Here is a 144179-nt window from a genome sequence, read left to right as displayed (position 1 = left end):
CAATTCGCCCAATGAGTCTTTGATATTTAGTCGTTTTCAGCCAATTTTCTGGATTTTTGAAAATTTCACTTTTTTGTGAAAATATCCACTAAATGAGGGAACAATATGTGTGAGGGTACCCCAGGAGAGTTCCAAATGTGTGTGGGTAGAATATATATCCCACGGGGGTAAAATTGAAAAAAGTTGAAAAAAATTTTTTTGGACTTAGTCATTTTTCCGGCGTTTATCAGACTTTCAGATAGGGGAAATGTCAGTGAGCGTTCCGATTTTAGTTCCAGAGCGATTCGCCCAATGAGTCCTTGTTATTTAGTTGTTTTCAGCCAATTTTCTGGATTTTTGAAAATTTCACTTTTTTGTGAAAATATCCACTAAATGAGGGAATAATATGTGTGAGGGTACCGAAGGAGAGTTCCAAATTTGTGTGGGTAGAATATATATCCCACGGGGGTAAAATTGAAAAAAGTTTAAAAAAATTTTTTTTGGGACTTAGTCATTTTTTCGGCGTTTATCAGACTTTCAGATAGGGGAAATGTCAGTCAGCGTTCCGATTTCAGTTCCAGAGCGATTCGCCCAATGAGTCCTTGTTATTTAGTTGTTTTCAGCCAATTTTCTGGATTTTTGAAAATTTCACTTTTTTGTGAAAATATCCACTAAATGAGGGAATAATATGTGTGAGGGTACCCCAGGAGAGTTCCAAATGTGTGTGGGTAGAATATATATCCCACGGGGGTAAAATTGAAAAAAGTTGAAAAAAATTTTTTTTGGACTTAGTCATTTTTCCCGCGTTTATCAGACTTTCAGATCGGGGAAATGTCAGTGAGCGTTCCGATTTTAGTTCCAGAGCGATTCGCCTTATGAGTCCTTGTTATTTAGTTATTTTCAGCCAATTTTCTGGATTTTTGAAAATTTCACTTTTTTGTGACAATATCCACTAAATGAGGGAATAATATGTGTGAGGGTACCCCAGGAGAGTTCCAAATGTGTGTGGGTAGAATATATATCCCACGGGGGTAAAATTTAAAAAAGTTGAAAAAAATATTTTTTTGGACTTAGTCATTTTTCCGGCGTTTATCAGACTTTCAGATAGGGGAAATGTCAATGAGCGTTCCGATTTTAGTTCCAGAGCAATTCGCCCAATGAGTCGTTGTTATTTAGTTGTTTTCAGCCAATTTTCTGGATTTTTGAAAATTTCACTTTTTTGTGAAAATATCCACTAAATGAGGGAATAATATGTGTGAGGGTACCCCAGGAGAGTTCCAAATTTGTGTGGGTAGAATATATATCCCACGGGGGTAAAATTGAAAAAAGTTGAAAAATTTTTTTTTTGGACTTAGTCATTTTTCTGGCGTTTATCAAACTTTAAGATAGGGGAAATGTCAGTGAGCATTCCCATTTCAGTTCCAGAGCAATTCGCCCAATGAGTCTTTGATATTTAGTCGTTTTCAGCCAATTTTCTGGATTTTTGAAAATTTCACTTTTTTGTGAAAATATCCACTAAATGAGGGAATAATATGTATCAGGGGACCCCAGGAGAGTTCCAAATGTGTGTGGGTAGAATATATATCCCACGGGGGTAAAATTGAATAAAGTTGAAAAAATTTTTTTTTGGACTTAGTCATTTTTCTGGCGTTTATCAGACTTTCAGATAGGGGAAATGTCAGTGAACGTTCTGATTTTAGTTCCAGAGCGATTCGCCCAATGAGTCCTTGTTATTTAGTTGTTTTCAGCCAATTTTCTGGATTTTTGAAAATTTCACTTTTTTGTGAAAATATCCACTAAATGAGGGAATAATATGTGTGAGGGTACCCCAGGAGAGTTCCAAATGTGTGTGGGTAGAATATATATCCCACGGGGGTAAAATTAAAAAAAGTTGAAAAAAAAATTTTTTTGGACTTAGTCATTTTTCCGGCGTTTATCAGACTTTCAGATAGGGGAAATGTCAGTGAGCATTCCGATTTTAGTTCCAGAGCGATTCGCCCAATGAGTCCCTGTTATTTAGTTGTTTTCAGCCAATTTTCTGGATTTTTGAAAATTTCACTTTTTTGTGAAAATATCCACTAAATGAGGGAATAATATGTGTGAGGGTACCCCAGGAGAGTTCCAAATGTGTGTGGGTAGAATATATATCCCACGGGGGTAAAATTAAAAAAAGTTGAAAAAAAAATTTTTTTGGACTTAGTCATTTTTCCGGCGTTTATCAGACTTTCAGATAGGGGAAATGTCAATGAGCGTTCCGATTTTAGTTCCAGAGCAATTCGCCCAATGAGTCGTTGTTATTTAGTTGTTTTCAGCCAATTTTCTGGATTTTTGAAAATTTCACTTTTTTGTGAAAATATCCACTAAATGAGGGAATAATATGTGTGAGGGTACCCCAGGAGAGTTCCAAATTTGTGTGGGTAGAATATATATCCCACGGGGGTAAAATTGAAAAAAGTTGAAAAATTTTTTTTTTGGACTTAGTCATTTTTCTGGCGTTTATCAAACTTTAAGATAGGGGAAATGTCAGTGAGCATTCCCATTTCAGTTCCAGAGCAATTCGCCCAATGAGTCTTTGATATTTAGTCGTTTTCAGCCAATTTTCTGGATTTTTGAAAATTTCACTTTTTTGTGAAAATATCCACTAAATGAGGGAATAATATGTATCAGGGGACCCCAGGAGAGTTCCAAATGTGTGTGGGTAGAATATATATCCCACGGGGGTAAAATTGAATAAAGTTGAAAAAATTTTTTTTTGGACTTAGTCATTTTTCTGGCGTTTATCAGACTTTCAGATAGGGGAAATGTCAGTGAACGTTCTGATTTTAGTTCCAGAGCGATTCGCCCAATGAGTCCTTGTTATTTAGTTGTTTTCAGCCAATTTTCTGGATTTTTGAAAATTTCACTTTTTTGTGAAAATATCCACTAAATGAGGGAATAATATGTGTGAGGGTATCCCAGGAGAGTTCCAAATGTGTGTGGGTAGAATATATATCCCACGGGGGTAAAATTAAAAAAAGTTGAAAAAAAAATTTTTTTGGACTTAGTCATTTTTCCGGCGTTTATCAGACTTTCAGATAGGGGAAATGTCAGTGAGCGTTCCGATTTTAGTTCCAGAGCGATTCGCCCAATGAGTCCCTGTTATTTAGTTGTTTTCAGCCAATTTTCTGGATTTTTGAAAATTTCACTTTTTTGTGAAAATATCCACTAAATGAGGGAATAATATGTCTGAGGGTACCCCAGGAGAGTTCCAAATGTGTGTGGGTAGAATATATATCCCACGGGGGTAAAATTGAAAAAAGTTGAAAAAAATTTTTTTTTGGACTTAGTCATTTTTCCGGCGTTTATCAGACTTTCAGATAGGGGAAATGTCAGTGAGCGTTCCGATTTTAGTTCCAGAGCGATTCGCCCAATGAGTCCTTGTTATTTAGTTGTTTTCAGCAAATTTTCTGGATTTTTGAAAATTTCACTTTTTTGTGAAAATATCCACTAAATGAGGGAATAATATGTGTGAGGGTACCGAAGGAGAGTTCCAAATTTGTGTGGGTAGAATATATATCCCACGGGGGTAAAATTGAAAAAAGTTTAAAAAAATTTTTTTTGGGACTTAGTCATTTTTTCGGCGTTTATCAGACTTTCAGATAGGGGAAATGTCAGTGAGCGTTCCGATTTCAGTTCCAGAGCGATTCGCCCAATGAGTCCTTGTTATTTAGTTGTTTTCAGCCAATTTTCTGGATTTTTGAAAATTTCACTTTTTTGTTAAAATATCCACTAAATGAGGGAATAATATGTGTGAGGGTACCCCAGGAGAGTTCCAAATGTGTGTGGGTAGAATATATATCCCACGGGGGTAAAATTGAAAAAAGTTGAAAAAAATTTTTTTTTGGACTTAGTCATTTTTCCGGCGTTTATCAGACTTTCAGATCGGGGAAATGTCAGTGAGCGTTCCGATTTTAGTTCCAGAGCGATTCGCCTTATGAGTCCTTGTTATTTAGTTATTTTCAGCCAATTTTCTGGATTTTTGAAAATTTCACTTTTTTGTGACAATATCCACTAAATGAGGGAATAATATGTGTGAGGGTACCCCAGGAGAGTTCCAAATGTGTGTGGGTAGAATATATATCCCACGGGGGTAAAATTTAAAAAAGTTGAAAAAAATATTTTTTTGGACTTAGTCATTTTTCCGGCGTTTATCAGACTTTCAGATAGGGGAAATGTCAGTGAGCGTTCCGATTTTAGTTCCAGAGCAATTCGCCCAATGAGTCGTTGTTATTTAGTTGTTTTCCGCTAATTTTCTGGATTTTTGAAAATTTCACTTTTTTGTGAAAATATCCACTAAATGAGGGAATAATATGTGTGAGGGTCCCCCAGGAGAGTTCTAAATGTGTGTGGGAAGAATATATATCCCACGGGGGTAAAATTGAAAAAAGTTGAAAAAAATTTTTTTTTGGACTTGGTCATTTTTCCGGCGTTTATCAGACTTTCAGATAGGGCAAATGTTAGTGAGCGTTCCGATTTCAGTTCCAGAGCGATTCTCCCAATGAGTCCTTGTTATTTATTTGTTTTCAGCCAATTATCTGGATTTTTGAAAATTTCACTTTTTTGTGAAAATATCCACTAAATGAGGGAATAATATGTGTGAGGGTACCCCAGGAGAGTTCTAAATGTGTGTGGGAAGAATATATATCCCACGGGGGTAAAATTGAAAAAAGTCAAAAAAAATTTTTTTTTTGATTGTCATTTTTCTGGCGTTTATCAGACTTTAAGACAGGGGAAATGGCAGTGAGCATTCCCATTTCAGTTCCAGAGCGATTCGCCCAATGAGTCTTTGATATTTAGTCGTTTTCAGCCAATTTTCTGGATTTTTGAAAATTTCACTTTTTTGTGAAAATATCCACTAAATGAGGGAATAATATGTATGAGGGGACCCCAGGAGATTTCCAAATGTGTGTGGGTAGAATATATATCCCACGGGGGTAAAATTGAATAAAGTTGAAAAAATTTTTTTTTGGACTTAGTCATTTTTCTGGCGTTTATCAGACTTTCAGATAGGGGAAATGTCAGTGAACGTTCCGATTTTAGTTCCAGAGCGATTCGCCCAATGAGTCCTTGTTATTTAGTTGTTTTCAGCCAATTTTCTGGATTTTTGAAAATTTCACTTTTTTGCGAAAATATCCACTAAATGAGGGAATAATATGTGTGAGGGTACCCCAGGAGAGTTCCAAATGTGTGTGGGTAGAATATATATCCCACGGGGGTAAAATTGAAGAAAGTTTAAAAAAATTTTTTTTGGGACTTAGTCATTTTTCCGGCGTTTATCAGACTTTCAGATAGGGGAAATGTCAGTGAGCGTTCCGATTTCAGTTCCAGAGCGATTCGCCCAATGAGTCCTTGTTATTTAGTTGTTTTCAGCCAATTTTCTGGATTTTTGAAAATTTCACTTTTTTGTGAAAATATCCACTAAATGAGGGAATAATATGTGTGAGGGTACCCCAGGAGAGTTCCAAATGTGTGTGGGTAGAATATATATCCCACGGGGGTAAAATTAAAAAAAGTTGAAAAAAAAATTTTTTTGGACTTAGTCATTTTTCCGGCGTTTATCAGACTTTCAGATAGGGGAAATGTCAGTGAGCGTTCCGATTTTAGTTCCAGAGCGATTCGCCCAATGAGTCCTTGTTATTTAGTTGTTTTCAGCCAATTTTCTGGATTTTTGAAAATTTCACTTTTTTGTGAAAATATCCACTAAATGAGGGAATAATATGTCTGAAGGTACCCCAGGAGAGTTCCAAATGTGTGTGGGTAGAATATATATCCCACGGGGGTAAAATTAAAAAAAGTTGAAAAAAAAATTTTTTTGGACTTAGTCATTTTTCCGGCGTTTATCAGACTTTCAGATAGGGGAAATGTCAGTGAGCGTTCCGATTTTAGTTCCAGAGCGATTCGCCCAATGAGTCCTTGTTATTTAGTTGTTTTCAGCCAATTTTCTGGATTTTTGAAAATTTCACTTTTTTGTGAAAATATCCACTAAATGAGGGAATAATATGTGTGAGGGTACCGAAGGAGAGTTCCAAATTTGTGTGGGTAGAATATATATCTCACGGGGGTAAAATTGAAAAAAGTTTAAAAAAATTTTTTTTGGGATTTAGTCATTTTTTCGGCGTTTATCAGACTTTCAGATAGGGGAAATGTCAGTGAGCGTTCCGATTTCAGTTCCAGAGCGATTCGCCCAATGAGTCCTTGTTATTTAGTTGTTTTCAGCCAATTTTCTGGATTTTTGAAAATTTCACTTTTTTGTGAAAATATCCACTAAATGAGGGAATAATATGTGTGAGGGTACCCCAGGAGAGTTCCAAATGTGTGTGGGTAGAATATATATCCCACGGGGGTAAAATTGAAAAAAGTTGAAAAAAATTTTTTTTGGACTTAGTCATTTTTCCCGCGTTTATCAGACTTTCAGATCGGGGAAATGTCAGTGAGCGTTCCGAATTTAGTTCCAGAGCGATTCGCCTTATGAGTGCTTGTTATTTAGTTATTTTCAGCCAATTTTCTGGATTTTTGAAAATTTCACTTTTTTGTGACAATATCCACTAAATGAGGGAATAATATGTGTGAGGGTACCCCAGGAGAGTTCCAAATGTGTGTGGGTAGAATATATATCCCACGGGGGTAAAATTTAAAAAAGTTGAAAAAAATATTTTTTTGGACTTAGTCATTTTTCCGGCGTTTATCAGACTTTCAGATAGGGGAAATGTCAGTGAGCGTTCCGATTTTAGTTCCAGAGCAATTCGCCCAATGAGTCGTTGTTATTTAGTTGTTTTCAGCCAATTTTCTGGATTTTTGAAAATTTCACTTTTTTGTGAAAATATCCACTAAATGAGGGAATAATATGTGTGAGGGTACCCCAGGAGAGTTCCAAATTTGTGTGGGTAGAATATATATCCCACGGGGGTAAAATTGAAAAAAGTTTAAAAAAAATTTTTTTTGGACTTAGTCATTTTTCCGGCGTTTATCAGACTTTCAGATAGGGGAAATGTCAGTGAGCGTTCCGATTTCAGTTCCAGAGCGATTCGCCCAATGAGTCCTTGATAATTAGTCGTTTTCAGCCAATTTTCTGGATTTTTGAAAATTTCACTTCTTTGTGAAAATATCCACTAAATGAGGGAATAATTTGTATGAGGGTACCCCAGGAGAGTTCCAAATGTGTGTGGGTAGAATATATATCCCACGGGGGTAAAATTGAAAAAAGTTGAAAAATTTTTTTTTTGGACTTAGTCATTTTTCTGGCGTTTATCAAACTTTAAGATAGGGGAAATGTCAGTGAGCATTCCCATTTCAGTTCCAGAGCAATTCGCCCAATGAGTCTTTGATATTTAGTCGTTTTCAGCCAATTTTCTGGATTTTTGAAAATTTCACTTTTTTGTGAAAATATCCACTAAATGAGGGAATAATATGTGTGAGGGTACCGAAGGAGAGTTCCAAATGTGTGTGGGTAGAATATATATCCCACGGGGGTAAAATTGAAAAAAGTAAAAAAAAATTTTTTTTTTGATAGTCATTTTTCTGGCGTTTATCAGACTTTAAGACAGGGGAAATGTCAGTGAGCATTCCCATTTCAGTTCCAGAGCGATTCGCCCAATGAGTCTTTGGTATTTAGTCGTTTTCAGCCAATTTTCTGGATTTTTGAAAATTTCACTTTTTTGTGAAAATATCCACTAAATGAGGGAATAAAATGTATGAGGGTACCGAAGGAGAGTTCCAAATTTGTGTGAGTAGAATATATATCCCACGGGGGTAAAATTGAAAAAAGTTAAAAAAATTTTTTTTTGGGACTTAGTCATTTTACCGGCGTTTATCAGACTTTCAGATAGGGGAAATGTCAGTGAGCATTCCCATTTCAGTTCCAGAGCGATTCGCCCAATGAGTCCTTGATAGTCGTTTTCAGCCAATTTTCTGGATTTTTGAAAATTTCACTTCTTTGTGTAAATATCCACTAAATGAGGGAATAATATGTGTGAGGGTACCCCAGGAGAGTTCCAAATGTGTGTGGGTAGAATATATATCCCACGGGGGTAAAATTGAAAAAATACAAAAAAAATTTTTTTTTTGATTGTCATTTTTCTGGCGTTTATCAGACTTTAAGACAGGGGAAATGTCAGTGAGCATTCCCATTTCAGTTCCAGAGCGATTCGCCCAATGAGTCTTTGATATTTAGTCGTTTTCAGCCAATTTTCTGGATTTTTGAAAATTTCACTTTTTTGTGAAAATATCCACTAAATGAGGGAATAATATGTGTGAGGGTACCGAAGGAGAGTTCCAAATTTGTGTGGGTAGAATATATATCCCACGGGGGTAAAATTGAAAAAAGTTTAAAAAAAATTTTTTTTGGACTTAGTCATTTTTCCGCCGTTTATCAGACTTTCAGATAGGGGAAATGTCAGTGAGCGTTCCGATTTCAGTTCCAGAGCGATTCGCCCAATGAGTCCTTGATAATTAGTCGTTTTCAGCCAATTTTCTGGATTTTTGAAAATTTCACTTTTTTGTGAAAATATCCACTAAATGAGGGAATAATATGTGTGAGGGTACCGAAGGAGAGTTCCAAATTTGTGTGGGTAGAATATATATCCCACGGGGGTAAAATTGAAAAAAGTTTAAAAAAATTTTTTTTGGGACTTAGTCATTTTTTCAGCGTTTATCAGACTTTCAGATAGGGGAAATGTCAGTGAGCGTTCCGATTTCAGTTCCAGAGCGATTCGCCCAATGAGTCCTTGTTATTTAGTTGTTTTCAGCCAATTTTCTGGATTTTTGAAAATTTCACTTTTTTGTGAAAATATCCACTAAATGAGGGAATAATATGTGTGAGGGTACCCCAGGAGAGTTCCAAATGTGTGTGGGTAGAATATATATCCCACGGGGGTAAAATTGAAAAAAGTTGAAAAAAATATTTTTTTGGACTTAGTCATTTTTCCGGCGTTTATCAGACTTTCAGATAGGGGAAATGTCAGTGTGCGTTCCGATTTTAGTTCCAGAGCAATTCGCCCAATGAGTCGTTGTTATTTAGTTGTTTTCAGCCAATTTTCTGGATTTTTGAAAATTTCACTTTTTTGTGAAAATATCCACTAAATGAGGGAATAATATGTGTGAGGGTACCCCAGGAGAGTTCCAAATTTGTGTGGGTAGAATATATATCCCACGGGGGTAAAATTGAAAAAAGTTTAAAAAAAATTTTTTTTGGACTTAGTCATTTTTCCGGCGTTTATCAGACTTTCAGATAGGGGAAATGTCAGTGAGCGTTCCGATTTCAGTTCCAGAGCGATTCGCCCAATGAGTCCTTGATAATTAGTCGTTTTCAGCCAATTTTCTGGATTTTTCAAAAATTTCACTTCTTTGTGAAAATATCCACTAAATGAGGGAATAATTTGTATGAGGGTACCCCAGGAGAGTTCCAAATGTGTGTGGGTAGAATATATATCCCACGGGGGTAAAATTGAAAAAAGTTGAAAAATTTTTTTTTTGGACTTAGTCATTTTTCTGGCGTTTATCAAACTTTAAGATAGGGGAAATGTCAGTGAGCATTCCCATTTCAGTTCCAGAGCAATTCGCCCAATGAGTCTTTGATATTTAGTCGTTTTCAGCCAATTTTCTGGATTTTTGAAAATTTCACTTCTTTGTGTAAATATCCACTAAATGAGGGAATAATATGTGTGAGGGTACCCCAGGAGAGTTCCAAATGTGTGTGGGTAGAATATATATCCCACGGGGGTAAAATTGAAAAAATACAAAAAAAATTTTTTTTTTGATTGTCATTTTTCTGGCGTTTATCAGACTTTAAGACAGGGGAAATGTCAGTGAGCATTCCCATTTCAGTTCCAGAGCGATTCGCCCAATGAGTCTTTGATATGTAGTCGTTTTCAGCCAATTTTCTGGATTTTTGAAAATTTCACTTTTTTGTGAAAATATCCACTAAATGAGGGAATAATATGTGTGAGGGTACCGAAGGAGAGTTCCAAATTTGTGTGGGTAGAATATATATCCCACGGGGGTAAAATTGAAAAAAGTTTAAAAAAAATTTTTTTTGGACTTAGTCATTTTTCCGGCGTTTATCAGACTTTCAGATAGGGGAAATGTCAGTGAGCGTTCCGATTTCAGTTCCAGAGCGATTCGCCCAATGAGTCCTTGATAATTAGTCGTTTTCAGCCAATTTTCTGGATTTTTGAAAATTTCACTTTTTTGTGAAAATATCCACTAAATGAGGGAATAATATGTGTGAGGGTACCGAAGGAGAGTTCCAAATTTGTGTGGGTAGAATATATATCCCACGGGGGTAAAATTGAAAAAAGTTTAAAAAAATTTTTTTTGGGACTTAGTCATTTTTTCGGCGTTTATCAGACTTTCAGATAGGGGAAATGTCAGTGAGCGTTCCGATTTCAGTTCCAGAGCGATTCGCCCAATGAGTCCTTGTTATTTAGTTGTTTTCAGCCAATTTTCTGGATTTTTGAAAATTTCACTTTTTTGTGAAAATATCCACTAAATGAGGGAATAATATGTGTGAGGGTACCCCAGGAGAGTTCCAAATGTGTGTGGGTAGAATATATATCCCACGGGGGTAAAATTGAAAAAAGTTGAAAAAAATTTTTTTTAGACTTAGTCATTTTTCCCGCGTTTATCAGACTTTCAGATCGGGGAAATGTCAGTGAGCGTCCCGATTTTAGTTCCAGAGCGATTCGCCTTATGAGTCCTTGTTATTTAGTTATTTTCAGCCAATTTTCTGGATTTTTGAAAATGTCACTTTTTTGTGACAATATCCACTAAATGAGGGAATAATATGTGTGAAGGTACCCCAGGAGAGTTCCAAATGTGTGTGGGTAGAATATATATCCCACGGGGGTAAAATTTAAAAAAGTTGAAAAAAATATTTTTTTGGACTTAGTCATTTTTCCGGCGTTTATCAGACTTTCAGATAGGGGAAATGTCAGTGAGCGTTCCGATTTTAGTTCCAGAGCAATTCGCCCAATGAGTCGTTGTTATTTAGTTGTTTTCAGCCAATTTTCTGGATTTTTGAAAATTTCACTTTTTTGTGAAAATATCCACTAAATGAGGGAATAATTTGTATGAGGGTACCCCAGGAGAGTTCCAAATGTGTGTGGGTAGAATATATATCCCACGGGGGTAAAATTGAAAAAAGTTGAAAAATTTTTTTTTTGGACTTAGTCATTTTTCTGGCGTTTATCAAACTTTAAGATAGGGGAAATGTCAGTGAGCATTCCCATTTCAGTTCCAGAGCAATTCGCCCAATGAGTCTTTGATATTTAGTCGTTTTCAGCCAATTTTCTGGATTTTTGAAAATTTCACTTCTTTGTGTAAATATCCACTAAATGAGGGAATAATATGTGTGAGGGTACCCCAGGAGAGTTCCAAATGTGTGTGGGTAGAATATATATCCCACGGGGGTAAAATTTAAAAAAGTTGAAAAAAATATTTTTTTGGACTTAGTCATTTTTCCGGCGTTTATCAGACTTTCAGATAGGGGAAATGTCAGTGAGCGTTCCGATTTTAGTTCCAGAGCAATTCGCCCAATGAGTCGTTGTTATTTAGTTGTTTTCCGCTAATTTTCTGGATTTTTGAAAATTTCACTTTTTTGTGAAAATATCCACTAAATGAGGGAATAATATGTGTGAGGGTCCCCCAGGAGAGTTCTAAATGTGTGTGGGAAGAATATATATCCCACGGGGGTAAAATTGAAAAAAGTTGAAAAAAATTTTTTTTTGGACTTGGTCATTTTTCCGGCGTTTATCAGACTTTCAGATAGGGCAAATGTTAGTGAGCGTTCCGATTTCAGTTCCAGAGCGATTCTCCCAATGAGTCCTTGTTATTTATTTGTTTTCAGCCAATTATCTGGATTTTTGAAAATTTCACTTTTTTGTGAAAATATCCACTAAATGAGGGAATAATATGTGTGAGGGTACCCCAGGAGAGTTCTAAATGTGTGTGGGAAGAATATATATCCCACGGGGGTAAAATTGAAAAAAGTAAAAAAAAATTTTTTTTTTGATTGTCATTTTTCTGGCGTTTATCAGACTTTAAGACAGGGGAAATGGCAGTGAGCATTCCCATTTCAGTTCCAGAGCGATTCGCCCAATGAGTCTTTGATATTTAGTCGTTTTCAGCCAATTTTCTGGATTTTTGAAAATTTCACTTTTTTGTGAAAATATCCACTAAATGAGGGAATAATATGTATGAGGGGACCCCAGGAGAGTTCCAAATGTGTGTGGGTAGAATATATATCCCACGGGGGTAAAATTGAATAAAGTTGAAAAAATTTTTTTTTGGACTTAGTCATTTTTCTGGCGTTTATCAGACTTTCAGATAGGGGAAATGTCAGTGAACGTTCCGATTTTAGTTCCAGAGCGATTCGCCCAATGAGTCCTTGTTATTTAGTTGTTTTCAGCCAATTTTCTGGATATTTGAAAATTTCACTTTTTTGTGAAAATATCCACTAAATGAGGGAATAATATGTGTGAGGGTACCCCAGGAGAGTTCCAAATGTGTGTGGGTAGAATATATATCCCACGGGGGTAAAATTGAAGAAAGTTTAAAAAAATTTTTTTTGGGACTTAGTCATTTTTCCGGCGTTTATCAGACTTTCAGATAGGGGAAATGTCAGTGAGCGTTCCGATTTCAGTTCCAGAGCGATTCGCCCAATGAGTCCTTGTTATTTAGTTGTTTTCAGCCAATTTTCTGGATTTTTGAAAATTTCACTTTTTTGTGAAAATATCCACTAAATGAGGGAATAATATGTGTGAGGGTACCCCAGGAGAGTTCCAAATGTGTGTGGGTAGAATATATATCCCACGGGGGTAAAATTGAAAAAAGTTGAAAAAAATTTTTTTTTGGACTTAGTCATTTTTCCCGCGTTTATCAGACTTTCAGATCGGGGAAATGTCAGTGAGCGTTCCGATTTTAGTTCCAGAGCGATTCGCCTTATGAGTCCTTGTTATTTAGTTATTTTCAGCCAATTTTCTGGATTTTTGAAAATTTCACTTTTTTGTGACAATATCCACTAAATGAGGGAATAATATGTGTGAGGGTACCCCAGGAGAGTTCCAAATGTGTGTGGGTAGAATATATATCCCACGGGGGTAAAATTGAAAAAAATTGAAAAAATTTTTTTTTGGACTTAGTCATTTTTCTGGCGTTTATCAGACTTTAAGATAGGGGAAATGTCAGTGAGCATTCCCATTTCAGTTCCAGAGCGATTCGCCCAATGAGTCTTTGATATTTAGTCGTTTTCAGCCAATTTTCTGGATTTTTGAAAATTTCACTTTTTTGTGAAAATATCCACTAAATGAGGGAATAATATGTATCAGGGGACCCCAGGAGAGTTCCAAATGTGTGTGGGTAGAATATATATCCCACGGGGGTAAAATTGAATAAAGTTGAAAAAATTTTTTTTTGGACTTAGTCATTTTTCTGGCGTTTATCAGACTTTCAGATAGGGGAAATGTCAGTGAACGTTCTGATTTTAGTTCCAGAGCGATTCGCCCAATGAGTCCTTGTTATTTAGTTGTTTTCAGCCAATTTTCTGGATTTTTGAAAATTTCACTTTTTTGTGAAAATATCCACTAAATGAGGGAATAATATGTGTGAGGGTACCCCAGGAGAGTTCCAAATGTGTGTGGGTAGAATATATATCCCACGGGGGTAAAATTAAAAAAAGTTGAAAAAAAAATTGTTTTGGACTTAGTCATTTTTCCGGCGTTTATCAGACTTTCAGATAGGGGAAATGTCAGTGAGCGTTCCGATTTTAGTTCCAGAGCGATTCGCCCAATGAGTCCTTGTTATTTAGTTGTTTTCAGCCAATTTTCTGGATTTTTGAAAATTTCACTTTTTTGTGAAAATATCCACTAAATGAGGGAATAATATGTGTGAGTGTACCGAAGGAGAGTTCCAAATTTGTGTGGGTAGAATATATATCCCACGGGGGTAAAATTGAAAAAAGTTTAAAAAAATTTTTTTTGGGACTTAGTCATTTTTTCGGCGTTTATCAGACTTTCAGATAGGGGAAATGTCAGTGAGCGTTCCGATTTCAGTTCCAGAGCGATTCGCCCAATGAGTCCTTGTTATTTAGTTGTTTTCAGCCAATTTTCTGGATTTTTGAAAATTTCACTTTTTTGTGAAAATATCCACTAAATGAGGGAATAATATGTGTGAGGGTACCGAAGGAGAGTTCCAAATGTGTGTGGGTAGAATATATATCCCACGGGGGTAAAATTGAAAAAAGTTGAAAAAAATTTTTTTTTGGACTTAGTCATTTTTCCGGCGTTTATCAGACTTTCAGATAGGGGAAATGTCAGTGAGCGTTCCGATTTCAGCTCCAGAGCGATGCGCCCAATGAGTCCTTGTTATTTAGTTGTTTTCAGCCAATTTTCTGGATTTTTGAAAATTTCACTTTTTTGTGACAATATCCACTAAATGAGGGAATAATATGTGTGAGGGTACCCCAGGAGAGTTCCAAATGTGTGTGGGTAGAATATATATCCCACGGGGGTAAAATTTAAAAAAGTTTAAAAAAATATTTTTTTGGACTTAGTCATTTTTCCGGCGTTTATCAGACTTTCAGATAGGGGAAATGTCAGTGAGCGTTCCGATTTTAGTTCCAGAGCGATTCGCCCAATGAGTCCTTGTTATTTAGTTGTTTTCAGCCAATTTTCTGGATTTTTGAAAATTTCACTTTTTTGTGAAAATATCCACTAAATGAGGGAATAATATGTGTGAGGATACCCCAGGAGAGTTCTAAATGTGTGTGGAAAGAATATATATCCCACGGGGTTAAAATTGAAAAAAGTTGAAAAAAATTTTTTTTTGGACTTGGTCATTTTTCCGGCGTTTATCAGACTTTCAGATAGGGCAAATGTTAGTGAGCGTTCCGATTTCAGTTCCAGAGCGATTCGCCCAATGAGTCCTTGTTATTTAGTTGTTTTCAGCCAATTATCTGGATTTTTGAAAATTTCACTTTTTTGTGAAAATATCCACTAAATGAGGGAATAATATGTGTGAGGGTACCGAAGGAGAGTTCCAAATGTGTGTGGGTAGAATATATATCCCACGGGGGTAAAATTGAAAAAAGTTGAAAAAAATTTTTTTGGGGACTTAGTCATTTTTCCGGCGTTTATCAGACTTTCAGATAGGGGAAATGTCAGTGAGCGTTCCGATTTTAGTTCCAGAGCGATTCGCCCAATGAGTCCTTGTTATTTAGTTGTTTTCAGCCAATTTTCTGGATTTTTGAAAGTTTCACTTTTTTGTGAAAATATCCACTAAATGAGGGAATAATATGTGTGAGGGTACCCCAGGAGAGTTCCAAATGTGTGTGGGTAGAATATATATATCCCACAAGGGTAAAATTGAAAAAAGTTGAAAAAATTTTTTATTGGACTTAGTCATTTTTCCGGCGTTTATCAGACTTTCAGATAGGGGAAATGTCAGTGAGCGTTCCGATTTTAGTTCCAGAGCGATTCGCCCAATGAGTCCTTGTTATTTAGTTGTTTTCAGCCAATTTTCTGGATTTTTGAAAATTTCACTTTTTTGTGAAAATATCCACTAAATGAGGGAATAATATGTGTGAGGGTACCCCAGGAGAGTTCCAAATGTGTGTGGGTAGAATATATATATCCCACAAGGGTAAAATTGAAAAAAGTTGAAAATTTTTTTTATTGGACTTAGTCATTTTTCCGGCGTTTATCTGACTTTCAGATAGGGGAAATGTCAGTGAGCTTTCCGATTTCAGTTCCAGAGCGATTCGCCCAATGAGTCTTTGATATTTAGTCGTTTTCAGCCAATTTTCTGGATTTTTGAAAATTTCACATTTTTGTGAAAATATCCACTAAATGAGGGAATAATATGTATGAGGGTACCCCAGGAGAGTGCCAAATGTGTGTGGGTAGAATATAAATCCCACGGGGGTAAAATTGAAAAAAGTTGAAAAAATTTTTTTTGGGACTTAGTCATTTTTCTGGCGTTTATCAGACTTTAAGATAGGGGAAATGTCAGTGAGCATTCCCATTTCAGTTCCAGAGCGATTCGCCCAATGAGTCTTTGATATTTAGTCGTTTTCAGCCAATTTTCTGGATTTTTGAAAATTTCACTTTTTTGTGAAAATATCCACTAAATGAGGGAATAATATGTGTGAGGGTACCGAAGGAGAGTTCCAAATGTGTGTGGGTAGAATATATATCCCACGGGGGTAAAATTGAAAAAAGTTGAAAACATTTTTTTTTTGGACTTAGTCATTTTTCCGGCGTTTATCAGACTTTCAGATAGGGGAAATGTCAGTGAGCATTCCGATTTCAGTTCCAGAGCGATTCGCCCAATGAGTCCTTGTTATTTAGTTGTTTTCAGCCAATTTTCTGGATTTTTGAAAATTTCACTTTTTTGTGAAAATATCCACTAAATGAGGGAATAATATGTGTGAGGGTACCCCAGGAGAGTTCCAAATGTGTGTGGGTAGAATATATATCCCACGGGGGTAAAATTGAAAAAAGTTGAAAAAAAATTTTTTTTGGACTTAGTCATTTTTCCGGCGTTTATCAGTCTTTCAGATAGGGGAAATGTCAGTGAGCGTTCCGATTTTAGTTCCAGACCGATTCGCCCAATGAGTCCTTGTTATTTAGTTGTTTTCAGCTAATTTTCTGGATTTTTGAAAATTTCACTTTTTTGTGAAAATATCCACTAAATGAGGGAATAATATGTATGAGGGTACCCCAGGAGAGTGCCAAATGTGTGTGGGTAGAATATATATCCCACGGGGGTAAAATAGAAAAAAGTTGAAAAAATTTTTTTTTTGGACTTAGTCATTTTTCCGGCGTTTATCAGACTTTCAGATAGGGGAAATGTCAGTGAGCATTCCGATTTCAGTTCCAGAGCGATTCGCCCAATGAGTCCTTGTTATTTAGTTGTTTTCAGCCAATTTTCTGGATTTTTGAAAATTTCACTTTTTTGTGAAAATATCCACTAAATGAGGGAATAATATGTGTGAGTGTACCCCAGGAGAGTTCCAAATGTGTGTGGGTAAAATATATATCCCACGGGGGTAAAATTGAAAAAAGTTGAAAAAAATTTTTTTTTGGACTTATTCATTTTTCTGGGGTTTATCAGACTTTCAGATAGGGCAAATGTCAGTGAGTGTTCCAATTTCAGTTCCAGAGCGACTCGCCCAATGAGTCTTTGATATTTAGTCGCTTTCAGCCAATTTTCTGGATTTTTGAAAATTTCACTTTTTTGTGAAAATATCCACTAAATGAGGGAATAATATGTGTGAGGGTACCCCAGGAGAGTTCCAAATGTGTGTGGGTAGAATATATATCCCACTGAGGTAAAATTGAAAAAAGTTGAAAACATTTTTTTTTTGGACTTAGTCATTTTTCCGGCGTTTATCAGACTTTCAGATAGGGCAAATGTCAGTGAGTGTTCCAATTTCAGTTCCAGAACGATTCGCCCAATGAGTCTATGATATTTAGTCATTTTCAGCCAATTTTCTGGATTTTTGAAAATTTCACTTTTATTGTGAAAATATCCACTAAATGAGGGAATAATATGTGTGAGGGTATCCCAGGAGAGTTCCAAATGTGTGTGGGTAGAATATATATCCCACGTTGGTAAAATTGAAAAAAGTTGAAAACATTTTGTTTTTGGACTTAGCCATTTTTCCGGCGTTTATCACACTTTCAGATAGGGGAAATGTCAGTGAGCTTTCCGATTTCAGTTCCAGAGCGATTCGCCCAATGAGTCTTTGATATTTAGTCGTTTTCAGCCAATTTTCTGGATTTTTGAAAATTTCACATTTTTGTGAAAATATCCACTAAATGAGGGAATAATATGTATGAGGGTACCCCAGGAGAGTGCCAAATGTGTGTGGGTAGAATATAAATCCCACGGGGGTAAAATTGAAAAAAGTTGAAAAAATTTTTTTTGGGACTTAGTCATTTTTCTGGCGTTTATCAGACTTTAAGATAGGGGAAATGTCAGTGAGCATTCCCATTTCAGTTCCAGAGCGATTCGCCCAATGAGTCTTTGATATTTAGTCGTTTTCAGCCAATTTTCTGGATTTTTGAAAATTTCACTTTTTTGTGAAAATATCCACTAAATGAGGGAATAATATGTGTGAGGGTACCGAAGGAGAGTTCCAAATGTGTGTGGTAGAATATATATCCCACGGGGGTAAAATTGAAAAAAGTTGAAAAAATTTTTTTTTTGGACTTAGTCATTTTTCCGGCGTTTATCAGTCTTTCAGATAGGGGAAATGTCAGTGAGCGTTCCGATTTTAGTTCCAGACCGATTCGCCCAATGAGTCCTTGTTATTTAGTTGTTTTCAGCCAATTTTCTGGATTTTTGAAAATTTCACTTTTTTGTGAAAATATCCACTAAATGAGGGAATAATATGTATGAGGGTACCCCAGGAGAGTGCCAAATGTGTGTGGGTAGAATATATATCCCACGGGGGTAAAATAGAAAAAAGTTGAAAAAATTTTTTTTTTGGACTTAGTCATTTTTCCGGCGTTTATCAGACTTTCAGATAGGGGAAATGTCAGTGAGCATTCCGATTTCAGTTCCAGAGCGATTCGCCCAATGAGTCCTTGTTATTTAGTTGTTTTCAGCCAATTTTCTGGATTTTTGAAAATTTCACTTTTTTGTGAAAATATCCACTAAATGAGGGAATAATATGTATGAGGGTACCCCAGGAGAGTGCCAAATGTGTGTGGGTAGAATATATATCCCACGGGGGTAAAATAGAAAAAAGTTGAAAAAAATTTTTTTTTGGACTTAGTCATTTTTCCGGCGTTTATCAGACTTTCAGATAGGGGAAATGTCAGTGAGCATTCCGATTTCAGTTCCAGAGCGATTCGCCCAATGAGTCCTTGTTATTTAGTTGTTTTCAGCCAATTTTCTGGATTTTTGAAAATTTCACTTTTTTGTGAAAATATCCACTAAATGAGGGAATAATATGTGTGAGGGTACCCCAGGAGAGTTCCAAATGTGTGTGGGTAGAATATATATCCCACGTTGGTAAAATTGAAAAAAGTTGAAAACATTTTGTTTTTGGACTTAGTCATTTTTCCGGCGTTTATCACACTTTCAGATAGGGGAAATGTCAGTGAGCGTTCCCATTTCAGTTCCAGAGCGATTCGCCCAATGAGTCCTTGATATTTAGTCGTTTTCAGCCAATATTTTGGATTTTTGAAAATTTCACTTTTTTGTGAAAATATCCACTAAATGAGGGAATAATATGTGTGAGGGTACCCCAGGAGAGTTCCAAATGTGTGTGGGTAGAATATATATCCCACGTGGGTAAAATTGAAAAAAGTTGAAAACATTTTTTTTTTGGACGTAGTCATTTTTCCGGCGTTTATCAGACTTTCAGATAGGGGAAATGTCAGTGAGCGTTCCGATTTCAGTTCCAGAGCGATTCGCCCAATGAGTCCTTGATATTTAGTCATTTTCAGCCAATATTTTGGATTTTTGAAAATTTCACTTTTTTGTGAAAATATCCATTAAATGAGGGAATAATATGTGTGAGGGTACCCCGGGAGAGTTCCAAATGTGTGTGGGTAGAATATATATCCCACGGGGGTAAAATTGAAAAAAGTTGAAAACATTTTTTTTTTTGGACTTAGTCATTTTTCTGGCGTTTATCAGACTTTCAGATAGGGGAAATGTCAGTGAGCATTCCGATTTCTGTTCCAGAGCGATTCGCCCAATGCGTCCTTGATATTTAGTTGTTTTCAGCCATTATTTTGGATTTTTGAAAATTTCACTTTTTTGTGAAAATATCCACTAAATGAGGGAATAATATGTGTGAGGGTACCCCAGGAGAGTTCCAAATGTGTGTGGGTAGAATATATATCCCACTGGGGTAAAATTGAAAAAAGTTGAAAACATTTTTTTTTTGGACTTAGTCATTTTTCCGGTGTTTATCAGACTTTCAGATAGGGCAAATGTCAGTGAGTGTTCCAATTTCAGTTCCAGAACTATTCGCCCAATGAGTCTATGATATTTAGTCATTTTCAGCCAATTTTCTGGATTTTTGAAAATTTCACTTTTTTGTGAAAATATCCACTAAATGAGGGAATAATATGTGTGAGGGTACCCCAGGAGAGTTCCAAATGTGTGTGGGTAGAATATATATCCCACGTGGGTAAAATTGAAAAAAGTTGAAAACATTTTTTTTTTGGACGTAGTCATTTTTCCGGCGTTTATCAGACTTTCAGATAGGGGAAATGTCAGTGAGCGTTCCGATTTCAGTTCCAGAGCGATTCGCCCAATGAGTCCTTGATATTTAGTCGTTTTCAGCCATTATTTTGGATTTTTGAAAATTTCACTTTTTAGTGAAAATATCCACTTAATGAGGGAATAATATGTGTGAGGGTACCCCAGGAGAGTTCCAAATGTGTGTGGGTAGAATATATATCCCACGGGGGTAAATCTGAAAAAAGTAGAAAAAATTTTTTTTTTGGACTTAGTCATTTTTCCGGCGTTTTTCAGACTTTCACATAGGGGAAATGTCAGTGAGCGTTCCGATTTCAGTTCCAGAGCGATTCGCCCAATGAGTCCTTGATATTTAGTCGTTTTCAGCCAATATTTTGGATTTTTGAAAATTTCACTTTTTTGTGAAAATATCCACTAAATTAGGGAATAATATGTGTGAGGATACCCCAGGAGAGTTCCAAATGTGTGTGGGTAGAATTTATTTCACACGGGGGTAAAATTGAAAAAAGTTGAAAACATTTTTTTTTTGGGACTTAGTCAATTTTCCGGCGTTTATCAGACTTTCAGATAGGGCAAATGTCAGTGAGCATTCCAATTTCAGTTCCAGAGCGATTCGCCCAATGAGTCTTTGATATTTAGTCGTTTTCTGCCAATTTTCTGGATTTTTGAAAATTTCACTTTTTTGTGAAAATATCCACTAAATTAGGGAATAATATGTGTGAGGGTACCCCAGGAGAGTTCCAAATGTGTGTGGGTAGAATATATATCCCACTGGGGTAAAATTGAAAAAAGTTGAAAACATTTTTTTTTTGGACTTAGTCATTTTTCCGGCGTTTATCAGACTTTCAGATAGGGCAAATGTCAGTGAGTGTTCCAATTTCAGTTCCAGAACGATTCGCCCAATGAGTCTATGATATTTAGTCATTTTCAGCCAATTTTCTGGATTTTTGAAAATTTCACTTTTTTGTGAAAATATCCACTAAATTAGGGAATGATATATGTGAGGGTACCCCAGGAGAGTTCCAAATGTGTGTGGGTAGAATATATATCCCACTGGGGTAAAATTGAAAAAAGTTGAAAACATTTTTTTTTGGACTTAGTCATTTTTCCGGCGTTTATAAGACTTTCAGATAGGGCAAATGTCAGTGAGTGTTCCAATTTCAGTTCCAGAGCGATTCGCCCAATGAGTCTTTGATATTTAGTCGTTTTCAGCCAATTTTCTGGATTTTTGAAAATTTCACTTTTTTGTGAAAATATCCACTAAATGAGGGAATAATATGTGTGAGGGTACCCCAGGAGAGTTCCAAATGTGTGTGGGTAGAATATATATCCCACGGGGGTAAAATTGAAAAAATTTGAAAAAATTTTTTTTTTTTTGGACTTAGTCATTTTTCTGGCGTTTATCAGACTTTCAGATAGGGGAAATGTCAGTGGGCGTTCCGATTTCAGTTCCAGAGCGATTCGCCCAATGAGTCCTTGATATTTAGTCGTTTTCAGCCATTATTTTGGATTTTTGAAAATTTCACTTTTTTGTGAAAATATCCACTTAATGAGGGAATAATATGTGTGAGGGTACCCCAGGAGAGTTCCAAATGTGTGTGGGTAGAAGATATATCCCACGGGGTAAAATTGAAAAAAGTTGAAAAAATTATTTTTTTGGACTTAGTCATTTTTCTGGCGTTTATCAGACTTTCAGATAGGGGAAATGTCAGTGGGCGTTCCGCTTTCAGTTCCAGAGCGATTCGCCCAATGAGTCCTTGATATTTAGTCGTTTTCAGCCAATTTTCTGGATTTTTGAAAATTTCACTTTTTTGTGAAAATATTCACTAAATGAGGGAATAATATGTGTGAGGGTACCCCAGGAGAGTTCCAAATGTGTGTGGGTAGAATATATATCCCACGGGGGTAAATCTGAAAAAAGTAGAAAAAATTTTTTTTTTGGACTTAGTCATTTTTCCGGCGTTTTTCAGACTTTCACATAGGGGAAATGTCAGTGAGCGTTCCGATTTCAGTTCCAGAGCGATTCGCCCAATGAGTCCTTGATATTTAGTCGTTTTCAGCCAATATTTTGGATTTTTGAAAATTTCACTTTTTTGTGAAAATATCCACTAAATTAGGGAATAATATGTGTGAGGATACCCCAGGAGAGTTCCAAATGTGTGTGGGTAGAATTTATTTCACACGGGGGTAAAATTGAAAAAAGTTGAAAACATTTTTTTTTTGGGACTTAGTCATTTTTCCGGCGTTTATCAGACTTTCAGATAGGGCAAATGTCAGTGAGCATTCCAATTTCAGTTCCAGAGCGATTCGCCCAATGAGTCTTTGATATTTAGTCGTTTTCTGCCAATTTTCTGGATTTTTGAAAATTTCACTTTTTTGTGAAAATATCCACTAAATTAGGGAATAATATGTGTGAGGGTACCCCAGGAGAGTTCCAAATGTGTGTGGGTAGAATATATATCCCACTGGGGTAAAATTGAAAAAAGTTGAAAACATTTTTTTTTTGGACTTAGTCATTTTTCCGGCGTTTATCAGACTTTCAGATAGGGCAAATGTCAGTGAGTGTTCCAATTTCAGTTCCAGAACGATTCGCCCAATGAGTCTATGATATTTAGTCATTTTCAGCCAATTTTCTGGATTTTTGAAAATTTCACTTTTTTGTGAAAATATCCACTAAATTAGGGAATGATATATGTGAGGGTACCCCAGGAGAGTTCCAAATGTGTGTGGGTAGAATATATATCCCACTGGGGTAAAATTGAAAAAAGTTGAAAACATTTTTTTTTGGACTTAGTCATTTTTCCGGCGTTTATAAGACTTTCAGATAGGGCAAATGTCAGTGAGTGTTCCAATTTCAGTTCCAGAGCGATTCGCCCAATGAGTCTTTGATATTTAGTCGTTTTCAGCCAATTTTCTGGATTTTTGAAAATTTCACTTTTTTGTGAAAATATCCACTAAATGAGGGAATAATATGTGTGAGGGTACCCCAGGAGAGTTCCAAATGTGTGTGGGTAGAATATATATCCCACGGGGGTAAAATTGAAAAAATTTGAAAAAATTTTTTTTTTTTTGGACTTAGTCATTTTTCTGGCGTTTATCAGACTTTCAGATAGGGGAAATGTCAGTGGGCGTTCCGATTTCAGTTCCAGAGCGATTCGCCCAATGAGTCCTTGATATTTAGTCGTTTTCAGCCATTATTTTGGATTTTTGAAAATTTCACTTTTTTGTGAAAATATCCACTTAATGAGGGAATAATATGTGTGAGGGTACCCCAGGAGAGTTCCAAATGTGTGTGGGTAGAAGATATATCCCACGGGGTAAAATTGAAAAAAGTTGAAAAAATTATTTTTTTGGACTTAGTCATTTTTCTGGCGTTTATCAGACTTTCAGATAGGGGAAATGTCAGTGGGCGTTCCGCTTTCAGTTCCAGAGCGATTCGCCCAATGAGTCCTTGATATTTAGTCGTTTTCAGCCAATTTTCTGGATTTTTGAAAATTTCACTTTTTTGTGAAAATATTCACTAAATGAGGGAATAATATGTGTGAGGGTACCCCAGGAGAGTTCCAAATGTGTGTGGGTAGAATATATATCCCACGGGGGTAAATCTGAAAAAAGTAGAAAAAATTTTTTTTTTGGACTTAGTCATTTTTCCGGCGTTTTTCAGACTTTCACATAGGGGAAATGTCAGTGAGCGTTCCGATTTCAGTTCCAGAGCGATTCGCCCAATGAGTCCTTGATATTTAGTCGTTTTCAGCCAATATTTTGGATTTTTGAAAATTTCACTTTTTTGTGAAAATATCCACTAAATTAGGGAATAATATGTGTGAGGATACCCCAGGAGAGTTCCAAATGTGTGTGGGTAGAATTTATTTCACACGGGGGTAAAATTGAAAAAAGTTGAAAACATTTTTTTTTTGGGACTTAGTCATTTTTCCGGCGTTTATCAGACTTTCAGATAGGGCAAATGTCAGTGAGCATTCCAATTTCAGTTCCAGAGCGATTCGCCCAATGAGTCCTTGATATTTAGTCGTTTTCAGCCATTAATTTGGATTTTTGAAAATTTCACTTTTTTGTGAAAATATCCACTAAATTAGGGAATAATATGTGTGAGTATACCCCAGGAGAGTTACAAAAGTGTGTGGGTAGAATATATATCCCATTGGGGTAAAATTGAAAAAAGTTGAAAACATTTTTTTTTTGGACTTAGTCATTCTTCCAGCGTTTATCAGACTTTCAGATAGGGCCAATGTCAGTGAGTGTTCCAATTTCAGTTCCAGAGCGATTCGCCCAATGAGTCTTTGATATTTAGTCGATTTCTGCCAATTTTCTGGATTTTTGAAAATTTCACTTTTTTGTGAAAATATCCACTAAATGAGGGAATAATATGTGTGAGGGTACCCCAGGAGAGTTCCAAATGTGTGTGGGTAGAATATATATCCCACGGGGGTAAAATTGAAAAAAGTTGAAAACATTTTTTTTTTGGACTTAGTCATTTTTCCGGTGTTTATCAGACTTTCAGATAGGGGAAATGTCAGTGAGCGTTCCGATTTCAGTTCCATAGCGATTCGCCCAATGAGTCTTTGATATTTAGTCGTTTTCAGCCAATATTTTGGATTTTTGAAAATTTCACTTTTTTGAGAAAATATCCACTAAATTAGGGAATAATATGTGTGAGGGTACCCCAGGAGAGTTACAAATGTGTGTGGGTAGAATACATATCCCACTGGGGTAAAATTGAAAAAAGTTGAAAACATTTTTTTTTTGGACTTAGTCATTTTTCCGGCGTTTATCAGACTTTCAGATACGGCAAATGTCAGTGAGTGTTCCAATTTCAGTTCCAGAGCGATTCGCCCAATGAGTCTTTGATATTTAGTCGTTTTCAGCCAATTTTCTGGATTTTTGAAAATTTCACTTTTTTGTGAAAATATCCACTAAATGAGGGAATAATATGTGTGAGGTTACCCCAAGAGAGTTCCAAATGTGTGTGGGTAGAAGATATATCCCACGGGGTAAAATTGAAAAAAGTTGAAAAAATTTTTTTTTTGGACTTAGTAATTTTTTTGGCGTTTATCACACTTTCAGATAGGGGAAATGTCAGTGGGCGTTCTGATTTCAGTTCCAGAGCGATTCGCCCAATGAGTCCTTGATATTTAGTCATTTTCAGCCAATATTTTGGATTTTTGAAAATTTCACTTTTTTGTGAAAATATCCACTAAATGAGGGAATAATATGTGTGAGGGTACCCCAGGAGAGTTACAAATGTGTGTGGGTAGAATACATATCCCACTGGGGTAAAATTGAAAAAAGTTGAAAACATTTTTTTTTGGACTTCGTCATTTTTCCGGCGTTTATCAGACTTTCAGATACGGCAAATGTCAGTGAATGTTCCAATTTCAGTTCCAGAGCGATTCGCCCAATGAGTCTATGATATTTAGTCGTTTTCAGCCAATATTTTGGATTTTTTAAAATTTCACTTTTTTGTGAAAATATCCACTAAATTAGGGAATAATATGTGTGAGGGTACCCCAGGAGAGTTCCAAATGTGTGTGGGTAGAATATATATCCCACGGGGGTAAAATTGAAAAAAGTTGAAAACATTTTTTTTTTTGGACTTAGTCATTTTTCCGGCGTTTATCAGACTTTCAGATAGGGCAAATGTCAGTGAGCATTCCAATTTCAGTTTCAGAGCGATTCGCCCAATGAGTCTATGATATTTAGTCGTTTTCAGCCAATATTTTGGATTTTTGAAAATTTCACTTTTTTGTGAAAATATCCACTAAATTAGGGAATAATATGTGTGAGTATACCCCATGAGAGTTACAAATGTGTGTGGGTAGAATATATATCCCATTGGGGTAAAATTGAAAAAAGTTGAAAACATTTTTTTTTTGGACTTAGTCATTCTTCCGGCGTTTATCAGACTTTCAGATAGGGCAAATGTCAGTGAGCGTTCCAATTTCAGTTCCAGAGCGATTCGCCCAATGAGTCTTTGATATTTAGTCGTTTTCAGCCAATTTTCTGGATTTTTGAAAATTTCACTTTTTTGTGAAAATATCCACTAAATGAGGGAATAATATGTGTGAGGGTACCCCAGGAGAGTTCCAAATGTGTGTGGGTAGAATATATATCCCACGGGGGTAAAATTGAAAAAAGTTGAAAACATTTTTTTTTTGGACTTAGTCATTTTTCCGGCGTTTATCAGACTTTCAGATAGGGGAAATGTCAGTGAGCGTTCCGATTTCAGTTCCAGAGCGATTCGCCCAATGAGTCTTTGATATTTTGTCGTTTTCAGCCAATATTTTGGATTTTTGAAAATTTCACTTTTTTGTGAAAATATCCACTAAATGAGGGAATAATATGTGTGAGGGTACCCCAGGAGAGTTCCAAATGTGTGTGGGTAGAATATATATCCCACGGGGGTAAAATTGAAAAAAGTTGAAAACATTTTTTTTTTGGGACTTAGTCATTTTTCCGGCGTTTATCAGACTTTCAGATAGGGCAAATGTCAGTGAGCATTCCAATTTCAGTTCCAGAGCGATTCGCCCAATGAGTCTTTGATATTTAGTCGTTTTCAGCCAATTTTCTGGATTTTTGAAAATTTCACTTTTTTGTGAAAATATCCACTAAATGAGGGAATAATATGTGTGAGGTTACCCCAAGAGAGTTCCAAATGTGTGTGGGCAGAAGATATATCCCACGGGGTAAAATTGAAAAAAGTTGAAAATATTTTTTTTTGGACTTAGTCATTTTTCCGGCGTTTATCAGACTTTCAGATAGGGCATATGTCAGTGAGTGTTCCAATTTCAGTTCCAGAGCGATTCGCCCAATGAGTCTTTGATATTTAGTCGTTTTCAGCCAATTTTCTGAATTTTTGAAAATTTCACTTTTTTGTTAAAATATCCACTAAATGAGGGAATAATATGTGTGAGGGTACCCCAGGAGAGTTCCAAATGTGTGTGGGTAGAATATATATCCCACGGGGGTAAAATTGAAAAAAGTTGAAAACATTTTTTTTTTTGGACTTAGTCATTTTTCCGGCGTTTATCAGACTTTCAGATAGGGCAAATGTCAGTGAGCATTCCAATGTCAATTCCAGAGCGATTCGCCCAATGAGTCCTTGATATTTAGTCGTTTTCAGCCATTATTTTGGATTTTTGAAAATTTCACTTTTTTGTGAAAATATCCACTAAATTAAGGAATAATATGTGTGAGTATACCCCAGGAGAGTTACAAATGTGTGTGGGTAGAATATATATCCCATTGGGGTAAAATTGAAAAAAGTTGAAAACATTTTTTTTTTGGACTTAGTCATTCTTCCGGCGTTTATCAGACTTTCAGATAGGGCAAATGTCAGTGAGTGTTCCAATTTCAGTTCCACAGCGATTCGCCCAATGAGTCTTTGATATTTAGTCGTTTTCAGCCAATTTTCTGGATTTTTGAAAATTTCACTTTTTTGTGAAAATATCCACTAAATGAGGGAATAATATGTGTGAGGGTACCCCAGGAGAGTTCCAAATGTGTGTGGGTAGAAGATATATCCCACGGGGTAAAATTGAAAAAAGTTGAAAAAATTTTTTTTTTGGACTTAGTAATTTTTCTGGCGTTTATCAGACTTTCAGATAGGGGAAATGTCAGTGGGCGTTCCGATTTCAGTTCCAGAGCGATTCGCCCAATGAGTCCTTGATATTTATTTGTTTTCAGCCAATTTTCTGGATTTTTGAAAATTTCACTTTTTTGTGAAAATATTCACTAAATGAGGGAATAATATGTGTGAGGGTACCCCAGGAGAGTTCCAAATGTGTGTGGGTAGAATATATATCCCACGGGGGTAAAATTTAAAAAAGTTGAAAAAATTTTTTTTTTTGGACTTAGTCATTTTTCCGGCGTTTATCAGACCTTCAGATAGGGCAAATGCCAGTGAGCGTTCCGATTTCAGTTCCAGAGCGATTCGCCCAATGAGTCCTTGATAGTTAGTCGTTTTCAACCAATTTTCTGGATTTTTGAAAATTTCACTTTTTTGTGAAAATATCCACTAAATGAGGGAATAATATGTGTGCGGTTACCCCAAGAGAGTTCCAAATGTGTGTGGGTAGAAGATATATCCCACGGGGTAAAATTGAAAAAAGTTGAAAAAATTTTTTTTTTGGACTTAGTAATTTTTTTGGCGTTTATCACACTTTCAGATAGGGGAAATGTCAGTGGGCGTTCTGATTTCAGTTCCAGAGCGATTCGCCCAATGAGTCCTTGATATTTAGTCATTTTCAGCCAATATTTTGGATTTTTGAAAATTTCACTTTTTTGTGAAAATATCCACTAAATGAGGGAATAATATGTGTGAGGGTACCCCAGGAGAGTTAAATGTGTGTGGGTAGAATATATATCCCACGGGGGTAAAATTGAAAAAAGTTGAAAACATTTTTTTTTTGGACTTAGTCATTTTTCCGGCGTTTATCAGACTTTCAGATAGGGGAAATGTCAGTGAGCGTTCCGATTTCAGTTCCAGAGCGATTCGCCCAATGAGTCCTTGATATTTAGTCGTTTTCAGCCAATATTTTGGATTTTTGAAAATTTCACTTTTTTGTGAAAATATCCAGTAAATGAGGGAATAATATGTGTGAGGGTACCCCAGGAGAGTTACAAATGTGTGTGGGTAGAATACACATCCCACTGGGGTAAAATTGAAAAAAGTTGAAAACATTTTTTTTTGGACTTCGTCATTTTTCCGGCGTTTATCAGACTTTCAGATACGGCAAATGTCAGTGAATGTTCCAATTTCAGTTCCAGAGCGATTCGCCCAATGAGTCTATGATATTTAGTCGTTTTCAGCCAATATTTTGGATTTTTTAAAATTTCACTTTTTTGTGAAAATATCCACTAAATTAGGGAATAATATGTGTGAGTATACCCCATGAGAGTTACAAATGTGTGTGGGTAGAATATATATCCCATTGGGGTAAAATTGAAAAAAGTTGAAAACATTTTTTTTTTGGACTTAGTCATTCTTCCGGCGTTTATCAGACTTTCAGATAGGGCAAATGTCAGTGAGCGTTCCAATTTCAGTTCCAGAGCGATTCGCCCAATGAGTCTTTGATATTTAGTCGTTTTCAGCCAATTTTCTGGATTTTTGAAAATTTCACTTTTTTGTGAAAATATCCACTAAATGAGGGAATAATATGTGTGAGGGTACCCCAGGAGAGTTCCAAATGTGTGTGGGTAGAATATATATCCCACGGGGGTAAAATTGAAAAAAGTTGAAAACATTTTTTTTTTGGACTTAGTCATTTTTCCGGCGTTTATCAGACTTTCAGATAGGGGAAATGTCAGTGAGCGTTCCGATTTCAGTTCCAGAGCGATTCGCCCAATGAGTCTTTGATATTTAGTAATTTTCAGCCAATATTTTGGATTTTTGAAATTTTCACTTTTTTGTGAAAATATCCACTAAATGAGGGAATAATATGTGTGAGTATACCCCATGAGAGTTACAAATGTGTGTGGGTAGAATATATATCCCATTGGGGTAAAATTGAAAAAAGTTGAAAACATTTTTTTTTTGGACTTAGTCATTCTTCCGGCGTTTATCAGACTTTCAGATAGGGCAAATGTCAGTGAGTGTTCCAATTTCAGTTCCAGAGCGATTCGCCCAATGAGTCTTTGATATTTAGTCGTTTTCAGCCAATTTTCTGGATTTTTGAAAATTTCACTTTTTTGTGAAAATATCCACTAAATGAGGGAATAATATGTGTGAGGGTACCCCAGGAGAGTTCCAAATGTGTGTGGGTAGAAGATATATCCCACGGGGTAAAATTGAAAAAAGTTGAAAAAATTTTTTTTTTGGACTTAGTAATTTTTCAGGCGTTTATCACACTTTCAGATAGGGGAAATGTCAGTGGGCGTTCCGATTTCAGTTCCAGAGCGATTCGCCCAATGAGTCCTTAATATTTAGTCATTTTCAGCCAATATTTTGGATTTTTGAAAATTTCACTTTTTTGTGAAAATATCCACTAAATGAGGGAATAATATGTGTGAGGGTACCCCAGGAGAGTTCCAAATGTGTGTGGGTAGAATATATATCCCACGGGGGTAAAATTGAAAAAAGTTGAAAACATTTTTTTTTGGACTTCGTCATTTTTCCGGCGTTTATCAGACTTTCAGATACGGCAAATGTCAGTGAATGTTCCAATTTCAGTTCCAGAGCGATTCGCCCAATGAGTCTATGATATTTAGTCGTTTTCAGCCAATATTTTGGATTTTTTAAAATTTCACTTTTTTGTGAAAATATCCACTAAATTAGGGAATAATATGTGTGAGGGTACCCCAGGAGAGTTCCAAATGTGTGTGGGTAGAATATATATCCCACGGGGGTAAAATTGAAAAAAGTTGAAAACATTTTTTTTTTTGGACTTAGTCATTTTTCCGGCGTTTATCAGACTTTCAGATAGGGGAAATGTCAGTGAGCGTTCCGATTTCAGTTCCAGAGCGATTCGCCCAATGAGTCTTTGATATTTTGTCGTTTTCAGCCAATATTTTGGATTTTTGAAAATTTCACTTTTTTGAGAAAATATCCACTAAATTAGGGAATAATATGTGTGAGGGTACCCCAGGAGAGTTACAAATGTGTGTGGGTAGAATACATATCCCACTGGGGTAAAATTGAAAAAAGTTGAAAACATTTTTTTTTTGGACTTAGTCATTCTTCCGGCGTTTATCAGACTTTCAGATAGGGCAAATGTCAGTGAGTGTTCCAATTTCAGTTCCAGAGCGATTCGCCCAATGAGTCTTTGATATTTAGTCGTTTTCAGCCAATTTTCTGGATTTTTGAAAATTTCACTTTTTTGTGAAAATATCCACTAAATGAGGGAATAATATGTGTGAGGGTACCCCAGGAGAGTTCCAAATGTGTGTGGGTAGAAGATATATCCCACGGGGTAAAATTGAAAAAAGTTGAAAAAATTTTTTTTTTGGACTTAGTAATTTTTCAGGCGTTTATCACACTTTCAGATAGGGGAAATGTCAGTGGGCGTTCCGATTTCAGTTCCAGAGCGATTCGCCCAATGAGTCCTTAATATTTAGTCATTTTCAGCCAATATTTTGGATTTTTGAAAATTTCACTTTTTTGTGAAAATATCCACTAAATGAGGGAATAATATGTGTGAGGGTACCCCAGGAGAGTTCCAAATGTGTGTGGGTAGAATATATATCCCACGGGGGTAAAATTGAAAAAAGTTGAAAACATTTTTTTTTGGACTTCGTCATTTTTCCGGCGTTTATCAGACTTTCAGATACGGCAAATGTCAGTGAATGTTCCAATTTCAGTTCCAGAGCGATTCGCCCAATGAGTCTATGATATTTAGTCGTTTTCAGCCAATATTTTGGATTTTTTAAAATTTCACTTTTTTGTGAAAATATCCACTAAATTAGGGAATAATATGTGTGAGGGTACCCCAGGAGAGTTCCAAATGTGTGTGGGTAGAATATATATCCCACGGGGGTAAAATTGAAAAAAGTTGAAAACATTTTTTTTTTTGGACTTAGTCATTTTTCCGGCGTTTATCAGACTTTCAGATAGGGGAAATGTCAGTGAGCGTTCCGATTTCAGTTCCAGAGCGATTCGCCCAATGAGTCTTTGATATTTTGTCGTTTTCAGCCAATATTTTGGATTTTTGAAAATTTCACTTTTTTGAGAAAATATCCACTAAATTAGGGAATAATATGTGTGAGGGTACCCCAGGAGAGTTACAAATGTGTGTGGGTAGAATACATATCCCACTGGGGTAAAATTGAAAAAAGTTGAAAACATTTTTTTTTTGGACTTAGTCATTTTTCCGGCGTTTATCAGTCTTTCAGATAGGGCAAATGTCAGTGAGTGTTCCAATTTCAGTTCCAGAACGATTCGCCCAATGAGTCTATGATATTTAGTCATTTTCAGCCAATTTTCTGGATTTTTGAAAATTTCACTTTTTTGTGAAAATATCCACTAAATGAGGGAATAATATGTGTGAGGGTACCCCAGGAGAGTTCCAAATGTGTGTGGGTAGAATATATATCCCACGGGGGTAAAATTGAAAAAAGTTGAAAACATTTTTTTTTTGGGACTTAGTCATTTTTCCGGCGTTTATCAGACTTTCAGATAGGGCAAATGTCAGTGAGCATTCCAATTTCAGTTCCAGAGCGATTCGCCCAATGAGTCTTTGATATTTAGTCGTTTTCAGCCAATTTTCTGGATTTTTGAAAATTTCACTTTTTTGTGAAAATATCCACTAAATGAGGGAATAATATGTGTGAGGTTACCCCAAGAGAGTTCCAAATGTGTGTGGGCAGAAGATATATCCCACGGGGTAAAATTGAAAAAAGTTGAAAATATTTTTTTTTGGACTTAGTCATTTTTCCGGCGTTTATCAGACTTTCAGATAGGGCATATGTCAGTGAGTGTTCCAATTTCAGTTCCAGAGCGATTCGCCCAATGAGTCTTTGATATTTAGTCGTTTTCAGCCAATTTTCTGAATTTTTGAAAATTTCACTTTTTTGTGAAAATATCCACTAAATGAGGGAATAATATGTGTGAGGGTACCCCAGGAGAGTTCCAAATGTGTGTGGGTAGAATATATATCCCACGGGGGTAAAATTGAAAAAAGTTGAAAACATTTTTTTTTTTGGACTTAGTCATTTTTCCGGCGTTTATCAGACTTTCAGATAGGGCAAATGTCAGTGAGCATTCCAATGTCAATTCCAGAGCGATTCGCCCAATGAGTCCTTGATATTTAGTCGTTTTCAGCCATTATTTTGGATTTTTGAAAATTTCACTTTTTTGTGAAAATATCCACTAAATTAAGGAATAATATGTGTGAGTATACCCCAGGAGAGTTACAAATGTGTGTGGGTAGAATATATATCCCATTGGGGTAAAATTGAAAAAAGTTGAAAACATTTTTTTTTTGGACTTAGTCATTCTTCCGGCGTTTATCAGACTTTCAGATAGGGCAAATGTCAGTGAGTGTTCCAATTTCAGTTCCAGAGCGATTCGCCCAATGAGTCTTTGATATTTAGTCGTTTTCAGCCAATTTTCTGGATTTTTGAAAATTTCACTTTTTTGTGAAAATATCCACTAAATGAGGGAATAATATGTGTGAGGGTACCCCAGGAGAGTTCCAAATGTGTGTGGGTAGAAGATATATCCCACGGGGTAAAATTGAAAAAAGTTGAAAAAATTTTTTTTTTGGACTTAGTAATTTTTCTGGCGTTTATCAGACTTTCAGATAGGACAAATGTCAGTGGGCGTTCCGATTTCAGTTCCAGAGCGATTCGCCCAATGAGTCCTTGATATTTATTTGTTTTCAGCCAATTTTCTGGATTTTTGAAAATTTCACTTTTTTGTGAAAATATTCACTAAATGAGGGAATAATATGTGTGAGGGTACCCCAGGAGAGTTCCAAATGTGTGTGGGTAGAATATATATCCCACGGGGGTAAAATTTAAAAAAGTTGAAAAAATTTTTTTTTTTGGACTTAGTCATTTTTCCGGCGTTTATCAGACCTTCAGATAGGGCAAATGCCAGTGAGCGTTCCGATTTCAGTTCCAGAGCGATTCGCCCAATGAGTCCTTGATAGTTAGTCGTTTTCAACCAATTTTCTGGATTTTTGAAAATTTCACTTTTTTGTGAAAATATCCAGTAAATGAGGGAATAATATGTGTGAGGTTACCCCAAGAGAGTTCCAAATGTGTGTGGGTAGAAGATATATCCCACGGGGTAAAATTGAAAAAAGTTGAAAAAATTTTTTTTTTGGACTTAGTAATTTTTTTGGCGTTTATCACACTTTCAGATAGGGGAAATGTCAGTGGGCGTTCTGATTTCAGTTCCAGAGCGATTCGCCCAATGAGTCCTTGATATTTAGTCATTTTCAGCCAATATTTTGGATTTTTGAAAATTTCACTTTTTTGTGAAAATATCCACTAAATGAGGGAATAATATGTGTGAGGGTACCCCAGGAGAGTTAAATGTGTGTGGGTAGAATATATATCCCACGGGGGTAAAATTGAAAAAAGTTGAAAACATTTTTTTTTTGGACTTAGTCATTTTTCCGGCGTTTATCAGACTTTCAGATAGGGGAAATGTCAGTGAGCGTTCCGATTTCAGTTCCAGAGCGATTCGCCCAATGAGTCCTTGATATTTAGTCGTTTTCAGCCAATATTTTGGATTTTTGAAAATTTCACTTTTTTGTGAAAATATCCACTAAATGAGGGAATAATATGTGTGAGGGTACCCCAGGAGAGTTACAAATGTGTGTGGGTAGAATACATATCCCACTGGGGTAAAATTGAAAAAAGTTGAAAACATTTTTTTTTGGACTTCGTCATTTTTCCGGCGTTTATCAGACTTTCAGATACGGCAAATGTCAGTGAATGTTCCAATTTCAGTTCCAGAGCGATTCGCCCAATGAGTCTATGATATTTAGTCGTTTTCAGCCAATATTTTGGATTTTTTAAAATTTCACTTTTTTGTGAAAATATCCACTAATTTAGGGAATAATATGTGTGAGGGTACCCCAGGAGAGTTCCAAATGTGTGTGGGTAGAATATATATCCCACGGGGGTAAAATTGAAAAAAGTTGAAAACATTTTTTTTTTTGGACTTAGTCATTTTTCCGGCGTTTATCAGACTTTCAGATAGGGCAAATGTCAGTGAGCATTCCAATTTCAGTTTCAGAGCGATTCGCCCAATGAGTCTATGATATTTAGTCGTTTTCAGCCAATATTTTGGATTTTTGAAAATTTCACTTTTTTGTGAAAATATCCACTAAATTAGGGAATAATATGTGTGAGTATACCCCATGAGAGTTACAAATGTGTGTGGGTAGAATATATATCCCATTGGGGTAAAATTGAAAAAAGTTGAAAACATTTTTTTTTTGGACTTAGTCATTTTTCCGGCGTTTATCAGACTTTCAGATAGGGCAAATGTCAGTGAGCATTCCAATTTCAGTTCCAGAGCGATTCGCCCAATGAGTCTTTGATATTTAGTCGTTTTCAGCCAATTTTCTGGATTTTTGAAAATTTCACTTTTTTGTGAAAATATCCACTAAATGAGGGAATAATATGTGTGAGGTTACCCCAAGAGAGTTCCAAATGTGTGTGGGTAGAAGATATATCCCACGGGGTAAAATTGAAAAAAGTTGAAAAAATTTTTTTTTTGGACTTAGTAATTTTTTTGGCGTTTATCACACTTTCAGATAGGGGAAATGTCAGTGGGCGTTCTGATTTCAGTTCCAGAGCGATTCGCCCAATGAGTCCTTGATATTTAGTCATTTTCAGCCAATATTTTGGATTTTTGAAAATTTCACTTTTTTGTGAAAATATCCACTAAATGAGGGAATAATATGTGTGAGGGTACCCCAGGAGAGTTACAAATGTGTGTGGGTAGAATACATATCCCACTGGGGTAAAATTGAAAAAAGTTGAAAACATTTTTTTTTGGACTTCGTCATTTTTCCGGCGTTTATCAGACTTTCAGATACGGCAAATGTCAGTGAATGTTCCAATTTCAGTTCCAGAGCGATTCGCCCAATGAGTCTATGATATTTAGTCGTTTTCAGCCAATATTTTGGATTTTTTAAAATTTCACTTTTTTGTGAAAATATCCACTAAATTAGGGAATAATATGTGTGAGGGTACCCCAGGAGAGTTCCAAATGTGTGTGGGTAGAATATATATCCCACGGGGGTAAAATTGAAAAAAGTTGAAAACATTTTTTTTTTTGGACTTAGTCATTTTTCCGGCGTTTATCAGACTTTCAGATAGGGCAAATGTCAGTGAGCATTCCAATTTCAGTTTCAGAGCGATTCGCCCAATGAGTCTATGATATTTAGTCGTTTTCAGCCAATATTTTGGATTTTTGAAAATTTCACTTTTTTGTGAAAATATCCACTAAATTAGGGAATAATATGTGTGAGTATACCCCATGAGAGTTACAAATGTGTGTGGGTAGAATATATATCCCATTGGGGTAAAATTGAAAAAAGTTGAAAACATTTTTTTTTTGGACTTAGTCATTCTTCCGGCGTTTATCAGACTTTCAGATAGGGCAAATGTCAGTGAGCGTTCCAATTTCAGTTCCAGAGCGATTCGCCCAATGAGTCTTTGATATTTAGTCGTTTTCAGCCAATTTTCTGGATTTTTGAAAATTTCACTTTTTTGTGAAAATATCCACTAAATGAGGGAATAATATGTGTGAGGGTACCCCAGGAGAGTTCCAAATGTGTGTGGGTAGAATATATATCCCACGGGGGTAAAATTGAAAAAAGTTGAAAACATTTTTTTTTTGGACTTAGTCATTTTTCCGGCGTTTATCAGACTTTCAGATAGGGGAAATGTCAGTGAGCGTTCCGATTTCAGTTCCAGAGCGATTCGCCCAATGAGTCTTTGATATTTTGTCGTTTTCAAGCAATATTTTGGATTTTTGAAAATTTCACTTTTTTGTGAAAATATCCACTAAATGAGGGAATAATATGTGTGAGGGTACCCCAGGAGAGTTCCAAATGTGTGTGGGTAGAATATATATCCCACGGGGGTAAAATTGAAAAAAGTTGAAAACATTTTTTTTTTGGGACTTAGTCATTTTTCCGGCGTTTATCAGACTTTCAGATAGGGCAAATGTCAGTGAGCATTCCAATTTCAGTTCCAGAGCGATTCGCCCAATGAGTCTTTGATATTTAGTCGTTTTCAGCCAATTTTCTGGATTTTTGAAAATTTCACTTTTTTGTGAAAATATCCACTAAATGAGGGAATAATATGTGTGAGGTTACCCCAAGAGAGTTCCAAATGTGTGTGGGCAGAAGATATATCCCACGGGGTAAAATTGAAAAAAGTTGAAAATATTTTTTTTTGGACTTAGTCATTTTTCCGGCGTTTATCAGACTTTCAGATAGGGCATATGTCAGTGAGTGTTCCAATTTCAGTTCCAGAGCGATTCGCCCAATGAGTCTTTGATATTTAGTCGTTTTCAGCCAATTTTCTGAATTTTTGAAAATTTCACTTTTTTGTTAAAATATCCACTAAATGAGGGAATAATATGTGTGAGGGTACCCCAGGAGAGTTCCAAATGTGTGTGGGTAGAATATATATCCCACGGGGGTAAAATTGAAAAAAGTTGAAAACATTTTTTTTTTTGGACTTAGTCATTTTTCCGGCGTTTATCAGACTTTCAGATAGGGCAAATGTCAGTGAGCATTCCAATGTCAATTCCAGAGCGATTCGCCCAATGAGTCCTTGATATTTAGTCGTTTTCAGCCATTATTTTGGATTTTTGAAAATTTCACTTTTTTGTGAAAATATCCACTAAATTAAGGAATAATATGTGTGAGTATACCCCAGGAGAGTTACAAATGTGTGTGGGTAGAATATATATCCCATTGGGGTAAAATTGAAAAAAGTTGAAAACATTTTTTTTTTGGACTTAGTCATTCTTCCGGCGTTTATCAGACTTTCAGATAGGGCAAATGTCAGTGAGTGTTCCAATTTCAGTTCCACAGCGATTCGCCCAATGAGTCTTTGATATTTAGTCGTTTTCAGCCAATTTTCTGGATTTTTGAAAATTTCACTTTTTTGTGAAAATATCCACTAAATGAGGGAATAATATGTGTGAGGGTACCCCAGGAGAGTTCCAAATGTGTGTGGGTAGAAGATATATCCCACGGGGTAAAATTGAAAAAAGTTGAAAAAATTTTTTTTTTGGACTTAGTAATTTTTCTGGCGTTTATCAGACTTTCAGATAGGGGAAATGTCAGTGGGCGTTCCGATTTCAGTTCCAGAGCGATTCGCCCAATGAGTCCTTGATATTTATTTGTTTTCAGCCAATTTTCTGGATTTTTGAAAATTTCACTTTTTTGTGAAAATATTCACTAAATGAGGGAATAATATGTGTGAGGGTACCCCAGGAGAGTTCCAAATGTGTGTGGGTAGAATATATATCCCACGGGGGTAAAATTTAAAAAAGTTGAAAAAATTTTTTTTTTTGGACTTAGTCATTTTTCCGGCGTTTATCAGACCTTCAGATAGGGCAAATGCCAGTGAGCGTTCCGATTTCAGTTCCAGAGCGATTCGCCCAATGAGTCCTTGATAGTTAGTCGTTTTCAACCAATTTTCTGGATTTTTGAAAATTTCACTTTTTTGTGAAAATATCCACTAAATGAGGGAATAATATGTGTGAGGTTACCCCAAGAGAGTTCCAAATGTGTGTGGGTAGAAGATATATCCCACGGGGTAAAATTGAAAAAAGTTGAAAAAATTTTTTTTTTGGACTTAGTAATTTTTTTGGCGTTTATCACACTTTCAGATAGGGGAAATGTCAGTGGGCGTTCTGATTTCAGTTCCAGAGCGATTCGCCCAATGAGTCCTTGATATTTAGTCATTTTCAGCCAATATTTTGGATTTTTGAAAATTTCACTTTTTTGTGAAAATATCCACTAAATGAGGGAATAATATGTGTGAGGGTACCCCAGGAGAGTTAAATGTGTGTGGGTAGAATATATATCCCACGGGGGTAAAATTGAAAAAAGTTGAAAACATTTTTTTTTTTGGACTTAGTCATTTTTCCGGCGTTTATCAGACTTTCAGATAGGGGAAATGTCAGTGAGCGTTCCGATTTCAGTTCCAGAGCGATTCGCCCAATGAGTCCTTGATATTTAGTCGTTTTCAGCCAATATTTTGGATTTTTGAAAATTTCACTTTTTTGTGAAAATATCCAGTAAATGAGGGAATAATATGTGTGAGGGTACCCCAGGAGAGTTACAAATGTGTGTGGGTAGAATACACATCCCACTGGGGTAAAATTGAAAAAAGTTGAAAACATTTTTTTTTGGACTTCGTCATTTTTCCGGCGTTTATCAGACTTTCAGATACGGCAAATGTCAGTGAATGTTCCAATTTCAGTTCCAGAGCGATTCGCCCAATGAGTCTATGATATTTAGTCGTTTTCAGCCAATATTTTGGATTTTTTAAAATTTCACTTTTTTGTGAAAATATCCACTAATTTAGGGAATAATATGTGTGAGGGTACCCCAGGAGAGTTCCAAATGTGTGTGGGTAGAATATATATCCCACGGGGGTAAAATTGAAAAAAGTTGAAAACATTTTTTTTTTTGGACTTAGTCATTTTTCCGGCGTTTATCAGACTTTCAGATAGGGCAAATGTCAGTGAGCATTCCAATTTCAGTTTCAGAGCGATTCGCCCAATGAGTCTATGATATTTAGTCATTTTCAGCCAATATTTTGGATTTTTGAAAATTTCACTTTTTTGTGAAAATATCCACTAAATTAGGGAATAATATGTGTGAGTATACCCCATGAGAGTTACAAATGTGTGTGGGTAGAATATATATCCCATTGGGGTAAAATTGAAAAAAGTTGAAAACATTTTTTTTTTGGACTTAGTCATTCTTCCGGCGTTTATCAGACTTTCAGATAGGGCAAATGTCAGTGAGCGTTCCAATTTCAGTTCCAGAGCGATTCGCCCAATGAGTCTTTGATATTTAGTCGTTTTCAGCCAATTTTCTGGATTTTTGAAAATTTCACTTTTTTGTGAAAATATCCACTAAATGAGGGAATAATATGTGTGAGGGTACCCCAGGAGAGTTCCAAATGTGTGTGGGTAGAATATATATCCCACGGGGGTAAAATTGAAAAAAGTTGAAAACATTTTTTTTTTGGACTTAGTCATTTTTCCGGCGTTTATCACACTTTCAGATAGGGGAAATGTCAGTGAGCGTTCCGATTTCAGTTCCAGAGCGATTCGCCCAATGAGTCTTTGATATTTAGTAATTTTCAGCCAATATTTTGGATTTTTGAAATTTTCACTTTTTTGTGAAAATATCCACTAAATGAGGGAATAATATGTGTGAGTATACCCCATGAGAGTTACAAATGTGTGTGGGTAGAATATATATCCCATTGGGGTAAAATTGAAAAAAGTTGAAAACATTTTTTTTTTGGACTTAGTCATTCTTCCGGCGTTTATCAGACTTTCAGATAGGGCAAATGTCAGTGAGTGTTCCAATTTCAGTTCCAGAGCGATTCGCCCAATGAGTCTTTGATATTTAGTCGTTTTCAGCCAATTTTCTGGATTTTTGAAAATTTCACTTTTTTGTGAAAATATCCACTAAATGAGGGAATAATATGTGTGAGGGTACCCCAGGAGAGTTCCAAATGTGTGTGGGTAGAAGATATATCCCACGGGGTAAAATTGAAAAAAGTTGAAAAAATTTTTTTTTTGGACTTAGTAATTTTTCAGGCGTTTATCACACTTTCAGATAGGGGAAATGTCAGTGGGCGTTCCGATTTCAGTTCCAGAGCGATTCGCCCAATGAGTCCTTAATATTTAGTCATTTTCAGCCAATATTTTGGATTTTTGAAAATTTCACTTTTTTGTGAAAATATCCACTAAATGAGGGAATAATATGTGTGAGGGTACCCCAGGAGAGTTCCAAATGTGTGTGGGTAGAATATATATCCCACGGGGGTAAAATTGAAAAAAGTTGAAAACATTTTTTTTTGGACTTCGTCATTTTTCCGGCGTTTATCAGACTTTCAGATACGGCAAATGTCAGTGAATGTTCCAATTTCAGTTCCAGAGCGATTCGCCCAATGAGTCTATGATATTTAGTCGTTTTCAGCCAATATTTTGGATTTTTTAAAATTTCACTTTTTTGTGAAAATATCCACTAAATTAGGGAATAATATGTGTGAGGGTACCCCAGGAGAGTTCCAAATGTGTGTGGGTAGAATATATATCCCACGGGGGTAAAATTGAAAAAAGTTGAAAACATTTTTTTTTTTGGACTTAGTCATTTTTCCGGCGTTTATCAGACTTTCAGATAGGGGAAATGTCAGTGAGCGTTCCGATTTCAGTTCCAGAGCGATTCGCCCAATGAGTCTTTGATATTTTGTCGTTTTCAGCCAATATTTTGGATTTTTGAAAATTTCACTTTTTTGAGAAAATATCCACTAAATTAGGGAATAATATGTGTGAGGGTACCCCAGGAGAGTTACAAATGTGTGTGGGTAGAATACATATCCCACTGGGGTAAAATTGAAAAAAGTTGAAAACATTTTTTTTTTGGACTTAGTCATTTTTCCGGCGTTTATCAGTCTTTCAGATAGGGCAAATGTCAGTGAGTGTTCCAATTTCAGTTCCAGAACGATTCGCCCAATGAGTCTATGATATTTAGTCATTTTCAGCCAATTTTCTGGATTTTTGAAAATTTCACTTTTTTGTGAAAATATCCACTAAATGAGGGAATAATATGTGTGAGGGTACCCCAGGAGAGTTCCAAATGTGTGTGGGTAGAATATATATCCCACGGGGGTAAAATTGAAAAAAGTTGAAAACATTTTTTTTTTGGGACTTAGTCATTTTTCCGGCGTTTATCAGACTTTCAGATAGGGCAAATGTCAGTGAGCATTCCAATTTCAGTTCCAGAGCGATTCGCCCAATGAGTCTTTGATATTTAGTCGTTTTCAGCCAATTTTCTGGATTTTTGAAAATTTCACTTTTTTGTGAAAATATCCACTAAATGAGGGAATAATATGTGTGAGGTTACCCCAAGAGAGTTCCAAATGTGTGTGGGCAGAAGATATATCCCACGGGGTAAAATTGAAAAAAGTTGAAAATATTTTTTTTTGGACTTAGTCATTTTTCCGGCGTTTATCAGACTTTCAGATAGGGCATATGTCAGTGAGTGTTCCAATTTCAGTTCCAGAGCGATTCGCCCAATGAGTCTTTGATATTTAGTCGTTTTCAGCCAATTTTCTGAATTTTTGAAAATTTCACTTTTTTGTGAAAATATCCACTAAATGAGGGAATAATATGTGTGAGGGTACCCCAGGAGAGTTCCAAATGTGTGTGGGTAGAATATATATCCCACGGGGGTAAAATTGAAAAAAGTTGAAAACATTTTTTTTTTTGGACTTAGTCATTTTTCCGGCGTTTATCAGACTTTCAGATAGGGCAAATGTCAGTGAGCATTCCAATGTCAATTCCAGAGCGATTCGCCCAATGAGTCCTTGATATTTAGTCGTTTTCAGCCATTATTTTGGATTTTTGAAAATTTCACTTTTTTGTGAAAATATCCACTAAATTAAGGAATAATATGTGTGAGTATACCCCAGGAGAGTTACAAATGTGTGTGGGTAGAATATATATCCCATTGGGGTAAAATTGAAAAAAGTTGAAAACATTTTTTTTTTGGACTTAGTCATTCTTCCGGCGTTTATCAGACTTTCAGATAGGGCAAATGTCAGTGAGTGTTCCAATTTCAGTTCCAGAGCGATTCGCCCAATGAGTCTTTGATATTTAGTCGTTTTCAGCCAATTTTCTGGATTTTTGAAAATTTCACTTTTTTGTGAAAATATCCACTAAATGAGGGAATAATATGTGTGAGGGTACCCCAGGAGAGTTCCAAATGTGTGTGGGTAGAAGATATATCCCACGGGGTAAAATTGAAAAAAGTTGAAAAAATTTTTTTTTTGGACTTAGTCATTTTTCTGGCGTTTATCAGACTTTCAGATAGGACAAATGTCAGTGGGCGTTCCGATTTCAGTTCCAGAGCGATTCGCCCAATGAGTCCTTGATATTTATTTGTTTTCAGCCAATTTTCTGGATTTTTGAAAATTTCACTTTTTTGTGAAAATATTCACTAAATGAGGGAATAATATGTGTGAGGGTACCCCAGGAGAGTTCCAAATGTGTGTGGGTAGAATATATATCCCACGGGGGTAAAATTTAAAAAAGTTGAAAAAATTTTTTTTTTTGGACTTAGTCATTTTTCCGGCGTTTATCAGACCTTCAGATAGGGCAAATGCCAGTGAGCGTTCCGATTTCAGTTCCAGAGCGATTCGCCCAATGAGTCCTTGATAGTTAGTCGTTTTCAACCAATTTTCTGGATTTTTGAAAATTTCACTTTTTTGTGAAAATATCCACTAAATGAGGGAATAATATGTGTGAGGTTACCCCAAGAGAGTTCCAAATGTGTGTGGGTAGAAGATATATCCCACGGGGTAAAATTGAAAAAAGTTGAAAAAATTTTTTTTTTGGACTTAGTAATTTTTTTGGCGTTTATCACACTTTCAGATAGGGGAAATGTCAGTGGGCGTTCTGATTTCAGTTCCAGAGCGATTCGCCCAATGAGTCCTTGATATTTAGTCATTTTCAGCCAATATTTTGGATTTTTGAAAATTTCACTTTTTTGTGAAAATATCCACTAAATGAGGGAATAATATGTGTGAGGGTACCCCAGGAGAGTTAAATGTGTGTGGGTAGAATATATATCCCACGGGGGTAAAATTGAAAAAAGTTGAAAACATTTTTTTTTTGGACTTAGTCATTTTTCCGGCGTTTATCAGACTTTCAGATAGGGGAAATGTCAGTGAGCGTTCCGATTTCAGTTCCAGAGCGATTCGCCCAATGAGTCCTTGATATTTAGTCGTTTTCAGCCAATATTTTGGATTTTTGAAAATTTCACTTTTTTGTGAAAATATCCACTAAATTAGGGAATAATATGTGTGAGTATACCCCATGAGAGTTACAAATGTGTGTGGGTAGAATATATATCCCATTGGGGTAAAATTGAAAAAAGTTGAAAACATTTTTTTTTTGGACTTAGTCATTCTTCCGGCGTTTATCAGACTTTCAGATAGGGCAAATGTCAGTGAGCGTTCCAATTTCAGTTCCAGAGCGATTCGCCCAATGAGTCTATGATATTTAGTCGTTTTCAGCCAATATTTTGGATTTTTTAAAATTTCACTTTTTTGTGAAAATATCCACTAATTTAGGGAATAATATGTGTGAGGGTACCCCAGGAGAGTTCCAAATGTGTGTGGGTAGAATATATATCCCACGGGGGTAAAATTGAAAAAAGTTGAAAACATTTTTTTTTTTGGACTTAGTCATTTTTCCGGCGTTTATCAGACTTTCAGATAGGGCAAATGTCAGTGAGCATTCCAATTTCAGTTTCAGAGCGATTCGCCCAATGAGTCTATGATATTTAGTCGTTTTCAGCCAATATTTTGGATTTTTGAAAATTTCACTTTTTTGTGAAAATATCCACTAAATTAGGGAATAATATGTGTGAGTATACCCCATGAGAGTTACAAATGTGTGTGGGTAGAATATATATCCCATTGGGGTAAAATTGAAAAAAGTTGAAAACATTTTTTTTTTGGACTTAGTCATTCTTCCGGCGTTTATCAGACTTTCAGATAGGGCAAATGTCAGTGAGCGTTCCAATTTCAGTTCCAGAGCGATTCGCCCAATGAGTCTTTGATATTTAGTCGTTTTCAGCCAATTTTCTGGATTTTTGAAAATTTCACTTTTTTGTGAAAATATCCACTAAATGAGGGAATAATATGTGTGAGGGTACCCCAGGAGAGTTCCAAATGTGTGTGGGTAGAATATATATCCCACGGGGGTAAAATTGAAAAAAGTTGAAAACATTTTTTTTTTGGACTTAGTCATTTTTCCGGCGTTTATCAGACTTTCAGATAGGGGAAATGTCAGTGAGCGTTCCGATTTCAGTTCCAGAGCGATTCGCCCAATGAGTCTTTGATATTTAGTAATTTTCAGCCAATATTTTGGATTTTTGAAATTTTCACTTTTTTGTGAAAATATCCACTAAATGAGGGAATAATATGTGTGAGGGTACCCCAGGAGAGTTACAAATGTGTGTGGGTAGAATACATATCCCACTGGGGTAAAATTGAAAAAAGTTGAAAACATTTTTTTTTGGACTTAGTCATTTTTCCGGCGTTTATCAGACTTTCAGATAGGGCATATGTCAGTGAGTGTTCCAATTTCAGTTCCAGAGCGATTCGCCCAATGAGTCTTTGATATTTAGTCGTTTTCAGCCAATTTTCTGGATTTTTGAAAATTTCACTTTTTTGTGAAAATATCCACTAAATGAGGGAATAATATGTGTGAGGGTACCCCAGGAGAGTTCCAAATGTGTGTGGGTAGAAGATATATCCCACGGGGTAAAATTGAAAAAAGTTGAAAAAATTTTTTTTTTGGACTTAGTAATTTTTCAGGCGTTTATCACACTTTCAGATAGGGGAAATGTCAGTGGGCGTTCCGATTTCAGTTCCAGAGCGATTCGCCCAATGAGTCCTTAATATTTAGTCATTTTCAGCCAATATTTTGGATTTTTGAAAATTTCACTTTTTTGTGAAAATATCCACTAAATGAGGGAATAATATGTGTGAGGGTACCCCAGGAGAGTTCCAAATGTGTGTGGGTAGAATATATATCCCACGGGGGTAAAATTGAAAAAAGTTGAAAACATTTTTTTTTGGACTTCGTCATTTTTCCGGCGTTTATCAGACTTTCAGATACGGCAAATGTCAGTGAATGTTCCAATTTCAGTTCCAGAGCGATTCGCCCAATGAGTCTATGATATTTAGTCGTTTTCAGCCAATATTTTGGATTTTTTAAAATTTCACTTTTTTGTGAAAATATCCACTAAATTAGGGAATAATATGTGTGAGGGTACCCCAGGAGAGTTCCAAATGTGTGTGGGTAGAATATATATCCCACGGGGGTAAAATTGAAAAAAGTTGAAAACATTTTTTTTTTTGGACTTAGTCATTTTTCCGGCGTTTATCAGACTTTCAGATAGGGGAAATGTCAGTGAGCGTTCCGATTTCAGTTCCAGAGCGATTCGCCCAATGAGTCTTTGATATTTTGTCGTTTTCAGCCAATATTTTGGATTTTTGAAAATTTCACTTTTTTGAGAAAATATCCACTAAATTAGGGAATAATATGTGTGAGGGTACCCCAGGAGAGTTACAAATGTGTGTGGGTAGAATACATATCCCACTGGGGTAAAATTGAAAAAAGTTGAAAACATTTTTTTTTTGGACTTAGTCATTTTTCCGGCGTTTATCAGTCTTTCAGATAGGGCAAATGTCAGTGAGTGTTCCAATTTCAGTTCCAGAACGATTCGCCCAATGAGTCTATGATATTTAGTCATTTTCAGCCAATTTTCTGGATTTTTGAAAATTTCACTTTTTTGTGAAAATATCCACTAAATGAGGGAATAATATGTGTGAGGGTACCCCAGGAGAGTTCCAAATGTGTGTGGGTAGAATATATATCCCACGGGGGTAAAATTGAAAAAAGTTGAAAACATTTTTTTTTTGGGACTTAGTCATTTTTCCGGCGTTTATCAGACTTTCAGATAGGGCAAATGTCAGTGAGCATTCCAATTTCAGTTCCAGAGCGATTCGCCCAATGAGTCTTTGATATTTAGTCGTTTTCAGCCAATTTTCTGGATTTTTGAAAATTTCACTTTTTTGTGAAAATATCCACTAAATGAGGGAATAATATGTGTGAGGTTACCCCAAGAGAGTTCCAAATGTGTGTGGGCAGAAGATATATCCCACGGGGTAAAATTGAAAAAAGTTGAAAATATTTTTTTTTGGACTTAGTCATTTTTCCGGCGTTTATCAGACTTTCAGATAGGGCATATGTCAGTGAGTGTTCCAATTTCAGTTCCAGAGCGATTCACCCAATGAGTCTTTGATATTTAGTCGTTTTCAGCCAATTTTCTGAATTTTTGAAAATTTCACTTTTTTGTGAAAATATCCACTAAATGAGGGAATAATATGTGTGAGGGTACCCCAGGAGAGTTCCAAATGTGTGTGGGTAGAATATATATCCCACGGGGGTAAAATTGAAAAAAGTTGAAAACATTTTTTTTTTTGGACTTAGTCATTTTTCCGGCGTTTATCAGACTTTCAGATAGGGCAAATGTCAGTGAGCATTCCAATGTCAATTCCAGAGCGATTCGCCCAATGAGTCCTTGATATTTAGTCGTTTTCAGCCATTATTTTGGATTTTTGAAAATTTCACTTTTTTGTGAAAATATCCACTAAATTAAGGAATAATATGTGTGAGTATACCCCAGGAGAGTTACAAATGTGTGTGGGTAGAATATATATCCCATTGGGGTAAAATTGAAAAAAGTTGAAAACATTTTTTTTTTGGACTTAGTCATTCTTCCGGCGTTTATCAGACTTTCAGATAGGGCAAATGTCAGTGAGTGTTCCAATTTCAGTTCCAGAGCGATTCGCCCAATGAGTCTTTGATATTTAGTCGTTTTCAGCCAATTTTCTGGATTTTTGAAAATTTCACTTTTTTGTGAAAATATCCACTAAATGAGGGAATAATATGTGTTAGGGTACCCCAGGAGAGTTCCAAATGTGTGTGGGTAGAAGATATATCCCACGGGGTAAAATTGAAAAAAGTTGAAAAAATTTTTTTTTTGGACTTAGTAATTTTTCTGGCGTTTATCAGACTTTCAGATAGGGGAAATGTCAGTGGGCGTTCCGATTTCAGTTCCAGAGCGATTCGCCCAATGAGTCCTTGATATTTATTTGTTTTCAGCCAATTTTCTGGATTTTTGAAAATTTCACTTTTTTGTGAAAATATTCACTAAATGAGGGAATAATATGTGTGAGGGTACCCCAGGAGAGTTCCAAATGTGTGTGGGTAGAAGATATATCCCACGGGGTAAAATTGAAAAAAGTTGAAAACATTTTTTTTTTGGACTTAGTAATTTTTTTGGCGTTTATCACACTTTCAGATAGGGGAAATGTCAGTGGGCGTTCTGATTTCAGTTCCAGAGCGATTCGCCCAATGAGTCCTTGATATTTAGTCATTTTCAGCCAATATTTTGGATTTTTGAAAATTTCACTTTTTTGTGAAAATATCCACTAAATGAGGGAATAATATGTGTGAGGGTACCCCAGGAGAGTTAAATGTGTGTGGGTAGAATATATATCCCACGGGGGTAAAATTGAAAAAAGTTGAAAACATTTTTTTTTTGGACTTAGTCATTTTTCCGGCGTTTATCAGACTTTCAGATAGGGGAAATGTCAGTGAGCGTTCCGATTTCAGTTCCAGAGCGATTCGCCCAATGAGTCCTTGATATTTAGTCGTTTTCAGCCAATATTTTGGATTTTTGAAAATTTCACTTTTTTGTGAAAATATCCACTAAATGAGGGAATAATATGTGTGAGGGTACCCCAGGAGAGTTACAAATGTGTGTGGGTAGAATACATATCCCACTGGGGTAAAATTGAAAAAAGTTGAAAACATTTTTTTTTGGACTTCGTCATTTTTCCGGCGTTTATCAGACTTTCAGATACGGCAAATGTCAGTGAATGTTCCAATTTCAGTTCCAGAGCGATTCGCCCAATGAGTCTATGATATTTAGTCGTTTTCAGCCAATATTTTGGATTTTTTAAAATTTCACTTTTTTGTGAAAATATCCACTAATTTAGGGAATAATATGTGTGAGGGTACCCCAGGAGAGTTCCAAATGTGTGTGGGTAGAATATATATCCCACGGGGGTAAAATTGAAAAAAGTTGAAAACATTTTTTTTTTTGGACTTAGTCATTTTTCCGGCGTTTATCAGACTTTCAGATAGGGCAAATGTCAGTGAGCATTCCAATTTCAGTTTCAGAGCGATTCGCCCAATGAGTCTATGATATTTAGTCGTTTTCAGCCAATATTTTGGATTTTTGAAAATTTCACTTTTTTGTGAAAATATCCACTAAATTAGGGAATAATATGTGTGAGTATACCCCATGAGAGTTACAAATGTGTGTGGGTAGAATATATATCCCATTGGGGTAAAATTGAAAAAAGTTGAAAACATTTTTTTTTTGGACTTAGTCATTCTTCCGGCGTTTATCAGACTTTCAGATAGGGCAAATGTCAGTGAGCGTTCCAATTTCAGTTCCAGAGCGATTCGCCCAATGAGTCTTTGATATTTAGTCGTTTTCAGCCAATTTTCTGGATTTTTGAAAATTTCACTTTTTTGTGAAAATATCCACTAAATGAGGGAATAATATGTGTGAGGGTACCCCAGGAGAGTTCCAAATGTGTGTGGGTAGAATATATATCCCACGGGGGTAAAATTGAAAAAAGTTGAAAACATTTTTTTTTTGGACTTAGTCATTTTTCCGGCGTTTATCAGACTTTCAGATAGGGGAAATGTCAGTGAGCGTTCCGATTTCAGTTCCAGAGCGATTCGCCCAATGAGTCTTTGATATTTAGTAATTTTCAGCCAATATTTTGGATTTTTGAAATTTTCACTTTTTTGTGAAAATATCCACTAAATGAGGGAATAATATGTGTGAGGGTACCCCAGGAGAGTTACAAATGTGTGTGGGTAGAATACATATCCCACTGGGGTAAAATTGAAAAAAGTTGAAAACATTTTTTTTTGGACTTAGTCATTTTTCCGGCGTTTATCAGACTTTCAGATAGGGCATATGTCAGTGAGTGTTCCAATTTCAGTTCCAGAGCGATTCGCCCAATGAGTCTTTGATATTTAGTCGTTTTCAGCCAATTTTCTGAATTTTTGAAAATTTCACTTTTTTGTGAAAATATCCACTAAATGAGGGAATAATATGTGTGAGGGTACCCCAGGAGAGTTCCAAATGTGTGTGGGTAGAATATATATCCCACGGGGGTAAAATTGAAAAAAGTTGAAAACATTTTTTTTTTTGGACTTAGTCATTTTTCCGGCGTTTATCAGACTTTCAGATAGGGCAAATGTCAGTGAGCATTCCAATTTCAATTCCAGAGCGATTCGCCCAATGAGTCCTTGATATTTAGTCGTTTTCAGCCATTATTTTGGATTTTTGAAATTTTCACTTTTTTGTGAAAATATCCACTAAATGAGGGAATAATATGTGTGAGGGTACCCCAGGAGAGTTCCAAATGTGTGTGGGTAGAATATATATCCCACGGGGGTAAAATTGAAAAAAGTTGAAAACATTTTTTTTTTGGACTTAGTCATTCTTCCGGCGTTTATCAGACTTTCAGATAGGGCAAATGTCAGTGAGTGTTCCAATTTCAGTTCCAGAGCGATTCTCCCAATGAGTCTTTGATATTTAGTCGTTTTCAGCCAATTTTCTGGATTTTTGAAAATTTCACTTTTTTGTGAAAATATCCACTAAATGAGGGAATAATATGTGTGAGGGTACCCCAGGAGAGTTCCAAATGTGTGTGGGTAGAAGATATATCCCACGGGGTAAAATTGAAAAAAGTTGAAAAAATTTTTTTTTTGGACTTAGTAATTTTTCTGGCGTTTATCACACTTTCAGATAGGGGAAATGTCAGTGGGCGTTCCGATTTCAGTTCCAGAGCGATTCGCCCAATGAGTCCTTAATATTTAGTCATTTTCAGCCAATATTTTGGATTTTTGAAAATTTCACTTTTTTGTGAAAATATCCACTAAATGAGGGAATAATATGTGTGAGGGTACCCCAGGAGAGTTCCAAATGTGTGTGGGTAGAATATATATCCCACGGGGGTAAAATTGAAAAAAGTTGAAAACATTTTTTTTTTGGACTTAGTCATTTTTCCGGCGTTTATCAGACTTTCAGATAGGGGAAATGTCAGTGAGCGTTCCGATTTCAGTTCCATAGCGATTCGCCCAATGAGTCTTTGATATTTAGTCATTTTCAGCCAATATTTTGGATTTTTTAAAATTTCACTTTTTTGTGAAAATATCCACTAAATGAGGGAATAATATGTGTGAGGGTACCCCAGGAGAGTTCCAAATGTGTGTGGGTAGAAGATATATCCCACGGGGGTAAAAATGAAAAAAGTTGAAAAAATTTTTTTTTTGGACTTAGTCATTTTTCTGGCGTTTATCAGACTTTCAGATAGGGGAAATGTCAGTGGGCGTTCCGATATCAGTTCCAGAGCGATTCGCCCAATGAGTTCTTGATATTTATTTGTTTTCAGCCAATTTTCTGGATTTTTGAAAATTTCACTTTTTTGTGAAAATATTCACTAAATGAGGGAATAATATGTGTGAGGGTACCCCAGGAGAGTTCCAAATGTGTGTGGGTAGAATATATATCCCACGGGGGTAAAATTGAAAAAAGTTGAAAACATTTTTTTTTTTGGACTTAGTCATTTTTCCGGCGTTTATCAGACTTTCAGATAGGGGAAATGTCAGTGAGTGTTCCGATTTCAGTTCCAGAGCGATTCGCCCAATGCGTCCTTGATATTTAGTTGTTTTCAGCCATTATTTTGGATTTTTGAAAATTTCACTTTTTTGTGAAAATATCCACTAAATGAGGGAATAATATGTGTGAGGGTATCCCAGGAGAGTTCCAAATGTGTGTGGGTAGAATATATATCCCACGGGGGTAAAATTGAAAAAAGTTGAAAACATTTTTTTTTTGGACTTAGTCATTTTTCCGGCGTTTATCAGACTTTCACATAGGGGAAATGTCAGTGAGCGTTCCGATTTCAGTTCCAGAGCGATTCGCCCAATGAGTCTTTGATATTTAGTCGTTTTCAGCCAATATTCTGGATTTTTTGAAAATTTTACTTTTTTGTGAAAATATCCACTAAATGAGGGAATAATATGTGTGAGGGTACCCCAGGAGAGTTCCTCATGTGTTTGGGTAGAATATATATCCCACGGGGGCAAAATTGAAAAAAGTTGAAAAAAATTTTTTTTTGGACTTAGTCTTTTTTCCGGCGTTTATCAGACTTTCAGATAGGGGAAATGTCAGTGAGCGTTCCGATTTCAGTACCAGAGTGATCCGCCCAATGAGTCTTTGATATTTAGTCGTTTTCAGCCAATTTTCCGGATTTTTGAAAATTTCACTTTTTTGTGAAAATATCCACTAAATGAGGGAATAATATGTGTGAGGGTACCCCAGGAGAGTTCCAAATGTGTGTGGGTAAAATATATATCCCACGGGGGTAAAATTGAAAAAAGTTGAAAACATTTTTTTTTGGACTTAGTCATTTTTCCGGCGTTTATCAGACTTTCAGATAGGGCAAATTTCAGTGAGCGTGCCGATTTCAGTTCCAGAGCGATTCTCCCAATGAGTCCTTGATATTTAGTCGTTTTCAGCCAATTTTCTGGATTTTTGAAAATTTCACTTTTTTGTCAAAATATCCACTAAATGAGGGAATAATATGTTTGAGGGTACTCCAGGAGAGTTCCAAATGTGTGTGGGAAGAATATATATCCCACGGGGGGAAAATTGAAAAAAGTTGAAAAAAATTTTTTTTTGGACTTATTCATTTTTCCGGCGTTTATCAGACTTTCAGATTGGGGAAATGTCAGTGAGCGCTCCGATTTCAGTTTCAGAGCGATTCTCCCAATGAGTCCTTGATATTTAGTACTTTTCAGCCTATTTTCTTGATTTTTGAAAATTTCACTTTTTTTTGAAAATATCCACTAAATCATGGAATAATATGTGTGAGGGTACCCTAGGAGAGTTCCAAATGTGTGTGGGTAGAATATATATCCCACGGGGGTAAAATTGAAAAAAGTTGAAAACATTTTTTTTTTGGACTTAGTCATTTTTCCGGCGTTTATCAGACTTTCAGATAGGGGAAATGTCAGTGAGCGTTCCGATTTCAGTTCCAGAGCGATACGCCCAATTAGTCCTTGATATTTAGTCTTTTTCAGCCAATATTTTGGATTTTTGAAATTTTCACTTTTTTGTGAAAATATCCACTAAATTAGGGAATAATATGTGTGAGTATACCCCAGGAGAGTTACAAATGTGTGTGGGTAGAATATATATCCCATTGGGGTAAAATTGAAAAAAGTTGAAAACATTTTTTTTTTGGACTTAGTCATTCTTCCGGCGTTTATCAGACTTTCAGAAAGTGCAAATGTCAGTGAGTGTTCCAATTTCAGTTCCAGAGCGATTCGCCCAATGAGTCTTTGATATTTAGTCGTTTTCAGCCAATTTTCTGGATTTTTGAAAATTTCACTTTTTTGTGAAAATATCCACTAAATGAGGGAATTATATCTGTGAGGGTACCCCAGGAGAGTTCCAAATGTGTGTGGGTAGAAGATATATCCCACGGGGTAAAATTGAAAAAAGTTGAAAAAATTTTTTTTTTGGACTTAGTAATTTTTCTGTCGTTTATCACACTTTCAGATAGGGGAAATGTCAGTGGGCGTTCCGATTTCAGTTCCAGAGCGATTCGCCCAATGAGTCTTTGATATTTAGTCGTTTTCAGCCAATATTTTGGATTTTTGAAAATTTCACTTTTTTGTGAAAATATCCACTAAATTAGGGAGTAATATGTGTGAGGGTACCCCAGGAGAGTTCCAAATGTGTGTGGGTAGAATATATATCCCACGGGGGTAAAATTGAAAAAAGTTGAAAACATTTGTTTTTTGGACTTAGTCATTTTTCCGGCGTTTATCAGACTTTCAGATAGGGGAAATGTCAGTGAGCGTTCCGATTTCAGTTCCACAGCGATTCGCCCAAGGAGTCTTTGATATTTAGTCGTTTTCAGCCAATATTTTGGATTTTTGAAACTTTCACTTTTTTGAGAAAATAGCCACTAAATTAGGGAATAATATGTGTGAGGGTACCCCAGGAGAGTTCCAAATGTGTGTGGGTAGAATATATATCCCACGGGGGTAAAATTGAAAGAGGTTGAAAACATTTTTTTTTTTGGACTTAGTCATTTTTCCGGCGTTTATCAGACTTTCAGATAGGGGAAATGTCAGTGAGCGTTCCGATTTCAGTTCCAGAGCGATTCGCCCAATGAGTCCTTGATATTTAGTCGTTTTCAGCCATTCTTTTGGATTTTTGAAAATTTCACTTTTTTGTGAAAATATCCACTAAATTAGGGAATAATATGTGTGAGGGTACCCCAGGAGAGTTACAAATGTGTGTGGGTAGAATACATATCCCACTGGGGTAAAATTGAAAAAAGTTGAAAACATTTTTTTGTTGGACTTAGTAATTTTTCCGGCGTTTATCAGACTTTCAGATAGGGCAAATGTCAGTGAGTGTTCCAATTTCAGTTCCAGAGCGATTCGCCCAATGAGTCTTTGATATTTAGTCGTTTTCAGCCAATTTTCTGGATTTTTGAAAATTTCACTTTTTTGTGAAAATATCCACTAAATGAGGAAATAATATGTGTGAGGGTACCCCAGGAGATTTCCAAATGTGTGTGGGTAGAATATATATCCCACGGGGGTAAAATTGAAAAAAGTTGAAAACATCTTTTTTTTGGGACTTAGTCATTTTTCCAGCGTTTATCAGACTTTCAGATAGGGCAAATGTCAGTGAGCATTCCAATTTCAGTTCCAGAGCGATTCGCCCAATGAGTCCTTGATATTTAGTCTTTTTCAGCCAATATTTTGGATTTTTGAAAATTTAACTTTTTTGTGAAAATATCCACTAAATTAGGGAATAATATGTGTGAGTATACCCCAAGAGAGTTACAAATGTGTGTGGGTAGAATATATATCCCATTGGGGTAAAATTGAAAAAAGTTGAAAACATTTTTTTTTTAGACTGTCATTTTTCCGGCGTTTATCAGACTTTCAGATAGGGCAAATGTCAGAGAGTGTTCCAATTTCAGTTCCAGAGCGATTCGCCCAATGAGTCTTTGATATTTAGTCGTTTTCAGTCAATTTTCTGCATTTTTGAAAATTTCACTTTTTTGTGAAAATATCCACTAAATTAGGGAGTAATATGTGTGAGGGTACCCCAGGAGAGTTGCAAATGTGTGTGGGTAGAATATATATCCCACGGGGGTAAAATTGAAAAAAGTTGAAAACATTTTTTTTTTGGACTTAGTCATTTTTCCGGCGTTTATCAGACTTTCAGATAGGGAAAATGTCAGTGAGCGTTCCGATTTCAGTTCCAGAGCGATTCGCCCAATGAGTCTTTGATATTTAGTCGTTTTCAGCCAATTTTCTGGATTTTTGAAAATTTCACTTTTTTGTGAAAATATCCACTAAATGAGGAAATAATATGTGTGAGGGTACCCCAGGAGAGTTCCAAATGTGTGTGGGTAGAATATATATCCCACGGGGGTAAAATTGAAAAAAGTTGAAAACATCTTTTTTTTGGGACTTAGTCATTTTTCCGGCGTTTATCAGACTTTCAGATAGGGCAAATGTCAGTGAGCATTCCAATTTCAGTTCCAGAGCGATTCGCCCAATGAGTCCTTGATATTTAGTCTTTTTCAGCCAATATTTTGGATTTTTGAAAATTTCACTTTTTTGTGAAAATATCCACTAAATTAGGGAATAATATGTGTGAGTATACCCCAAGAGAGTTACAAATGTGTGTGGGTAGAATATATATCCCATTGGGGTAAAATTGAAAAAAGTTGAAAACATTTTTTTTTTGGACTGTCATTTTTCCGGCGTTTATCAGACTTTCAGATAGGGCAAATGTCAGTGAGTGTTCCAATTTCAGTTCCAGAGCGATTCGCCGAATGAGTCTTTGATATTTAGTCGTTTTCAGTCAATTTTCTGCATTTTTGAAAATTTCACTTTTTTGTGAAAATATCCACTAAATTAGGGAATAATATGTGTGAGTATACCCCAAGAGAGTTACAAATGTGTGTGGGTAGAATATATATCCCACGGGGGTAAAATTGAAAAAAGTTGAAAACATTTTTTTTTTGGACGTGGTCATTTTTCCGGCGTTTATCAGACTTTCAGATAGGGGAAATGTCAGTGAGTGTTCCAATTTCAGTTCCAGAGCGATTTGCCCAATGAGTCTTTGATATTTAGTCGTTTTCAGTCAATTTTCTGGATTTTTGAAAATTTCACTTTTTTGTGAAAATATCCACTAAATTAGGGAATAATATGTGTGAGTATACCCCAAGAGAGTTCCAAATGTGTGTGGGAAGAATATATATCCCACGGGGGTAAAATTGAAAAAAGTTGAAAACATTTTTTTTTTGGACTTAGTCATTTTTCCGGCGTTTATCAGACTTTCAGATAGGGGAAATGTCAGTGAGCGTTCCGATTTCAGTTCCAGAGCGATTCGCCCAATGAGTCCTTGATATTTAGTCGTTTTCAGCCATTATTTTGGATTTTTGAAAATTTCACTTTTTTGTGAAAATATCCACTAAATGAGGGAATAATATGTGTGAGGGTACCCCAGGAGAGTTCCAAATGTGTGTGGGTAGAATATATATCCCACGGGGGTAAAATTGAAAAAAGTTGAAAACATTTTTTTTTTGGGACTTAGTCATTTTTCCGGCGTTTATCAGACTTTCAGATAGGGCAAATGTCAGTGAGCGTTCCGATTTCAGTTCCAGAGCGATTTGCCCAATGAGTCTTTGATATTTAGTCGTTTTCAGCAAATTTTCTGGATTTTTGAAAATTTCACTTTTTTGTGAAAATATCCACTAAATGAGGGAATAATATGTGAGAAGGTACCCCAGGAGAGTTCCAAATGTGTGTGGGAAGAATATATATCCCACGGGGGTAAAATTGAAAAAAGTTGAAAACATTTTTTTTTTGAACTTAGTCATTTTTCCGGCGTTTCTCAGACTTTCAGATAGGGGAAATGTCAGTGAGCGCTCCGATTTCAGTTCCAGAGCGATTCGCCCAATGAGTCCTTGATATTTAGTTGTTTTCAGCCAATTTTCTGGATTTTTGAAAATTTCACTTTTTTGTGAAAATAATCACTAAATGAGGGAATAATATGTATGAGGGTACCCAAGGAGAGTTCCAAATGTGTGTGGGTAGAATACATATCCCACTGGGGTAAAATTGAAAAAAGTTGAAAACATTTTTTTTTTGGACTTAGTCATTTTTCCGGCGTTTATCAGACTTTCAGATAGGGGAAATGTCAGTGAGCGTTCCGATTTCAGTTCCAGAGCGATTCGCCCAATGAGTCCTTGATATTTAGTCGTTTTCAGCCATTATTTTGGATTTTTGAAAATTTCACTTTTTTGTGAAAATATCCACTAAATGAGGGAATAATATGTGTGAGGGTAGCCCAGGAGAGTTCCAAATGTGTGTGGGTAGAATATATATCCCACGGGGGTAAAATTGAAAAAAGTTGAAAAATTTTTTTTTTTGGACGTAGTCATTTTTCCGGCGTTTATCAGACTTTCAGATAGGGGAAATGTCAGTGAGCGTTCCGATTTCAGTTCCAGAGCGATTCACCCAATGAGTCCTTGATATTTAGTCGTTTTCAGCCAATATTTTGTATTTTTGAAAATTTAACTTTTTTGTGAAAATATCCACTAAATGAGGGAATAATATGTGTGAGGGTACCCCAGGAGAGTTCCAAATGTGTGTGGGTAGAATATATATCCCACGGGGGTAAAATTGAAAAAAGTTGAAAACATCTTTTTTTTGGGACTTAGTCATTTTTCCGGCGTTTATCAGACTTTCAGATAGGGCAAATGTCAGTGAGCGTTCCGATTTCAGTTCCATAGCGATTCGCCCAATGAGTCCTTGATATTTAGTCGTTTTCAGCCAATATTTTGGATTTTTGAAAATGTCACTTTTTTGTGAAAATATTCACTAAATGAGGGAATAATATGTGTGAGGGTACCCCAGGAGAGTTCCAAATGTGTGTGGGTAGAATATATATCCCACGGGGGTAAAATTGAAAAAAGTTGAAAACATCTTTTTTTTGGGACTTAGTCATTTTTCCGGCGTTTATCAGACTTTCAGATAGGGCAAATGTCAGTGAGCATTCCAATTTCAGTTCCAGAGCGATTCGCCCAATGAGTCCTTGATATTTAGTCTTTTTCAGCCAATATTTTGGATTTTTTAAAATTTCACTTTCTTGTGAAAATATCCACTAAATTAGGGAATAATATGTGTGAGTATACCCCAAGAGAGTTACAAATGTGTGTGGGTAGAATATATATCCCATTGGGGTAAAATTGTAAAAAGTTGAAAACATATTTTTTTTGGACTTAGTCATTTTTCCGGCATTTATCAGACTTTCAGATAGGGCAAATGTCAGTGAGTGTTCCAATTTCAGTTCCAGAGCGATTCGCCCAATGAGTCTTTGATATTTAGTCGTTTTCAGTCAATTTTCTGGATTTTTGAAAATTTCACTTTTTTGTGAAAATATCCACTAAATGAGGGAATAATATGTGTGAGGATACCCCAGGAGAGTTCCAAATGTGTGTGGGTAGAATATATATCCCACGGGGGTAAAATTGAAAAAAGTTGAAAAATTTTTTTTTTTGGACGTAGTCATTTTTCCGGCGTTTATCAGACTTTCAGATAGGGGAAATGTCAGTGAGCGTTCCGATTTCAGTTCCATAGCGATTCGCCCAATGAGTCCTTGACATTTAGTCGTTTTCAGCCAATATTTTGGATTTTTGAAAATTTCACTTTTTTGTGAAAATATCCACTAAATGAGGGAATAATATGTGTGAGGGTACCCCAGGAGAGTTCCAAATGTGTGTGGGTAGAATATATATCCCACGGGGGTAAAATTGAAAAAAGTTGAAAACATTTTTTTTTTGGGACTTAGTCATTTTTCCGGCGTTTATCAGACTTTCAGATAGGGGAAATGTCAGTGAGCGTTCCGATTTCAGTTCCATAGCGATTCGCCCAATGAGTCCTTGACATTTAGTCGTTTTCAGCCAATATTTTGGATTTTTGAAAATTTCACTTTTTTGTGAAAATATCCACTAAATTAGGGAATAATATGTGAGAGGGTACCCCAGGAGAGTTACAAATGTGTGTGGGTAGAATACATATCCCACTGGGGTAAAATTGAAAAAAGTTGAAAACATTTTTTTTTTGGACTTAGTCATTTTTCCGGCGTTTATCAGACTTTCAGATAGGGCATATGTCAGTGAGTGTTCCAATTTCAGTTCCAGAGCGATTCGCCCATTGAGTCTTTGATATTTAGTCGTTTTCAGCCAATTTTCTGGATTTTTGAAAATTTCACTTTTTTGTGAAAATATCCACTAAATGAGGGAATAATATGTGTGACGGTACCCCAGGAGAGTTCCAAATGTGTGTGGGTAGAATATATATCCCACGGGGGTAAAATTGAAAAAAGTTGAAAACATTTTTTTTTGGGGACTTAGTCATTTTTCCGGCGTTTATCAGACTTTCAGATAGGGCAAATGTCAGTGAGCGTTCCGATTTCAGTTCCAGAGCGATTTGCCCAATGAGTCTTTGATATTTAGTCGTTTTCAGCAAATTTTCTGGATTTTTGAAAATTTCACTTTTTTGTGAAAATATCCACTAAATGAGGGAATAATATGTGAGAAGGTACCCCAGGAGAGTTCCAAATGTGTGTGGGAAGAATATATATCCCACGGGGGTAAAATTGAAAAAAGTTGAAAACATTTTTTTTTTGGACTTAGTCATTTTTCCGGCGTTTCTCAGACTTTCAGATAGGGCAAATGTCAGTGAGCATTCCAATTTCAGTTCCAGAGCGATTCGCCCAATGAGTCCTTGATATTTAGTTGTTTTCAGCCAATTTTCTGGATTTTTGAAAATTTCACTTTTTTGTGAAAATAATCACTAAATGAGAGAATAATATGTATGAGGGTACCCAAGGAGAGTTCCAAATGTGTGTGGGTAGAATACATATCCCACTGGGGTAAAATTGAAAAAAGTTGAAAACATTTTTTTTTTGGACTTAGTCATTTTTCCGGCGTTTATCAGACTTTCAGATAGGGGAAATGTCAGTGAGCGTTCCGATTTCAGTTCCAGAGCGATTCGCCCAATGAGTCCTTGATATTTAGTCGTTTTCAGCCATTATTTTGGATTTTTGAAAATTTCACTTTTTTGTGAAAATATCCACTAAATGAGGGAATAATATGTGTGAGGGTACCCCAGGAGAGTTCCAAATGTGTGTGGGTAGAATATATATCCCACGGGGGTAAAATTGAAAAAAGTTGAAAAATTTTTTTTTTTGGACGTAGTCATTTTTCCGGCGTTTATCAGACTTTCAGATAGGGGAAATGTCAGTGAGCGTTCCGATTTCAGTTCCATAGCGATTCGCCCAAAGAGTCCTTGATATTTAGTCGTTTTCAGCCAATATTTTGGATTTTTGAAAATTTAACTTTTTTGTGAAAATATCCACTAAATGCGGGAATAATATGTGTGAGGGTACCCCAGGAGAGTTCCAAATGTGTGTGGGTAGAATATATATCCCACGGGGGTAAAATTGAAAAAAGTTGAAAACATCTTTTTTTTGGGACTTAGTCATTTTTCTGGCGTTTATCAGACTTTCAGATAGGGCAAATGTCAGTGAGCATTCCAATTTCAGTTCCAGAGCGATTCGCCCAATGAGTCCTTGATATTTAGTCTTTTTCAGCCAATATTTTGGATTTTTGAAAATTTCACTTTCTTGTGAAAATATCCACTAAATTAGGGAATAATATGTGTGAGTATACCCCAAGAGAGTTACAAATGTGTGTGGGTAGAATATATATCCCATTGGGGTAAAATTGTAAAAAGTTGAAAACATATTTTTTTTGGACTTAGTCATTTTTCCGGCATTTATCAGACTTTCAGATAGGGCAAATGTCAGTGAGTGTTCAAATTTCAGTTCCAGAGCGATTCGCCCAATGAGTCTTTGATATTTAGTCGTTTTCAGTCAATTTTCTGGATTTTTGAAAATTTCACTTTTTTGTGAAAATATCCACTAAATGAGGGAATAATATGTGTGAGGATACCCCAGGAGAGTTCCAAATGTGTGTGGGTAGAATATATATCCCACGGGGGTAAAATTGAAAAAAGTTGAAAATTTTTTTTTTTTGGACGTAGTCATTTTTCCGGCGTTTATCAGACTTTCAGATAGGGGAAATGTCAGTGAGCGTTCCGATTTCAGTTCCATAGCGATTCGCCCAATGAGTCCTTGACATTTAGTCGTTTTCAGCCAATATTTTGGATTTTTGAAAATTTCACTTTTTTGTGAAAATATCCACTAAATGAGGGAATAATATGTGTGAGGGTACCCCAGGAGAGTTCCAAATGTGTGTGGGTAGAATATATATCCCACGGGGGTAAAATTGAAAAAAGTTGAAAACATTTTTTTTTTGGGACTTAGTCATTTTTCCGGCGTTTATCAGACTTTCAGATAGGGCAAATGTCAGTGAGCGTTCCGATTTCAGTTCCAGAGCGATTTGCCCAATGAGTCTTTGATATTTAGTCGTTTTCAGCAAATTTTCTGGATTTTTGAAAATTTCACTTTTTTGTGAAAATATCCACTAAATGAGGGAATAATATGTGAGAAGGTACCCCAGGAGAGTTCCAAATGTGTGTGGGAAGAATATATATCCCACGGGGGTAAAATTGAAAAAAGTTGAAAACATTTTTTTTTTGGACTTAGTCATTTTTCCGGCGTTTCTCAGACTTTCAGATAGGGGAAATGTCAGTGAGCGCTCCGATTTCAGTTCCAGAGCGATTCGCCCAATGAGTCCTTGATATTTAGTTGTTTTCAGCCAATTTTCTGGATTTTTGAAAATTTCACTTTTTTGTGAAAATAATCACTAAATGAGGGAATAATATGTATGAGGGTACCCAAGGAGAGTTCCAAATGTGTGTGGGTAGAATACATATCCCACTGGGGTAAAATTGAAAAAAGTTGAAAACATTTTTTTTTTGGGACTTAGTCATTTTTCCGGCGTTTATCAGACTTTCAGATAGGGCAAATGTCAGTGAGCATTCCAATTTCAGTTCCAGAGCAATTCGCCCAATGAGTCCTTGATATTTAGTCTTTTTCAGCCAATATTTTGGATTTTTGAAAATTTCACTTTTTTGTGAAAATATCCACTAAATGAGGGAATAATATGTGTGAGGGTACCCCAGGAGAGTTCCAAATGTGTGTGGGTAGAATATATATCCCACGGGGGTAAAATTGAAAATAGTTGAAGAAAATTTTTTTTTTGGACTTAGTCATTTTTCCGGCGTTTATCAGACTTTCAGATAGGGCAAATGTCAGTGAGCATTCCAATTTCAATTCCAGAGCGATTCGCCCAATGAGACCTTGATATTTAGTCGTTTTCAGCCATTATTTTGGATTTTTGAAAATTTCACTTTTTTGTGAAAATATCCACTAATTGAGGGAATAATATGTGTGAGGGTACCCCAGGAGAGTTCCAAATGTGTGTGGGTGCAATATATATCCCACGGGGGTAAAATTGAAAAAAGTTGAAAACATTTTTTTTTTGGGACTTAGTCATTTTTCCGGCGTTTATCAGACTTTCAGATAGGGGAAATGTCAGTGAGCATTCCGATTTCAGTTCCAGAGCGATTCGCCCAATGAGTCCTTATTATTTAGTCGTTTTCAGCCATTATTTTGGATTTTTGAAAATTTCACTTTTTTGTGAAAATATCCACTAAATGAGGGAATAATATGTGTGAGGGTACCCCAGGAGAGTTCCAAATGTGTGTGGGTGCAATATATATCCCACGGGGGTAAAATTGAAAAAAGTTGAAAACATTTTTTTTTTGGGACTTAGTCATTTTTCCGGCGTTTATCAGACTTTCAGATAGGGGAAATGTCAGTGAGCATTCCGATTTCAGTTCCAGAGCGATTCGCCCAATGAGTCCTTATTATTTAGTCGTTTTCAGCCATTATTTTGGATTTTTGAAAATTTCACTTTTTTGTGAAAATATCCACTAAATGAGGGAATAATATGTGTGAGGGTACCCCAGGAGAGTTCCAAATGTGTGTGGGTAGAATATATATCCCACGGGGGTAAAATTGAAAAAAGTTGAAAACATTTTTTTTTTTGGACTTAGTCATTTTTCCGGCGTTTCTCAGACTTTCAGATAGGGCAAATGTCAGTGAGCATTCCAATTTCAGTTCCAGAGCGATTCGCCCAATGAGTCCTTGATATTTAGTTGTTTTCAGCCAATTTTCTGGATTTTTGAAAATTTCACTTTTTTGTGAAAATAATCACTAAATGAGAGAATAATATGTATGAGGGTACCCAAGGAGAGTTCCAAATGTGTGTGGGTAGAATACATATCCCACTGGGGTAAAATTGAAAAAAGTTGAAAACATTTTTTTTTTGGACTTAGTCATTTTTCCGGCGTTTATCAGACTTTCAGATAGGGGAAATGTCAGTGAGCGTTCCGATTTCAGTTCCAGAGCGATTCGCCCAATGAGTCCTTGATATTTAGTCGTTTTCAGCCATTATTTTGGATTTTTGAAAATTTCACTTTTTTGTGAAAATATCCACTAAATGAGGGAATAATATGTGTGAGGGTACCCCAGGAGAGTTCCAAATGTGTGTGGGTAGAATATATATCCCACGGGGGTAAAATTGAAAAAAGTTGAAAAATTTTTTTTTTTGGACGTAGTCATTTTTCCGGCGTTTATCAGACTTTCAGATAGGGGAAATGTCAGTGAGCGTTCCGATTTCAGTTCCATAGCGATTCGCCCAAAGAGTCCTTGATATTTAGTCGTTTTCAGCCAATATTTTGGATTTTTGAAAATTTAACTTTTTTGTGAAAATATCCACTAAATGCGGGAATAATATGTGTGAGGGTACCCCAGGAGAGTTCCAAATGTGTGTGGGTAGAATATATATCCCACGGGGGTAAAATTGAAAAAAGTTGAAAACATCTTTTTTTTGGGACTTAGTCATTTTTCTGGCGTTTATCAGACTTTCAGATAGGGCAAATGTCAGTGAGCATTCCAATTTCAGTTCCAGAGCGATTCGCCCAATGAGTCCTTGATATTTAGTCTTTTTCAGCCAATATTTTGGATTTTTGAAAATTTCACTTTCTTGTGAAAATATCCACTAAATTAGGGAATAATATGTGTGAGTATACCCCAAGAGAGTTACAAATGTGTGTGGGTAGAATATATATCCCATTGGGGTAAAATTGTAAAAAGTTGAAAACATATTTTTTTTGGACTTAGTCATTTTTCCGGCATTTATCAGACTTTCAGATAGGGCAAATGTCAGTGAGTGTTCAAATTTCAGTTCCAGAGCGATTCGCCCAATGAGTCTTTGATATTTAGTCGTTTTCAGTCAATTTTCTGGATTTTTGAAAATTTCACTTTTTTGTGAAAATATCCACTAAATGAGGGAATAATATGTGTGAGGATACCCCAGGAGAGTTCCAAATGTGTGTGGGTAGAATATATATCCCACGGGGGTAAAATTGAAAAAAGTTGAAAATTTTTTTTTTTTGGACGTAGTCATTTTTCCGGCGTTTATCAGACTTTCAGATAGGGGAAATGTCAGTGAGCGTTCCGATTTCAGTTCCATAGCGATTCGCCCAATGAGTCCTTGACATTTAGTCGTTTTCAGCCAATATTTTGGATTTTTGAAAATTTCACTTTTTTGTGAAAATATCCACTAAATGAGGGAATAATATGTGTGAGGGTACCCCAGGAGAGTTCCAAATGTGTGTGGGTAGAATATATATCCCACGGGGGTAAAATTGAAAAAAGTTGAAAACATTTTTTTTTTGGGACTTAGTCATTTTTCCGGCGTTTATCAGACTTTCAGATAGGGCAAATGTCAGTGAGCGTTCCGATTTCAGTTCCAGAGCGATTTGCCCAATGAGTCTTTGATATTTAGTCGTTTTCAGCAAATTTTCTGGATTTTTGAAAATTTCACTTTTTTGTGAAAATATCCACTAAATGAGGGAATAATATGTGAGAAGGTACCCCAGGAGAGTTCCAAATGTGTGTGGGAAGAATATATATCCCACGGGGGTAAAATTGAAAAAAGTTGAAAACATTTTTTTTTTGGACTTAGTCATTTTTCCGGCGTTTCTCAGACTTTCAGATAGGGGAAATGTCAGTGAGCGCTCCGATTTCAGTTCCAGAGCGATTCGCCCAATGAGTCCTTGATATTTAGTTGTTTTCAGCCAATTTTCTGGATTTTTGAAAATTTCACTTTTTTGTGAAAATAATCACTAAATGAGGGAATAATATGTATGAGGGTACCCAAGGAGAGTTCCAAATGTGTGTGGGTAGAATACATATCCCACTGGGGTAAAATTGAAAAAAGTTGAAAACATTTTTTTTTTGGGACTTAGTCATTTTTCCGGCGTTTATCAGACTTTCAGATAGGGCAAATGTCAGTGAGCATTCCAATTTCAGTTCCAGAGCAATTCGCCCAATGAGTCCTTGATATTTAGTCTTTTTCAGCCAATATTTTGGATTTTTGAAAATTTCACTTTTTTGTGAAAATATCCACTAAATGAGGGAATAATATGTGTGAGGGTACCCCAGGAGAGTTCCAAATGTGTGTGGGTAGAATATATATCCCACGGGGGTAAAATTGAAAAAAGTTGAAAACATTTTTTTTTTTGGACTTAGTCATTTTTCCGGCGTTTATCAGACTTTCAGATAGGGCAAATGTCAGTGAGCATTCCAATTTCAATTCCAGAGCGATTCGCCCAATGAGTCCTTGATATTTAGTCGTTTTCAGCCATTATTTTGGATTTTTGAAAATTTCACTTTTTTGTGAAAATATCCACTAAATGAGGGAATAATATGTGAGGGTACCCCAGGAGAGTTCCAAATGTGTGTGGGTAGAATATATATCCCACGGGGGTAAAATTGAAAAAAGTTGAAGAAAATTTTTTTTTTGGACTTAGTCATTTTTCCGGCGTTTATCAGACTTTCAGATAGGGCAAATGTCAGTGAGCATTCCAATTTCAATTCCAGAGCGATTCGCCCAATGAGACCTTGATATTTAGTCGTTTTCAGCCATTATTTTGGATTTTTGAAAATTTCACTTTTTTGTGAAAATATCCACTAATTGAGGGAATAATATGTGTGAGGGTACCCCAGGAGAGTTCCAAATGTGTGTGGGTGCAATATATATCCCACGGGGGTAAAATTGAAAAAAGTTGAAAACATTTTTTTTTTGGGACTTAGTCATTTTTCCGGCGTTTATCAGACTTTCAGATAGGGGAAATGTCAGTGAGCATTCCGATTTCAGTTCCAGAGCGATTCGCCCAATGAGTCCTTATTATTTAGTCGTTTTCAGCCATTATTTTGGATTTTTGAAAATTTCACTTTTTTGTGAAAATATCCACTAAATGAGGGAATAATATGTGTGAGGGTACCCCAGGAGAGTTCCAAATGTGTGTGGGTGCAATATATATCCCACGGGGGTAAAATTGAAAAAAGTTGAAAACATTTTTTTTTTGGGACTTAGTCATTTTTCCGGCGTTTATCAGACTTTCAGATAGGGGAAATGTCAGTGAGCATTCCGATTTCAGTTCCAGAGCGATTCGCCCAATGAGTCCTTATTATTTAGTCGTTTTCAGCCATTATTTTGGATTTTTGAAAATTTCACTTTTTTGTGAAAATATCCACTAAATGAGGGAATAATATGTGTGAGGGTACCCCAGGAGAGTTCCAAATGTGTGTGGGTAGAATATATATCCCACGGGGGTAAAATTGAAAAAAGTTGAAAACATTTTTTTTTTTGGACTTAGTCATTTTTCCGGCGTTTATCAGACTTTCAGATAGGGCAAATGTCAGTGAGCATTCCAATTTCAATTCCAGAGCGATTCGCCCAATGAGTCCTTGATATTTAGTCGTTTTCAGCCATTATTTTGGATTTTTGAAAATTTCACTTTTTTGTGAAAATATCCACTAAATGAGGGAATAATATGTGAGGGTACCCCAGGAGAGTTCCAAATGTGTGTGGGTAGAATATATATCCCACGGGGGTAAAATTGAAAAAAGTTGAAGAAAATTTTTTTTTTGGACTTAGTCATTTTTCCGGCGTTTATCAGACTTTCAGATAGGGGAAATGTCAGTGAGCGTTCCGATTTCAGTTCCATAGCGATTCGCCCAATGAGTCTTTGATATTTAGTCGTTTTCAGCCAATATTTTTAATTTTTGAAAATTTCACTTTTTTGTGAAAATATCCACTAAATTAGGGAATAATATGTGTGAGGGTACCCCAGGAGAGTTCCAAATGTGTGTGGGTAGAATATATATCCCATGGGGGTAAAACTGAAAAAAATTGAAAACATTTTTTTTTTGGACTTAGTCATTTTTCCGGCGTTTATCAGACTTTCAGATAGGGGAAATGTCAGTGAGCATTCCGATTTCAGTTCCAGAGCGATTCGCCCAATGAGTCCTTATTATTTAGTCGTTTTCAGCCATTATTTTGGATTTTTGAAAATTTCACTTTTTTGCGAAAATATCCACTAAATGAGGGAATAATATGTGTGAGGGTACCCCAGGAGAGTTCCAAATGTGTGTGGGTAGATTATATATCCCACGGGGGTAAAATTGAAAAAAGTTGAAAACATTTTTTTTTTGGGACTTAGTCATTTTTCCGGCGTTTATCAGACTTTCAGATAGGGCAAATGTCAGTGAGCATTCCAATTTCAATTCCAGAGCGATTCGCCCAATGAGACCTTGATATTTAGTCGTTTTCAGCCATTATTTTGGATTTTTGAAAATTTCACTTTTTTGTGAAAATATCCACTAATTGAGGGAATAATATGTGTGAGGGTACCCCAGGAGAGTTCCAAATGTGTGTGGGTGCAATATATATCCCACGGGGGTAAAATTGAAAAAAGTTGAAAACATTTTTTTTTTGGGACTTAGTCATTTTTCCGGCGTTTATCAGACTTTCAGATAGGGGAAATGTCAGTGAGCATTCCGATTTCAGTTCCAGAGCGATTCGCCCAATGAGTCCTTATTATTTAGTCGTTTTCAGCCATTATTTTGGATTTTTGAAAATTTCACTTTTTTGCGAAAATATCCACTAAATGAGGGAATAATATGTGTGAGGGTACCCCAGGAGAGTTCCAAATGTGTGTGGGTAGAATATATATCCCACGGGGGTAAAATTGAAAAAAGTTGAAAACATTTTTTTTTTGGGACTTAGTCATTTTTCCGGCGTTTATCAGACTTTCAGATAGGGCAAATGTCAGTGAGCATTCCAATTTCAATTCCAGAGCGATTCGCCCAATGAGACCTTGATATTTAGTCGTTTTCAGCCATTATTTTGGATTTTTGAAAATTTCACTTTTTTGTGAAAATATCCACTAATTGAGGGAATAATATGTGTGAGGGTACCCCAGGAGAGTTCCAAATGTGTGTGGGTACAATATATATCCCACGGGGGTAAAATTGAAAAAAGTTGAAAACATTTTTTTTTTGGGACTTAGTCATTTTTCCGGCGTTTATCAGACTTTCAGATAGGGCAAATGTCAGTGAGCGTACCGATTTCAGTTCCAGAGCGATTCGCGCAATGAGTCCTTGATATTTAGTCGTTTTCAGCAAATTTTCTGGATTTTTGAAAATTTCACTTTTTTGTGAAAATATCCACGAAATGAGGGAATAATATGTGTGAGGGTTCCCTAGGAGATTTCCAAATGTGTGTGGGTAGAATATATATCCCACGGGGTAAAATTGAAAAAAGTTGAAAACATTTTTTTTTGGACTTAGTCATTTTCCAGTCGTTTTTCAGACTTTCAGATAGGGCAAATGTCAGTGAGCGTTCAGATTTCAGTTCCAGAGCGATTTGCCCAATGAGTCTTTGATATTTAGTCGTTTTCAGCCAATTTTCTGGATTTTTGAAAATTTCACTTTTTTGTACAAATATCCACTAAATGAGGGAATAATATGTGTGAGGGTACCCCAGGAGAGTTCCAAATGTGTGTGGGTAGAATATATATCCCACGGGGGTAAAATTGAAAAAAGTTGAAAACATTTTTTTTTTTGGACTTAGTCATTTTTCCGGCGTTTATCAGACTTTCAGATAGGGGAAATGTCAGTGAGCGTTCCGATTTCAGTTCCAGAGCGATTCCCCCAATGCGTCCTTGATATTTAGTTGTTTTCAGCCATTATTTTGGATTTTTGAAAATTTCACTTTTTTGTGAAAATATCCACTAAATGAGGGAATAATATGTGTGAGGGTACCCCAGGAGAGTTCCAAATGTGTGTGGGTAGAATATATATCCCACGGGGGTAAAATTGAAAAAAGTTGAAAACATTTTTTTTTTGGACTTAGTCATTTTTCCGGCGTTTATCAGACTTTCAGATAGGGGAAATGTCAGTGAGCGTTCCGATTTCAGTTCCAGAGCGATTCGCCCAATGAGTCCTTGATATTTAGTCGTTTTCAGCCAATATTTTGGATTTTTGAAAATTTCACTTTTTTGTGAAAATATCCACTAAATGAGGGAATAATATGTGTGAGGGTACCCCAGGAGAGTTCCAAATGTGTGTGGGTAGAATATATATCCCACGGGGGTAAAATTGAAAAAAGTAGAAAAAATTTTTTTTTTGGACTTAGTCATTTTTCCAGCGTTTATCAGACTTTCAGATAGGTCAAATGTCAGTGAGCGTTCCAATTTCAGTTCCAGAGCGATTCGCCCAATGAGTCTTTGATATTTAGTCGTTTTCAGCCAATATTTTGGATTTTTGAAAATTTCACTTTTTTGTGAAAATATCCACTAAATTAGGGAATAATATGTTTGAGGATACCCCAGGAGAGTTCCAAATGTGTGTGAGTAGAATATATATCACACGGGGGTAAAATTGAAAAAAGTTGAAAACATTTTTTTTTTGGACTTAGTCATTTTTCCGGCGTCTATCAGACTTTCAGATAGGGGAAATGTCAGTGAGCATTCCGATTTCAGTTCCAGAGCGATTCGCCCAATGAGTCCTTATTATTTAGTCGTTTTCAGCCATTATTTTGGATTTTTGAAAATTTCACTTTTTTGTGAAAATATCCACTAAATGAGGGAATAATATGTGTGAGGGTACCCCAGGAGAGTTCCAAATGTGTGTGGGTAGAATATATATCCCACGGGGGTAAAATTGAAAAAAGTTGAAAACATTTTTTTTTTGGGACTTAGTCATTTTTCCGGCGTTTATCAAACTTTCAGATAGGGCAAATGTCAGTGAGCATTCCAATTTCAGTTCCAGAGCGATTCGCCCAATGAGTCTTTGATATTTAGTCGTTTTCAGCCAATTTTCTGGATTTTTGAAAATTTAACTTTTTTGTATAAATATCCACTAAATGATTGAATAATATGTGTGAGGGTACCCCAGGAGAGTTCCAAATGTGTGTGGGTAGAATATATATCCCACGGGGGTAAAATTGAAAAAAGTTGAAAACATCTTTTTTTTGGGACTTAGTCATTTTTCCGGCGTTTATCAGACTTTCAGATAGGGCAAATGTCAGTGAGCATTCCAATTTCAGTTCCAGAGCGATTCGCCCAATGAGTCCTTGATATTTAGTCTTTTTCAGCCAATATTTTGGATTTTTGAAAATTTCACTTTCTTGTGAAAATATCCACTAAATTAGGGAATAATATGTGTGAGTATACCCCAAGAGAGTTACAAATGTGTGTGGGTAGAATATATATCCCATTGGGGTAAAATTGTAAAAAGTTGAAAACATATTTTTTTTGGACTTAGTCATTTTTCCGGCATTTATCAGACTTTCAGATAGGGCAAATGTCAGTGAGTGTTCCAATTTCAGTTCCAGAGCGATTCGCCCAATGAGTCTTTGATATTTAGTCGTTTTCAGTCAATTTTCTGGATTTTTGAAAATTTCACTTTTTTGTGAAAATATCCACTAAATGAGGGAATAATATGTGTGAGGATACCCCAGGAGCGTTCCAAATGTGTGTGGGTAGAATATATATCCCACGGGGGTAAAATTGAAAAAAGTTGAAAAATTTTTTTTTTTGGACGTAGTCATTTTTCCGGCGTTTATCAGACTTTCAGATAGGGGAAATGTCAGTGAGCGTTCCGATTTCAGCTCCATAGCGATTCGCCCAATGAGTCCTTGACATTTAGTCATTTTCAGCCAATATTTTGGATTTTTGAAAATTTCACTTTTTTGTGAAAATATCCACTAAATTAGGGAATAATATGTGAGAGGGTACCCCAGGAGAGTTACAAATGTGTGTGGGTAGAATACATATCCCACTGGGTTAAAATTGAAAAAAGTTGAAAACATTTTTTTTTTGGACTTAGTCATTTTTCCGGCGTTTATCAGACTTTCAGATAGGGCATATGTCAGTGAGTGTTCCAATTTCAGTTCCAGAGCGATTCGCCCATTGAGTCTTTGATATTTAGTCGTTCTCAGCCAATTTTCTGGATTTTTGAAAATTTCACTTTTTTGTGAAAATATCCACTAAATGAGGGAATAATATGTGAGAAGGTACCCCAGGAGAGTTCCAAATGTGTGTGGGAAGAATATATATCCCACGGGGGTAAAATTGAAAAAAGTTGAAAACATTTTTTTTTTGGACTTAGTCATTTTTCCGGCGTTTCTCAGACTTTCAGATAGGGCAAATGTCAGTGAGCATTCCAATTTCAATTCTAGAGCGATTCGCCCAATGAGTCCTTGATATTTAGTCGTTTTCAGCCATTATTTTGGATTTTTGAAAATTTCACTTTTTTGTGAAAATATCCACTAAATGAGGGAATAATATGTGAGGGTACCCCAGGAGAGTTCCAAATGTGTGTGGGTAGAATATATATCCCACGGGGGTAAAATTGAAAAAAGTTGAAGAAAATTTTTTTTTTGGACTTAGTCATTTTTCCGGCGTTTATCAGACTTTCAGATAGGGGAAATGTCAGTGAGCGTTCCGATTTCAGTTCCATAGCGATTCGCCCAATGAGACTTTGATATTTAGTCGTTTTCAGCCAATATTTTTAATTTTTGAAAATTTCACTTTTTTGTGAAAATATCCACTAAATTAGGGAATAATATGTGTGAGGGTACCCCAGGAGAGTTCCAAATGTGTGTGGGTAGAATATATATCCCATGGGGGTAAAACTGAAAAAAATTGAAAACATTTTTTTTTTGGACTTAGTCATTTTTCCGGCGTTTATCAGACTTTCAGATAGGGCAAATGTCAGTGAGCATTCCAATTTCAATTCCAGAGCGATTCGCCCAATGAGTCCTTGATATTTAGTCGTTTTCAGCCATTATTTTGGATTTTTGAAAATTTCACTTTTTTGTGAAAATATCCACTAATTGAGGGAATAATATGTGTGAGGGTACCCCAGGAGAGTTCCAAATGTGTGTGGGTAGAATATATATCCCACGGGGGTAAAATTGAAAAAAGTTGAAAACATTTTTTTTTTTGGACTTAGTCATTTTTCCGGCGTTTATCAGACTTTCAGATAGGTCAAATGTCAGTGAGCGTACCGATTTCAGTTCCAGAGCGATTCGCGCAATGAGTCCTTGATATTTAGTCGTTTTCAGCCAACTTTCTGGATTTTTGAAAATTTCACTTTTTTGTGAAAATATCCACGAAATGAGGGAATAATATGTGTGAGGGTACCCTAGGAGAGTTCCAAATGTGTGTGGGTAGAATATATATCCCACGGGGTAAAATTGAAAAAAGTTGAAAACATTTTTTTTTGGACTTAGTCATTTTCCAGTCGTTTTTCAGACTTTCAGATAGGGCAAATGTCAGTGAGCGTTCAGATTTCAGTTCCAGAGCGATTTGCCCAATGAGTCTTTGATATTTAGTCGTTTTCAGCCAATTTTCTGGATTTTTGAAAATTTCACTTTTTTGTACAAATATCCACCAAATGAGGGAATAATATGTGTGAGGGTACCCCAGGAGAGTTCCAAATGTGTGTGGGTAGAATATATATCCCACGGGGGTAAAATTGAAAAAAGTTGAAAACATTTTTTTTTTTGGACTTAGTCATTTTTCCGGCGTTTATCAGACTTTCAGATAGGGGAAATGTCAGTGAGCGTTCCGATTTCAGTTCCACAGCGATTCCCCCAATGCGTCCTTGATATTTAGTTGTTTACAGCCATTATTTTGGATTTTTGAAAATTTCACTTTTTTGTGAAAATATCCACTAAATGAGGGAATAATATGTGTGAGGGTACCCCAGGAGAGTTCCAAATGTGTGTGGGTAGAATATATATCCCACGGGGGTAAAATTGAAAAAAGTTGAAAACATTTTTTTTTTGGACTTAGTCATTTTTCCGGCGTTTATCAGACTTTCAGATAGGGGAAATGTCAGTGAGCGTTCCGATTTCAGTTCCAGAGCGATTCGCCCAATGAGTCCTTGATATTTAGTCGTTTTCAGCCAATATTTTGGATTTTTGAAAATTTCACTTTTTTGATAAAATATCCACTAAATGAGGGAATAATATGTTTGAGGATACCCCAGGAGAGTTCCAAATGTGTGTGAGTAGAATATATATCACACGGGGGTAAAATTGAAAAAAGTTGAAAACATTTTTTTTTTGGACTTAGTCATTTTTCCGGCGTTTATCAGACTTTCAGATAGGGGAAATGTCAGTGAGCATTCCGATTTCAGTTCCAGAGCGATTCGCCCAATGAGTCCTTATTATTTAGTCGTTTTCAGCCATTATTTTGGATTTTGGAAAATTTCACTTTTTTGTGAAAATATCCACGAAATGAGGGAATAATATGTGTGAGGGTACCCCAGGAGAGTTACAAATGTGTGTGGGTAGAATATATATCCCACGGGGGTAAAATTGAAAAAAGTTGAAGAAAATTTTTTTTTTGGACTTAGTCATTTTTCCGGCGTTTATCAGACTTTCAGATAGGGGAAATGTCAGTGAGCGTTCCGATTTCAGTTCCATAGCGATTCGCCCAATGAGTCTTTGATATTTAGTCGTTTTCAGCCAATATTTTTAATTTTTGAAAATTTCACTTTTTTGTGAAAATATCCACTAAATTAGGGAATAATATGTGTGAGGGTACCCCAGGAGAGTTCCAAATGTGTGTGGGTAGAATATATATCCCATGGGGGTAAAACTGAAAAAAATTGAAAACATTTTTTTTTTGGACTTAGTCATTTTTCCGGCGTTTATCAGACTTTCAGATAGGGGAAATGTCAGTGAGCATTCCGATTTCAGTTCCAGAGCGATTCGCCCAATGAGTCCTTATTATTTAGTCGTTTTCAGCCATTATTTTGGATTTTTGAAAATTTCACTTTTTTGCGAAAATATCCACTAAATGAGGGAATAATATGTGTGAGGGTACCCCAGGAGAGTTCCAAATGTGTGTGGGTAGAATATATATCCCACGGGGGTAAAATTGAAAAAAGTTGAAAACATTTTTTTTTTGGGACTTAGTCATTTTTCCGGCGTTTATCAGACTTTCAGATAGGGCAAATGTCAGTGAGCATTCCAATTTCAATTCCAGAGCGATTCGCCCAATGAGTCCTTGATATTTAGTCGTTTTCAGCCATTATTTTGGATTTTTGAAAATTTCACTTTTTTGTGAAAATATCCACTAATTGAGGGAATAATATGTGTGAGGGTACCCCAGGAGAGTTCCAAATGTGTGTGGGTAGAATATATATCCCACGGGGGTAAAATTGAAAAAAGTTGAAAACATTTTTTTTTTGGACTTAGTCATTTTTCCGGCGTTTATCAGACTTTCAGATAGGGCAAATGTCAGTGAGCGTTCAGATTTCAGTTCCAGAGCGATTTGCCCAATGAGTCTTTGATATTTAGTCGTTTTCAGCCAATTTTCTGGATTTTTGAAAATTTCACTTTTTTGTACAAATATCCACTAAATGAGGGAATAATATGTGTGAGGGTACCCCAGGAGAGTTCCAAATGTGTGTGGGTAGAATATATATCCCACGGGGGTAAAATTGAAAAAAGTTGAAAACATTTTTTTTTTTGGACTTAGTCATTTTTCCGGCGTTTATCAGACTTTCAGATAGGGGAAATGTCAGTGAGCGTTCCGATTTCAGTTCCAGAGCGATTCGCCCAATGAGTCCTTGATATTTAGTCGTTTTCAGCCAATATTGTGGATTTTTGAAAATTTCACTTTTTTGTGAAAATATCCACTAAATGAGGGAATAATATGTGTGAGGGTACCCCAGGAGAGTTCCAAATGTGTGTGGGTAGAATATATATCCCACGGGGGTAAAATTGAAAAAAGTAGAAAAAATTTTTTTTTTGGACGTAGTCATTTTTCCAGCGTTTATCAGACTTTCAGATAGGGCAAATGTCAGTGAGCGTTCCAATTTCAGTTCCAGAGCGATTCGCCCAATGAGTCTTTGATATTTAGTCGTTTTCAGCCAATATTTTGGATTTTTGAAAATTTCACTTTTTTGTGAAAATATCCACTAAATTAGGGAATAATATGTTTGAGGATACCCCAGGAGAGTTCCAAATGTGTGTGAGTAGAATATATATCACACGGGGGTAAAATTGAAAAAAGTTGAAAACATTTTTTTTTTGGACTTAGTCATTTTTCCGGCGTTTATCAGACTTTCAGATAGGGGAAATGTCAGTGAGCATTCCGATTTCAGTTCCAGAGCGATTCGCCCAATGAGTTCTTATTATTTAGTCGTTTTCAGCCATTATTTTGGATTTTTGAAAATTTCACTTTTTTGTGAAAATATCCACGAAATGAGGGAATAATATGTGTGAGGGTACCCCAGGAGAGTTACAAATGTGTGTGGGTAGAATATATATCCCACGGGGGTAAAATTGAAAAAAGTTGAAAGAATTTTTTTTTTTTGGACTTAGTCATTTTTCTGACGTTTATCAGACTTTCAGATTGGGGAAATGTCAGTGAGCGTTCCGATTTCAGTTTCAGAGCGATTCGCCCAATGAGTCCTTGATATTTAGTCGTTTTCAGCCATTATTTTGGATTTTTGAAAATTTCACTTTTTTGTGAAAATATCCACTAAATGAGGGAATAATATGTGTGAGGGTACTGTAGGAGAGTTCCAAATGTGTGTGGGTAGAATATATATCCCACGGGGTAAAATTGAAAAAAGTTGAAAACATTTTTTTTTTGGACTTAGTCATTTTTCCGGCGTTTATCAGACTTTCAGATAGGGCAAATGTCAGTGAGCGTTCCAATTTCAGTTCCAGAGCGATTCGCCCAATGAGTCTTTGATATTTAGTCGTTTTCAGCCAATATTTTGGATTTTTGAAAATTTCACTTTTTTGTGAAAATATCCACTAAATTAGGGAATAATATGTTTGAGGATACCCCAGGAGAGTTCCAAATGTGTGTGAGTAGAATATATATCACACGGGGGTAAAATTGAAAAAAGTTGAAAACATTTTTTTTTTGGACTTAGTCATTTTTCCGGCGTTTATCAGACTTTCAAATAGGGGAAATGTCAGTGAGCATTCCGATTTCAGTTTCAGAGCGATTCACCCAATGAGTCCTTATGATTTAGTCGTTTTCAGCCATTATTTTGGATTTTTGAAAATTTCACTTTTTTGTGAAAATATCCACTAATTGAGGGAATAATATGTGGGAGGGTACCCCAGGAGAGTTCCAAATGTTTGTGGGTAGAATATATATCCCACGGCGGTAAAATTGAAAAAAGTTGAAAACATTTTTTTTTTGGACTTAGTCATTTTTCTGGCGTTTATCAGACTTTCAGAAAGGGGAAATGTCAGTGAGCGTTCCGATTTCAGTTCCAGAGCGATTCGCGCAATGAGTCCTTGATATTTAGTCGTTTCCAGCCAATTTTCTGGATTTTTGAAAATTTCACTTTTTTGTGAAAATATCCACGAAATGAGGGAATAATATGTGTGAGGGTACCCCAGGAGAGTTACAAATGTGTGGGTAGAATATATATCCCACGGGGGTAAAATTGAAAAAAGTTGAAAGAATTTTTTTTTTTTGGACTTAGTCATTTTTCTGACGTTTATCAGACTTTCAGATTGGGGAAATGTCAGTGAGCGTTCCGATTTCAGTTTCAGAGCGATTCGCCCAATGAGTCCTTGATATTTAGTCGTTTTCAGCCATTATTTTGGATTTTTAAAAATTTCACTTTTTTGTGAAAATATCCACTAAATGAGGGAATAATATGTGTGAGGGTACCCCAGGAGAGTTCCAAATGTGTGTGGGTAGAATATATATCCCACGGGGGTAAAATTGAAAAAAGTTGAAAACATTTTTTTTTTGGACTTAGTCATTTCTCCGGCGTTAATCAGACTTTCAAATAGGGCAAATGTCATTGAGCATTCCAATTTCAGTTCCAGAGCGAATGGCCCATGAGTCCTTGATATTTAGTCGTTTTCAGCCAATTTTCTGGATTTTTGAAAATTTCACTTTTTTGTGAAAATATCCACTAAATGAGGGAATAATATGTGTGAGGGTACCGTAGGAGAGTTCCAAATGTGTGTGGGTAGAATATATATCCCACGGGGTAAAATTGAAAAAATTTGAAAACATTTTTTTTTTGGACTTAGTCATTTTTCGGGCGTTTCTCAGACTTTAAGATAGGGCAAATGTCAGTGAGCGTTCCAATTTCAGTTCCAGAGCGATTCTCCCAATGAGTCTTTGATATTTAGTCGTTTTCAGCCAATATTTTGGATTTTTGAAAATTTCACTTTTTTGTGAAAATATCCACTAAATTAGGGAATAATATGTTTGAGGATACCCAAGGAGAGTTCCAAATGTGTGTGGGTAGAATATATATCACACGGGGGTAAAATTGAAAAAAGTTGAAAACATTTTTTTTTTGGACTTAGTCATTTTTCCGGCGTTTATCAGACTTTCAGATAGGGGAAATGTCAGTGAGCATTCCGATTTCAGTTCCAGAGCGATTCACCCAATGAGTCCTTATTATTTAGTCGTTTTCAGCCATTATTTTGGATTTTTGAAAATTTCACTTTTTTGTGAAAATATCCACTAAATGAGGGAATAATATGTGTGAGGGTACCCCAGGAGAGTTCCAAATGTGTGTGGGTAGAATATATATCCCACGGGGGTAAAATTGAAAAAAGTTGAAAACATTTTTTTTTTGGGACTTAGTCATTTTTCCGGCGTTTATCAGACTTTCAGATAGGGCAAATGTCAGTGAGCATTCCAAATTCAATTCCAGAGCGATTCGCCCAATGAGTCCTTGATATTTAGTCGTTTTCAGCCATTATTTTGGATTTTTGAAAATTTCACTTTTTTGTGAAAATATCCACTAATTGAGGGAATAATATGTGTGAGGGTACCCCAGGAGAGTTCCAAATGTTTGTGGGTAGAATATATATCCCACGGGGGTAAAATTGAAAAAAGTTGAAATCATTTTTTTTTTGGACTTAGTCATTTTTCTGGCGTTTATCAGACTTTCAGATAGGGGAAATGTCAGTGAGCGTTCCGATTTCAGTTCCAGAGCGATTCGCGCAATGAGTCCTTGATATTTAGTCGTTTTCAGCCAATTTTCTGGATTTTTGAAAATTTCACTTTTTTTGAAAATATCCACGAAATGAGGGAATAATATGTGTGAGGGTACCCTAGGAGAGTTCCAAATGTGTGTGGGTAGAATATATATCCCACGGGGTAAAATTGAAAAAAGTTGAAAACATTTTTTTTTGGACTTAGTCATTTTTCCGGCGTTTATCAGACTTTCAAACAGGGCAAATGTGATTGAGCGTTCCAATTTCAGTTCCAGAGCGATTCGCCCAATGAGTCCTTGATATTTAGTCGTTTTCAGCCAATTTTCTGGATTTTTGAAAATTTCACTTTTTTGTGAAAATATCCACGAAATGAGGGAATAATATGTGTGAGGGTACCCCAGGAGAATTCCAAATGTGTGTGGGTAGAATATATATCCCACGGGGGTAAAATTGAAAAAAGTTGAAAACATTTTTTTTTTGGACTTAGTCATATTCCAGTCGTTTATCAGACTTTCAGATAGGGCAAATGTCAGTGAGCGTTCCGATTTCAGTTCCAGAGCGATTCACCCAATGAGTCCTTGATATTTAGTCGTTTTCAGCCAATATTTTGGATTTTTGAAAATTTCCCTTTTTTGTGAAAATATGCACTAAATGAGGGAATAATATGTGTGAGGGTACCCCAGGAGAGTTCCAAATGTGTGTGGGTAGAATATATATCCCACGGGGGTAAAATTGAAAAAAGTTGAAAACTCTTTTTTTTTGGACTTACTCATTTTTCCAGCGTTTATCAGACTTTCAGATAGGGCAAATGTCAGTGAGCGTTCCAATTTCAGTTCCAGAGCGATTCGCCCAATGAGTCTTTGATATTTAGTCGTTTTCAGCCAATTTTCTGGATTTTTGAAAATTTCACTTTTTTGTGAAAATATCCACTAAATGAGGGAATAATATGTGTGAGGGTACCCCAGGAGAGTTCCAAATGTGTGTGGGTAGAATATATATCCCACGGGGGTAAAATTGAAAAAAGTTGAAAACTCTTTTTTTTTGGACTTAGTCATTTTTCCGGCGTTTATCAGACTTTCAGATAGGGCAAATGTCAGTGAGCATACAGATTTCAGTTCCAGAGCGATTCACCCAATGAGTCTTTGCTATTTAGTCGTTTTCAGCCAATTTTTTTGAATTCTTGAAAATTTCACTTTTTTGTGAAAATATCCACTAAATGAGGGAATAATATGTGTGAGGGTACCCCAGGAGAGATCCAAATGTGTGTGGGTAGAAGATATATCCCACGGGGGTAAAATTGAATAAAGTTGAAAACATTTTTTTTTTTGGACTTAGTCATATTCCAGTCGTTAATCAGACTTTCAGATAGGGCAAATGTCAGTGAGCGTTCCAATTTCAGTTCCAGAGCGATTCAACCAATGAGTCTTTGATATTTAGACGTTTTCAGCCAATTTTCTGGATTTTTGAAAATTTCACTTTTTTGTGAAAATATCCACTAAATGAGGGAATAATATGTGTGAGGGTACCCCAGGAGAGTCCCAAATGTGTGTGGGTAGAATATATATCCCACGTGGGTAAAATTGAAAAAAGTTGAAAACATTTTTTTTTTGGACTTAGTCATTTTTCCGGCGTTAATCAGACTTTCAAATAGGGCAAATGTCATTGAGCATTCCAATTTCAGTTCCAGAGCGAATGGCCCATGAGTCCTTGATATTTAGTCGTTTTCAGCCAATTTTCTAGATTTTTGAAAATTTCACTTTTTTGTGAAAATATCCACTAAATGAGGGAATAATATGTGTGAGGGTACCCCAGGAGAGTTCCAAATGTGTGTGGGTAGAATATATATCCCACGGGGGTAAAATTGAAAAAAGTTGAAAACTCTTTTTTTTTAGACTTAGTCATTTTTCCGGCGGTTATCAGACTTTCAAACAGGGCAAATGTCATTGAGCATTCCAATTTCAGTTCCAGAGCGATTCGCCCAATGAGTCTTTGATATTTAGTCGTTTTCAGCCAATTTCCTGGATTTTTTAAAATTTCACTTTTTTGTGAAAATATTCACTAAATGAGGGAATAATATGTGTGAGGGAACCCCAGAAGAGATCCAAATGTGTGTGGGTAGAAGATATATCCCAAGGGGGTAAAATTGAAAAAAGTTGAAAACATTTTTTTTTTGGACTTAGTCATATTCCAGTCGTTTATCAGACTTTCAGATAGGGCAAATGTCAGTGAGCGTTCCGATTTCAGTTCCAGAGCGATTCACCCAATGAGTCCTTGATATTTAGTCGTTTTCAGCCAATATTTTGGATTTTTGAAAATTTCCCTTTTTTGTGAAAATATCCACTAAATGAGGGAATAATATGTGTGAGGGTACCCCAGGAGAGTTCCAAATGTGTGTGGGTAGAATATATATCCCACGGGGGTAAAATTGAAAAAAGTTGAAAACATTTTTTTTTTGGGACTTAGTCATTTTTCCGGCGTTTATCAGACTTTCAGATAGGGCAAATGTCAGTGAGCGTTCCGATTTCAGTTACAGAGCGATTCGCCCAATGAGTCCTTGATATTTAGTCGTTTTCAGCCAATTTTCTGGATTTTTGAAAATTTCACTTTTTTGTGAAAATATCCACTAAATTAGGGAATAATATGTGTGAGGGTACCCCAGGAGAGTTCCAAATGTGTGTGGGAAGAATATATATGCCACGGGGGTAAAATTGAAAAAAGTTGAAAACATTTTTTTTTTGGACTTAGTCATTTTTCCGGCGTTTATCAGACTTTCAGATAGGGGAAATGTCAGTGAGTGCTTTGATTTCAGTTCCAGAGCGATTCGACCAATGAGTCCTTGATATTTAGTCGTTTTCAGCCAATATTTTGGATTTTTGAAAATTTCACTTTTTTGTGAAAATATCCACTAAATGAGGGAATAATATGTGTGAGGGTACCCCAGGAGAGTTCCAAATGTGTGTGGGTAGAATATATATCCCACGGGTGTAAAATTGAAAAAAGTTGAAAACTCTTTTTTTTTGGACTTACTCATTTTTCCAGCGTTTATCAGACTTTCAGATAGGGCAAATGTCAGTGAGCGTTCCAATTTCAGTTCCAGAGCGATTCGCCCAATGAGTCTTTGATATTTAGTCGTTTTCAGCCAATTTTCTGGATTTTTGAAAATTTCACTTTTTTGTGAAAATATCCACTAAATGAGGGAATAATATGTGTGAGGGTACCCCAGGAGAGTTCCAAATGTGTGTGGGTAGAATATATATCCCACGGGGGTAAAATTGAAAAAAGTTGAAATCTCTTTTTTTTTGGACTTAGTCATTTTTCCGGCGTTTATCAGACTTTCAGATAGGGCAAATGTCAGTGAGCATACAGATTTCAGTTCCAGAGCGATTCGCGCAATGAGTCCTTGATATTTAGTCGATTTCAGCCAATTTTCTGGATTTTTGAAAATTTCACTTTTTTGTGAAAATATCCACTAAATGAGGGAATAATATGTGTGAGGGTACCCTAGGATAGTTCCAAATGTGTGTGGGTAGAATATATATCCCACGGGGTAAAATTGAAAAAAGTTGAAAACATTTTTTTTTGAACTTAGTCATTTTCCAGTCGTTTATCAGACTTTCAGATAGGGCAAATGTCAGTGAGCGTTCCGATTTCAGTTCCAGAGCGATTCACCCAATGAGTCTTTGCTATTTAGTCGTTTTCAGCCAATTTTTTTGAATTCTTGAAAATTTCACTTTTTTGTGAAAATATCCACTAAATGAGGGAATAATATGTGTGAGGGTACCCCAGGAGAGATCCAAATGTGTGTGGGTAGAAGATATATCCCACGGGGGTAAAATTGAATAAAGTTGAAAACATTTTTTTTTTGGACTTAGTCATATTCCAGTCGTTAATCAGACTTTCAGATAGGGCAAATGTCAGTGAGCGTTCCAATTTCAGTTCCAGAGCGATTCAACCAATGAGTCTTTGATATTTAGACGTTTTCAGCCAATTTTCTGGATTTTTGAAAATTTCACTTTTTTGTGAAAATATCCACTAAATGAGGGAATAATATGTGTGAGGGTACCCCAGGAGAGTCCCAAATGTGTGTGGGTAGAATATATATCCCACGTGGGTAAAATTGAAAAAAGTTGAAAACATTTTTTTTTTGGACTTAGTCATTTTTGCGGCGTTAATCAGACTTTCAAATAGGGCAAATGTCATTGAGCATTCCAATTTCAGTTCCAGAGCGAATGGCCCATGAGTCCTTGATATTTAGTCGTTTTCAGCCAATTTTCTAGATTTTTGAAAATTTCACTTTTTTGTGAAAATATCCACTAAATGAGGGAATAATATGTGTGAGGGTACCGTAGGAGAGTTCCAAATGTGTGTGGGTAGAATATATATCCCACGGGGTAAAATTGAAAAAAGTTGAAAACATTTTTTTTTTTGTACTTAGTCATTTTTCCGGCGTTTATCAGACTTTCAGATAGGGCAAATGTCAGTGAGCGTTCCGATTTCAGTTACAGAGCGATTCGCCCAATGAGTCCTTGATATTTAGTCGTTTTCAGCCAATTTTCTGGATTTTTGAAAATTTCACTTTTTTGTGAAAATATCCACTAAATGAGGGAATAATATGTGTGAGGGTACCCCAGGAGAGTTCCAAATGTGTGTGGGTAGAATATATATCCCACGGGGGTAAAATAGAAAACAGTTGAAAACTCTTTTTTTTTGGACTTAGTCATTTTTCCGGCGTTTATCAGACTTTCAAACAGGGCAAATGTCATTGAGCGTTCCAATTTCAGTTCCAGAGCGATTCGCCCAATGAGTCCTTGATATTTAGTCGTTTTCAGCCAATATTTTGGATTTTTGAAAATTTCACTTTTTTGTGAAAATATCCACTAAATGAGGGAATAATATGTGTGAGGGTACCCCAGGAGAGTCCCAAATGTGTGTGGGTAGAATATATATCCCACGGGGGAAAAATTGAAAAAAGTTGAAAACTCTTTTTTTTTGGACTTAGTCATTTTTCCGGCGTTTATCAGACTTTCAGATAGGGCAAATGTCAGTGAGCATACAGATTTCAGTTCCAGAGCGATTCGCTCAATGAGTCCTTGATATTTAGTCGATTTCAGCCAATTTTCTTGATTTTTGAAAATTTCACTTTTTTGTGAAAATATCCACTAAATGAGGGAATAATATGTGTGAGGGTACCCTAGGATAGTTCCAAATGTGTGTGGGTAGAATATATATCCCACAGGGTAAAATTGAAAAAAGTTGAAAACATTTTTTTTTGAACTTAGTCATTTTCCAGTCGTTTATCAGACTTTCAGATAGGGCAAATGTCAGTGAGCGTTCCGATTTCAGTTCCAGAGCGATTCACCCAATGCGTCTTTGCTATTTAGTCGTTTTCAACCAATTTTTTTGAATTCTTGAAAATTTCACTTTTTTGTGAAAATATCCACTAAATGAGGGAATAATATGTGTGAGGGTACCCCAGGAGAGTTCCAAATGTGTGTGGGTAGAATATATATCCCACGGGGGTAAAATAGAAAACAGTTGAAAACTCTTTTTTTTTGGACTTAGTCATTTTTCCGGCGTTTATCAGACTTTCAAACAGGGCAAATGTCATTGAGCGTTCCAATTTCAGTTCCAGAGCGATTCGCCCAATGAGTCCTTGATATTTAGTCGTTTTCAGCCAATATTTTGGATTTTTGAAAATTTCACTTTTTTGTGAAAATATCCACTAAATGAGGGAATAATATGTGTGAGGGTACCCCAGGAGAGTTCCAAATGTGTGTGGGTAGAATATATATCCCACGGAGGTAAAATTGAAAAAAGTTGAAAACTCTTTTTTTTTGGACTTAGTCATTTTTCCGGCGTTTATCAAACTTTCAAACAGGGCAAATGTGATTGAGCGTTCCAATTTCAGTTCCAGAGCGATTCGCCCAATGAGTCCTTGATATTTAGTCGTTTTCAGCCAATTTTCTGGATTTTTGAAAATTTCACTTTTTTGTGAAAATATCCACGAAATGAGGGAATAATATGTGTGAGGGTACCCCAGGAGAGTTACAAATGTGTGTGGGTAGAATATATATCCCACGGGGGTAAAATTGAAAAAAGTTGAAAAAATTTTTTTTTTTTGGACTTAGTCATTTTTCTGACGTTTATCAGACTTTCAGATTGGGGAAATGTCAGTGAGCGTTCCGATTTCAGTTTCAGAGCGATTCGCCCAATGAGTCCTTGATATTTAGTCGTTTTCAGCCATTATTTTGGATTTTTGAAAATTTCACTTTTTTGTGAAAATATCCACTAAATGAGGGAATAATATGTGTGAGGGTACCCCAGGAGAGTTCCAAATGTGTGTGGGTAGAATATATATCCCACGGGGGTAAAATTGAAAAAAGTTGAAAACATTTTTTTTTTGGACTTAGTCATTTTTCCGGCGTTAATCAGACTTTCAAATAGGGCAAATGTCATTGAGCATTCCAATTTCAGTTCCAGAGCGAATGGCCCATGAGTCCTTGATATTTAGTCGTTTTCAGCCAATTTTCTGGATTTTTGAAAATTTCACTTTTTTGTGAAAATATCCACTAAATGAGGGAATAATATGTGTGAGGGTACCGTAGGAGAGTTCCAAATGTGTGTGGGTAGAATATATATCCCACGGGGTAAAATTGAAAAAAGTTGAAAACATTTTTTTTTTGGACTTAGTCATTTTTCCGGCGTTTATCAGACTTTCAGATAGGGCAAATGTCAGTGAGCGTTCCGATTTCAGTTCCAGAGCGATTCGCCCAATGAGTCTTTGATATTTAGTCGTTTTCAGCCAATTTTCTGGATTTTTGAAAATTTCACTTTTTTGTGAAAATATCCACTAAATGAGGGAATAATATGTGTGAGGGTACCCCAGGAGAGTTCCAAATGTGTGTGGGAAGAATATATATCCGACGGGGGTAAAATTGAAAAAAGTTGAAAACATTTTTTTTTTGGACTTAGTCATTTTTCCGGCGTTTATCAGACTTTCAGATAGGGGAAATGTCAGTGAGCGCTCCGATTTCAGTTCCAGAGCGATTCGCCCAATGAGTCCTTGATATTTAGTCGTTTTCAGCCAATATTTTGGATTTTTGAAAAATTCACTTTTTTGTGAAAATATCCACTAAATTAGGGAATAATATGTGTGAGGGTACCCCAGGAGAGTTCCAAATGTGTGTGGGTAGAATATATATCCCACGGGAGTAAAATTGAAAAAAGTTGAAAACATTTTTTTTTTTGGACTTAGTCATTTTTCTGGCGTTTATCAGACTTTCAGATAGGGCAAATGTCAGTGAGCGTTCCGATTTCAGTTCCAGAGCAATTCGCCCAATGAGTCCTTGATATTTAGTCGTTTTCAGCCAATATTTTGGATTTTTGAAAATTTCCCTTTTTTGTGAAAATATCCACTAAATGAGGGAATAATATGTGTGAGGGTACCCCAGGAGAGTTCCAAATGTGTGTGGGTAGAATATATATCCCACGGGGGTAAAATTGAAAAAAGTTGAAAACTCTTTTTTTTTAGACTTAGTCATTTTTCCGGCGGTTATCAGACTTTCAAACAGGGCAAATGTCATTGAGCATTCCAATTTCAGTTCCAGAGCGATTCGCCCAATGAGTCTTTGATATTTAGTCGTTTTCAGCCAATTTCCTGGATTTTTTAAAATTTCACTTTTTTGTGAAAATATCCACTAAATGAGGGAATAATATGTGTGAGGGAACCCCAGAAGAGATCCAAATGTGTGTGGGTAGAAGATATATCCCAAGGGGGTAAAATTGAAAAAAGTTGAAAACATTTTTTTTTTGGACTTAGTCATATTCCAGTCGTTTATCAGACTTTCAGATAGGGCAAATGTCAGTGAGCGTTCCGATTTCAGTTCCAGAGCGATTCACCCAATGAGTCCTTGATATTTAGTCGTTTTCAGCCAATATTTTGGATTTTTGAAAATTTCCCTTTTTTGTGAAAATATCCACTAAATGAGGGAATAATATGTGTGAGGGTACCCCAGGAGAGTTCCAAATGTGTGTGGGTAGAATATATATCCCACGGGGGTAAAATTGAAAAAAGTTGAAAACATTTTTTTTTTGGGACTTAGTCATTTTTCCGGCGTTTATCAGACTTTCAGATAGGGCAAATGTCAGTGAGCGTTCCGATTTCAGTTACAGAGCGATTCGCCCAATGAGTCCTTGATATTTAGTCGTTTTCAGCCAATTTTCTGGATTTTTGAAAATTTCACTTTTTTGTGAAAATATCCACTAAATTAGGGAATAATATGTGTGAGGGTACCCCAGGAGAGTTCCAAATGTGTGTGGGAAGAATATATATGCCACGGGGGTAAAATTGAAAAAAGTTGAAAACATTTTTTTTTTGGACTTAGTCATTTTTCCGGCGTTTATCAGACTTTCAGATAGGGGAAATGTCAGTGAGTGCTTTGATTTCAGTTCCAGAGCGATTCGACCAATGAGTCCTTGATATTTAGTCGTTTTCAGCCAATATTTTGGATTTTTGAAAATTTCACTTTTTTGTGAAAATATCCACTAAATGAGGGAATAATATGTGTGAGGGTACCCCAGGAGAGTTCCAAATGTGTGTGGGTAGAATATATATCCCAACGGGTGTAAAATTGAAAAAAGTTGAAAACTCTTTTTTTTTGGACTTACTCATTTTTCCAGCGTTTATCAGACTTTCAGATAGGGCAAATGTCAGTGAGCGTTCCAATTTCAGTTCCAGAGCGATTCGCCCAATGAGTCTTTGATATTTAGTCGTTTTCAGCCAATTTTCTGGATTTTTGAAAATTTCACTTTTTTGTGAAAATATCCACTAAATGAGGGAATAATATGTGTGAGGGTACCCCAGGAGAGTTCCAAATGCGTGTGGGTAGAATATATATCCCACGGGGGTAAAATTGAAAAAAGTTGAAAACTCTTTTTTTTTGGACTTAGTCATTTTTCCGGCGTTTATCAGACTTTCAGATAGGGCAAATGTCAGTGAGCATACAGATTTCAGTTCCAGAGCGATTCGCGCAATGAGTCCTTGATATTTAGTCGATTTCAGCCAATTTTCTGGATTTTTGAAAATTTCACTTTTTTGTGAAAATATCCACTAAATGAGGGAATAATATGTGTGAGGGTACCCTAGGATAGTTCCAAATGTGTGTGGGTAGAATATATATCCCACGGGGGTAAAATTGAAAAAAGTTGAAAACATTTTTTTTTTGGGACTTAGTCATTTTTCCGGCGTTTATCAGACTTTCAGATAGGGCAAATGTCAGTGAGCGTTCCGATTTCAGTTACAGAGCGATTCGCCCAATGAGTCCTTGATATTTAGTCGTTTTCAGCCAATTTTCTGGATTTTTGAAAATTTCACTTTTTTGTGAAAATATCCACTAAATTAGGGAATAATATGTGTGAGGGTACCCCAGGAGAGTTCCAAATGTGTGTGGGAAGAATATATATGCCACGGGGGTAAAATTGAAAAAAGTTGAAAACATTTTTTTTTTGGACTTAGTCATTTTTCCGGCGTTTATCAGACTTTCAGATAGGGGAAATGTCAGTGAGTGCTTTGATTTCAGTTCCAGAGCGATTCGACCAATGAGTCCTTGATATTTAGTCGTTTTCAGCCAATATTTTGGATTTTTGAAAATTTCACTTTTTTGTGAAAATATCCACTAAATGAGGGAATAATATGTGTGAGGGTACCCCAGGAGAGTTCCAAATGTGTGTGGGTAGAATATATATCCCAACGGGTGTAAAATTGAAAAAAGTTGAAAACTCTTTTTTTTTGGACTTACTCATTTTTCCAGCGTTTATCAGACTTTCAGATAGGGCAAATGTCAGTGAGCGTTCCAATTTCAGTTCCAGAGCGATTCGCCCAATGAGTCTTTGATATTTAGTCGTTTTCAGCCAATTTTCTGGATTTTTGAAAATTTCACTTTTTTGTGAAAATATCCACTAAATGAGGGAATAATATGTGTGAGGGTACCCCAGGAGAGTTCCAAATGCGTGTGGGTAGAATATATATCCCACGGGGGTAAAATTGAAAAAAGTTGAAAACTCTTTTTTTTTGGACTTAGTCATTTTTCCGGCGTTTATCAGACTTTCAGATAGGGCAAATGTCAGTGAGCATACAGATTTCAGTTCCAGAGCGATTCGCGCAATGAGTCCTTGATATTTAGTCGATTTCAGCCAATTTTCTGGATTTTTGAAAATTTCACTTTTTTGTGAAAATATCCACTAAATGAGGGAATAATATGTGTGAGGGTACCCTAGGATAGTTCCAAATGTGTGTGGGTAGAATATATATCCCACGGGGTAAAATTGAAAAAAGTTGAAAACATTTTTTTTTTAACTTAGTCATTTTCCAGTCGTTTATCAGACTTTCAGATAGGGCAAATGTCAGTGAGCGTTCCGATTTCAGTTCCAGAGCGATTCACCCAATGAGTCTTTGCTATTTAGTCGTTTTCAGCCAATTTTTTTGAATTCTTGAAAATTTCACTTTTTTGTGAAAATATCCACTAAATGAGGGAATAATATGTGTGAGGGTACCCCAGGAGAGATCCAAATGTGTGTGGGTAGAAGATATATCCCACGGGGGTAAAATTGAATAAAGTTGAAAACATTTTTTTTTTGGACTTAGTCATATTCCAGTCGTTAATCAGACTTTCAGATAGGGCAAATGTCAGTGAGCGTTCCAATTTCAGTTCCAGAGCGATTCAACCAATGAGTCTTTGATATTTAGACGTTTTCAGCCAATTTTCTGGATTTTTGAAAATTTCACTTTTTTGTGAAAATATCCACTAAATGAGGGAATAATATGTGTGAGGGTACCCCAGGAGAGTCCCAAATGTGTGTGGGTAGAATATATATCCCACGTGGGTAAAATTGAAAAAAGTTGAAAACATTTTTTTTTTGGACTTAGTCATTTTTCCGGCGTTAATCAGACTTTCAAATAGGGCAAATGTCATTGAGCATTCCAATTTCAGTTCCAGAGCGAATGGCCCATGAGTCCTTGATATTTAGTCGTTTTCAGCCAATTTTCTAGATTTTTGAAAATTTCACTTTTTTGTGAAAATATCCACTAAATGAGGGAATAATATGTGTGAGGGTACCGTAGGAGAGTTCCAAATGTGTGTGGGTAGAATATATATCCCACGGGGTAAAATTGAAAAAAGTTGAAAACATTTTTTTTTTGTACTTAGTCATTTTTCCGGCGTTTATCAGACTTTCAGATAGGGCAAATGTCAGTGAGCGTTCCGATTTCAGTTACAGAGCGATTCGCCCAATGAGTCCTTGATATTTAGTCGTTTTCAGCCAATTTTCTGGATTTTTGAAAATTTCACTTTTTTGTGAAAATATCCACTAAATTAGGGAATAATATGTGTGAGGGTACCCCAGGAGAGTTCCAAATGTGTGTGGGGAGAATATATATCCCACGGGGGTAAAATTGAAAAAAGTTGAAAACATTTTTTTTTTTACTTAGTCATTTTTCCGGCGTTTATCAGACTTTCAGATAGGGGAAATGTCAGTGAGTGCTTTGATTTCAGTTCCAGAGCGATTCGCCCAATGAGTCCTTGATATTTAGTCGTTTTCAGCCAATATTTTGGATTTTTGAAAATTTCACTTTTTTGTGAAAATATCCACTAAATGAGGGAATAATATGTGTGAGGGTACCCCAGGAGAGTTCCAAATGTGTGTGGGTAGAATATATATCCCACGGGGGTAAAATTGAAAAAAGTTGAAAACTCTTTTTTTTTGGACTTAGTCATTTTTCCGGCGTTTATCAGACTTTCAGATAGGGCAAATGTCAGTGAGCATACCGATTTCAGTTCCAGAGCGATTGGCCCATGAGTCCTTGATATTTAGTCGTTTTCAGCCAATTTTCTGGATTTTTGAAAATTTCACTTTTTTGTGAAAATATCCACTAAATGAGGGAATAATATGTGTGAGGGTACCCCAGGAGAGTTCCAAATGTGTGTGGGTAGAATATATATCCCACGGGGGTAAAATAGAAAACAGTTGAAAACTCTTTTTTTTTGGACTTAGTCATTTTTCCGGCGTTTATCAGACTTTCAAACAGGGCAAATGTCATTGAGCGTTCCAATTTCAGTTCCAGAGCGATTCGCACAATGAGTCCTTGATATTTAGTCGTTTTCAGCCAATATTTTGGATTTTTGAAAATTTCACTTTTTTGTGAAAATATCCACTAAATGAGGGAATAATATGTGTGAGGGTACCCCAGGAGAGTCCCAAATGTGTGTGGGTAGAATATATATCCCACGGGGGAAAAATTGAAAAAAGTTGAAAACTCTTTTTTTTTGGACTTAGTCATTTTTCCGGCGTTTATCAGACTTTCAGATAGGGCAAATGTCAGTGAGCATACAGATTTCAGTTCCAGAGCGATTCGCGCAATGAGTCCTTGATATTTAGTCGATTTCAGCCAATTTTCTGGATTTTTGAAAATTTCACTTTTTTGTGAAAATATCCACTAAATGAGGGAATAATATGTGTGAGGGTACCCTAGGATAGTTCCAAATGTGTGTGGGTAGAATATATATCCCACGGGGTAAAATTGAAAAAAGTTGAAAACATTTTTTTTTGAACTTAGTCATTTTCCAGTCGTTTATCAGACTTTCAGATAGGGCAAATGTCAGTGAGCGTTCCGATTTCAGTTCCAGAGCGATTCACCCAATGAGTCTTTGCTATTTAGTCGTTTTCAGCCAATTTTTTTGAATTCTTGAAAATTTCACTTTTTTGTGAAAATATCCACTAAATGAGGGAATAATATGTGTGAGGGTACCCCAGGAGAGATCCAAATGTGTGTGGGTAGAAGATATATCCCACGTGGGTAAAATTGAATAAAGTTGAAAACATTTTTTTTTTGGACTTAGTCATATTCCAGTCGTTAATCAGACTTTCAGATAGGGCAAATGTCAGTGAGCGTTCCAATTTCAGTTCCAGAGCGATTCAACCAATGAGTCTTTGATATTTAGACGTTTTCAGCCAATTTTCTGGATTTTTGAAAATTTCACTTTTTTGTGAAAATATCCACTAAATGAGGGAATAATATGTGTGAGGGTACCCCAGGAGAGTTCCAAATGTGTGTGGGTAGAATATATATCCCACGGGGGTAAAATTGAAAAAAGTTGAAAACTCTTTTTTTTTGGACTTAGTCATTTTTCCGGCGTTTATCAGACTTTCAGATAGGGCAAATGTCAGTGAGCATACCGATTTCAGTTCCAGAGCGATTGGCCCATGAGTCCTTGATATTTAGTCGTTTTCAGCCAATTTTCTGGATTTTTGAAAATTTCACTTTTTTGTGAAAATATCCACTAAATGAGGGAATAATATGTGTGAGGGTACCCCAGGAGAGTCCCAAATGTGTGTGGGTAGAATATATATCCCACGGGGGAAAAATTGAAAAAAGTTGAAAACTCTTTTTTTTTGGACTTAGTCATTTTTCCGGCGTTTATCAGACTTTCAGATAGGGCAAATGTCAGTGAGCATACAGATTTCAGTTCCAGAGCGATTCGCGCAATGAGTCCTTGATATTTAGTCGATTTCAGCCAATTTTCTTGATTTTTGAAAATTTCACTTTTTTGTGAAAATATCCACTAAATGAGGGAATAATATGTGTGAGGGTACCCTAGGATAGTTCCAAATGTGTGTGGGTAGAATATATATCCCACAGGGTAAAATTGAAAAAAGTTGAAAACATTTTTTTTTGAACTTAGTCATTTTCCAGTCGTTTATCAGACTTTCAGATAGGGCAAATGTCAGTGAGCGTTCCGATTTCAGTTCCAGAGCGATTCACCCAATGAGTCTTTGCTATTTAGTCGTTTTCAACCAATTTTTTTGAATTCTTGAAAATTTCACTTTTTTGTGAAAATATCCACTAAATGAGGGAATAATATGTGTGAGGGTACCCCAGGAGAGTTCCAAATGTGTGTGGGTAGAATATATATCCCACGGGGGTAAAATAGAAAACAGTTGAAAACTCTTTTTTTTTGGACTTAGTCATTTTTCCGGCGTTTATCAGACTTTCAAACAGGGCAAATGTCATTGAGCGTTCCAATTTCAGTTCCAGAGCGATTCGCCCAATGAGTCCTTGATATTTAGTCGTTTTCAGCCAATATTTTGGATTTTTGAAAATTTCACTTTTTTTGTGAAAATATCCACTAAATGAGGGAATAATATGTGTGAGGGTACCCCAGGAGAGTCCCAAATGTGTGTGGGTAGAATATATATCCCACGGGGGTAAAATTGAAAAAAGTTGAAAACTCTTTTTTTTTGGACTTAGTCATTTTTCCGGCGTTTATCAGACTTTCAGATAGGGCAAATGTCAGTGAGCATACAGATTTCAGTTCCAGAGCGATTCGCGCAATGAGTCCTTGATAGTTAGTCGATTTCAGCCAATTTTCTGGATTTTTGAAAATTTCACTTTTTTGTGAAAATATCCACTAAATGAGGGAATAATATGTGTGAGGGTACCCTAGGATAGTTCCAAATGTGTGTGGGTAGAATATATATCCCACGGGGTAAAATTGAAAAAAAGTTGAAAACATTTTTTTTTTAACTTAGTCATTTTCCAGTCATTTATCAGACTTTCAGATAGGGCAAATGTCAGTGAGCGTTCCGATTTCAGTTCCAGAGCGATTCACCCAATGAGTCTTTGCTATTTAGTCGTTTTCAACCAATTTTTTTGAATTCTTGAAAATTTCACTTTTTTGTGAAAATATCCACTAAATGAGGGAATAATATGTGTGAGGGTACCCTAGGAGAGTTCCAAATGTGTGTGGGTAGAATATATATCCCACGGGGTAAAATTGAAAAAAGTTGAAAACATTTTTTTTTTAGACTTAGTCATTTTTCCGGCATTTATCAGACTTTCAGATAGGGCAAATGTCAGTGAGCGTTCCAATTTCAGTTCCAGAGCGATTCGCCCAATGAGTCTTTGATATTTAGTCGTTTTCAGCCAATTTCCTGGATTTTTGAAAATTTCACTTTTTTGTGAAAATATCCACTAAATGAGGGAATAATATGTGTGAGGGTACCCCAGGAGAGTTCCAAATGTGTGTGGGTAGAATATATATCCCACAAAGGTAAAATTGAAAAAAGTTGAAAACTCTTTTTTTTTGGACTTAGTCATTTTTCCAGCGTTTATCAGACTTTCAAACAGGGCAAATGTCATTGAGCGTTCCAATTTCAGTTCCAGAGCGATTCGCCCAATGAGTCCTTGATATTTAGTCGTTTTCAGCCAATTTTCTGGACATTTGAAAATTTTACTTTTTTGTGAAAATATCCACTAAATGAGGGAATAATATGTGTGAGGGTACCCTAGGATAGTTCCAAATGTGTGTGGGTAGAATATATATCCCACGGGGTAAAATTGAAAAAAAGTTGAAAACATTTTTTTTTGAACTTAGTCATTTTCCAGTCGTTTATCAGACTTTCAGATAGGGCAAATGTCAGTGAGCGTTCCGATTTCAGTTCCAGAGCGATTCACCCAATGAGTCTTTGCTATTTAGTCGTTTTCAACCAATTTTTTTGAATTCTTGAAAATTTCACTTTTTTGTGAAAATATCCACTAAATGAGGGAATAATATGTGTGAGGGTACCCTAGGAGAGTTCCAAATGTGTGTGGGTAGAATATATATCCCACGGGGTAAAATTGAAAAAAGTTGAAAACATTTTTTTTTTAGACTTAGTCATTTTTCCGGCATTTATCAGACTTTCAGATAGGGCAAATGTCAGTGAGCGTTCCAATTTCAGTTCCAGAGCGATTCGCCCAATGAGTCTTTGATATTTAGTCGTTTTCAGCCAATTTCCTGGATTTTTGAAAATTTCACTTTTTTGTGAAAATATCCACTAAATGAGGGAATAATATGTGTGAGGGTACCCCAGGAGAGTTCCAAATGTGTGTGGGTAGAATATATATCCCACAAAGGTAAAATTGAAAAAAGTTGAAAACTCTTTTTTTTTGGACTTAGTCATTTTTCCAGCGTTTATCAGACTTTCAAACAGGGCAAATGTCATTGAGCGTTCCAATTTCAGTTCCAGAGCGATTCGCCCAATGAGTCCTTGATATTTAGTCGTTTTCAGCCAATTTTCTGGACATTTGAAAATTTCACTTTTTTGTGAAAATATCCACTAAATGAGGGAATAATATGTGTGAGGGTACCATAGGAGAGTTCCAAATGTGTGTGGGTAGAATATATATCCCACGGGGTAAAATTGAAAAAAGTTGAAAACATTTTTTTTTTAGACTTAGTCATTTTTCCGGCATTTATCAGACTTTAAGATAGGGCAAATGTCAGTGAGCGTTCCAATTTCAGTTCCAGAGCGATTCGCCCAATGAGTCTTTGATATTTAGTCGTTTTCAGCCAATTTCCTGGATTTTTGAAAATTTCACTTTTTTGTGAAAATATCCACTAAATGAGGGAATAATATGTGTGAGGGTACCCCAGGAGAGTTCCAAATGTGTGTGGGTAGAATATATATCCCACGGAGGTAAAATTGAAAAAAGTTGAAAACTCTTTTTTTTTGGACTTAGTCATTTTTCCAGCGTTTATCAGACTTTCAAACAGGGCAAATGTCATTGAGCCTTCCAATTTCAGTTCCAGAGCGATTCGCCCAATGAGTCCTTGATATTTAGTCGTTTTCAGCCAATTTTCTGGACATTTGAAAATTTCACTTTTTTGTGAAAATATCCACTAAATGAGGGAATAATCTGTGTGAGGTACCCTAGGAGAGTTCCAAATGTGTGTGGGTAGAATATATATCCCACGGGGTAAAATTGAAAAAAGTTGAAACATTTTTTTTTTAGACTTAGTCATTTTTCCGGCATTTATCAGACTTTCAGGTAGGGCAAATGTCAGTGAGCGTTCCAATTTCAATTCCAGAGCGATTCGCCCAATGAGTCTTTGATATTTAGTCGTTTTCAGCCAATTTCCTGGATTTTTGAAAATTTCACTTTTTTGTGAAAATATCCACTAAATGAGGGAATAATATGTGTGAGGGTACCCCAGGAGAGTTCCAAATGTGTGTGGGTAGAATATATATCCCACGCAGGTAAAATTGAAAAAAGTTGAAAACTCTTTTTTTTTGGACTTAGTCATTTTTCCAGCGTTTATCAGACTTTCAAACAGGGCAAATGTCATTGAGCGTTCCAATTTCAGTTCCAGAGCGATTCGCCCAATGAGTCCTTGATATTTAGTCGTTTTCAGCCAATTTTCTGGACATTTGAAAATTTCACTTTTTTGTGAAAATATCCACTAAATGAGGGAATAATCTGTGTGAGGTACCCTAGGAGAGTTCCAAATGTGTGTGGGTAGAATATATATCCCACGGGGTAAAATTGAAAAAAGTTGAAACATTTTTTTTTTAGACTTAGTCATTTTTCCGGCATTTATCAGACTTTCAGGTAGGGCAAATGTCAGTGAGCGTTCCAATTTCAGTTCCAGAGCGATTCGCCCAATGAGTCTTTGATATTTAGTCGTTTTCAGCCAATTTCCTGGATTTTTGAAAATTTCACTTTTTTGTGAAAATATCCACTAAATGAGGGAATAATATGTGTGAGGGTACCCCAGGAGAGATCCAAATGTGTGTGGGTAGAAGATATATCCCACGGGGGTAAAATTGAATAAAGTTGAAAACATTTTTTTTTTGGACTTAGTCATATTCCAGTCGTTTATCAGACTTTCAGATAGGGCAAATGTCAGTGAGCGTTCCAATTTCAGTTCCAGAGCGATTCACCCAATGAGTCTTTGATATTTAGTCGTTTTCAGCCAATTTTCTGGATTTTTGAAAATTTCACTTTTTTGTGAAAATATCCACTAAATGAGGGAATAATATGTGTGAGGGTACCCCAGGAGAGTTCCAAATGTGTGTGGGTAGAATATATATCCCACGGAGGTAAAATTGAAAAAAGTTGAAAACTCTTTTTTTTTGGACTTAGTCATTTTTCCAGCGTTTATCAGACTTTCAAACAGGGCAAATGTCATTGAGCGTTCCAATTTCAGTTCCAGAGCGATTCGCCCAATGAGTCCTTGATATTTAGTCGTTTTCAGCCAATTTTCTGGACATTTGAAAATTTAACTTTTTTGTGAAAATATCCACTAAATGAGGGAATAATATGTGTGAGGGTACCCTAGGAGAGTTCCAAATGTGTGTGGGTAGAATATATATCCCACGGGGTAAAATTGAAAAAAGTTGAAAACATTTTTTTTTTAGACTTAGTCATTTTTCCGGCATTTATCAGACTTTCAGATAGGGCAAATGTCAGTGAGCGTTCCAATTTCAGTTCCAGAGCGATTCGCCCAATGAGTCTTTGATATTTAGTCGTTTTCAGCCAATTTCCTGGATTTTTGAAAATTTCACTTTTTTGTGAAAATATCCACTAAATGAGGGAATAATATGTGTGAGGGTACCCCAGGAGAGATCCAAATGTGTGTGGGTAGAAGATATATCCCACGGGGGTAAAATTGAATAAAGTTGAAAACATTATTTTTTTGGACTTAGTCATATTCCAGTCGTTTATCAGACTTTCAGATAGGGCAAATGTCAGTGAGCGTTCCAATTTCAGTTCCAGAGCGATTCACCCTATGAGTCTTTGATATTTAGTCGTTTTCAGCCAATTTTCTGGATTTTTGAAAATTTCACTTTTTTGTGAAAATATCCACTAAATGAGGGAATAATATGTGTGAGGGTACCCCAGGAGAGTCCCAAATGTGTGTGGGTAGAATGTATATCCCACGTGGGTAAAATTGAAAAAAGTTGAAAACATTTTTTTTTTGGACTTAGTCATTTTTCCGGCGTTTATCAGACTTTCAGATAGGGCAAATGTCAGCGAGCGTTCCGATTTCAGTTACAGAGCGATTCGCCCAATGAGTCCTTGATATTTAGTCGTTTTCAGCCAATTTTCTGGATTTTTGAAAATTTCACTTTTTTGTGAAAATATCCACTAAATTAGGGAATAATATGTGTGAGGGTACCCCAGGAGAGTTCCAAATGTGTGTGGGAAGAATATATATCCCACGGGGGTAAAATTGAAAAAAGTTGAAAACATTTTTTTTTTGACTTAGTCATTTTTCCGGCGTTTATCAGACTTTCAGATAGGGGAAATGTCAGTGAGTGCTTTGATTTCAGTTCCAGAGCGATTCGCCCAATGAGTCCTTGATATTTAGTCGTTTTCAGCCAATATTTTGGATTTTTGAAAATTTCACTTTTTTGTGAAAATATCCACTAAATGAGGGAATAATATGTGTGAGGGTACCCCAGGAGAGATACAAATGTGTGTGGGTAGAAGATATATCCCACGGGGGTAAAATTGAAAAAAGTTGAAAACATTTTTTTTTTGGGCTTAGTCATATTCCAGTAGTTTATCAGACTTTCAGATAGGGCAAATGTCAGTGAGCGTTCCAATTTCAGTTCCAGAGCGATTCACCCAATGAGTCTTTGATATTTAGTCGTTTTCAGCCAATTTTCTGGATTTTTGAAAATTTCACTTTTTTGTGAAAATATCCACTAAATGAGGGAATAATATGTGTGAGGGTACCGTAGGAGAGTTCCAAATGTGTGTGGGTAGAATATATATCCCACGGGGTAAAATTGAAAAAAGTTGAAAACATTTTTTTTTTGGACTTAGTCATTTTTCCGGCGTTTATCAGACTTTCAGATAGGGGAAATGTCAGTGAGTGCTTTGATTTCAGTTCCAGAGCGATTCGCCCAATGAGTCCTTGATATTTAGTCGTTTTCAGCCAATATTTTGGATTTTTGAAAATTCCACTTTTTTGTGAAAATATCCACTAAATGAGGGAATAATATGTGTGAGGGTACCCCAGGAGAGTTCCAAATGTGTGTGGGTAGAATATATATCCCACGGGTGTAAAATTGAAAAAAGTTGAAAACTTTTTTTTTGGACTTAGTCATTTTTCCGGCGTTTATCAGACTTTCAGATAGGGCAAATGTCAGTGAGCATACCGATTTCAGTTCCAGAGCGATTGGCCCATGAGTCCTTGATATTTAGTCGTTTTCAGCCAATTTTCTGGATTTTTGAAAATTTCACTTTTTTGTGAAAATATCCACTAAATGAGGGAATAATATGTGTGAGGGTACCCCAGGAGAGTTCCAAATGTGTGTGGGTAGAATATATATCCCACGGGGGTAAAATAGAAAACAGTTGAAAACTCTTTTTTTTTGGACTTAGTCATTTTTCCGGCGTTTATCAGACTTTCAAACAGGGCAAATGTCATTGAGCGTTCCAATTTCAGTTCCAGAGCGATTCGCCCAATGAGTCCTTGATATTTAGTCGTTTTCAGCCAATATTTTGGATTTTTGAAAATTTCACTTTTTTGTGAAAATATCCACTAAATGAGGGAATAATATGTGTGAGGGTACCCCAGGAGAGTCCCAAATGTGTGTGGGTAGAATATATATCCCACGGGGGTAAAATTGAAAAAAGTTGAAAACTCTTTTTTTTTGGACTTAGTCATTTTTCCGGCGTTTTTCAGACTTTCAGATAGGGCAAATGTCAGTGAGCATACAGATTTCAGTTCCAGAGCGATTCGCGCAATGAGTCCTTGATATTTAGTCGATTTCAGCCAATTTTCTGGATTTTTGAAAATTTCACTTTTTTGTGAAAATATCCACTAAATGAGGGAATAATATGTGTGAGGGTACCCTAGGATAGTTCCAAATGTGTGTGGGTAGAATATATATCCCACGGGGTAAAATTGAAAAAAGTTGAAAACATTTTTTTTTTAACTTAGTCATTTTCCAGTCGTTTATCAGACTTTCAGATAGGGCAAATGTCAGTGAGCGTTCCGATTTCAGTTCCAGAGCGATTCACCCAATGAGTCTTTGCTATTTAGTCGTTTTCAACCAATTTTTTTGAATTCTTGAAAATTTCACTTTTTTGTGAAAATATCCACTAAATGAGGGAATAATATGTGTGAGGGTACCCTAGGAGAGTTCCAAATGTGTGTGGGTAGAATATATATCCCACGGGGTAAAATTGAAAAAAGTTGAAAACATTTTTTTTTTAGACTTAGTCATTTTTCCGGCATTTATCAGACTTTCAGATAGGGCAAATGTCAGTGAGCGTTCCAATTTCAGTTCCAGAACAATTCGCCCAATGAGTCTTTGATATTTAGTCGTTTTCAGCCAATTTCCTGGATTTTTGAAAATTTCACTTTTTTGTGAAAATATCCACTAAATGAGGGAATAATATGTGTGAGGGTACCCCAGGAGAGTTCCAAATGTGTGTGGGTAGAATATATATCCCACGGAGGTAAAATTGAAAAAAGTTGAAAACTCTTTTTTTTTGGACTTAGTCATTTTTCCAGCGTTTATCAGACTTTCAAACATGGCAAATGTCATTGAGCGTTCCAATTTCAGTTCCAGAGCGATTCGCCCAATGAGTCCTTGATATTTAGTCGTTTTCAGCCAATTTTCTGGACATTTGAAAATTTCACTTTTTTGTGAAAATATCCACTAAATGAGGGAATAATATGTGTGAGGGTACCCTAGGAGAGTTCCAAATGTGTGTGGGTAGAATATATATCCCACGGGGTAAAATTGAAAAAAGTTGAAAACATTTTTTTTTTAGACTTAGTCATTTTTCCGGCATTTATCAGACTTTCAGATAGGGCAAATGTCAGTGAGCGTTCCAATTTCAGTTCCAGAGCGATTCGCCCAATGAGTCTTTGATATTTAGTCGTTTTCAGCCAATTTCCTGGATTTTTGAAAATTTCACTTTTTTGTGAAAATATCCACTAAATGAGGGAATAATATGTGTGAGGGTACCCCAGGAGAGTTCCAAATGTGTGTGGGTAGAATATATATCCCACGGGTGTAAAATTGAAAAAAGTTGAAAACTCTTTTTTTTTGGACTTAGTCATTTTTCCGGCGTTTATCAGACTTTCAGATAGGGCAAATGTCAGTGAGCATACCGATTTCAGTTCCAGAGCGATTCACCCTATGAGTCTTTGATATTTAGTCGTTTTGAGCCAATTTTCTGGATTTTTGAAAATTTCACTTTTTTGTGAAAATATCCACTAAATGAGGGAATAATATGTGTGAGGGTACCCCAGGAGAGTCCCAAATGTGTGTGGGTAGAATGTATATCCCACGTGGGTAAAATTGAAAAAAGTTGAAAACATTTTTTTTTTGGACTTAGTCATTTTTCCGGCGTTTATCAGACTTTCAGATAGGGCAAATGTCAGTGAGCGTTCCGATTTCAGTTACAGAGCGATTCGCCGAATGAGTCCTTGATATTTAGTCGTTTTCAGCCAATTTTCTGGATTTTTGAAAATTTCACTTTTTTGTGAAAATATCCACTAAATTAGGGAATAATATGTGTGAGGGTACCCCAGGAGAGTTCCAAATGTGTGTGGGAAGAATATATATCCCACGGGGGTAAAATTGAAAAAAGTTGAAAACATTTTTTTTTTGACTTAGTCATTTTTCCGGCGTTTATCAGACTTTCAGATAGGGGAAATGTCAGTGAGTGCTTTGATTTCAGTTCCAGAGCGATTCGCCCAATGAGTCCTTGATATTTAGTCGTTTTCAGCCAATATTTTGGATTTTTGAAAATTTCACTTTTTTGTGAAAATATCCACTAAATGAGGGAATAATATGTGTGAGGGTACCCCAGGAGAGATACAAATGTGTGTGGGTAGAAGATATATCCCACGGGGGTAAAATTGAAAAAAGTTGAAAACATTTTTTTTTTGGGCTTAGTCATATTCCAGTCGTTTATCAGACTTTCAGATAGGGCAAATGTCAGTGAGCGTTCCAATTTCAGTTCCAGAGCGATTCACCCAATGAGTCTTTGATATTTAGTCGTTTTCAGCCAATTTTCTGGATTTTTGAAAATTTCACTTTTTTGTGAAAATATCCACTAAATGAGGGAATAATATGTGTGAGGGTACCGTAGGAGAGTTCCAAATGTGTGTGGGTAGAATATATATCCCACGGGGTAAAATTGAAAAAAGTTGAAAACATTTTTTTTTTGGACTTAGTCATTTTTCCGGCGTTTATCAGACTTTCAGATAGGGGAAATGTCAGTGAGTGCTTTGATTTCAGTTCCAGAGCGATTCGCCCAATGAGTCCTTGATATTTAGTCGTTTTCAGCCAATATTTTGGATTTTTGAAAATTTCACTTTTTTGTGAAAATATCCACTAAATGAGGGAATAATATGTGTGAGGGTACCCCAGGAGAGTTCCAAATGTGTGTGGGTAGAATATATATCCCACGGGTGTAAAATTGAAAAAAGTTGAAAACTCTTTTTTTTTGGACTTAGTCATTTTTCCGGCGTTTATCAGACTTTCAGATAGGGCAAATGTCAGTGAGCATACCGATTTCAGTTCCAGAGCGATTGGCCCATGAGTCCTTGATATTTAGTCGTTTTCAGCCAATTTTCTGGATTTTTGAAAATTTCACTTTTTTGTGAAAATATCCACTAAATGAGGGAATAATATGTGTGAGGGTACCCCAGGAGAGTTCCAAATGTGTGTGGGTAGAATATATATCCCACGGGGGTAAAATAGAAAACAGTTGAAAACTCTTTTTTTTTGGACTTAGTCATTTTTCCGGCGTTTATCAGACTTTCAAACAGGGCAAATGTCATTGAGCGTTCCAATTTCAGTTCCAGAGCGATTCGCCCAATGAGTCCTTGATATTTAGTCGTTTTCAGCCAATGTTTTGGATTTTTGAAAATTTCACTTTTTTGTGAAAATATCCACTAAATGAGGGAATAATATGTGTGAGGGTACCCCAGGAGAGTCCCAAATGTGTGTGGGTAGAATATATATCCCACGGGGGTAAAATTGAAAAAAGTTGAAAACTCTTTTTTTTTGGACTTAGTCATTTTTCCGGCGTTTTTCAGACTTTCAGATAGGGCAAATGTCAGTGAGCATACAGATTTCAGTTCCAGAGCGATTCGCGCAATGAGTCCTTGATATTTAGTCGATTTCAGCCAATTTTCTGGATTTTTGAAAATTTCACTTTTTTGTGAAAATATCCACTAAATGAGGGAATAATATGTGTGAGGGTACCCTAGGATAGTTCCAAATGTGTGTGGGTAGAATATATATCCCACGGGGTAAAATTGAAAAAAGTTGAAAACATTTTTTTTTTAACTTAGTCATTTTCCAGTCGTTTATCAGACTTTCAGATAGGGCAAATGTCAGTGAGCGTTCCGATTTCAGTTCCAGAGCGATTCACCCAATGAGTCTTTGCTATTTAGTCGTTTTCAACCAATTTTTTTGAATTCTTGAAAATTTCACTTTTTTGTGAAAATATCCACTAAATGAGGGAATAATATGTGTGTGGGTACCCTAGGAGAGTTCCAAATGTGTGTGGGTAGAATATATATCCCACGGGGTAAAATTGAAAAAAGTTGAAAACATTTTTTTTTTAGACTTAGTCATTTTTCCGGCATTTATCAGACTTTCAGATAGGGCAAATGTCAGTGAGCGTTCCAATTTCAGTTCCAGAACAATTCGCCCAATGAGTCTTTGATATTTAGTCGTTTTCAGCCAATTTCCTGGATTTTTGAAAATTTCACTTTTTTGTGAAAATATCCACTAAATGAGGGAATAATATGTGTGAGGGTACCCCAGGAGAGTTCCAAATGTGTGTGGGTAGAATATATATCCCACGGAGGTAAAATTGAAAAAAGTTGAAAACTCTTTTTTTTTGGACTTAGTCATTTTTCCAGCGTTTATCAGACTTTCAAACATGGCAAATGTCATTGAGCGTTCCAATTTCAGTTCCAGAGCGATTCGCCCAATGAGTCCTTGATATTTAGTCGTTTTCAGCCAATTTTCTGGACATTTGAAAATTTCACTTTTTTGTGAAAATATCCACTAAATGAGGGAATAATATGTGTGAGGGTACCCTAGGAGAGTTCCAAATGTGTGTGGGTAGAATATATATCCCACGGGGTAAAATTGAAAAAAGTTGAAAACATTTTTTTTTTAGACTTAGTCATTTTTCCGGCATTTATCAGACTTTCAGATAGGGCAAATGTCAGTGAGCGTTCCAATTTCAGTTCCAGAGCGATTCGCCCAATGAGTCTTTGATATTTAGTCGTTTTCAGCCAATTTCCTGGATTTTTGAAAATTTCACTTTTTTGTGAAAATATCCACTAAATGAGGGAATAATATGTGTGAGGGTACCCCAGGAGAGTTGCAAATGTGTGTGGGTAGAATATATATCCCACGCAGGTAAAATTGAAAAAAGTTGAAAACTCTTTTTTTTTGGACTTAGTCATTTTTCCGGCGTTTATCAGACTTTCAGATAGGGGAAATGTCAGTGAGTGCTTTGATTTCAGTTCCAGAGCGATTCGCCCAATGAGTCCTTGATATTTAGTCGTTTTCAGCCAATATTTTGGATTTTTGAAAATTTCACTTTTTTGTGAAAATATCCACTAAATGAGGGAATAATATGTGTGAGGGTACCCCAGGAGAGATACAAATGTGTGTGGGTAGAAGATATATCCCACGGGGGTAAAATTGAAAAAAGTTGAAAACATTTTTTTTTTGGGCTTAGTCATATTCCAGTCGTTTATCAGACTTTCAGATAGGGCAAATGTCAGTGAGCGTTCCAATTTCAGTTCCAGAGCGATTCACCCAATGAGTCTTTGATATTTAGTCGTTTTCAGCCAATTTTCTGGATTTTTGAAAATTTCACTTTTTTGTGAAAATATCCACTAAATGAGGGAATAATATGTGTGAGGGTACCGTAGGAGAGTTCCAAATGTGTGTGGGTAGAATATATATCCCACGGGGTAAAATTGAAAAAAGTTGAAAACATTTTTTTTTTGGACTTAGTCATTTTTCCGGCGTTTATCAGACTTTCAGATAGGGGAAATGTCAGTGAGTGCTTTGATTTCAGTTCCAGAGCGATTCGCCCAATGAGTCCTTGATATTTAGTCGTTTTCAGCCAATATTTTGGATTTTTGAAAATTTCACTTTTTTGTGAAAATATCCACTAAATGAGGGAATAATATGTGTGAGGGTACCCCAGGAGAGTTCCAAATGTGTGTGGGTAGAATATATATCCCACGGGGGTAAAATAGAAAACAGTTGAAAACTCTTTTTTTTTGGACTTAGTCATTTTTCCGGCGTTTATCAGACTTTCAAACAGGGCAAATGTCATTGAGCGTTCCAATTTCAGTTCCAGAGCGATTCGCCCAATGAGTCCTTGATATTTAGTCGATTTCAGCCAATGTTTTGGATTTTTGAAAATTTCACTTTTTTGTGAAAATATCCACTAAATGAGGGAATAATATGTGTGAGGGTACCCCAGGAGAGTCCCAAATGTGTGAGGGTAGAATATATATCCCACGGGGGTAAAATTGAAAAAAGTTGAAAACTCTTTTTTTTTGGACTTAGTCATTTTTCCGGCGTTTTTCAGACTTTCAGATAGGGCAAATGTCAGTGAGCATACAGATTTCAGTTCCAGAGCGATTCGCGCAATGAGTCCTTGATATTTAGTTGATTTCAGCCAATTTTCTGGATTTTTGAAAATTTCACTTTTTTGTGAAAATATCCACTAAATGAGGGAATAATATGTGTGAGGGTACCCTAGGATAGTTCCAAATGTGTGTGGGTAGAATATATATCCCACGGGGTAAAATTGAAAAAAGTTGAAAACATTTTTTTTTTAACTTAGTCATTTTCCAGTCGTTTATCAGACTTTCAGATAGGGCAAATGTCAGTGAGCGTTCCGATTTCAGTTCCAGAGCGATTCACCCAATGAGTCTTTGCTATTTAGTCGTTTTCAACCAATTTTTTTGAATTCTTGAAAATTTCACTTTTTTGTGAAAATATCCACTAAATGAGGGAATAATATGTGTGAGGGTACCCTAGGAGAGTTCCAAATGTGTGTGGGTAGAATATATATCCCACGGGGTAAAATTGAAAAAAGTTGAAAACATTTTTTTTTTAGACTTAGTCATTTTTCCGGCATTTATCAGACTTTCAGATAGGGCAAATGTCAGTGAGCGTTCCAATTTCAGTTCCAGAACAATTCGCCCAATGAGTCTTTGATATTTAGTCGTTTTCAGCCAATTTCCTGGATTTTTGAAAATTTCACTTTTTTGTGAAAATATCCACTAAATGAGGGAATAATATGTGTGAGGGTACCCCAGGAGAGTTCCAAATGTGTGTGGGTAGAATATATATCCCACGGAGGTAAAATTGAAAAAAGTTGAAAACTCTTTTTTTTTGGACTTAGTCATTTTTCCAGCGTTTATCAGACTTTCAAACATGGCAAATGTCATTGAGCGTTCCAATTTCAGTTCCAGAGCGATTCGCCCAATGAGTCCTTGATATTTGGTCGTTTTCAGCCAATTTTCTGGACATTTGAAAATTTCACTTTTTTGTGAAAATATCCACTAAATGAGGGAATAATATGTGTGAGGGTACCCTAGGAGAGTTCCAAATGTGTGTGGGTAGAATATATATCCCACGGGGTAAAATTGAAAAAAGTTGAAAACATTTTTTTTTTAGACTTAGTCATTTTTCCGGCATTTATCAGACTTTCAGATAGGGCAAATGTCAGTGAGCGTTCCAATTTCAGTTCCAGAGCGATTCGCCCAATGAGTCTTTGATATTTAGTCGTTTTCAGCCAATTTCCTGGATTTTTGAAAATTTCACTTTTTTGTGAAAATATCCACTAAATGAGGGAATAATATGTGTGAGGGTACCCCAGGAGAGTTGCAAATGTGTGTGGGTAGAATATATATCCCACGGGTGTAAAATTGAAAAAAGTTGAAAACTCTTTTTTTTTGGACTTAGTCATTTTTCCGGCGTTTATCAGACTTTCAGATAGGGCAAATGTCAGTGAGCATACCGATTTCAGTTCCAGAGCGATTGGCCCATGAGTCCTTGATATTTAGTCGTTTTCAGCCAATTTTCTGGATTTTTGAAAATTTCACTTTTTTGTGAAAATATCCACTAAATGAGGGAATAATATGTGTGAGGGTACCCCAGGAGAGTTCCAAATGTGTGTGGGTAGAATATATATCCCACGGGGGTAAAATAGAAAACAGTTGAAAACTCTTTTTTTTTGGACTTAGTCATTTTTCCGGCGTTTATCAGACTTTCAAACAGGGCAAATGTCATTGAGCGTTCCAATTTCAGTTCCAGAGCGATTCGCCCAATGAGTCCTTGATATTTAGTCGTTTTCAGCCAATATTTTGGATTTTTGAAAATTTCACTTTTTTGTGAAAATATCCACTAAATGAGGGAATAATATGTGTGAGGGTACCCCAGGAGAGACCCAAATGTGTGTGGGTAGAATATATATCCCACGGGGGTAAAATTGAAAAAAGTTGAAAACTCTTTTTTTTTGGACTTAGTCATTTTTCCGGCGTTTATCAGACTTTCAGATAGGGCAAATGTCAGTGAGCATACAGATTTCAGTTCCAGAGCGACTCGCGCAATGAGTCCTTGATATTTAGTCGATTTCAGCCAATTTTCTGGATTTTTGAAAATTTTACTTTTTTGTGAAAATATCCACTAAATGAGGGAATAATATGTGTGAGGGTACCCTAGGATAGTTCCAAATGTGTGTGGGTAGAATATATATCCCACGGGGTAAAATTGAAAAAAGTTGAAAACATTTTTTTTTGAACTTAGTCATTTTCCAGTCGTTTATCAGACTTTCAGATAGGGCAAATGTCAGTGAGCGTTCCGATTTCAGTTCCAGAGCGATTCACCCAATAAGTCTTTGCTATTTAGTCGTTTTTAACCAATTTTTTTGAATTCTTGAAAATTTCACTTTTTTGTGAAAATATCCACTAAATGAGGGAATAATATGTGTGAGGGTACCCCAGGAGAGTTCCAAATGTGTGTGGGTAGAATATATATCCCACGGAGGTAAAATTGAAAAAAGTTGAAAACTCTTTTTTTTTGGACTTAGTCATTTTTCCAGCGTTCATCAGACTTTCAAACAGGGCAAATGTCATTGAGCGTTCCAATTTCAGTTCCAGAGCGATTCGCCCAATGAGTCCTTGATATTTAGTCGTTTTCAGCCAATTTTCTGGACATGTGAAAATTTCACTTTTTTGTGAAAATATCCACTAAATGAGGGAATAATATGTGTGAGGGCACCCTAGGAGAGTTCCAAATGTGTGTGGGTAGAATATATATCCCACGGGGTAAAATTGAAAAAAGTTGAAAACATTTTTTTTTTAGACTTAGTCATTTTTCCGGCATTTATCAGACTTTCAGATAGGGCAAATGTCAGTGAGCGTTCCAATTTCAGTTCCAGAGCGATTCGCCCAATGAGTCCTTGATATTTAGTCGTTTTCAGCCAATTTTCTGGACATTTGAAAATTTCACTTTTTTGTGAAAATATCCACTAAATGAGGGAATAATATGTGTGAGGGTACCCTAGGAGAGTTCCAAATGTGTGTGGGTAGAATATATATCCCACGGGGTAAAATTGAAAAAAGTTGAAAACATTTTTTTTTTAGACTTAGTCATTTTTCCGGCATTTATCAGACTTTCAGGTAGGGCAAATGTCAGTGAGCGTTCCAATTTCAGTTCCAGAGCGATTCGCCCAATGAGTCTTTGTTATTTAGTCGTTTTCAGCCAATTTCCTGGATTTTTGAAAATTTCACTTTTTTGTGAAAATATCCACTAAATGAGGGAATAATATGTGTGAGGGTACCCCAGGAGAGATCCAAATGTGTGTGGGTAGAAGATATATCCCACGGGGGTAAAATTGAATAAAGTTGAAAACATTTTTTTTTTGGACTTAGTCATATTCCAGTCGTTTATCAGACTTTCAGATAGGGCAAATGTCAGTGAGCGTTCCAATTTCAGTTCCAAAGCGATTCACCCAATGAGTCTTTGATATTTAGTCGTTTTCAGCCAATTTCCTGGATTTTTGAAAATTTCACTTTTTTGTGAAAATATCCACTAAATGAGGGAATAATATGTGTGAGGGTACCCCAGGAGAGATCCAAATGTGTGTAGGTAGAAGATATATCCCACGGGGGTAAAATTGAAAAAAGTTGAAAACATTTTTTTTTTGGTCTTAGTCATTTTTCCGGCGTTAATCAGACTTTCAAATAGGGCAAATGTCATTGAGCATTCCAATTTCAGTTGCAGAGCGAATGGCCCATGAGTCCTTGATATTTAGTCGTTTTCAGCCAATTTTCTAGATTTTTGAAAATTTCACTTTTTTGTGAAAATATCCACTAAATGAGGGAATAATATGTGTGAGGGTACCGTAGGAGAGTTCCAAATGTGTGTGGGTAGAATATATATCCCACGGGGTAAAATTGAAAAAAGTTGAAAACATTTTTTTTTTTGGACTTAGTCATTTTTCCGGCGTTTATCAGACTTTCAGATAGGGCAAATGTCAGTGAGCGTTCCGATTTCAGTTACAGAGCGATTCGCCCAATGAGTCCTTGATATTTAGTCGTTTTCAGCCAATTTTCTGGATTTTTGAAAATTTCACTTTTTTGTGAAAATATCCACTAAATTAGGGAATGATATGTGTGAGGGTACCCCAGGAGAGTTCCAAATGTGTGTGGGAAGAATATATATCCCACGGGGGTAAAATTGAAAAAAGTTGAAAACATTTTTTTTTTGACTTAGTCATTTTTCCGGCGTTTATCAGACTTTCAGATAGGGGAAATGTCAGTGAGTGCTTTGATTTCAGTTCCAGAGCGATTCGCCCAATGAGTCCTTGATATTTAGTCGTTTTCAGCCAATATTTTGGATTTTTGAAAATTTCACTTTTTTGTGAAAATATCCACTAAATGAGGGAATAATATGTGTGAGGGTACCCCAGGAGAGTCCCAAATGTGTGTGGGTAGAATATATATCCCACGTGGGTAAAATTGAAAAAAGTTGAAAACATTTTTTTTTTTGGACTTAGTCATTTTTCCGGCGTTAATCAGACTTTCAAATAGGGCAAATGTCATTGAGCATTCCAATTTCATTTCCAGAGCGAATGTCCCATGAGTCCTTGATATTTAGTTGTTTTCAGCCAATTTTCTGGATTTTTGAAAATTTCACTTTTTTGTGAAAATATCCACTAAATGAGGGAATAATATGTGTGAGGGTACCGTAGGAGAGTTCCAAATGTGTGTGGGTAGAATATATATCCCACGGGGTAAAATTGAAAAAAGTTGAAAACATTTTTTTTTGGACTTAGTCATTTTTCCGGCGTTTATCAGACTTTCAGATAGGGCAAATGTCAGTGAGCGTTCCGATTTCAGTTCCAGAGCGATTCGCCCAATGAGTCTTTGATATTTAGTCGTTTTCAGCCAATTTTCTGGATTTTTGAAAATTTCACTTTTTTGTGAAAATATCCACTAAATGAGGGAATAATATGTGTGAGGGTACCCCAGGAGAGTTCCAAATGTGTGTGGGAAGAATATATATCCCACGGGGGTAAAATTGAAAAAAGTTGAAAACATTTTTTTTTTGGACTTAGTCATTTTTCCGGCGTTTATCAGACTTTCAGATAGGGGAAATGTCAGTGAGCGCTCCGATTTCAGTTCCAGAGCGATTGGCCCATGAGTCCTTGATATTTAGTCGTTTTCAGCCAATTTTCTGGATTTTTGAAAATTTCACTTTTTTGTGAAAATATCCACTAAATGAGGGAATAATATGTGTGAGGGTACCGTAGGAGAGTTCCAAATGTGTGTGGGTGGAATATATATCCCACGGTGTAAAATTGAAAAAAGTTGAAAACATTTTTTTTTTGGAATTAGTCATTTTTCCGGCGTTTATCAGACTTTCAGATAGGGCAAATGTCAGTGAGCGTTCCGATTTCAGTTCCAGAGCGATTCGCCCAATGAGTCTTTGATATTAAGTCGTTTTCAGCCAATTTTCTGGATTTTTGAAAATTTCACTTTTTTGTGAAAATATCCACTAAATGAGGGAATAATATGTGTGAGGGTACCCCAGGAGAGTTCCAAATGTGTGTGGGAAGAATATATATCCCACGGGGGTAAAATTGAAAAAAGTTAAAAACATTTTTTTTTTGGACTTAGTCAATTTTCCGGCGTTTATCAGATTTTCAGATAGGGGAAATGTCAGTGAGCGCTCCGATTTCAGTTCCAGAGCCATTCGCCCAATGAGTCCTTGATATTTAGTCGTTTTCAGCCAATATTTTGGATTTTTGAAAATTTCACTTTTTTGTGAAAATATCCACTAAATTAGGGAATAATATGTGTGAGGGTACCCCAGGAGAGTTCCAAATGTGTTTGGGTAGAATATATGTCCCACGGGAGTAAAATTGAAAAAAGTTGAAAACATTTTTTTTTTAGACTTAGTAATTTTTCCGGCATTTATCAGACTTTCAGATAGGGCAAATGTCAGTGAGCGTTCCAATTTCAGTTCCAGAGCGATTCGCCCAATGAGTCTTTGATATTTAGTCGTTTTCAGCCAATTTCCTGGATTTTTGAAAATTTCACTTTTTTGTGAAAATATCCACTAAATGAGGGAATAAAATGTGTGAGGGTACCCCAGGAGAGATCCAAATGCGTGTGGGTAGAATATATATCCCACGGGGTAAAATTGAAAAAAGTTGAAAACATTTTTTTTTTGGACTTTGTCATATTCCAGTCGTTTATCAGACTTTCAGATAGGGCAAATGTCAGTGAGCGTTCCAATTTCAGTTCCAGAGCGATTCAACCAATGAGTCTTTGATATTTAGTCGTTTTCAGCCAATTTTCTGGATTTTTGAAAATTTCACTTTTTTGTGAAAATATCCACTAAATGAGGGAATAATATGTGTGAGGGTACCCTAGGATAGTTCCAAATGTGTGTGGGTAGAATATATATCCCACGGGGTAAAATTGAAAAAAGTTGAAAACATTTTTTGTTTGGACTTAGTCATTTTTCCGACGTTTATCAGACTTTCAGATAGGGGAAATGTCAGTGAGCGTTCCAATTTCAGTTCCAGAGCGATTCGCCCAATGAGTCCTTGATATTTAGTCGTTTTCAGCCAATATTTTGGATTTTTGAAAATTTCCCTTTTTTGTGAAAATATCCACTAAATTGGGGAATAATATGTGTGAGGGTACCCCAGGAGAGTTCCAAATGTGTGTGGGTAGAATATATATCCCACGGGGGTAAAATTGAAAAAAGTTGAAAACATTTTTTTTTTGGACTTAGTCATTTTTCCGGCGTTTATCAGACTTTCAGATAGGGGAAATGTCAGTGAACGCTTCGATTTCAGTTCCAGAGCAATTCGCCCAATGAGTCCTTGAAATTTAGTCGTTTTCAGCCAATATTTTGGATTTTTGAAAATTTCACTTTTTTGTGAAAATATCCACTAAATTAGGGAATAATATGTGTGAGGGTACCCCAGGAGAGTTCCAAATGTGTGTGGGTAGAATATATATCCCACGGGGGTAAAATTGAAAAAAGTTGAAAACATATTTTTTTTTGGACTTAGTCATTTTTCTGGCGTTTATCAGACTTTCAGATAGGGGAAATGTCAGTGAGCATTCCGATTTCAGTTCCAGAGCGATTCGCCCAATGAGTCCTTGATATTTAGTCGTTTTCAGCCATTATTTTGGATTTTTGAAAATTTCACTTTTTTGTGAAAATATCCACTAAATGAGGGAATAATATGCGTGAGGGTACCCCAGGAGAGTTCCAAATGTGTGTGGGTAGAATATATATCCCACGGGTGTAAAATTGAAAAAAGTTGAAAACTCTTTTTTTTTGGACTTAGTCATTTTTCCGGCGTTTATCAGACTTTCAGATAGGGCAAATGTCAGTGAGCGTACCGATTTCAGTTCCAGAGCGATTCGCCCAATGAGTCTTTGATATTTAGTCGTTTTCAGCCAATTTTCTGGACTTTTGAAAATTTCACTTTTTTGTGAAAATGTCCACTAAATGAGGGAATAATATGTGTGAGGGTACCCTATGAGAGTTCCAAATGTGTGTGGGTAGAATATATATCCCACGGGGTAAAATTGAAAAAAGTTGAAAACATTTTGTTTTTTAGACTTAGTCATTTTTCCGGCGTTTATCAGACTTTCAGATAGGGCAAATGTCAGTGAGCGTTCCAATTTCAGTTCCAGAGCGATTCGCCCAATGAGTCTTTGATATTTAGTCGTTTTCATCCAATTTTCTGGATTTTTGAAAATTTCACTTTTTTGTGAAAATATCCACTAAATGAGGGAATAATATGTGTGAGGGTACCCCAGGAGAGTTCCAAATGTGTGTGGGAAGAATATATATCCCACGGGGGTAAAATTGAAAAAAGTTGAAAACATTTTTTTTTTGGACTTAGTCATTTTTCCGGCGTTTATCAGACTTTCAGATAGGGGAAATGTCAGTGAGCGTTCCAATTTCAGTTCCAGAGCGATTCGCCCAATGAGTCCTTGATATTTAGTCGTTTTCAGCCAATATTTTGGATTTTTGAAAATGTCACTTTTTTGTGAAAATATCCACTAAATTAGGGAATAATATGTGTGAGGGTACCCCAGGAGAGTTCCAAATGTGTGTGGGTAGAATATATATCCCACGGGGGTAAAATTGAAAAAAGTTGAAAACATTTTTTTTTTGGACTTAGTCATTTTTCCGGCGTTTATCAGACTTTCAGATAGGGGAAATGTCAGTGAACGCTCTGATTTCAGTTCCAGAGCGATTCGCCCAATGAGTCCTTGATATTTAGTCGTTTTCAGCCATTATTTTGGATTTTTGAAAATTTCACTTTTTTGTGAAAATATCCACTAAATGAGGGAATAATATGTGTGAGGGTACCCCAGGAGAGTTCCAAATGTGTGTGGGTAGAATATATATCCCACGGGGGTAAAATTGAAAAATTTGAAAACTCTTTTTTTTTGGACTTAGTCATTTTTCCGGCGTTTATCAGACTTTCAAACAGGGCAAATGTCATTGAGCGTTCCAATTTCAGTTCCAGAGCGATTCGCCCAATGAGTCCTTGATATTTAGTCGTTTTCAGACAATTTTCTGGACTTTTGAAAATTTCACTTTTTTGTGAAAATATCCACTAAATGAGGGAATAATATGTGTGAGGGTACCCTAGGAGAGTTCCAAATGTGTGTGGGTAGAATATACATCCCACGGGGTAAAATTGAAAAAAGTTGAAAACATTTTTTTTTTTAGACTTAGTCATTTTTCCGGCGTTTATCAGACTTTCAAATAGGGCAAATGTCATTGAGCATTCCAATTTCAGTTCCAGAGCAATTGGCCCATGAGTCCTTGATATTTAGTCGTTTTCAGCCAATTTTCTGGATTTTTGAAAATTTCACTTTTTTGTGAAAATATCCACTAAACGAGGGAATAATATGTGTGAGGGTACCGTAGGAGAGTTCCAAATGTGTGTGGGTAGAATATATATCCCACGGGGTAAAATTGAAAAAAGTTGAAAACATTTTTTTTTTTGGACTTAGTCATTTTTCTGGCATTTATCAGACTTTCAGATAGGGGAAATGTCAGTGAGCATTCCGATTTCAGTTCCAGAGCGATTCGCCCAATGAGTCCTTGATATTTAGTCGTTTTCAGCCATTATTTTGGATTTTTGAAAATTTCACTTTTTTGTGAAAATATCCACTAAATGAGGGAATAATATGTGCGAGGGTACCCCAGGAGAGTTCCAAATGTGTGTGGGTAGAATATATATCCCACGGGGGTAAAATTTAAAAAAGGTGAAAACATTTTTTTTTTGGGACTTAGTCATTTTTCCGGCTTTTATCAGACTTTCAGATAGGGCAAATGTCAGTGAGCATTCCAATTTCAGTTCCAGAGCGATTCGCCCAATGAGTCTTTGATATTTAGTCGTTTTCAGCCAATTTTCTGGATTTTTGAAAATTTCACTTTTTTGTGAAAATATCCACTAAATGAGGGAATAATATGCATGAGGGTACCCCAGGAGAGTTCCAAATGTGTGTGGGTAGAATATATATCCCACGGGGGTAAAATTGAAAAAAGTTGAAAACATTTTTTTTTTTGGACTTAGTCATTTTTCCGGCGTTTATCAGACTTTCAGATAGGGAAAATGTCAGTGACCGTTCCGATTTCAGTTACAGAGCGATTCGCCCAATGAGTCCTTGATATTTAGTCGTTTTCAGCCAATTTTCTGGATTTTTGAAAATTTCACTTTTTTGTGAAAATATCCACTAAATGAGGGAATAATATGTGTGAGGGTACCCCAGGAGAGTTCCAAATGTGTGTGGGAAGAATATATATCCCACGGGGGTAAAATTGCAAAAAGTTGAAAACATTTTTTTTTTGGACTTAGTCATTTTTCCGGCGTTTATCAGACTTTCAGATAGGGGAAATGTCAGTGAACGCTCCAATTTCAGTTCCAGAGCGATTCGCCCAATGAGTCCTTGATATTTAGTCGTTTTCAGCCAATATTTTGGATTTTTGAAAATTTCACTTTTTTGTGAAAATATCCACTAAATTAGGGAATAATATGTGTGAGGGTACCCCAGGAAAGTTCCAAATGTGTGTGGGTAGAATATATATCCCACGGGGGTAAAATTGAAAAAAGTTGAAAACATTTTTTTTTTTGGACTTAGTCATTTTTCTGGCGTTTATCAGACTTTCAGATAGGGGAAATGTCAGTGAGCATTCCAATTTCAGTTCCAGAGCGATTCGCCCAATGAGTCCTTGATATTTAGTCGTTTTCAGCCAATTTTCTGGATTTTTGAAAATTTCACTTTTTTGTGAAAATATCCACTAAATGAGGGAATAATATGCATGAGGGTACCCCAGGAGAGTTCCAAATGTGTGTGGGTAGTATATATATCCCACGGGGGTAAAATTGAAAAAAGTTGAAAACATTTTTTTTTTTGGACTTAGTCATTTTTCCGGCGTTTATCAGACTTTCAGATAGGGAAAATGTCAGTGACCGTTCCGATTTCAGTTACAGAGCAATTCGCCCAATGAGTCCTTGATATTTAGTCGTTTTCAGCCAATTTTCTGGATTTTTGAAAATTTCACTTTTTTGTGAAAATATCCACTAAATAAGGGAATAATATGTGTGAGGGTACCCCAGGAGAGTTCCAAATGTGTGTGGGAAGAATGTATATCCCACGGGGGTAAAACTGAAAAAAGTTGAAAACATTTTTTTTTTGGACTTAGTCATTTTTCCGGCGTTTATCAGACTTTCAGATAGGGGAAATGTCAGTGAGCGCTCCGATTTCAGTTCCAGAGCGATTCGCCCAATGAGTCCTTGATATTTAGTCGTTTTCAGCCAATATTTTGGATTTTTGAAAATTTCACTTTTTTGTGAAAATATCCTCTAAATGAGGGAATAATATGTGTGAGGGTACCCCAGGAGAGTTCCAAATGTGTGTGGGTAGAATATATATCCCACGGGTGTAAAATTGAAAAAAGTTGAAAACTCTTTTTTTTTGGACTTAGTCATTTTTCCGGCGTTTATCAGACTTTCAGATAGGGCAAATGTCAGTGAGCGTACCGATTTCAGTTCCAGAGCGATTCTCCCAATGAGTCTTTGATATTTAGTCGTTTTCAGCCAATTTTCTGGATTTTTGAAAATTTCACTTTTTTGTGAAAATATCCGCTAAATAAGGGAATAATATGTGTGAGGGTACCCCAGGAGAGTTCCAAATGTGTGTGGGTAGAATATATATCCCACGGGGGTAAAATTGAAAAAAGTTGAAAACTCTTTTTTTTTGGACTTAGTCATTTTTCCGGCGTTTATCAGACTTTCAGATAGGGCAAATGTCAGTGAGCATACCGAGATCAGTTCCAGAGCGATTCGCCCAATGAGTCCTTGATATTTAGTCGTTTTCAGTCATTTTTCTGGATTTTTGAAAATTTCACTTTTTTGTGAAAATATCCACTAAATGAGGGAATAATATGTGTGAGGGTACCCTATTAGAGTTCCAAATGTGTGTGGGTAGAATATATATCCCACGGGGGTAAAATTGAAAAAAGTTGAAAACTCTTTTTTTTTGGACTTAGTCATTTTTCCGGCGTTTATCAGACTTTCAGATAGGGCAAATGTCAGTGAGCGTACCGATTTCAGTTCCAGAGCGATTCGCCCAATGAGTCTTTGATATTTAGTCATTTTCATCCAATTTTCTGGATTTTTGAAAATTTCACTTTTTTGTGAAAATATCCACTAAATGAGGGAATAATATGTGTGAGGGTACCCCAGGAGAGTTCCAAATGTGTGTGGGAAGAATATATATCCCACGGGGGTAAAATTGAAAAAAGTTGAAAACATTTTTTTTTTGGACTTAGTCATTTTTCCGGCGTTTATCAGACTTTCAGATAGGGGAAATGTCAGTGAGCGTTCCAATTTCAGTTCCAGAGCGATTCGCCCAATGAGTCCTTGATATTTAGTCGTTTTCAGCCAATATTTTGGATTTTTGAAAATGTCACTTTTTTGTGAAAATATCCACTAAATTAGGGAATAATATGTGTGAGGGTACCCCAGGAGAGTTCCAAATGTGTGTGGGTAGAATATAAATCCCACGGGGGTAAAATTGAAAAAAGTTGAAAACATTTTTTTTTTGGACTTAGTCATTTTTCCGGCGTTTATCAGACTTTCAGATAGGGGAAATGTCAGTGAACGCTCTGATTTCAGTTCCAGAGCGATTCGCCCAATGAGTCCTTGATATTTAGTCGTTTTCAGCCATTATTTTGGATTTTTGAAAATTTCACTTTTTTGTGAAAATATCCACTAAATGAGGGAATAATATGTGTGAGGGTACCCCAGGAGAGTTCCAAATGTGTGTGGGTAGAATATATATCCCACGGGTGTAAAATTGAAAAAAGTTGAAAACTCTTTTTTTTTGGACTTAGTCATTTTTCCAGCGTTTATCATACTTTCAGATAGGGCAAATGTCAGTGAGCGTATCGATTTCAGTTCCAGAGCGATTCGCGCAATGAGTCCTCGATATTTAGTCGTTTTCAGCCAATTTTCTGGATTTTTGAAAATTTCACTTTTTTGTGAAAATATCCATTAAATGAGGGAATAATATGTGTGAGGGTACCCCAGGAGAGTTCCAAATGTGTGTGGGTAGAATATATATCCCACGGGGGTAAAATTGAAAAATTTGAAAACTCTTTTTTTTTGGACTTAGTCATTTTTCCGGCGTTTATCAGACTTTCAAACAGGGCAAATGTCATTGAGCGTTCCAATTTCAGTTCCAGAGCGATTCGCCCAATGAGTCCTTGATTTTTAGTCGTTTTCAGACAATTTTCTGGACTTTTGAAAATTTCACTTTTTTGTGAAAATATCCACTAAATGAGGGAATAATATGTGTGAGGGTACCCTAGGAGAGTTCCAAATGTGTGTGGGTAGAATATACATCCCACGGGGTAAAATTGAAAAAAGTTGAAAACATTTTTTTTTTTAGACTTAGTCATTTTTCCGGCGTTTATCAGACTTTCAAATAGGGCAAATGTCATTGAGCATTCCAATTTCAGTTCCAGAGCAATTGGCCCATGAGTCCTTGATATTTAGTCGTTTTCAGCCAATTTTCTGGATTTTTGAAAATTTCACTTTTTTGTGAAAATATCCACTAAACGAGGGAATAATATGTGTGAGGGTACCGTAGGAGAGTTCCAAATGTGTGTGGGTAGAATATATATCCCACGGGGTAAAATTGAAAAAAGTTGAAAACATTTTTTTTTTTTTGGACTTTGTCATTTTTCCGGCGTTTATCAGACTTTCAGATAGGGCAAATGTCAGTGAGCGTTCCAATTTCAGTTCCAGAGCGATTCGCCCAATGAGTCTTTGATATTTAGTCGTTTTCATCCAATTTTCTGGATTTTTGAAAATTTCACTTTTTTGTGAAAATATCCACTAAATGAGGGAATAATATGTGTGAGGGTACCCCAGGAGAGTTCCAAATGTGTGTGGGAAGAATATATATCCCACGGGGGTAAAATTGCAAAAAGTTGAAAACATTTTTTTTTTGGACTTAGTCATTTTTCCGGCGTTTATCAGACTTTCAGATAGGGGAAATGTCAGTGAGCGTTCCAGTTTCAGTTCCAGAGCGATTCGCCCAATGAGTCCTTGATATTTAGTCGTTTTCAGCCAATATTTTGGATTTTTGAAAATTTCACTTTTTTGTGAAAATATCCACTAAATTAGGGAATAATATGTGTGAGGGTACCCCAGGAGAGTTCCAAATGTGTGTGGGTAGAATATATATCCCACGGGGGTAAAATTGAAAAAAGTTGAAAACATTTTTTTTTTTGGACTTAGTCATTTTTCTGGCGTTTATCAGACTTTCAGATAGGGGAAATGTCAGTGAGCATTCCGATTTCAGTTCCAGAGCGATTCGCCCAATGAGTCTTTGATATTTAGTCGTTTTCAGCCAATTTTCTGGATTTTTGCAAATTTCACTTTTTTGTGAAAATATCCACTAAATGAGGGAATAATATGCGTGAGGGTACCCCAGGAGAGTTCCAAATGTGTGTGGGTAGAATATATATCCCACGGGGGTAAAATTGAAAAAAGTTGAAAACATTTTTTTTTTTGGACTTAGTCATTTTTCCGGCGTTTATCAGACTTTCAGATAGGGAAAATGTCAGTGACCGTTCCGATTTCAGTTACAGAGCGATTCGCCCAATGAGTCCTTGATATTTAGTCGTTTTCAGCCAATTTTCTGGATTTTTGAAAATTTCACTTTTTTGTGAAAATATCCACTAAATAAGGGAATAATATGTGTGAGGGTACCCCAGGAGAGTTCCAAATGTGTGTGGGAAGAATGTATATCCCACGGGGGTAAAACTGAAAAAAGTTGAAAACATTTTTTTTTTGGACTTAGTCATTTTTCCGGCGTTTATCAGACTTTCAGATAGGGGAAATGTCAGTGAGCGCTCCGATTTCAGTTCCAGAGCGATTCGCCCAATGAGTCCTTGATATTTAGTCGTTTTCAGCCAATATTTTGGATTTTTGAAAATTTCACTTTTTTGTGAAAATATCCTCTAAATGAGGGAATAATATGTGTGAGGGTACCCCAGGAGAGTTCCAAATGTGTGTGGGTAGAATATATATCCCACGGGTGTAAAATTGAAAAAAGTTGAAAACTCTTTTTTTTTGGACTTAGTCATTTTTCCGGCGTTTATCAGACTTTCAGATAGGGCAAATGTCAGTGAGCGTACCGATTTCAGTTCCAGAGCGATTCTCCCAATGAGTCTTTGATATTTAGTCGTTTTCAGCCAATTTTCTGGATTTTTGAAAATTTCACTTTTTTGTGAAAATATCCGCTAAATAAGGGAATAATATGTGTGAGGGTACCCCAGGAGAGTTCCAAATGTGTGTGGGTAGAATATATATCCCACGGGGGTAAAATTGAAAAAAGTTGAAAACTCTTTTTTTTTGGACTTAGTCATTTTTCCGGCGTTTATCAGACTTTCAGATAGGGCAAATGTCAGTGAGCATACCGAGATCAGTTCCAGAGCGATTCGCCCAATGAGTCCTTGATATTTAGTCGTTTTCAGTCATTTTTCTGGATTTTTGAAAATTTCACTTTTTTGTGAAAATATCCACTAAATGAGGGAATAATATGTGTGAGGGTACCCTAGGAGAGTTCCAAATGTGTGTGGGTAGAATATATATCCCACGGGGGTAAAATTGAAAAAAGTTGAAAACTCTTTTTTTTTGGACTTAGTCATTTTTCCGGCGTTTATCAGACTTTCAGATAGGGCAAATGTCAGTGAGCGTACCGATTTCAGTTCCAGAGCGATTCGCCCAATGAGTCTTTGATATTTAGTCATTTTCATCCAATTTTCTGGATTTTTGAAAATTTCACTTTTTTGTGAAAATATCCACTAAATGAGGGAATAATATGTGTGAGGGTACCCCAGGAGAGTTCCAAATGTGTGTGGGAAGAATATATATCCCACGGGGGTAAAATTGAAAAAAGTTGAAAACATTTTTTTTTTGGACTTAGTCATTTTTCCGGCGTTTATCAGACTTTCAGATAGGGGAAATGTCAGTGAGCGTTCCAATTTCAGTTCCAGAGCGATTCGCCCAATGAGTCCTTGATATTTAGTCGTTTTCAGCCAATATTTTGGATTTTTGAAAATGTCACTTTTTTGTGAAAATATCCACTAAATTAGGGAATAATATGTGTGAGGGTACCCCAGGAGAGTTCCAAATGTGTGTGGGTAGAATATATATCCCACGGGGGTAAAATTGAAAAAAGTTGAAAACATTTTTTTTTTGGACTTAGTCATTTTTCCGGCGTTTATCAGACTTTCAGATAGGGGAAATGTCAGTGAACGCTCTGATTTCAGTTCCAGAGCGATTCGCCCAATGAGTCCTTGATATTTAGTCGTTTTCAGCCATTATTTTGGATTTTTGAAAATTTCACTTTTTTGTGAAAATATCCACTAAATGAGGGAATAATATGTGTGAGGGTACCCCAGGAGAGTTCCAAATGTGTGTGGGTAGAATATATATCCCACGGGTGTAAAATTGAAAAAAGTTGAAAACTCTTTTTTTTTGGACTTAGTCATTTTTCCAGCGTTTATCATACTTTCAGATAGGGCAAATGTCAGTGAGCGTATCGATTTCAGTTCCAGAGCGATTCGCGCAATGAGTCCTCGATATTTAGTCGTTTTCAGCCAATTTTCTGGATTTTTGAAAATTTCACTTTTTTGTGAAAATATCCATTAAATGAGGGAATAATATGTGTGAGGGTACCCCAGGAGAGTTCCAAATGTGTGTGGGTAGAATATATATCCCACGGGGGTAAAATTGAAAAATTTGAAAACTCTTTTTTTTTGGACTTAGTCATTTTTCCGGCGTTTATCAGACTTTCAAACAGGGCAAATGTCATTGAGCGTTCCAATTTCAGTTCCAGAGCGATTCGCCCAATGAGTCCTTGATTTTTAGTCGTTTTCAGACAATTTTCTGGACTTTTGAAAATTTCACTTTTTTGTGAAAATATCCACTAAATGAGGGAATAATATGTGTGAGGGTACCCTAGGAGAGTTCCAAATGTGTGTGGGTAGAATATACATCCCACGGGGTAAAATTGAAAAAAGTTGAAAACATTTTTTTTTTTAGACTTAGTCATTTTTCCGGCGTTTATCAGACTTTCAAATAGGGCAAATGTCATTGAGCATTCCAATTTCAGTTCCAGAGCAATTGGCCCATGAGTCCTTGATATTTAGTCGTTTTCAGCCAATTTTCTGGATTTTTGAAAATTTCACTTTTTTGTGAAAATATCCACTAAACGAGGGAATAATATGTGTGAGGGTACCGTAGGAGAGTTCCAAATGTGTGTGGGTAGAATATATATCCCACGGGGTAAAATTGAAAAAAGTTGAAAACATTTTTTTTTTTTTGGACTTTGTCATTTTTCCGGCGTTTATCAGACTTTCAGATAGGGCAAATGTCAGTGAGCGTTCCAATTTCAGTTCCAGAGCGATTCGCCCAATGAGTCTTTGATATTTAGTCGTTTTCATCCAATTTTCTGGATTTTTGAAAATTTCACTTTTTTGTGAAAATATCCACTAAATGAGGGAATAATATGTGTGAGGGTACCCCAGGAGAGTTCCAAATGTGTGTGGGAAGAATATATATCCCACGGGGGTAAAATTGCAAAAAGTTGAAAACATTTTTTTTTTGGACTTAGTCATTTTTCCGGCGTTTATCAGACTTTCAGATAGGGGAAATGTCAGTGAGCGTTCCAGTTTCAGTTCCAGAGCGATTCGCCCAATGAGTCCTTGATATTTAGTCGTTTTCAGCCAATATTTTGGATTTTTGAAAATTTCACTTTTTTGTGAAAATATCCACTAAATTAGGGAATAATATGTGTGAGGGTACCCCAGGAGAGTTCCAAATGTGTGTGGGTAGAATATATATCCCACGGGGGTAAAATTGAAAAAAGTTGAAAACATTTTTTTTTTTGGACTTAGTCATTTTTCTGGCGTTTATCAGACTTTCAGATAGGGGAAATGTCAGTGAGCATTCCGATTTCAGTTCCAGAGCGATTCGCCCAATGAGTCCTTGATATTTACTCGTTTTCAGCCATTATTTTGGATTTTTGAAAATTTCACTTTTTTGTGAAAATATCCACTAAATGAGGGAATAATATGTGCGAGGGTACCCCAGGAGAGTTCCAAATGTGTGTGGGTAGAATATATATCCCACGGGGGTAAAATTTAAAAAAGGTGAAAACATTTTTTTTTTGGGACTTAGTCATTTTTCCGGCTTTTATCAGACTTTCAGATAGGGCAAATGTCAGTGAGCATTCCAATTTCAGTTCCAGAGCGATTCGCCCAATGAGTCTTTGATATTTAGTCGTTTTCAGCCAATTTTCTGGATTTTTGCAAATTTCACTTTTTTGTGAAAATATCCACTAAATGAGGGAATAATATGCGTGAGGGTACCCCAGGAGAGTTCCAAATGTGTGTGGGTAGAATATATATCCCACGGGGGTAAAATTGAAAAAAGTTGAAAACATTTTTTTTTTTGGACTTAGTCATTTTTCCGGCGTTTATCAGACTTTCAGATAGGGAAAATGTCAGTGACCGTTCCGATTTCAGTTACAGAGCGATTCGCCCAATGAGTCCTTGATATTTAGTCGTTTTCAGCCAATTTTCTGGATTTTTGAAAATTTCACTTTTTTGTGAAAATATCCACTAAATAAGGGAATAATATGTGTGAGGGTACCCCAGGAGAGTTCCAAATGTGTGTGGGAAGAATGTATATCCCACGGGGGTAAAACTGAAAAAAGTTGAAAACATTTTTTTTTTGGACTTAGTCATTTTTCCGGCGTTTATCAGACTTTCAGATAGGGGAAATGTCAGTGAGCGCTCCGATTTCAGTTCCAGAGCGATTCGCCCAATGAGTCCTTGATATTTAGTCGTTTTCAGCCAATATTTTGGATTTTTGAAAATTTCACTTTTTTGTGAAAATATCCTCTAAATGAGGGAATAATATGTGTGAGGGTACCCCAGGAGAGTTCCAAATGTGTGTGGGTAGAATATATATCCCACGGGTGTAAAATTGAAAAAAGTTGAAAACTCTTTTTTTTTGGACTTAGTCATTTTTCTGGCGTTTATCAGACTTTCAGATAGGGCAAATGTCAGTGAGCGTTCCAATTTCAGTTCCAGAGCGATTCGCCCAATGAGTCTTTGATATTTAGTCGTTTTCAGTCATTTTTCTGGATTTTTGAAAATTTCACTTTTTTGTGAAAATATCCACTAAATGAGGGAATAATATGTGTGAGGGTACCCTAGGAGAGTTCCAAATGTGTGTGGGTAGAGTATATATCCCACGGGGGTAAAATTGAAAAAAGTTGAAAACTCTTTTTTTTTGGACTTAGTCATTTTTCCGGAGTTTATCAGACTTTCAAACAGGGCAAATGTCATTGAGCGTTCCAATTTCAGTTCCAGAGCGATTCGCCAAATGAGTCCTTGATATTTAGTCGTTTTCAGCCAATTTTCTGGACTTTTGAAAATTTCACTTTTTTGTGAAAATATCCACTAAATGAGGGAATAATATGTGTGAGGGTACCCTATGAGAGTTCCAAATGTGTGTGGGTAGAATATATATCCCACGGGGTAAAATTGAAAAAAGTTGAAAACATTTTTTTTTTAGACTTAGTCATTTTTCCGGCGTTTATCAGACTTTCAGATAGGGCAAATGTCAGTGAGCGTTCCAATTTCAGTTCCAGAGCGATTCGCCCAATGAGTCCTTGATATTTAGTCGTTTTCAGCCAATTTTCTGGATTTTTGAAAATTTCACTTTTTTGTGAAAATATCCACTAAATAAGGGAATAATATGTGTGAGGGTACCCCAGGAGAGTTCCAAATGTGTGTGGGAAGAATGTATATCCCACGGGGGTAAAACTGAAAAAAGTTGAAAACATTTTTTTTTTGGACTTAGTCATTTTTCCGGCGTTTATCAGACTTTCAGATAGGGGAAATGTCAGTGAGTGCTCCGATTTCAGTTCCAGAGCGATTCGCCCAATGAGTCCTTGATATTTAGTCGTTTTCAGCCAATATTTTGGATTTTTGAAAATTTCACTTTTTTGTGAAAATATCCTCTAAATGAGGGAATAATATGTGTGAGGGTACCCCAGGAGAGTTCCAAATGTGTGTGGGTAGAATATATATCCCACGGGTGTAAAATTGAAAAAAGTTGAAAACTCTTTTTTTTTGGACTTAGTCATTTTTCTGGCGTTTATCAGACTTTCAGATAGGGCAAATGTCAGTGAGCGTACCGATTTCAGTTCCAGAGCGATTCGCCCAATGAGTCTTTGATATTTAGTCGTTTTCAGTCATTTTTCTGGATTTTTGAAAATTTCACTTTTTTGTGAAAATATCCACTAAATGAGGGAATAATATGTGTGAGGGTACCCTAGGAGAGTTCCAAATGTGTGTGGGTAGAATATATATCCCACGGGGGTAAAATTGAAAAAAGTTGAAAACTCTTTTTTTTTGGACTTAGTCATTTTTCCGGAGTTTATCAGACTTTCAAACAGGGCAAATGTCATTGAGCGTTCCAATTTCAGTTCCAGAGCGATTCGCCAAATGAGTCCTTGATATTTAGTCGTTTTCAGCCAATTTTCTGGACTTTTGAAAATTTCACTTTTTTGTGAAAATATCCACTAAATGAGGGAATAATATGTGTGAGGGTACCCTATGAGAGTTCCAAATGTGTGTGGGTAGAATATATATCCCACGGGGTAAAATTGAAAAAAGTTGAAAACATTTTTTTTTTTAGACTTAGTCATTTTTCCGGCGTTTATCAGACTTTCAGATAGGGCAAATGTCAGTGAGCGTTCCAATTTCAGTTCCAGAGCGATTCGCCCAATGAGTCCTTGATATTTAGTCGTTTTCAGCCAATTTTCTGGATTTTTGAAAATTTCACTTTTTTGTGAAAATATCCACTAAATGAGGGAATAATATGCGTGAGGGTACCCCAGGAGAGTTCCAAATGTGTGTGGGTAGAATATATATCCCACGAGGGTAAAATTGAAAAAAGTTGAAAACATTTTTTTTTTTGGACTTAGTCATTTTTCCGGCGTTTATCAGACTTTCAGATAGGGAAAATGTCAGTGACCGTTCCGATTTCAGTTACAGAGCGATTCGCCCAATGAGTCCTTGATATTTAGTCGTTTTCAGCCAATTTTCTGGATTTTTGAAAATTTCACTTTTTTGTGAAAATATCCACTAAATAAGGGAATAATATGTGTGAGGGTACCCCAGGAGAGTTCCAAATGTGTGTGGGAAGAATGTATATCCCACGGGGGTAAAATTGAAAAAAGTTGAAAACATTTTTTTTTTGGACTTAGTCATTTTTCCGGCGTTTATCAGACTTTCAGATAGGAGAAATGTCAGTGAGCGCTCCGATTTAAGTTCCAGAGCGATTCGCCCAATGAGTCCTTGATATTTAGTCGTTTTCAGCCAATATTTTGGATTTTTGAAAATTTCACTTTTTTGTGAAAATATCCACTAAATGAGGGAATAATATGTGTGAGGGTACCCCAGGAGAGTTCCAAATGTGTGTGGGTAGAATATATATCCCACGGGTGTAAAATTGAAAAAAGTTGAAAACTCTTTTTTTTTGGACTTAGTCATTTTTCCGGCGTTTATCAGACTTTCAGATAGGGCAAATGTCAGTGAGCGTACCGATTTCAGTTCCAGAGCGATTCGCCCAATGAGTCTTTGATATTTAGTCGTTTTCAGCCAATTTTCTGGATTATTGAAAATTTCACTTTTTTGTGAAAATATCCACTAAATAAAGGAATAATATGTGTGAGGGTACCCCAGGAGAGTTCCAAATGTGTGTGGGTAGAATATATATCCCACGGGGGTAAAATTGAAAAAAGTTGAAAACTCTTTTTTTTTGGACTTAGTCATTTTTCCGGCGTTTATCAGACTTTCAGATAGGGCAAAAGTCAGTGAGCATACCGATATCAGTTCCAGAGCGATTCGCCCAATGAGTCCTTGATATTTAGTCGTTTTCAGTCATTTTTCTGGATTTTTGAAAATTTCACTTTTTTTGTGAAAATATCCACTAAATGAGGGAATAATATGTGTGAGGGTACCCTAGGAGAGTTCCAAATGTGTGTGGGTAGAATATATATCCCACGGGGGTAAAATTGAAAAAAGTTGAAAACTCTTTTTTTTTGGACTTAGTCATTTTTCCGGCGTTTATCAGACTTTCAAACAGGGCAAATGTCATTGAGCGTTCCAATTTCAGTTCCAGAGCGATTCGCCCAATGAGTCCTTGATATTTAGTCGTTTTCAGCCAATTTTCTGGACTTTTGAAAATTTCACTTTTTTGTGAAAATGTCCACTAAATGAGGGAATAATATGTGTGAGGGTACCCTATGAGAGTTCCAAATGTGTGTGGGTAGAATATATATCCCACGGGGTAAAATTGAAAAAAGTTGAAAACATTTTTTTTTTGAGACTTAGTCATTTTTCAGGCGTTTATCAGACTTTCAGATAGGGGAAATGTCAGTGAACGCTCCGATTTCAGTTCCAGAGCGATTCGCCCAATGAGTCCTTGATATTTAGTCGTTTTCAGCCAATATTTTGGATTTTTGAAAATTTCACTTTTTTTGTGAAAATATCCACTAAATTAGGGAATAATATGTGTGAGGGTACCCCAGGAGAGTTCCAAATGTGTGTGGGTAGAATATATATCCCACGGGGGTATAATTGAAAAAAGTTGAAAACATTTTTTTTTTTGAACTTAGTCATTTTTCTGGCGTTTATCAGACTTTCAGATAGGGAAATGTCAGTGAGCATTCCGATTTCAGTTCCAGAGCGATTCGCCCAATGAGTCCTTGATATTTAGTCGTTTTCAGCCATTATTTTGGATTTTTGAAAATTTCACTTTTTTGTGAAAATATCCACTAAATGAGGGAATAATATGTGCGAGGGTACCCCAGGAGAGTTCCAAATGTGTGTGGGTAGAATATATATCCCACTGGGGTAAAATTGAAAAAAGTTGAAAACATTTTTTTTTTGGGACTTAGTCATTTTTCCGGCTTTTATCAGACTTTCAGATAGGGCAAATGTCAGTGAGCATTCCAATTTCAGTTCCAGAGCGATTCGCCCAATGAGTCCTTGATATTTAGTCGTTTTCAGCCAATTTTCTGGATTTTTGAAAATTTCACTTTTTTGTGAAAATATCCACTAAATAAGGGAATAATATGTGTGAGGGTACCCCAGGAGAGTTCCAAATGTGTGTGGGAAGAATGTATATCCCACGGGCGTAAAATTGAAAAAAGTTGAAAACATTTTTTTTTTTGGACTTAGTCATTTTTCCGGCGTTTATCAGACTTTCAGATAGGGAAAATGTCAGTGATTGTTCCAATTTCAGTTACAGAGCGATTCGCCCAATGAGTCCTTGATATTTAGTCGTTTTCAGCCAATTTTCTGGATTTTTGAAAATTTCACTTTTTTGTGAAAATATCCACTAAATAAGGGAATAATATGTGTGAGGGTACCCCAGGAGAGTTCCAAATGTGTGTGGGAAGAATGTATATCCCACGGGGGTAAAATTGAAAAAAGTTGAAAACATTTTTTTTTTGGACTTAGTCATTTTTCCGGCGTTTATCAGACTTTCAGATAGGGGAAATGTCAGTGAGCGCTCCGATTTCAGTTCCAGAGCTATTCGCCCAATGAGTCCTTGATATTTTGTCGTTTTCAGCCAATATTTTGGATTTTTGAAAATTTCACTTTTTTGTGAAAATATCCACTAAATGAGGGAATAATATGTGTGAGGGTACCCCAGGAGAGTTCCAAATGTGTGTGGGTAGAATATATATCCCACGGGTGTAAAATTGAAAAAAGTTGAAAACTCTTTTTTTTTGGACTTAGTCATTTTTCCGGCGTTTATCAGACTTTCAGATAGGGCAAATGTCAGTGAGCGTACCGATTTCAGTTCCAGAGCGATTCGCCCAATGAGTCTTTGATATTTAGTCGTTTTCAGCCAATTTTCTGGATTATTGAAAATTTCACTTTTTTGTGAAAATATCCACTAAATAAGGGAATAATATGTGTGAGGGTACCCCAGGACAGTTCCAAATGTGTGTGGGTAGAATATATATCCCACGGGGTAAAATTGAAAAAAGTTGAAAACATTTTTTTTTTTAGACTTAGTCATTTTTCAGGCGTTTATCAGACTTTCAGATAGGGCAAATGTCAGTGAGCGTTCCAATTTCAGTTCCAGAGCGATTCGCCCAATGAGTCCTTGATATTTAGTCGTTTTCAGCCAATATTTTGGATTTTTGAAAATTTCACTTTTTTGTGAAAATATCCACTAAATTAGGGAATAATATGTGTGAGGGTACCCCAGGAGAGTTCCAAATGTGTGTGGGTAGAATATATATCCCACGGGGGTAAAATTGAAAAAAGTTGAAAACATTTTTTTTTTTGGACTTAGTCATTTTTCTGGCGTTTATCAGACTTTCAGATAGGGGAAATGTCAGTGAGCATTCCGATTTCAGTTCCAGAGCGATTCGCCCAATGAGTCCTTGATATTTAGTCGTTTTCAGCCATTATTTTGGATTTTTGAAAATTTCACTTTTTTGTGAAAATATCCACTAAATGAGGGAATAATATGTGTGAGGGTACCCCAGGAGAGTTCCAAATGTGTGTGGGTAGAATATATATCCCACGGGGGTAAAATTGAAAAAAGTTGAAAACATTTTTTTTTTGGGACTTAGTCATTTTTCCGGCTTTTATCAGACTTTCAGATAGGGCAAATGTCAGTGAGCATTCCAATTTCAGTTCCAGAGTGATTCGCCCAATGAGTCTTTGATATTTAGTCGTTTTCAGCCAATTTTCTGGATTTTTGAAAATTTCACTTTTTTGTGAAAATATCCACTAAATAAGGGAATAATATGTGTGAGGGTACCCTATGAGAGTTCCAAATGTGTGTGGGTAGAATATATATCCCACGGGGTAAAATTGAAAAAAGTTGAAAACATTTTTTTTTTTAGACTTATTCATTTTTCAGGCGTTTATCAGACTTTCAGATAGGGCAAATGTCAGTGAGCGTTCCAATTTCAGTTCCAGAGCGATTCACCCAATGAGTCTTTGATATTTAGTCGTTTTCATCCAATATTTTGGATTTTTGAAAATGTCACTTTTTTGTGAAAATATCCACTAAATTAGGGAATAATATGTGTGAGGGTACCCCAGGAGAGTTCCAAATGTGTGTGGGTAGAATATATATCCCACGGGGGTAAAATTGAAAAAAGTTGAAAACATTTTTTTTTTTGGACTTAGTCATTTTTCTGTCGTTTATCAGACTTTCAGATAGGGGAAATGTCAGTGAGCATTCCGTTTTCAGTTCCAGAGCGATTCGCCCAATGAGTCCTTGATATTTAGTCGTTTTCAGCCAATATTTTGGATTTTTGAAAATTTCACTTTTTTGTGAAAATATCCACTAAATGAGGGAATAATATGTGTGAGGGTACCCCAGGAGAGTTCCAAATGTGTGTGGGTAGAAGATATATCCCACGGGGGTAAAATTGAAAAAAGTTGAAAACATTTTTTTTTTTTGGACTTAGTGATTTTTCCGGCGTTTATCAGACTTTCAGAAAGGGCAAATGCCAGTGAGCGTCTCAATTTCAGTTCCAGAGCGATTCGTCCAATGAGTCTTTGATATTTAGTCGTTTTCAGCCAATTTTCTGGATTTTTGAAAATTTCACTTTTTTGTGAAAATATCCACTAAATGAGGGAATAATATGTGTGAGGGTACCCCAGGAGAGTTCCAAATGTGTGTGGGTAGAATATATATCCCACGGGGGTAAAATTGAAAAATTTGAAAACTCTTTTTTTTTGGACTTAGTCATTTTTCCGGCGTTTATCAGACTTTCAAACAGGGCAAATGTCATTGAGCGTTCCAATTTCAGTTCCAGAGCGATTCGCTCAATGAGTCCTTGATATTTAGTCGTTTTCAGACAATTTTCTGGACTTTTGAAAATTTCACTTTTTTGTGAAAACATCCACTAAATGAGGGAATAATATGTGTGAGGGTACCGTAGGAGAGTTCCAAATGTGTGTGGGTAGAATATATATCCCACGGGGTAAAATTGAAAAAAGTTGAAAAAAATTTTTTTTTTGGACGTAGTCATTTTTCCGGCGTTTATCAGACTTTCAGATAGGGCAAATGTCAGTGAGCGTTCCAATTTCAGTTCCAGAGCGATTCGCCCAATGAGTCCTTGATATTTAGTCGTTTTCAGCCGATATTTTGGATTTTTGAAAATGTCACTTTTTTGTGAAAATATCCACTAAATTGGGGAATAATATGTGTGAGGGTACCCCAGGAGACTTCCAAATGTGTGTGGGTAGAATATATATCCCACGGGGGTAAAATTGAAAAAAGTTGAAAACATTTTTTTTTTGGACTTAGTCATTTTTCCGGCGTTTATCAGACTTTCAGATAGGGGAAATGTCAGTAAACGCTCCGATTTCAGTTCCAGAGCGATTCGCCCAATGAGTCCTTGATATTTAGTCGTTTTCAGCCAATATTTTGGATTTTTGAAAATTTCACTTTTTTGTGAAAATATCCACTAAATAAGGGAATAATATGTGTGAGGGTACCCCAGGAGAGTTCCAAATGTGTGTGGGTAGAATATATATCCCACGGGGGTAAAATTGAAAAAAGTTGAAAACATTTTTTTTGTTGGACTTAGTCATTTTTCTGGCGTTTATCAGACTTTCAGATAGGGGAAATGTCAGTGAGCATTCCGATTTCAGTTCCAGAGCGATTCGCCCAATGAATCCTTGATATTTAGTCATTTTCAGCCATTATTTTGGATTTTTGAAAATTTCACTTTTTTGTGAAAATATCCACTAAATGAGGGAATAATATGTGCGAGGGTACCCCAGGAGAGTTCCAAATGTGTGTGGGTAGAATATATATCCCACGGGGGTAAAATTGAAAAAAGTTGAAAACATTTTTTTTTTGGGACTTAGTCATTTTTCCGGCTTTTATCAGACTTTCAGATAGGGCAAATGTCAGTGAGCATTCCAATTTCAGTTCCAGAGCGATTCGCCCAATGAGTCCTTGATATTTAGTCGTTTTCAGCCAATTTTCTGGATTTTTGAAAATTTCACTTTTTGGTGAAAATATCCACTAAATAAGGGAATAATATGTGTGAGGGTACCCCAGGAGAGTTCCAAATGTGTGTGGGAAGAATGTATATCCCACGGGGGTAAAATTGAAAAAAGTTGAAAACATTTTTTTTTTGGACTTAGTCATTTTTCCGGCGTTTATCAGACTTTCAGATAGGGGAAATGTCAGTGAGCACTCCGATTTCAGTTCCAGAGCGATTCGCCCAATGAGTCCTTGATATTTAGTCGTTTTCCGCCAATATTTTGGATTTTTGAAACTTTCACTTTTTTGTGAAAATATCCACTAAATGAGGGAATAATATGTGTGAGGGTACCCCAGGAGAGTTCCAAATGTGTGTGGGTAGAATATATATCCCACGGGGGTAAAATTGAAAAAAGTTGAAAACATTTTTTTTTTTTTGGACTTAGTGATTTTTCCGGCGTTTATCAGACTTTCAGATAGGGCAAATGCCAGTGAGCGCTGCAATTTCAGTTCCAGAGCGATTCGTCCAATGAGTCTTTGATATTTAGTCGTTTTCAGCCAATTTTCTGGATTTTTGAAAATTTCACTTTTTTGTGAAAATATCCACTAAATGAGGGAATAATATGTGTGAGGGTACCCCAGGAGAGATCCAAATGTGTGTGGGTAGAATATATATCCCACGGGTGTAAAATTGAAAAAAGTTGAAAACTCATTTTTTTTTGGACTTAGTCATTTTTCCGGCGTTTATCATACTTTCAGATAGGGCAAATGTCAGTGAGCGTTCCGATTTCAGTTCCAGTGCGATTCGCCCAATGATTCTTTGATATTTAGTCGTTTTCAGCCAATTTTCTGGATTTTTGAAAATTTCACTTTTTTGTGAAAATATCCACTAAATGAGGGAATAATATGTGTGAGGGTACCCCAGGAGAGTTCCAAATGTGTGTGGGTAGAATATATATCCCACGGGGGTAAAATTGAAAAAAGTTGAAAACATTTTTTTTTTGGACTTAGTCATTTTTCCGGCGTTTATCAGACTTTCAGATAGGGGAAATGTCAGTGAACGCTCCGATTTCAGTTCCAGAGCGATTCGCCCAATGAGTCCTTGATATTTAGTCGTTTTCAGCCAATATTTTGGATTTTTGAAAATTTCACTTTTTTGTGAAAATATCCACTAAATTAGGGAATAATATGTGTGAGGGTACCCCAGGAGAGTTCCAAATGTGTGTGGGTAGAATATATATCCCACGGGGGTAAAATTGAAAAAAGTTGAAAACATTTTTTTTGTTGGACTTAGTCATTTTTCCGGCTTTTATCAGACTTTCAGATAGGGCAAATGTCAGTGAGCATTCCAATTTCAGTTCCAGAGCGATTCGCCCAATGAGTCCTTGATATTTAGTCGTTTTCAGCCAATTTTCTGGATTTTTGAAAATTTCACTTTTTGGTGAAAATATCCACTAAATGAGGGAATAATATGTGTGAGGGTACCCCAGGAGAGTTCCAAATGTGTGTGGGTAGAATATATATCCCACGGGGGTAAAATTGAAAAAAGTTGAAAACATTTTTTTTTTGGACTTAGTCATTTTTCTGGCGTTTATCAGACTTTCAGATTAGGCAAATGTCAGTGAGCGTTCCGATTTCAGTTCCAGAGCGATTCGCCCAATGAGTCTTTGATATTTAGTCGTTTTCAGCCAATTTTCTGGATTTTTGAAAATTTCACTTTTTTGTGAAAATATCCACTAAATGAGGGAATAATATGTGTGAGGGTACCCTAGGAGAGTTCCAAATGTGTGTGGGTAGAATATATATCCCACGGGGTAAAATTGAAAAAAGTTGAAAACATTTTTTTTGTTGGACTTAGTCATTTTTCCGGCTTTTATCAGACTTTCAGATAGGGCAAATGTCAGTGAGCATTCCAATTTCAGTTCCAGAGCGATTCGCCCAATGAGTCCTTGATATTTAGTCGTTTTCAGCCAATTTTCTGGATTTTTGAAAATTTCACTTTTTGGTGAAAATATCCACTAAATGAGGGAATAATATGTGTGAGGGTACCCCAGGAGAGTTCCAAATGTGTGTGGGTAGAATATATATCCCACGGGGGTAAAATTGAAAAAAGTTGAAAACATTTTTTTTTTGGACTTAGTCATTTTTCTGGCGTTTATCAGACTTTCAGATTAGGCAAATGTCAGTGAGCGTTCCGATTTCAGTTCCAGAGCGATTCGCCCAATGAGTCTTTGATATTTAGTCGTTTTCAGCCAATTTTCTTGATTTTTGAAAATTTCACTTTTTTGTGAAAATATCCACTAAATGAGGGAATAATATGTGTGAAGGCACCCCAAGAGAGTACTAAATGTGTGTGGTTAGAATATGTATCCCACGGGGGTAAAATTGAAAAAAGTTGAAAAAAATTTTTTTTTCCACTTAGTCATTTTTCCGGCGTTTATCATACTTTCAGATAGGGCAAATGTCAGTGAGCGTTCCGATTTCAGTTCCAGTGCGATTCGCCCAATGATTCTTTGATATTTAGTCGTTTTCAGCCAATTTTCTGGATTTTTGAAAATTTCACTTTTTTGTGAAAATATCCACTAAATGAGGGAATAATATGTGTGAGGGTACCCCAGGAGAGTTCCAAATGTGTGTGGGTAGAATATATATCCCACGGGGGTAAAATTGAAAAAAGTTGAAAACATTTTTTTTTTGGACTTAGTCATTTTTCCGGCGTTTATCAGACTTTCAGATAGGGGAAATGTCAGTGAACGCTCCGATTTCAGTTCCAGAGCGATTCGCCCAATGAGTCCTTGATATTTAGTCGTTTTCAGCCAATATTTTGGATTTTTGAAAATTTCACTTTTTTGTGAAAATATCCACTAAATTAGGGAATAATATGTGTGAGGGTACCCCAGGAGAGTTCCAAATGTGTGTGGGTAGAATATATATCCCACGGGGGTAAAATTGAAAAAAGTTGAAAACATTTTTTTTGTTGGACTTAGTCATTTTTCCGGCTTTTATCAGACTTTCAGATAGGGCAAATGTCAGTGAGCATTCCAATTTCAGTTCCAGAGCGATTCGCCCAATGAGTCCTTGATATTTAGTCGTTTTCAGCCAATTTTCTGGATTTTTGAAAATTTCACTTTTTGGTGAAAATATCCACTAAATGAGGGAATAATATGTGTGAGGGTACCCCAGGAGAGTTCCAAATGTGTGTGGGTAGAATATATATCCCACGGGGGTAAAATTGAAAAAAGTTGAAAACATTTTTTTTTTGGACTTAGTCATTTTTCTGGCGTTTATCAGACTTTCAGATTAGGCAAATGTCAGTGAGCGTTCCGATTTCAGTTCCAGAGCGATTCGCCCAATGAGTCTTTGATATTTAGTCGTTTTCAGCCAATTTTCTGGATTTTTGAAAATTTCACTTTTTTGTGAAAATATCCACTAAATGAGGGAATAATATGTGTGAGGGTACCCTAGGAGAGTTCCAAATGTGTGTGGGTAGAATATATATCCCACGGGGTAAAATTGAAAAAAGTTGAAAACATTTTTTTTGTTGGACTTAGTCATTTTTCCGGCTTTTATCAGACTTTCAGATAGGGCAAATGTCAGTGAGCATTCCAATTTCAGTTCCAGAGCGATTCGCCCAATGAGTCCTTGATATTTAGTCGTTTTCAGCCAATTTTCTGGATTTTTGAAAATTTCACTTTTTGGTGAAAATATCCACTAAATGAGGGAATAATATGTGTGAGGGTACCCCAGGAGAGTTCCAAATGTGTGTGGGTAGAATATATATCCCACGGGGGTAAAATTGAAAAAAGTTGAAAACATTTTTTTTTTGGACTTAGTCATTTTTCTGGCGTTTATCAGACTTTCAGATTAGGCAAATGTCAGTGAGCGTTCCGATTTCAGTTCCAGAGCGATTCGCCCAATGAGTCTTTGATATTTAGTCGTTTTCAGCCAATTTTCTTGATTTTTGAAAATTTCACTTTTTTGTGAAAATATCCACTAAATGAGGGAATAATATGTGTGAAGGCACCCCAAGAGAGTACTAAATGTGTGTGGTTAGAATATGTATCCCACGGGGGTAAAATTGAAAAAAGTTGAAAAAAATTTTTTTTTCCACTTAGTCATTTTTCTGGCGTTTATCAGACTTTCAGATAGGGGAAATGTCGGTGAGCGTTCAGATTTCAGTTCCAGAGCGATTCGCCCAATGAGTCCTTGATATTTAGTCATTTTCAGCCAATTTTCTGGATTTTTGAAAATTTCACTTTTTTGTGAAAATATCCACTAAATGAGAGAATAATATGTGTGAGGGTAGCCCAGGAGAGATCCAAATGTGTGTGCGTAGAATATATATCCCACGGGTGTAAAATTTAAAAAAGTTGAAAACTCTTTTTTTTTGGACTTAGTCATTTTTCCGGCGATTATCATACTTTCAGATAGGGCAAATGTCAGTGAGCGTTCCGATTTCAGTTCCAGTGCGATTCGCCCAATGATTCTTTGATATTTAGTCGTTTTCAGCCAATTTTCTGGATTTTTGAAAATTTCACTTTTTTGTGAAAATATCCACTAAATGAGGGAATAATATGTGTGATGGTACCCCAGGAGAGTTCCAAATGTGTGTGGGTAGAATATATATCCCACGGGGGTAAAATTGAAAAAAGTTGAAAACATTTTTTTTTTGGACTTAGTCATTTTTCTGGCGTTTATCAGACTTTCAGATAAGGCAAATGTCAGTGAGCGTTCCGATTTCAGTTCCAGAGCGATTCGCCCAATGAGTCTTTGATATTTAGTCGTTTTCAGCCAATTTTCTGGATTTTTGAAAATTTCACTTTTTTGTGAAAATATCCACTAAATGAGGGAATAATATGTGTGAGGGTACCCCAGGAGAGTTCTAAATGTGTGTGGGTAGAATATATATCCCACGGGGGTAAAATTGAAAAAAGTTGAAAACTCTTTTTTTTTGGACTTAATCATTTTTCCGGCGTTTATCAGACTTTCAGATAGCACAAATGTCAGTGAGCGTACCGATATCAGTTCCAGAGCGATTCGCCCAATGAGTCCTTGATATTTAGTCGTTTTCAGTCATTTTTCTGGATTTTTCAAAACTTCACTTTTTTGTGAAGATATCCACTAAATGAGGGAATAATATGTGTGAGGGTACCCTAGGAGAGTTCCAAATGTGTGTGGGTAGAATATATATCCCACGGGGTAAAATTGAAAAAAGTTGAAAACATTTTTTTTTTCGGACTTAGTCATTTTTCCGGCGTTTATCAGACTTTCAGATAGGGCAAATGTCAGTGAGCATTCCAATTTCAGTTCCAGAGCGATTCGCCCAATGAGTCTTTGATATTTAGTCGTTTTCAGCCAATTTTCTTGATTTTTGAAAATTTCACTTTTTTGTGAAAATATCCACTAAATGAGGGAATAATATGTGTGAAGGTACCCCAAGAGAGTACTAAATGTGTGTGGTTAGAATATGTATCCCACGGGGGTAGAATTGAAAAAAGTTGAAAAAATATTTTTTTTCCACTTAGTCATTTTTCTGGCGTTTATCAGACTTTCAGATAGGGGAAATGTCGGTGAGCGTTCAGATTTCAGTTCCAGAGCGATTCGCCCAATGAGTCCGTGATATTTAGCCAATTTTCTGGATTTTTGAAAATGTCACTTTTTTGTGAAAATATCCACTAAATGAGAGAATAATATGTGTGAGGGTACCCCAGGAGAGTTCCAAATGTGTGTGGGTAGAATATATATCCCACGGGGGTAAAATTGAAAAAAGTTGAAAAAATTTTTTTGGGGGATTTAGTCATTTTTCCGGCGTTTATCAGACTTTCAGATAGGGCAAATGTCAGTGAGCGTTCCGATTTCAGTTCCAGAGCGAGGCGCCCAATGAGTCCTTGATATTTAGTCGTTTTCAGCCAATTTTTTGGATTTTTGAAAATTTCACTTTTTTGTGAAAATATCCACTAAATGACGGAATAGTATGTGTTAGGGTACCCCAGGAGAGTTCCAAATGTGTGTGGGTAGAATATATATCCCACGGGGGTAAAATTGAAAAAAGTTGAAAACATTTTTTTGGGGGATTTAGTCATTTTTCCGGCGTTTATCAGACTTTCAGATAGGGGAAATGTCAGTGAGCGTTCCGATTTCAGTTCCAGAGCGATTCGCCCAATGAGTCCTTGATATTTAGTCATTTTCAGCCAATTTTCTGGATTTTTGAAAATGTCACTTTTTTGTGAAAATATCCACTAAATGAGAGAATAATATGTGTGAGGGTACCCCAGGAGAGTTCCAAATGTGTGTGGGTAGAATATATATCCCACGGGGGTAAAGTTGAAAAAAGTTGAAAAAAAAATTTTTTTCCACTTAGTCATTTTTCTGGCGTTTATCAGACTTTCAGATAGGGGAAATGTCAGTGAGCATTCAAATTTCAGTTCCAGAGCGATTCGCCCAATGAGTCCTTGATATTTAGTCGTTTTCAGCCAATTTTCTGGATTTTTGAAAATTTCACTTTTTTGTGAAAATATCCTCTAAATGAGGGAATAATATGTGTGAGGGTACCCCAGGAGACTTCCAAATGTGTGTGGGTAGAATATATATCCCACGGGGGTAAAATTGAAAAAAGTTGAAAATATTTTTTTTTTGGACTTAGTCATTCTTCCGGCGTTTAAAAGACTTTCAGATAGGGCAAATGTCAGTGAGCGTTCCAATTTCAGTTCCAGAGCGATTCGCCCTATTAGTCTTTGATAGTTAGTCGTTTACAGCCAATTTTCTGGATTTTTGAAAATTTCACTTTTTGGTGAAAATATCCACTAAATGAGGGAATAATATGTGTGAGGGTACCCCAGGAGAGTTCCAAATGTGTGTGGGTAGAATATATATCCCACGGGGGTAAAATTGAAAAAAGTTGAAAACATTTTTTTTTGGACTTAGTCATTTTTCCGTCGTTTATCAGACTTTCAGATAGGGCAAATGTCAGTGAGCGTTCCAATTTCAGTTCCAGAGCGATTCGCCCAAAGAGTCTTTGATATTTAGTCGTTTTCAGCCAATTTTCTGGATTTTTGAAAATTTCACTTTTTTGTGAAAATATCCACTAAATGAGGGAATAATATGTGTGAGGGTACCCCAGGAGAGTTCCAAATGTGTGTGGGTAGAATATATAACCCACGGGGGTAAAATTGAAAAAAGTTGAAAACATTTTTTTTTTGGACTTAGTCATTTTTCTGGCGTTTATCAGACTTTCAGATAAGGCAAATGTCAGTGAGCGTTCCGATTTCAGTTCCAGAGCGATTCGCCCAATGAGTCTTTGATATTTAGTCGTTTTCAGCCAATATTTTGGATTTTTGAAAATGTCACTTTTTTGTGAAAATATCCACTAAATTGGGGAATAATATGTGTGAGGGTACCCCAGGAGAGTTCCAAATGTGTGTGGGTAGAATATATATCCCACGGGGGTAAAATTGAAAAAAGTTGAAAACATTTTTTTTGTTGGACTTAGTCATTTTTCTGGCATTTATCAGACTTTCAGATAGGGGAAATGTCAGTGAGCATTCCGATTTCAGTTCCAGAGCGATTCGCCCAATGAATCCTTGATATTTAGTCATTTTCAGCCATTATTTTGGATTTTTGAAAATTTCACTTTTTTGTGAAAATATCCACTAAATGAGGGAATAATATGTGCGAGGGTACCCCAGGAGAGTTCCAAATGTGTGTGGGCAGAATATGTATCCCACGGGGGTAAAATTGAAAAAAGTTGAAAACATTTTTTTTTTTGGGACTTAGTTATTTTTCCGGCTTTTATCAGACTTTCAGATAGGGCAAATGTCAGTGAGCATTCCAATTTCAGTTCCAGAGCGATTCGCCCAATGAATCCTTGATATTTAGTCGTTTTCAGCCAATTTTCTGGATTTTTGAAAATTTCACTTTTTGGTGAAAATATCCACTAAATAAGGGAATAATATGTGTGAGGGTACCCCAGGAGAGTTCCAAATGTGTGTGGGAAGAATGTATATCCCACGGGTGTAAAATTGAAAAAAGTTGAAAACTCTTTTTTTTTGGACTTAGTCATTTTTCCGGCGTTTATCATACTATCAGATAGGGCAAATGTCAGTGAGCGTTCCGATTTCAGTTCCAGTGCGATTCGCCCAATGATTCTTTGATATTTAGTCGTTTTCAGCCAATTTTCTGGATTTTTGAAAATTTCACTTTTTTGTGAAAATATCCACTAAATGAGGGAATAATATGTGTGAGGGTACCCCAGGAGAGTTCCAAATGTGTGTGGGTAGAATATATATCCCACGGGGGTAAAATTGAAAAAAGTTGAAAACATTTTTTTTTTGGACTTAGTCATTTTTCTGGCGTTTATCAGACTTTCAGATAAGGCAAATGTCAGTGAGCGTTCCGATTTCAGTTCCAGAGCGATTCGCCCAATGAGTCTTTGATATTTAGTCGTTTTCAGCCAATTTTCTGGATTTTTGAAAATTTCACTTTTTTGTGAAAATATCCACTAAATGAGGGAATAATATGTGTGAGGGTACCCCAGGAGAGTTCCAAATGTGTGTGGGTAGAATATATATCCCACGGGGGTAAAATTGAAAAAAGTTGAAAACTCTTTTTTTTTGGACTTAATCATTTTTCCGGCGTTTATCAGACTTTCAGATAGGGCAAATGTCAGTGAGCGTACCGATATCAGTTCCAGAGCGATTCGCCCAATGAGTCCTTGATATTTAGTCGTTTTCAGTCATTTTTCTGGATTTTTCAAAACTTCACTTTTTTGTGAAGATATCCACTAAATGAGGGAATAATATGTGTGAGGGTACCCTAGGAGAGTTCCAAATGTGTGTGGGTAGAATATATATCCCACGGGGTAAAATTGAAAAAAGTTGAAAACATTTTTTTTTTCGGACTTAGTCATTTTTCCGGCGTTTATCAGACTTTCAGATAGGGCAAATGTCAGTGAGCATTCCAATTTCAGTTCCAGAGCGATTCGCCCAATGAGTCCTTGATATTTAGTCGTTTTCAGCCAATTTTTTGGATTTTTGAAAATTTCACTTTTTTGTGAAAATATCCAGTAAATGACGGAATAGTATGTGTTAGGGTACCCCAGGAGAGTTCCAAATGTGTGTGGGTAGAATATATATCCCACGGGGGTAAAATTGAAAAAAGTTGAAAACATTTTTTTTTTGGTCTTAGTCATTTTTCCGGCGTTTATCAGACTTTCAGATAGGGGAAATGTCAGTGAGCGTTCCGATTTCAGTTCCAGAGCGATTCGCCCAATGAGTCCTTGATATTTAGTCATTTTCAGCCAATTTTCTGGATTTTTGAAAATGTCACTTTTTTGTGAAAATATCCACTAAATGAGAGAATAATATGTGTGAGGGTACCCCAGGAGAGTTCCAAATGTGTGTGGGTAGAATATATATCCCACGGGGGTAAAATTGAAAAAAGTTGAAAAAAAATTTTTTTTCCACTTTGTCATTTTTCTGGCGTTTATCAGACTTTCAGATAGGGGAAATGTCAGTGAGCGTTCCGATTTCAGTTCCAGAGCGATTCGCCCAATGAGTCCTTGATATTTAGCCAATTTTCTGGATTTTTGAAAATGTCACTTTTTTGTGAAAATATCCACTAAATGAGAGAATAATATGTGTGAGGGTACCCCAGGAGAGTTCCAAATGTGTGTGGGTAGAATATATATCCCACGGGGGTAAAATTGAAAAAAGTTGAAAACATTTTTTTTTTGACTTAGTCATTTTTCCGTCGTTTTTCAGACTTTCAGATAGGGCAAATGTCAGTGAGCGTTCCAATTTCAGTTCCAAAGCGATTCGCCCAAAGAGTCTTTGATATTTAGTTGTATTCAGCCAATTTTCTGGATTTTTGAAAATTTCACTTTTTTGTGAAAATATCCACTAAATGAGGGAATAATATGTGTGAGGGTACCCCAGGAGAGTTCCAAATGTGTGTGGGTAGAATATATATCCTACGGGGCTAAAATTGAAAAAAGTTGAAAACATTTTTTTTTTGGTCTTAGTCATTTTTCCGGCGTTTATCAGACTTTCAGATAGGGGAAATGTCAGTGAGCGTTCCGATTTCACTTCCAGAGCGATTCGCCCAATGAGTCCTTGATATTTAGGCATTTTCAGCCAATTTTCTGGATTTTTGAAAATTTCACTTTTTTGTGAAAATATCCACTAAATGAGGGAATAATATGTGTGAGGGTACCCCAGGAGAGTTCCAAATGTGTGTGGGTAGAATATAGATCCCAAGGGGGTAAAATTGAAAAAAGTTGAAAAAATTTTTTTTTGGACTTAGTCATTTTTCCGGCATTTATCAGATTTTCAGATAGGGGAAATGTCAGTGAGCGTTCCGATTTCAGTTCCAGAGCGATTCGCCCAATGAGTCCTTGATATTTAGTCATTTTCAGCCAATTTTCTGGATTTTTGAAAATGTCACATTTTATGAAAATATCCACTAAATGAGAGAATAATATGTGTGAGGGTACCACAGGAGAGTTCCAAATGTGTGTGGGTAGAATATATATCCCACGGGGGTAAAATTGAAAAAAGTTGAAAAAATTTTTTTTTTGGATTTAGTCATTTTTCCGGCGTTTATCAGACTTTCAGATAGGGCAAATGTCAGTGAGCATTCCGATTTCAGTTCCAGAGCGATTCGCCCAATGAGTCCTTGATATTTAGTCGTTTTCAGCCAATTTTTTGGATTTTTGAAAATTTCACTTTTTTGTGAAAATATCCACTAAATGAGGGAAGAATATGTGTGAGGGTACCCCAGGAGAGTTCCAAATGTGTATGGGTAGAATATATATCCCACGAGGGTAAAATTGAAAAAAGTTGAAAACATTTTTTTTTGGACTTAGTCATTTTTCCGGTGTTTATCAGACTTTCAGATAGGGCAAATGTCAGTGAGCGTTCCAATTTCAGTTCCAGAGCGATTCACCCAATGGGTCTTTGATATTTAGTCGTTTTCAGACAATTTTCTGGATTTTTGAAAATTTCACTTTTTTGTGAAAATATCCACTAAATGAGGGAATAATATGTGTGAGGGTAACGAAGGAGAGTTCTAAATTTGTGTGGGAAGAATATATATCCCACGGGGGTAAAATTGAAAAAAGTTGAAAAATATTTTTTTTTCGACTTAGTCATTTTTCCGGCGTTTATCAGACTTTCAGATAGGGCAAATGTCAGTGAGCGTTCCGATTTCAGTTCCAGAGCGATGCGCCCAATGAGTCCTTGATATTTAATCGTTTTCAGCCAATTTTTTGGATTTTTGAAAATTTCACTTTTTTGTGAAAATATCCACTAAATGAGGGAATAGTATGTGTTAGGGTACCCCAGGAGAATTCCACATGTGTGTGGGTAGAATATATATCCCACGGGGGTAAAATTGAAAAAAGTTGAAAAAAAATTTTTTTTGGACTGAGTCATTTTTCCGGCGTTTATCAGACTTTCAGATAGGGGAAATGTCAGTGAGCGTTCCGATTTCAGTTCCAGAGCGATTCGCCCAATGAGTCCGTGATATTTAGCCAATTTTCTGGATTTTTGAAAATGTCACTTTTTTGTGAAAATATCCACTAAATGAGAGAATAATATGTGTGAGGGTACCCCAGGAGAGTTCCAAATGTGTGTGGGTAGAATATATATCCCACGGGGGTAAAATTGAAAAAAGTTGAAAACATTTTTTTGGGGGATTTAGTCATTTTTCCGGCGTTTATCAGACTTTCAGATAGGGCAAATGTCAGTGAGCGTTCCAATTTCAGTTCCAGAGCGATTCGCCCAATGAGTCTTTGATAGTTAGTCGTTTTCAGCCAATTTTCTGGATTTTTGAAAATTTTACTTTTTTGTGAAAATATCCACTAAATGAGGGAATAATATGTGTGAGGGTACCCCAGGAGAGTTCCAAATGTGTGTGGGTAGAATATATATCCCACGTGGGTAAAATTGAAAAAAGTTGAAAACATTTTTTTTTTGGACTTAGTCATTTTTCCGGCGTTTATCAGACTTTCAGATAGGGGAAATGTCAGTGAGCATTCCGATTTCAGTTCCAGATCGATTCGCCCAATGAGTCCTTGATATTTAGCCAATTTTCTGGATTTTTGAAAATGTCACTTTTTTGTGAAAATATCCACTAAATGAGAGAATAATATGTGTGAGGGTACCCCAGGAGAGTTCCAAATGTGTGTGGGTAGAATATATATCCCACGGGGGTAAAATTGAAAAAAGTTGAAAAAAAATTTTTTTTCCACTTAGTCATTTTTCTGGCGTTTATCAGACTTTCAGATAGGGGAAATGTCAGTGAGCGTTCCGATTTCAGTTCCAGAGCGATTCGCCCAATGAGTCCTTGATATTTAGCCAATTTTCTGGATTTTTGAAAATGTCACTTTTTTGTGAAAATATCCACTAAATGAGAGAATAATATGTGTGAGGGTACCCCAGGAGAGTTCCAAATGTGTGTGGGTAGAATATATATCCCACGGGGGTAAAATTGAAAAAAGTTGAAAACATTTTTTTTTTGACTTAGTCATTTTTCCGTCGTTTTTCAGACTTTCAGATAGGGCAAATGTCAGTGAGCGTTCCAATTTCAGTTCCAAAGCGATTCGCCCAAAGAGTCTTTGATATTTAGTTGTATTCAGCCAATTTTCTGGATTTTTGAAAATTTCACTTTTTTGTGAAAATATCCACTAAATGAGGGAATAATATGTGTGAGGGTACCCCAGGAGAGTTCCAAATGTGTGTGGGTAGAATATATATCCTACGGGGCTAAAATTGAAAAAAGTTGAAAACATTTTTTTTTTGGTCTTAGTCATTTTTCCGGCGTTTATCAGACTTTCAGATAGGGGAAATGTCAGTGAGCGTTCCGATTTCACTTCCAGAGCGATTCGCCCAATGAGTCCTTGATATTTAGGCATTTTCAGCCAATTTTCTGGATTTTTGAAAATTTCACTTTTTTGTGAAAATATCCACTAAATGAGGGAATAATATGTGTGAGGGTACCCCAGGAGAGTTCCAAATGTGTGTGGGTAGAATATAGATCCCAAGGGGGTAAAATT

The sequence above is a fragment of the Phyllobates terribilis genome, unplaced genomic scaffold (genome assembly GCF_046119375.1).
Source record: "Phyllobates terribilis strain yellow unplaced genomic scaffold, ASM4611937v1 Scaffold_2__4_contigs__length_985480577, whole genome shotgun sequence".
NCBI lineage: Eukaryota > Metazoa > Chordata > Amphibia > Anura > Dendrobatidae > Phyllobates > Phyllobates terribilis.
This window is presented reverse-complemented; position numbering follows the sequence as displayed.